Genomic DNA, 121,504 nt, shown 5'->3' on the forward strand with positions numbered 1-121,504 from the left:
AATCGGGCTATCAGAAAAAGAAAGAGAGGAAACAAAAAGAAAGACGGCAGAACGAGGGGAGGCAGCTGCTGACTGCTTTCTTTCCCAAAGGTGAACCAAGTTAGCTTGTCATGCAAAGTCCAATTAAAGTTAACATAGTCCACTCCAGACAGCTGCTGCTTATATTTGTATGCTCACGTGAAGTCTTTAGCTTAGCTAGCTGCCAACCAGGCTGCTTGCGGCTGTAAGTATAAAGACAATTACAGGCCAGCTAACGTTAGTTGTCAATATTAACCAGTTTCAGAAACAGAGAGTGGCGCAGCCGCAGCAGCTGGAGCAGCAGAAGCAGCAGTGGTCAGTCCTGGCAGCTCTTCTGAAGATGAGATTAGAGATGAGCAAAGACAAGGTGAGATCGTTGTTCAAGTATTCAAAGGCGAGCTCCCCCTTACGTTGGTATATTGGTTCGCGAGGTGGAGAGAGAGAAAGAGAGAGAGTGGTGCTGACTGGTAGAATTGCTGTCTAAATATGAGTTGTTTACCTGAAGTTTAAAGTAAGTTAGCCTTTTGGTTCAGTGTGTGTGCTATAGCATTTTGTCTACTAACACAGCAGAGCTGAAAGTGAAACTCCGTGCTTAGATTTAATGAATGATCCATCTAGCAATATTGCTGCTGCATATATCAACATGTAAATAACATACCAATATCACTGTAGGCTCAAGTGCACACTAGTAATATATTAATTGAGCAATAACGCAATTTATTATTTTTGTCTGGTAAAAAGCCTTAGCATTGCGGTGCAGTGCTGTGCTTAAAAGCTATTGTCAATGTTCAATAAATTCATGATGTTACCAAAGCCAATGAATAATCATGTTAAATAACTGTGATCTCACTATCAATCAAAAATGATTGTGATTCTGATTTTTGCCACAGATAGATAGATAGATCTCAATCTGGCTGAAAAATGGCTTAAAACATTTTTGCCTCTGCAACTTATTGAGCATGATGAATACTGTGTGTGATAGCAAATAATTATTGATTTGATTCTGAGTGTACAGTTGTCTCTTGTTCTCCTGTTCAAGAATGAATGTTTTACATCAAAATTTGCACGAGTGTCATGGATCAAAATGTTAGTACACAAACCAGATGTAGCCTAATGTTTTAGGTATTTGAGCACAAGTAGGCCAAATGCATCAATTCAGAACCACTCATCAATATAATCTGATCTGATTGTAGTTGATTGTAGTAGATTGTATAAATACACCCCCCCCCCCCCCCCCCCTTTTTTTTTTCTCTCACGCGCCTCGCGGGCATGGATAGGGGCCCACTGACATTGAGAGTGTACAGGGCCCAGAATTTGGTGCTACACCCCTGCCTGTGTGTCCCTCCCTGATTTTTGTTTTAGGCATCAGACGGAAAGATGGAGGTATACTGTACCCGAGGAAGAGGTGGCTCAGCCCAGACATTGGTCTTTTATCCAGGGGTGCAAAAAACATCTTAATAGTCAGACTGACAGTACCACAGGAAGAGGGGCTATCCATTTCTTACCAGCTGATGAAAGCCAAGTACCAGGATTTGATAGATGAGGCTCTTTTCAAACGATGGCATGCAGCTGTATTCCCTATCGAAGTCACCTGCGATGTTCCTGCAGAGAACTGGTTTATGAACCCAGACAAGTGATGAAAGACTCCAGGGACTTTGCCAGTGTAGCTCTGGATAAGTCGGTTGTGGTGGTGGATGGTTGTGCCTAATCAGTCCCTCCAGGATTTCGCGGGCTTTTTTTGTGATTGTTGCGGCCTAAAATGCCTGATTTTGCGGCCACATTTTGAAAAAAATGCGGTGCATGTTGCGATGTTTTAAGCGCTTTTGTTGTGATTAAATTGCGGGAGACAGCGAAAGTTGCAAAAAAAAAGTTGCAGTTTTGTTCTGAATAATTAAAAATCGAAGGAAAATTGAAAATTTTGAAATGTCACAAAATAATGTGAGGTATACCAGCAATTTTCCACTTGTTAAGAAAGGCACAGGAAAATTACATAGAGTTGAAAGTTGTTTTACTTTTAATTAAAATGTCTGTTTAAAAATCGTGGTAAAAGAACTGTTTTAAAATGCCATTAAAACAGTCCAGTCTTTGAATAAAAAGGGGAGGCTGGCTACTCAAGTCCAGGGCCAGGGCCTTAGGATGGGGGAAGGGGCACCTGGCCGCCGGCTGCTCCGCTCCGGCCCTGCAGTGGCGCACTCACTCCCCTCGGCGAGTGCTGCATGGTTGACACACAGGTCAACCAGGACAACTCACACACTCAACACGTTCAACTCAGCTTGTGTTCCTTTACTTATCACTTTGTGCACGTTGTATCAAGTTTCTTGCCATCAGCCCAGCCACGCTGTTCCACACACTTTCAACCACCGCTCCGTCCAGACTCGCACTCTCTGCTGTGTAACTCGCGGAAAGCACCGACAATTGGTCTAATTTGCGGAAAAGTTGCGGTGATTGTACAAAATTGCAAGATCGCAAAAATTTGCGGGGATTGGCTGAATTTGCGTTAATTGTTGCGATCGCAACATCGCGAATTCCTGGAGGGACTGCCTAATGAGAGGCTGAAAATACAAGAGTTCCCACAACGTTCTTCTGACCCCCCTGTCACCAAGAAATAACATCAAAAGGAACAATTGATTGTTTCACCATGATTAGCTCTGTCAGGTTCTGTTTGTAGCAAAGCATAACTAATGTTTATCTTAATATTTATAGCACACAACATGTGTAATATCAATCACTGAGCTTTGGAGGAGCTCATTGGTGGATTTTGATGCCTTTGGATAAAGCCAGGCTGGTTGCCCTTCTCCAGCGTTGCTGCTAAGCCAAACATCTCCTGACTGTGGCCTCATACTTACCATGTAGGCCTATCAATTTACTCCCGCAAGTCTCTACAGCAACTGAAAGCAACTGACGATGTCTCCAAAAATGTCAGACCACTCTATTAAATCCAAGTTTGCCTCAAATGCTTGAAAAAGAAGGGAAACGTGGATTATATCATGTATTTGAGTGTGTCCTTTGGGTGAATTATGCACTTTGTTGTTGTCATGGAGGTCTGAAAATCTAATTGTGAAAATTGCTCATAATGGTTTTCATTATTTTTAGATTTTTGTAGCTTTGTTTGAGACAAAAAACACACGATTCTGAATTTGGCTTGCATGATTTTGTGGTGTCTAAGTATCACTGTATACAAGACCCAATAATAAAGTGCCCTTTATGCATATAATGAGGTGTATTTAGGACATTGATAATGTCTTGAGGACGTGTTTCCAAAGAACTGACGTCAATCGTGTCAAATTGACTGTCAGAATTTTTTTTTCTAATCACACTGTTGATTGTACAATTTGGTCTACACTGCACCTCTTGTCTTTGATTGTGTATGTGATTGCACATAATGTTGAAACAGCCTCTTTCATCCCAGCTCCTTAAGGAAAAGCACACTGCTCATGGTCAAACTGTCAATCAAAAAGCCCTGTTTGATGTTCTCTCTGTCTGTGACATTGTGACAAGCAAAAAAGGTTTAAAAAGTAACACAATTCAGTGATAATCTGAGCGGCGAGAACAAGAGTTTTGGAGTTGAAACATTGTCATGTAAATTTGTTGATACCAACGTCATGTCAGGATGTTGTCAGTCTTCTGAAGGAGATAAATAATTTGCCTCTATGTGAAGGAACAAACAGCGCAACACTTCCCAGCGCAATATCATCCTAATACGACAAGAGATTGGTGGAGAAAATAGCCCTTGCCTTGTCTACGGGGTGTTGATGACTAGTTAATGAAACTGCTTTCATTTCCTTTCATCCAGCTTATTGTCTCTGTTGTTATTGTTTTTTCAGCGGAAAGGGGAAGTCGTGGCAAATTTATTTCCATAATAAAAATCAATAGAGGTGTCACAGAGGTTGGTCTTTTCTTGTCCTTTATTTCCAGTGACAAATACGGGAAGATGAATTCATACAATTTTCCATCCTGCACCTCCTCCATCAATGTAGTGATGTTTGGTAAATAAAAAAGGTGGGCATATTGCAATCAGTATTGATTGTTGCATGTCATAAAGCAATAGCCAAATGCTTAATGTTTATCAGTCAACAATTGCAGTGTGTATCTCTCATGTGACAGTTTTATGAGAAACATAAAACATTCATAAGACGAATAATCACATCAATAATCTTGTCTCATGAGATTCATATTTTTTTCAGTTAAGAAAGCTGATGCCAACATTTTCTAACAATTAGCTACTGTAATTTTGAAGGTAATTTATTTATTCATTTATTAAATTAATTCAAACAACTGCAACCATTACTGGATTAATAAATTAGCCGATCAAGAGAAAATTGGATTGATATCTGAATACCAATTTGATTTGAACGACAGATGACAAAAATTCATTGGTTCGAGTTACTCAAATGGGATTATTTTCTGGTGTTCATACAGTACACATTGGGCTAAATTGAATATCTTTAGGTTTGAGTCTGTGAGTTTAACATTTTCATGGTTTAACATTTGTGATGGCCCTTGGGCACTTTTGCCTATGGCTGTTTTGCTTTGCCTGTGCTGCCTGTGCTCCTCCCTTTCAGACGCTCCTGGCCAGTGGCTCCCACCTCGCTGGGGGTATTCACTAGGGCTGGACGATTATTGCAAAAATCATAATCACGATTATTTTGGTCAATATTGAAATCACGATTATTTATACGATTATGCGGGGGGGGGGGGCTATGCAGGATTTATAGCTTGACCATGCTACATTATTACCTTAAATAAACAGTGCCAATGTGTGTTTAAGGTTTTTAAGTTTATAATTTTAAATATGTATTCAAAATTAATTTAAAACTTTTTTTTTTAAGTTTTATGATCCAGCAGCAGAAACTATACAGGATGTTTAGCTTAACTGTTCTACATTTTTACCTTGAATAAACAGATTTGGAGTAATTGTCATGGTTTAACTTATTAAGAGGGAGAATGGAGGCTCTCTGCTTCCGTGTGTGTCGCTTATTGCGTCTCTGGGATGAAATCCAACCTGGGAAGATCAGAGCCTCCGCCCCGCTGCGCTGTCCCAGCTCTCGTCACAAACGCACCCCATAACTTTTTTTTTTCTTTTTTTTTTGACGCGCCCCATAAGTGATCTCTTGTTTATGACAGATTAAACTACACAAATACACGTCGTAACATCGTATAACGTTATCCGCCGCTCTACAGATTGCTTCCTTGCCGGCTTTGTAAACATATGCACATGTAGCCTACGGGCCGGGGGAAGAGGAGGAGGAGGAGGGTTGTTGTTGTGCGGCCGCTTTGAGGAGATGAGCGAGTGTTTTAAATTATTATTTCCCGTTCATTCGTCCTGAGCGGTGGCCGCTGCTCTCTCTTCACTGGCGCTGATTTTTAAACGCAGCCGTCAACACGCGAGTGGACTCGTCCACAGCATTAACTGAGAGAGGAGTGCAGTGCAGGCGCGGGGGCGGAAGCGCGCATGTGTGTTTTTCAGAATAAAACACCAATAGACAAAAAAATAATCGTTTTTCTTCGATTACAGTGTTTTTATGATCTCGAGAAGCCAAAATCGTAATCACGATCAAAATTCGATTAATCGTCCAGCCCTAGTATTCACTCCACCTGCTGCCCACCTATACAGGCCTGGTGGATCCAAAATGGCAGCCTCTCTCCCTCCTGGATGGCTGGTGCTGTCCAGTCATCTCACATGGCTTGGTTTGGTTTTGGTTGTGTTTGTTTGGTCCTTTTGGTTCCTTTGTGACTTCACACACACATACACCCCCACCTCACTACTGATCACTGATGTGCACACAAAGTTGGCCTTTTTATTTCATATTCAATAAATGTATGTATGTAACTGGCAACAGGGCTGTCACTTTTTATTCGATATTCGAATATTCGTTTGAACATGACCTGCTCGAAATGTAGGCTGCAGTGCCTGCATAGCGCCGGGGACACACTGGTGAAGCCCTGGGGGGTTATTCAAATTTATCCAAACGCATTACGGGTCATTTGATATTCGTTCAAAACCTAGTTTTTCCAAAAAGTGACAGCCCTAACCTCTGGCGGCTGATCACAACACCTTAATTATTCCAGAAGCTTAGAAAATGTCTTCATTGCAGACTGACCACCTGATGTTCATCACAGGGGGAAGAAAGACACCACCTCCTCCTCTAGAGAACCTCAATTTACCTCTCACCTGTGGCAAATATCCCCTGGGTTGCTATGGTAACAGTAACACCATGGGGTTGGTCTGACAGCAAGGTGGGCTCCAGATTTCAGCCCTAACAGAGCTTACAGATGAAGTGTTTCCTGTGACCACGGACAGTGGTTGTGCCGCAGCAGTGGTGGTGGCTGAGGGTCAGTCATTGTTCTGGGTAGGGGTTCACTGGGAGCAGACACTGACAGGGTCACCAGAGGCCAGGTAAGCAAAGAAACAGTGAGCTCATCATTAGTGCAGCTGGCTCCATATGTGTTTATCCCATTGAATGTGTTCATCTCCAGAGTCACTCTCACAGGTCTGACTGAGGTGATGAATTTGTGATTGTATCTGAGCCTTAAATCAGCCGCTACTCCATAAACTACTGCTCTTATGCTTGAAAAGCTTTGAGTACTCACTGTGGCACTAAAATGGAAATATTTGACAGTTGACAAAAGCAGGTGACAGAGTTTTGGCCAGCTCCAGTTGCCAAGTCATTGAAAATGGTGATTAATTTTGTACTGTAGCTTGTTAACAAATTAATATTCATTCCAGGAGTAGGTCAAAATTTGCAGATGATTTTTGGTGTTTATTAGGCAAGGGGTTTATTAGGCATGCATATGGTGAGACATTATCTAGCTATCTCTGTACATGATGATTCGTAAACAGACAGGCATAGCATATACAGGATTAATGCAAATTGGTAGGCAGAGCTAGTTAGCAAGATTAGCTAAAATTAGCAAGAGTGAGACTGTAGTGGGATTCCAATCCACCTATTCTTATTCGCATTTTCAAAATTTGCGGAAAAAAAAAAACTTGGATGGAAACGCCAGAAATTCAAAAAAAAAGGAAAATGCGCCTTTTTGTTTTGCGAAAAAACGATGACGACGCCGTTCACACCACAGTATACAGTAAACAAGTTTCCCAGAATGCAGCGGCACAGCTGTAAAACTGGTGAAAAGCTTTATTTCCCGCTGTAGCGCTGTTGTTATTCACTTTATAAGTTTAAATATTTTTTCATGCAAGAAAGTAACTGTTTAGATCCCCAATGTGCGGTTAGTTTATTTTGGAGTTAATTTGGCAAAAGCTAGGCTAGGGGTATATCTGTATGTAGGGCTGCCACAATCATGAAATTTTAGTATACGATTAATTTGCATACAAATAATTGCAATTAAGATAGATTCAATTGTCTTTTTTTGATAATTTTATTTTAATTTAATTTTTAAGACAGGAAGGAAGTGGAGTGCCAAGGCTGCTGTACTAGATGCCGAGTCCAGGCTGCGCCAAAAAGACCTGGTGGGCGTGTTGGCTCATGGCAGAGCAGGCTTGGGGCTGGTCCCAACACCTTGGTGCGGGGAGAGCAAGGGGAAGGAGAGGCGGAGGCAGATTCAGGAGGAGGTGACCAGCGCAATAGCTTTTGTCAAGGCAGGAGCGCAGCCAAGGCCAGGACACACAACAGTGGCAGCAGGGATCCTGTCAACAGCCCGGGATTGGCAGCTCTTAGTCGACCTGGAGAAACAGCTGAGATTCCCGCAACACATCATCAGCACCACCTTGAGGCCAGATATACTTCTGGTATCCGAGGCAACTAAGAGCATCATTATCATGGAGCTGACGGTGCCATGGGAGGAACATTTGGGGAAGGCCCATGAAAGAAAAAGGACCAAGTACGAGCATCTGGTCATCGGCTGTCAAGAGCAGGGCTGGAAGGCGAGGTGCATGCCCATTGAGGTAGGTTGTAGAGGCTTTGTGGGTCAGTCACTCCACAGAGCCCTCAGTGCACTTGGCATTACAGGAGGAGCAAGGACCAGAGCAGTCAAGAACATCACCGAAGCAGCGGAGAGAGCTTCAAGATGGCTTTGTCCGGATGGCTTCCGGAGAGAAGGTCCATGGAGACAAGCAAATGCCACCTGAACACACACCACGGTCTGATCAACCGTGGTGGGGTCGCCTGGAAGAGGGTGTATGACTGTTGAAAGACCTGAAACACCCGAGGACACCAGGTTACATCACTGATGATGTGTTCAGGAGCATCAGAGGATGTATTCAAGAACGAAGCCTACATAGTTTATTAATACACCTTATGAAGAAGAAGAAGAAGAAGAAGAAGAAGAAGAAGAAGAGTCATGTATTGGCACTGACCATTACAACATATAAATAAAATTAGCATTTCTGTTTGCCTTTAGGCTTTGAAACTAAATCCATGATGCTAATGTCAACAGATGCTCAACAAAGTGCAATCATTGAATATCAGAAATTAAGCTCCTCGAGGTAAACAGTTTGTGTCACTCACTTGTGGGTTACTAAACTATAGCAGAAGGGGGCACAACATGATGATGTCATTGAAAGAGCCAGTCAAACCTCAAACCATGGAAAACAACGAGGAAATAGTAATGGAAATATGACATTTCTGTTACTTTCACCCGGCTGTTTTTATGTATAAACGGTTATGCAAAATAAATAATTGCAATTAGCTCAAATAATTGCGATCAGACAATTATGTAATAATTGTGACAGGCCTATCTGTATGTAATATTTACCATAAAGAGTTCATACGGCAATGATGGAGGTATGACGTGACCAATATAGAGGCCAATAGGCGACCTGTCAGCAACAGCTTAGATACAGGTAGGCCTACTCAACAAAACAGTCAGAAACACCATAGGCCACCATGGTACCCAAATACTTACTAAACTTACTAAAACTTACAATTAATTATTGTTCCTCTGACACGCCATATTTTAACCCCCACACCATTACATATTTAGTCTTTATGAAGTCCTTTATCATTTTCTTTGAGCATTTTTATATTCCTTCCCAGATTCATATCCATCTACAATCCTCTCTCTGACGGCCTCTGAAAGCTCTTTGGATCTTCCCTTGTAGATACAACTCACCTCAACAATCAAGAGCAAACCCAACTACAGTGGAGTCTAGGCGATGTTTGATTTTCTTGCCGATTTTACACACATACGCTACTTTTTTTATTGATCCAATGCGCAATCTGTTTGTTTTGTTTTAATGAAGCCACTTCTCTGGCTGCTTCTAACAGATACTCTGTCAAATGACAGTGTTTCACCAATCAAATGCAGCCACTGGCGACGTCCAATCAGACGGAGCCAGGTAGTCATATGACCGCACACAAAATCTCTGTGGTAAACAGGGAGGCCACTCCGCCTCAAATTTGAGGAAACACGTTTAGCTGGTGTTGTGGCTGTGACTAGGCTGCCGACGCCAGCCCTGTTATGTCACAGCCCGACGAGGTGTTGCCACAAATAAATTACGTCCACCACGAATAGATTTTTCGGCTTTCGGCAACGCTATACTGTTCCGTTCATTGATCATAGTGCTCTTTCTCCGTTATTAGCCCTCACATAGAGAGAGAGAGAGAAGCGCGCATGCATGACAGCATGACAGCAGGGCACGGTAAAAGCGAAACTCATACGCACCCCCCTCCCTCCCCCTCGGTCGAACGAACACGTGGAACGATCGGCGATCTCCTGGGAGGGTGATTGGGACGATCTGAGAATGACAAGATCGCCCAACACTAGTGGAGTCTCCTCCAAACAATGCTCTAACCATTTGCACCGACCTGATGTAGTGCACCTGAATCTAACTGTAGCATTTCAAGTAACAGTGAACTCATTTCTTTTGTTAAATTAGTTACATTTTGTTGTTTATGGAGGTAATGCCATTGAATCACCCTCATCTATATCTAGAAGATCAAATGTGGAAAAGCTAATAAGATAACAACTGCACTAGGCTTGGGCGGTATTACGGTAATACCGTATACTGCAGGTATTTAAAAATAGCAACGGTATCAGTTTCAATACCGTCATGAAAAAATGCAATGCATTTATACAGGAGATAAGGATTAAATATTAAATAAAAGTAATTTAATGTCTAAAGTTCCGTCATAGTCACTCTCACTCACACACACATCACACAGCCAGATCACTCTGCACACAATTTATGAACTTATTAGTTTCAACAAGTCGGTCAGGTTTTACCGTTATGCCTGTTTATCACCAATAAACACAGTAGATGAGGGTGAGTGACTGAGCTGCGGCAGGTGGGGTGGGGTTGGGGGTCCGCGGCGTGGAGCGGTGAGGGACTGCAGCGGGGACTATCATGTCTCTGCTCCCTGACACTGTGAGACTGACCGCGGTGAGCCTGTGGGACGGGTCCGCTAATCGTTGAAAACAGCAGTGTCTCCAAACCAGAAATGTCTGGAACACCATCAGAAAAAGTCGCTCTTGACAAGAAAAAAAAAAAAAAGGGACCGGACCTGCCGTGCCATGTAAAAAAAAAAAAAAAAAAACTGACAGCGAGTGCGTGTCATGACTTCCTGTATCTGGCCCTTCAAAATAAAAGCCCTATAGCCTTTCATATACAGTTCGGTCATATTGATTTTGACTTAATTTTGACAAGACAGGGCTCCAAATGTTTTTTTCTTTTTTTCCTGCTACCAATCGACCAATGAGATTTTGGTCTGCTAATGTTTAGCCCTAGTATTCAGTTTCTGAATGGTGAAGACACAAGCCAATGTTTGGTAATGCCACTTACGTCATCATTTTTAATTAGTCACGGTAATACCATATACCGTGGTAAAATGTGGAGGAAGTTTGACGGTATCAAAATTTGGATACCGCCCAAGCCTATACTGCACCGATAGCGGTATCGGGTATCGGTTCGATAACGGGCATAAGTACTCCTACTCATACTCATAAAATTGCCATCGATACCACAACATCGATACCAGTTTACTGCAGCACGCAGTTTACAGCACTTGACTGCAAGGTGGGCAGCGAGGAGTCATGTCAGCAGTGTGGAAATATTTATATACAAAGTACAGCACAGGTTCTAGTAAACAGCAAATGCAAGTAACCCATGAGATTTCAATTGTGTTTTTCAGGTTGACATTGAATGTAGCTGGATTATTGGGGCCTCTTGTTTGGTAGTTTCTAGTGAAACATCTCTACGCTTAGCCTAATAATCTAGCACAGTGTTTCTCAAACTTCAGAGGTTTCAATCAGAGAATTTCCACCGTGTGCACTGCAGAGTGTTTTTATACATCAAACGCACCGGAGTGGGAACAGAGCGGACACAGATCCACTGGAGAGAGGAGGGGGTGTGACTCACCATCAGTGGGAGACGTGTGTCTGGTACGACGCATTTTTTTCATAGCGTCCGGTGTCCAGTGGACACGGCCCCCACTGCTCTGAGCGCCCGTGACCAACGGCCGTGTCCACGGAGCGGTCTCTCTCTCTCCCTCTCCGAGCCGCTTGATAAGTGCGGCGCTGTTCCAAAAGTTGAACATATTTCAACTCTGAGCGCTCTGAGCGCCGCGACAAAAAAAGAAAGCGCCGAGAGCTTTTTTCCGAGCTCCATAGGATCTGAATGGAAAGTAGACGCCCAGAGCGCTAAAAGGGCGTCCGGTGGACACGGCCCCTTTGCATATATGTAAAGAGAATGTATTCTATGAAATGTCAGAAGAGGTATTTTTTTCACGGCACCCTTGACGCAGTCAGACGGCACCCCAGTGTGCCGCGGCACCCGAGAAAGGCTGATCTAGCATACAAAAAAAACTAATTTGTGATTGGACACACACACTGTAATCAATGTGAAGGGTGACCACTAATTAAAGATCTCACCAAATTTTGTCTTTTCTTTGAGGGTTAGCTTTGAAAGGAAAAACACAGCGTGTTACAATCACACTGGATGCCACTTTAAACAGCGATACTCAACCCCCCACTACATACACACACTCATCTCATTCCTTCACTCGGAGAGCACTCTGCTCTGTGGTTGCCATAGTGATCCCAAAGCCAATAACAGCCCTAAACCTTTCCTCCCTGAAGTCAAGGAAGCCGGGGATGAAAATTGCCCCAATCAAATTTGCCCTCCAGAATAAAGGTTTAAACACTGTGGCCGCCACATCACACCCAGTCCCTGCACCCCTTCCCAGACCCCCCAGCCTCTAGCGTGTTTACCACCCCCTACCCTACTCAGGAGAAGACAGCTTTATAAATCAATTTACAAGCTGGGAGAGACATCCGACACAAGATGGAAATGAACAATGGCAGATGAAGGATATCGGAAAACATCTCACTGCTGCCACAGTGAACAGGGTGCAGGCAGTGGCACAACCTCATGTGCAGCTGGCACAGGAAACCCAATAGTCCTGTTGCAAGCAATCACCTATTTTGACCACATAAAACTCAAAAGCTGAATTAATACATTAGTGAGTTTGTGTATAGGGTTTCAGGCTTGTTTCTGTTTTACAGGGTCAGACCTGTCTGTGAGCACCGTGACCTGACTTGAATATGAGCTTCAGTGGCATTGCCTGTGTAAAAGCCTTTTTAAAGCCACACTTACAGAAAATATCTGCAGAACGGGAAAATGCCCATTGTTCTGCCTTAGAAGTGCTCTGGCATTACGCAAAGGTGGTAGCCCATTCCTTGTGTTGATAGATTATGCGTGTAATGGTCCAGATAAATAGTCAATCTCACTTAGGTTCCGGCCAGACTCAAAGCCTCAGGTGTATTAGGCCTGCAAGAGGGAACGAACATGTTGCCCAGGTATTCACCAGAATAAAATAAATCACCAGACATCTGGTCCACACCCCCAGTGTCACAGAGGCTGACAGGTTGGAAACACAAACACACAGGAATCATTTAGGCTAACCATCAAGATTTGTGACCTCGGATGAAAATACTGTCACGGCACCAGATCAAAATAAAGCATCCAATAAAACAGCGGTGCCTTTCAGACAAAACCCACCGAAGCTGCTTGAGAGGGGACATTAAAAAACAAAAAAAACAAACTCATACCGCTGTTTTGTAATAACAAACAAACAAAAAAACAAATAAAAGTAAGTGCAGCCTTCCAGCAGTTAAGACATAGGCTAAGTGAAGATAAACTTAACCTGTAATTGGCATGCTTAGTTCAAGTTGTTGTTTAGTACAGATGTGAGGTAAACCATTAAAGGACCATTTCAGGCAAATTCAACCTGGGGCTATAGCTAGTTTCCTAATATTTTAGGTCTACAGAATGAATCTGAAGATTTTATTTTTAATTGCTCCTGTTCTGCAGTAGTTCTTTCTGTCTCCACATTGACAAAGCATTTGACGTTGTCTGAGAAATAAAAATGTGGTTTTGTATGATATAAATGTCTAAAGAGCAGATCCGTCCGCTCCCATTATGCTGCTGATGCGGGGACAGACAAAACTACTGCAAGCAATTAAAAGAAAATCTTCAGATCAGAACGCTAAAAACTTGTAGCCCCAGGTTGAATTTGCCTGGAATTGTCCTTTAACATTGTTTTAGCACCAACTTCATTTTGTCCTCTTCACCTTAACCTCGACCGGAAGCTGTGAACCTGAAGCCAACTTCGGCCCGGTTTGAAACACACACTGCTAAAGTGTCAACTACCACCAGGCAGCATCACTTAGTACAACATAGCCTACAAAAACAATAAATTGTCCTATAAGTAAGAAACATCTCCATCCTTACCGATTAGTAGGTCAACTTCGTCCTTTCCCAGCGTAGGCATGAGGCAGTTAGCTGCTCTCCCTAGCTCCACCTCGATGCTCGGAGCTGCGGCGGGCTGGAGGTTTTCAGCCTCATAAAGTTCACACACTCTTCTGTAAATCCTCTCCAACTGTTGAAACGTTTCAGTAACTCAACTTTTGCATGTTTGTTTGGTATTTCATGATCTATTACTGACCGCTACCTTGCTAACTCATTAATTAGGCTAATTTTTTTTTGTTGACGTAGCTTACTCTGACGTTTCCCAGCGCGCACTGCGCGGCGGCTCATGTTGCCAGATCTGGCGTTGTTCCGTCCAATTGGGCGGGCCAACTTAACACACAAGGACTTGATGATGCCTAATAAACCAAATTGTTCATAACAACTACATTGAAACGTTCTCCTATTCTTTCTTTCTTTCCTATTCAACTAATTCAGATGACCAGTTATCATAAAATACAGTAGGCCTAAGTCAATTGTTTTAATAGGCTATTCTGTTTGGTTTTCCGCCAGCATGAAATAGGTAGGCTATTTGCTGGTTTACTTTGGCTTGAACTTGTTTTTTTCTTTCTTTCTTTTTCAAAACAAAATAAGCTAGAAATCACTTAAACTTTGTGTTGAACTTGAAGGAACTGCATAATTCTCTGTGGGATATGCACATCCAATTTCACGTAGGCCTATTTGAGCTATTGTTTACATAACATCAATAAGTAGCCTAAAGCTTTAAATTTTCATATGAACATAATAGGAACATAACAGTAATGTGACATTGGCAGCAGTTATTAGAAATGCTTCCTTGGTGTGTTTCAGCTCCTGTGTCCCCCCACACACTTCCTCCCTAAACTGGCAACTCCTGACTCCTTCCTGAGGCTAATGGTGATGCTGCAGTATTACCCAGCCAATTAGAGACAGCAAGGCACAGTTGAGATGGTTATTGTTGATGTTTGCACATGCTGTTAATTCATGTGAGACAGGGGGATAGGTGGTGAGAAGGAGAGGAGGCTTGAAAACTCGGCTGGATATGTGGCAGGACATCATTAACGAGACTGGGCGTGGGGGTTAGTCCAAGAGAGCAAGAGTGTCACATTACTGCCGTGAATAAAATAATTAAGACAGAAAGGACACAGGAACAGCAGGGAGGGGAAATTTACACGGAGGCACCAGCGAGTCTCACAAAAAGTGGATTTTGTCTTGTGCAACTCACAAGCACCAGATTAAAACAGATAGCCTATATGTAAAAACAAAATAACCAGAACTGTGTTTGTTTTAAGTCGTTCTAACCTTCGGTTTCAAAGCATGGTGCAATAAGATAAAAGTCAGTTGTCAAATTTCTGTGAAGGAGGTCTTTGAGCCACACTTCACATAAATTGACATTGACATTTATGGCACTTATAGTGTTGATGACGACTCCAAGCACTTCACACTATTAGTTATATTCTTCACGGAGTGCTTTCTCACCATAAACACACATTCATACACTATACATCAGGTAAGGGGGCAGTTTTGGTATCTTGCCCACAGACAATGTAACGTGTGAACCAAAGGAAGCGGGAATCGAGCTACCAACCCTCTGGTTAGTGGATGAGCCATTAAAGAGGCAAGCAAATAGAAAAATAAAGAGTCATAATTTTCACCTCTTGAATAGCTGATTTCTATTGAGAAGAGCCTTTGTTGTTATCAGCAACATAATTCCTGCTCATTATTTCTTATGCTTTGATTAGGTTTTACCATTCGCTGTCTTTCATACCATTTTTGATTGGATCATAGGCCTACTGTGCTGTACTTGCCACAAAAGTTTTAAAAGCTACTCTCTTTTCTCTCTCAGAGCATCCTATAATTTACATGAGTTGCCCTTTTAAAGATAATGTTTGTGACATTTACGGTATACATTGTTAGACAGTTTCTTGTGGAGAGGTGGAAAATCTGAGGAAAGGAGGTAGACCAAGTGCAGCAATAAAAGCCAATATCTTTTATTTTTTACCAATAAAGTTGTTTTTTTGTTGTTGTTTTTTTTAGGAGTAGCCTACTTGGTTATACAATGTATTTAGTCTACTGATACATATAGAAATAAACACCATTGTTAGGTGTTTTCTTGAAATCTTCATTTTAACAGTTTCCTTAATTTCAGTTTATACAATCACATAGCCTACTGTTTTTGCAAAGTTGGCGATGTCTGCTCCAGATTTTATCTTGTATTTGCAATTACAAATGCTTTTGGAAGTGTAAATAATAATTTTAAATTTTTTTGAAAACTAAACATGCAGGACTCTTACCAGACTTGTTGACGTATCTAAAATAATAATTCATAAGTGAATGAAAACATCCTCATTTATGCATTTGTGGCATTGCATTTTTCAAACTGTCAAGTTTTTAAATAGTTTATAGCCTATGGCATATAGGAGAATTATCTATAGGCTACCTGTAATACAATTCATAAAGCTTTAGTTCAAAAGATAAAAATGTAAAATGTGTTTTTATCTACTGGATAGCACAACAAATAAACAAAAGAATAATTAAAAAAAAAAAGAACAATATGGACCAATATATCAGATTTTATATTAGGTCCAAGATTTCTGTATCAGACTGGCTCTCCTTGTAATCAGCCCAGACCTTGAGCTCTGACCGCCTCAGTCTGTGTACACCACCAGTGGACGTGCAATCTTTACCTTTTAATATTTAACTTCATCGGCACAAATTTCATAGACCTAAAATATAAGTGCGCTGATTAATTGTAAATCAATAATGACAATAATGCCAAAATGCTGTGGAACTTCTCCTTTAATTACAGTATTTCACACCCATTTACACAATAAGTACCCACAGAACATCTGTTAGCGGTTGTATCATGACAGTATAAAATGTATCTACCTGCACAGCCCAGAAACACACAAACGGCAACAGCACATGGAAATCCACCTCCATTGTTTTACCTAAGACTAGAGAGGAATTAAAAGATTTAATTGTCAAGTAACGGACTGGCACTTTTCAGTTTCGTTTTTCAGAGAGAACCTGTCAAGACAGGAAGACTTGAGAGACACTTCAGCGTATATACAGTATATTAAAAAAAAAAAAAAAATACAATATCCAACAGACCCACACCCTTTCACATACACAGACACTGAAGCTCTCTTCAATGCTCATTTTAAATGTCATCAATCATACCATCCCACCCTGTCTAATTAAACAGATGCTGAGTGCATGACTGTAAGGATTGATTTTCACCAAAACAACAGGCTGGAATAAAATTCATTCTGATAATTTCTCTGTGGATCAAAATAATAATAATAATAAAAAAATTAAATTAGCATTCAAAACTGAAAAGTGGGAATACTCATGGGATTCAACATCTTGCTCTATAACAAATCTTGATAAATAAGCTTTCCATCATTTTTTGTACACATTCATAAACCCTGATGACTTCATTTTATCTTAAACCACCAAAAAGACAAAGTTTCTAATTGTTGAACACTTCAGTTGCAGAAGTCTGAACACAAATAATCATCCCTTCTGGAAATACGTTTGGTCCCTGAACTGGTGACCAATAGTTACACCACCTAAATCCACAACTTGTTTAAAAAAACAAAAACAAGCACAATGTGATGTAGTAATTAGTCTGCTTCAGGTAGCTGTTTCCCTCATTTTTCAGTCTCTGCACTAAGCTGCGCTAATCTCCTCCAGCTGCAGCTCAATATTTAGCGATCAAACAAGACAGAGGTATCAATCCTCTCATGTAGCTCTCATTGCTCTCCTAAAATAACAAACTCTCCCTTTTGGTCAATAATACAGTAATATACTAATGAGAGCTGGAGACTGAACAAGCTGTCCTATTAGAAAAAACAACAACCAGATATGTCATCTGTGCCAACAGGACCAATAGGACTGATATGACTGTTCAAATGTGTCCTTTCATTTTTAATCCTTCCAAATTATTTGACTCGACCTTATAAACAAACTGTATCCAGAATACTTCTGTTATAAACCCCTTGCACTATTGCCCACAACGAATTTCCCCCAGGGGACAATAATGTATATCTTATCTTGTCTTATCTTAAACCAACCTCCAGCTTTAAAGGAGCTCAAATGGGAGCGAATAAAAATGCACGTCAAAAAACTCAATAAGTCCCAAGCAAAAAGTGATGTAACTTTGTGCTCCCATTTTGTAAAACCAGGAATATGGTGGTATCTTTTCAGATATGGTGAAAAAGAAGAAAAACTATTTTTTTTTTAAAGTCAACAGTGAATCAATGATTTCTCATGTCTGATTAACTTAAGAGTAAAGAACAACTTTAAAAACAGAGTGGCATTTTATGTCTTCCAGCTGTGATATTTCTTCAGATAAGTTGTCCTGTCCAGATGTGACGACACAGGCAGAGGCGGCTCATTCTTCTCTGCCCTGCATTTCAGTTTAATTAAATGAAAACAGTCAAAACAATTAGCTATAAAAACAGGACTCCATCAGACAACGCCACCTCTATGCAAGGTGTATTGTTATAAACAATTGGGTCGGCAGCAAATCCTCAGCTAGAATAGGAGCACAAGGTGACCCACCACTGCACGATAAGAATCCACTTAAACGTTGCACTGACGCTACTGAAGTCATGCTAGAAGAAACCTCAGAGAAGGTCTGATAACAACAGGACTGAATACCACTGTGAGTAGGAAAATACAACAACTCTATGATCAGGCACTGTATGACTGCACACAAGTATGCAACGGGGATAACAACAGATCACTGACTTTCACACGAAGCCAACCAGCAGTGTCACTGTATATAAAGTTGTATAGAGCAGATATCAACAGCAGTGCTACAGGTGAGCTACAAACACAGAGAGTAGTCCTCCCAGAATTATTAGCATGAAGCTTTGGGGCAGTGTGAAGAAACCTCAGTCATTTGCATCGCTCTGATGTCTCTGACTTCTGTAGTCGCTCCACTCTGCCGAGCACTCGAGGCTGCAATCACATGCAATTTCTTCTAATTCCTCAGAAGGACAGCAGAGAGCTGTCCGTGTCAAAGCGCAAACCATCGTTTTCTTTGTTGCCTTGTTTTTTTTTGTTTTACGCATGTCTTTCTTCGACATCTCTGCTTGGCACTCGGGGCTTCATTAGAGTTGACAGACATAATTAAAATGCCTCTCATCAGCATCTCTCACTCGCTGGTGCATAATTGGCACTTCACTGTCAGTAGTAGAAACTAGTATATATGTAGTTAGATAGTACAAACCCAACACGTGTTCACAGTCATTTCATCCATTCCAGGCATTTTTACAAAATACTACATAGAAAATTAACAACTTTGGACAAAATATCATGCTAGTCAGAAAACACGCCCCTCTTTTCTCTCTCTCTCTCTCTTACACACACACACACACACACACACACACACACACACACACACAAGCAGTAAGGCTTTAGGGTTTCATCACGCTTTGAGCATGTCATGCAAACACCAGTGTGTTATTGACATATTCATGCAATGCAACTGGTATTCTGCACTTTGACTATGTGCTCTATTCTTCTTCAACGTCAACATTTAATACATTTACATGCACACAGGTACTGTATCTGTCCACTGCAAGTACTGTGACTAAGGCAATAGCCCGGTTGCATAAACTGCAGTGTTAATTTCTGTTTACATGACTGGTGTATTTCATTTACACAGTAAAAAACAGTGACTTTTATTAACCTTGGTCCTTATTCAAAAGCAGTGAAAGCACTTTGGCACAGCCGCAGACTTGCTTACTTAAATTAAAATTATGCTTCAAAATAAGATGTTAAAAAGAATTTGACATGTTGGACCGAAGCATAATTTTCTTCATTTTTTTTAGCCATCTTTTAAGCATTGAGGGAGTAAGTCATCCTGAGGGACTTCTGTGGACCAGAGTGGAAAGAAATGTTAAAATGTCACAAAGATCTTTCATGTGGCTGTGTTTCCGACTGCAAAATTGAATCCCCTCTGCTCCTGTATTCTCGGTGTTGAGCAACTCTGGGGTTATGCCAACTGGTCTGAATGCAGAGTGAAAATGTTGGCGCACCTATTTGGCAAGAGCCTGTTGCCTAGTTGCACAAGATTTAATCAAAGTGTATGAGGCATGCATGACAGGCTGCAGCTGGAAAGTCCACACAGATCCTTCATGAGGCTGAGGAGATTTCATCAAATGTATAAAATATATGAAGGAACTTTTTCATACTCTGCAAACACATTTTGTCCTGCTTTCCTCTACGCTCATTAACTCAGTTAATGACATAACAGGTGGTCATTTAAGACAAAAGAAAATCCATGTATACCACACTGCATCAAATCTCATCTTATTAAATAATGTCTGACTCTTCATGTAAAAAAAGAAATCTACTTATAATTAATATTTCAAATTGTTTGCAAGTTTGATCTGGTGATTAAAGGAAAAACCAATTAATGGTAAATTTAATTAATTTTACCACTTAACTATCTGTTAAGCGGTAAACAGGCTCAAATAAAAGGTACCCAATGGAGTTAGGGCCATGGAGCACATGATCTCAACACGTTTGACCTCGTGGATACACATGTTGTGATGTGTGTTGTGATGGAGATTTGCAATCATAACTTTTGTTTGTCCACAAGGAAACCCAGCAGGGCACCTTCAGTTTTGACACACAACGTTTTTGCAGTGCATGTATGTTAATCAGCGTCACTTTCCTTCAACGGGAGCATAAGTACAACAACAGAATCAGATTATGGCAATCGTCGGCTTTAGTCATACTTGCAATTATCAATCACATTATACTTGTATTTTTTGATGTGTATGTAAATGTAATTATCGTGACTGATCTGTTTTCCCCCCACCCCACCCAGAGAAGGTGGGCCATGGCAACTGGGATCAAAGGGTCATTTGCACATCAGGATGTAGTGCCACTTCAAAGCTCGCACTGATTCACAAAGGCATCTTTGTGCCCAACGCACGGTGTCGCTCACGTAGGATCCCATCCACCGCTGCTGTGGATTTTTGTCACATTATACAAAACTACCACCGCCACCATGTGATGAAAACAGTACTACAGGTGTGACAGGCTGATGCGCAAGTGTCGTCCAACCTTTGAACCAGACTGAGCTAAGAAAGTTGACACATGTCCAGAGAAAAAAAAACAACTTTGATCTTTGAAATTCATCTGTTGCCGTTGAGTCCAGCTTGGTTTAATAAACAGGGAGAAGGAACCAGAAAAAACCTGAACCACCATTAATCCAGCTAGTCACTCTTCTTTCTAGAATCTGGTAGCCTACTTTCTAAAAATGCTTCCCTCCCATTTCGTTGTTACGTTCATTGAATTTAATAAAAAAAAAAAAAGAGCAGGTTGTACAGAACCCAGTGCAAACATCTAATTTAAAGATTTATCAGTATCCTTGGTTTTTTGCCTCCTTTGACCTCCAGGCCGTGAGGCTTTAAAGCCCTGAGAGCAGCTTTGTGAGTGGCACCTCTCGCTCTCCCAGCAGCGTGTCCCTCTTGAGGCTGGTGCCTTTATTCACCACCTTGAACTTCACCGAGAGGTTCTTCGCCTGAACAGAGCTTATTGAGTCGAAGAAGAAGTCCTCGTTGAAGACCGGATTGCGGCTGTTCTTGATGATGTTGCTCCTTTGCTTCTGCAGCTTTCCCGGGTTCAGGTAGACGGACACGCAGCAGTTGATGCTCTTGATGTCAAAGTGCTTGTCGTAAAGACTCTCCGCCGCCAGGACGCGGATCAGCAGGCGCGAGGTGCCGGAGTCGTAGTTGGCGCTGATCCTCACCGTGCCGCCTTTGTGCAGGTTGATGGTGTGCTCTCTCTGGAGGCCGTGGTCGGACGCCCCGGCGCCGCCGTGGAAGGAGGGCACGTGGAGCCGGCGCTGGACGTTGGGGCTGGGCTCGGCCGAGCTGCACTCGTCGGTGGAGAGGGAGCTGTGGCGGGCGAACGTTCGCTTGGCTTTCACCACTTTGGCCTGCGTCTCATGGGTGAAGATCTTGAGCAGAGACGCCGAGCGGGAGAGCAGCGGAGAGCTGAAGGGGGAGGACTCGGCCGAGGAGCACGTGTCACTTTCCCCGCCGCTGAAGTATCGATACGGGTTCATGTGAGAGGAGCTGAAGTCGGCTGGATTCAGATGGTTCCCTCCCTCGCTCTTTCCTGGGGTCTTCCTCTGGGTGTTGGGGGAGGTGATGGGACTGGTGAGTTCACAGTGGAACAGTGACTCTTTCCGGCGAGTGTGGGGGCTTTCCTTCAACGTTGCAAAGCCGTAAGATGTCTGAGTCTTGGGAACATAAGGCAGGGACATGGCCGTCTGTGACTGGGGGTCTGCATTCGTGTCTCCAGCCACGACGTCGTCAGCGCTCTCTATCTGTATGATGTGGCGGTTTGCTGCTCTCAGTAAGTTCTTGGTGTCTCCTGCGATCTTGGCCACCAGACGTGGACTTCTTGGGCTGCTGATCTTCTTCCCACAGCCGATGGTTTGCTCCGACGTGGACGGCTGCAGCCCCTCTTTGGGCTTCACATTAGAAGTCTCAGGCTCTGGGGGGCAACTGACCAGCTTTGGAGGAATGAAAAAGTCTGGGATCTTGTCAGGGGTGAGGACATTGCTGTAGGCTGGAGTGACACCTTTTTTGTCTCCGTTTTCCCCCTGTCGCAGCACACCGGTCTCCACCGACCCACGGATCTTATCCAGAACCCACATGGTCCCACCGGTCAGTGGGAGGTGTGGGTGCGTGGACTGAGTGCAGTCGGGTGACTCTGCAGTTAATGAAACAAAAGAGGTGGAGACGTAAATGATCAGAGGAGGGAACAGGGAGGATAAAAATAACACCTGTGTGTTAGTGTTGCAGCTCTGAGCAGCAAACAGCCTATGATTAAACCTTGCGTGTCTAAAGGATCAACACTGAATAAACAAGAGGCACTCCAGACACAACGGATGTTCTTCAAAGAACTGTGGTGAATTTACTACATGTTAGGAAAGAGGAAAGAACAGGTCTCTGTAGCCAGCAGCATCAAGTGGCTAAACTGACTAATTTATATAAAATGCACCAGATATCAAGAAGTCAGCATCACAACATTTACAATAAATGATAATTAATGGTTTTTAGACTTCAGGCTTTATTGTTTGGTGGAGAGAATAGAGTTAGTGCAGATATGCTCTTGAGATTTTAAAAGGGTAAATTTGAAGTTGCATTCTTTATTATACAAATGATCCAACCTCTCTTAATGTAAATCAACATTTTCTGTGCATTTTATTCTTTAAACCACATTTTATATCAGTTTCACTGAATATAGCGTCAGGGGGAAAAACATCTTACAGTTGGTTTTCTTTTAAATTGATAAATATAATATCTCTCATGTAATTAATCTAACTTCTTAACAAGTGCATTTTTAGTTTTACACGAAAACGTCGAGTAAAAATAATGGAGGATAAAAGTTTCAAAGTGAAATTGACTCGAGGTGCGAGCAGGCTTCCTGCTTTTTGCGCACCAATCCGCTCCCCAAAACCTCTAAAATGTAACGTCGCCTTACAGCCTGAGACAACACACCGCACTTATCTACAGATATGCATTGATAATATACTTACCTTACTGTAAGAAAGCGACACACTTCTCTTTCTTCGTCTGTTTGCTCAGTAACAGGTGTTTTCTCCTCGGGTAAGCTCGTGCGCTCCGCGACGCAGCTCTGCGCCCTCAGACGGATCTCTGCTCCGGAGCTCCTGTCGTGCGCTTTATAGCCTGGCACACGGCTGCGGCTGACCAATAAGATCAAACTGTGCGTTTCCGTGTTCCCCAGCAGAACCAGCTAGAAACGCACTGGTTACATATCAGAGGAAGAGGGATCTTACAGGTGGCTTCACCCCTGTGAGTGTGGTACAGTCAGTCTGCACCACGCTGAAGAAATCTGATATTTTACGTTTGATTTGTATTAGTGTTGAGTTTTTTGTTTTTTTTAATCAAAGATATAAGTATTGTGTTTTCATATCACATGGTTGTAAGAATAAATGCACCACAGTCACTACTTATGTTTGTCCTGTTTTTAAACTCAAATCAAACTTTCATCCAAGGATTTGAACATCATGACAATTAGAGAATATTAATACTCAATACATGATCACATTTTTTTATAGGCCTACAACATGGCACTTGCACCTCCATGTGCTGTGTGTCAGTAAATCATCACATCCAATAAGACTGTGCTCATTTGAATTTGACCAGGAGAAGCGCATGCAGGTGAGCAGACAATGCTCAATGGAGAACCTGCACCCGTGTGCATATTAAATTTACAGCAGCAGCTTTTTTTTTAATTTTTTATACAGTGCCTTCTTCTTTTTCTGTATGCCATTGCCTGTCTTTGGGGTTTAAACCGACCCTGGAAACTTTGCTATGGCAACAAATACATTTGTCTTTCTAAAATAGGAAGGGCCCCACTGACTTCATTGATCTGCCAGACAAAAAAGCACTTTGTTTGTCCAGATTGCCATGTATTGCCATGAAGTGCCATGTATCTCATGAACAGAGAGGGGGGAAACACATGCTTTATCAGACACCAGAGCAACGCTGCATTGGCTTGACAGGAAGAAATTTTGGAGACATTTGAGCTACTGTGAGAATCAATACGTGGTGACAGTGAGTGAAAGTGGCAGCAACAGCTTTTACAAACAGCAGATTAACAAACATTTAGCGTGAATAGCCCTGGAATGGGTGTCAGCTCTGCCTGTCTCTGCCTCACTCGGATGGAAAATGAGATGAGCCTGATTGTTGTAGATGGAATTGCCCTTCTTGTCACAGCTAATTGGGATCTTGCAGGGCAAAACAACCAGGGCATTATTGTACATGAGCTGTAGGATCAAATCCCTATTTTAATTCAAGCCTCTATTTAAAAAAATAGTATGAGTAACATAAAGTAGTTTTTTTGATGTCATGAACATTTTTTTTTGACTCTTTGCTCAACAATCAAAGATAAAGTCAGTCCAGATAAACCTGCTTCAGTGTTGGCTTTTACATTAATATAACACTGATATTTAGCAGCGGTGCCTGTTGGTATATAGAAGCACCTGTAGTGTCTCTACTCGCATATGCACACCACACATGACAAAAATGTGGATCCACACAGAAGGACGGACTTGCTACACGGCATTCTTCACCCGGTGGTGGAGCTGGACCTGATAGTGACAGGGACACTCAGGGGGACAGCCTCAGTGTGGCATGTAAACTGTGTGAGCTATTTGAGCTCTGAGTAGGGATAATTACACATTTTTGCAGGCTGAGGTCCTCCCAGAGGTCACGTTGTGATGTAATCAGCCAATGGAGAGAGCCACTTACCATATAGATTGCAGAGGCACATTTGAACCTTCACCCACTGCTGTCAAGCTCCGGCTCAGCCCCCTATAGGCACTCGACCTACAATGCTCATCAAACATAACACATTTTTAAAGTTAAGCTGTTTATTGAGAAGCAAAACAATACGTTTTTTTCAGCGAAAAGTGACAAATTTGGAGCATTGTTGCTTTAATATCTTTTTTACGTTATGTTCCTTTCTTTGCCTCAACCAAACCTCATGGAAAAATAAAATAAAAACAAAGCAGTAACCAAAAAGTAACACAACTTTAGGCCTTCAGCAGTAGAATTGGGTTTATTTGTTTTCTGGCTCCCCCTACAGTTGCAGAGTGTAGTTACCTTTTACAGCGCTGTCGTGAGTACAGGTCGCAAACTCAGAGACAGTGGTACACCTGCATTTGTTGACAAGCTGGAAAAAACATAACCAGAAAATAAATTACCTATTAGTCCAGCAACAAGATGGCGAGTTTGATGTTTGTTGTAAAGTGATATGTGTTCTCGCGAGCGGACGCTGGGCAGGCCACCAATTTTATATAGTGCAATAAAAGGCCAACTGGGACTGAGGTGTTCATGAATGGACCATTCTTCCTGTTGCAAGTAAATGAAATGTTAAAAATTATTAAAACCTCATAAGGTAAAATAGTCACAGTGTTACTTTAGATGAGTTTCAAAACTGGTTATTGCTCTTATCAAGTCATTGATTAATCAATTCAACACTGCAGTTCACAGCATCTCCCTTTTTAAGGGAAAAACAATATAGAGTCTACACCAAAATCCAACAAATTGGCTTATGTTTATCAAAAATAAAGCAGAAACGATATCTCCTGTGCAGCATTTGATTGTCATAGCACTCTGCGAACAACTCCCAGGTCCGCACTGTTAATAGCTTCCTTTACAAAATAATGAGATCGATACACAAGCGTCTGAGAATCTCCAGTGTTGAGACAAAGATGGGCTGCAGCCTGGGAAAAGGTTAATGTGTCTGTTCTGCTCTCATTAAGGGGCTGGACCCTACATCTCTGTCCAAAAAAAAAAAAAGGAACACAGGTTCTCACAAACTCAAAAGTACAAACATTAGTGAACTTGGTCATTGACCAGCACAGATCTGACTCACTGCTTGCTTGTTCTCTCCTGTCATCTGGATAGATGGACCTACAGATAGCCAGTGATGGGGGGCAAATATGAATTAAAAAACACAAAAAACAAAAACAAAAAGAAGCTGAAGGACTTGATTCACCACAGTGTCGTGACATCCTCCCTGCTGACGTCCAATTGGCTTCCTGGAAGGACAGGAAGGAGGAATAGAGACTGGTACGCAGAAACAAGGCCGCCAGTCTGAACAGCAGCTGCACAAAAGCTCTGCAGGACGTCTAGTGCTCCTCCAGGTTTGCTCATTGTGCCTTTACACTGTGTGTGTGTGTGTCTGCTTTGACTCCTAGCATGTACGGTCACTCATTATGATCGAGCAAGAGAAAAAGGACAAAAAAAAAGAAAAAGGAAGCGGCCTAACACGTCATAGGGTCCATTTTTACCCCACGGCCTCTTATTGTTGCCATCCATCTCTCTTTCTTCCTGCCAACCCGCTCCCACCTTCCACACAACTTCTGTTGCCTTGGAGACATCTCATATCCTGACATATGGATCAATCCTCCACCCCACCCTCCTTCATTAACCAACTCTCTCACATGTCTTCACCTCTCCGGTCTGTTACAGTTCACCCAGTCCGTTCGTTTCCTTTGCCAGTGCAGCTATCCCCGGGTCATCTACGGCTCTGACTCAGCTGGCCTCTACTTGCTCGAGTCTGAGAGGAGATCAGTGCTGAACTACCAGCTGGAGCAGAAGGACGCAGGGACGCATGTGACTCGCGGTCACAGTGTGAAACACACCGAGGGAGGATCGGGGGTTGTAACATCTGGCTCTAATCCAGCAGTCGGGTTTATAACCTGCAGTTTAAGCAGAGTGTTATCCTTTCAGGACAAAAGAAAAACACAGCAGTGCCAAGTATGAAAGAAAACACAGAGGGAGAGGAGCAATTGTGCAAATGCCAGAACCATTTGAGTGTCTTGATTTTTCTGGTCTGCTGAACTGGCATTTGGATTGGACACACGCAGGGCAAAAGGTCAGACCTGTCACAGGAGACATATTTGATGGACTCGGTAGCAAAAGTGGTATATCTGTGTGTGTGTTATAGCCTGTGTGTGTGTGTGTGTGTGTGTGTGTGGGCGGCAGGTAAAAGGATGCAAGAAAACAACAAACAATTGATTGGAGAAAATTGCTCTCGGTGTTGACCTGACCTGATGATGTGAATCTTCCTCTGTGAAGTCTTGCAGATTGATTACCGTCATTTTCAAGCGTCAGATAACAGGCAGCCGAAGGAGGCTCAACTTTAGCAGGAAGAAACAATATTATGGGCACTTGTATGTGGGAAGGTAAATTCTATATATAATACCTGTATTACTCTTGTTTTTTTTTTTTTTACTGAAGATGGCAACAACCCCGACTGGAGGATAAAGGCAGGGAAACACGGCAGACTTCAGATTGTAGTGTTGATGCAGAATAACCAAAGTTTGAACTGAGAAAACTAAATAAACACACACTTAAACGAGCAACGGTTGATAAAAATACACCAATGTAGTTATGCCAGATACTTAGCTTTGATGCTTACATGTTTTTATCTCTCCTCTTTGTGCTCACTAGGGTACGAACCGCTGTCAAACAGCTCCAGTGTAAACAGAGACAAGCTCTTGCTGCCACCTAGAGGTGTAAAGCATGAGGTTCATTATACATGTGTTAGTATGAATAGAGCCCAGGGAGGAAACCTATAGAAAAAATGGGTTTTTTTCAGAGTTGATGATGAACTTTAGTGCAAAAATGTGAACACGACATGACATGAGCTTGTTTGTCTCCACTAAGAAAAGCTTATTGCATTCTGGTGTCGGTGCATTTGCTGAAAAACAAAAACAAACTCTCACCTGTATTTTCTTGCAGGATAATACACATGCCTTCAAAGAACCTGTAAGACAAAGACACAGCGACAGCAACTTCATTACTTTCTTAAAACTGGCTGTTGTGTTGTGCAGGATCAAAACTCTGTCTACAGTAAAGCTGAGCAGACACAGGAGCTGTTCCACTCTGATGGGCTCTTTGAAACTTTAATGTCAACAGGTTTTAAGTGTGTTATGCTTGTTTCTGATTAGTTTCTCAAATGGAAAGGAGCAGCAGGAAACTTTACATGGGAAAAGTGAAAATGAAGATGGGCGGAAAAGGCAGCCAAATGAGAAAAGTGGAAGCAGAGTGTGAGAATCTCCACATCATCAGCCACCAGAGGATGAAGTGTTTTAAAAATGTCCCCACCAGCAGCATTTGCAATTTATTGGTATACTGTCAGTTCCCATTTTGTTCTTTTTTTCTTTTCTTAATGATTTGTTTTTTCCCTTATTCCATACCTAAAGTGCTGTAAGTATAGGCTTTATTCTTGATATGACTGTAAATGATACATATATTAATTGTTTGTTTTTTTATTCACAAGGTATACTTTTTCTATTTTCAATATGGGAGGTTATATTATTGTTAAGATTTTTATTATGTCAAATGCAGCGCTGCTACATTACAATTTCCTGTGAGGGATTGATAAAGGATTTCTGTTTCTGATTTGACAAGACTTGCTGGAGAAGTAGCTAAAAAGTTCTTGGTAATATAACCTCCTTGGCACTGTGATCAATCAGTAAGATATGTATGGCTGTGTCCAACTCAGACACAAATTACACTTACTTCAGTCGTACCACTTCAAATTCTAGACACACCATCACATTTATGCTTTGTTATCCAGTAACATCGAATAACCCTGGTTCAGGCTGTCACTGCAACAGAGCATTCTGCATTTACAGAGCAGTGGAGCAGAGCAGACACTTCACACTGTGTGGTGTCTTTTATTAAATCCTCCCTGCCTGCAGCCTTCCAGTTATCTGTCAGACTTTTTGTTGGTTCTGTTTTCACAGGCTGAGGTGATGAGTAAACTTAACTGACTTGTAAACTCAGTGGCATGTCCACGAACAGCACATGAAATATCATAGTACAGATAGACAGTGCAAAGCAAAGCAAAGTGTAGCAACTGCAGGTTATTTTCATTATCGATTCATCTCTTGATTGATTTCGCAGCTCGCTTTTGGTCTATTATGATGTTGTGAAATTCACAAGTTCATACAATCCTGTTCAGTTGTCAGTACAAAACTCAAATCTACTCAGTTTATAACAAGATCAACTGATTGTTTCAGCACTAGTTGGATGGTTTGTAAATGTACTGTTCATGTTTCTGCTCCAGCATTCCAGCAGCATGTAGGATCCCATGCCATTTTTGACAGCACGCCAAAAAGGAGATGGCATTTACATCATGCAAAGCAGGACTACGACAGAGCTGACAAAACACACACAGGAGATCTCTTACCAAAGTTTCTCGGTCTTCAGATTAGCTGAAGAACAACCAGGAAGGAAACAGGAGACAAGAAAAATACAAACCAAGGACATTTAGATAAGGCTTTTCTTATACTGATACTTTTCTTAAACTGATATAACACAGAAAGCCTCAGAAAATCCTTTAAAAGTCTCCACCACCCTCCGAATAGCAGGGTGACTACTGAGTACACATCTCATCATGTGCTTTCCTTACAGCTTAACTCAGCCATCAAGTGAAAGTGAACAAAAGAGACATGAGTCTTACCTCTCAGAGCTAGCTCTGACTTTCACTCATTTCATTCACTCACGCCATTTCAGTGTCTATAAGAGAACACAGAAAAGGGAAGAGCCGGTGAGACTTTCTAATTTCTCAGAGCCTGTTACCAACGACCCAACCCCACAGTGAATCAAATCTAGGCGATATCTAATAAAGATCTTTATTTCAGATTTTAAATAGATTTACAAACCATAAGAAAAAAAGAAAATATAAACAAGAGAAAAAAAAACAAAACAAAAAACGTCAAGTGATCGTCAAAATATCCACATGTGCATATCAAGGGATTGTAAACAGTCCTTTGAAGCCAAAAAGTGAGACTCCCCGGGGTCAGGTTCACTCAGCTGGAAAAGGATTTGTTTGTTTGTTGGTTGTTTCTTTTTATTTTTACCTGAGGTTGTTTTCTGTATTTAACTGCTGGGTTTTTTTTCCCTCAGTGATGCTGCCACCAATCAGAGCTCAGAGAACTTAGGGGTGGGGAAGTAAAAATAACAGTGGTTTGACAAAAAAAAGAAAAAAGAAAATCCCATTCACCCTAAAAACATTGAAACTGAGGGGGGGGGGCGGGGGGGGAGAATCATTCATAGGCTGTGTAACGGACATCAGTCAATTGTTGAGTATTGATAAATTATTTGTGAGCATTCAGGGCTGAGAAAGGCTGGACAGAATTCATATATGGTGCGCTTTGTAAGTTTGGTTCGAGGTTACTTTCCTGTTTTGATTTCATGTAAATCACTCGGTACATTTGATAACTTGTCCGTGGACAGTCCTGGTTTTTTTTAACAATCAGATCAATATTCTTAGCACTTAATACATATCAGACAGAAAACATTGCAGCTCACACCACAATTTGGAAATTAAAAAAAAAAAAAAGATTACATCAAAAACAGTCAAAAAAGCCCAAAAATAAATGGACGACCCTCAGCCCATTCCCAATGCAACAGTTTTAGATAAAATTGAGAACCTTTGTCTCTGGACACAATCCTGACCCTTATAGCAGATCTAAAACCACAAACACGTCATTAACAGCATGCTAATGAAGAACCACATTCTCCTGTTCATGCTCAAATATCAACCTTACCCCCCCCCCCCCACCTACACACACACACACACAATGCCTTTGCATTTTCTGCACTTCTTCTCCATGACATTTCAGCACACCTTATGAACGATCGGTGAATATTCAAACACACACGCGCTCGCACACACACACACACATACACACGGAAACATGGTTACAGCGATGTTGAGAGATTCACTGGAAATACTGCTGGATGGTGGTAATGTTGTCATTTTTGAGTGTGTGCAACAGAGTACTCCTGGCAGTTCAAAAAAAAAAAAAAAAAAAAAAAAAAAATACAGACTGAACACAAAACCCCATCAGGCCATTTTTTATTCTTCTGACTCACTCACACTGCTACCTGGGTCCTTGATTCAGGTGAGTCAAGATGGCTGAGGCTCAGTGGAACATTTCAGAGCAAGAGGAAAAAAAATAGAAAAGGAAAAAACACTTGCTTGTACACGCAGCCGCCACTAGGGGGATGTGCTCTGTGGAGGCTGGTGTACAATCTCGCTCTTGTTTCTTCTGCTCTTGGAGAACTTGTGCTACTCTGGTTTAGATAAACAAACCACTGATAAAACATTAAAAAAAAAAAAAAACAGACACAACTACACATTGTCCATCTGTAACCAGGGACACACACAGTCAGTCCAAAGGTTTAGGACAGGTGTGTAGCCGGCTTGTAAAAAAAACAAACTCAAAAGCTGAAGATCAGGTCAGACTGTTGAAAGGCTCAGCTTCACTGCCACGTTTAAAGCACTGCATAATAAGTGAGATCAAGCACTGACTGCATAGGTTTTTTTTTTTTTTTTTTTTAAATACAGTACATTGGATTTCATGAGCAGCAGCAGGCTCAGCTAGCTGTTTGTTAACGCATCCAGGCCACTAGTAGCACGTGCTTGTGTGATGAAGGCTGCGTGGCAGTCGGTAGAGGACGTCTGGTCTGTGGGATCCTGATTTACATTCCGCTCTCTCGCTCAGCTGCTGGATCTTTACCTTTCTCACTCGCAGGCAGCCCGGGAAAAATCTGACAGGTGCTGCTATTAATAACCTGTTCCATCAGGAGGGAGCTGTTTGTACAGTTACAACCCCCCTCCTCATCCCCTCCTCCACCTGAGACCTTGTGAGTCTGAATATCTCCCGCTGCCACATTTTGTTTGTTTGTCTGGCTGCTCGGGGGTTTTTCTTTTTTGAGCTTTGAGCGGTCTGTCCCACGAGTCGTTCAGATCTGTGGTATCACGAAGCGAGGGGAAGGCACAAGGGAGTGTGAGCAGCTTCCCTGTACGGAGCAGCACAAGCCCTGGGGCTCCAGAAATGTCAGAGGTGAAGCATGGCAGGGCTTCAAAAAAAAACAGCCTGGTAACTGGAGGTCACACACACACACATGGCTCAGAGGCGCACACACGCAAGCACGCGTACACACACACACACACAGACAGACACACACACAATGTATAATTTTTCTAAATGAGCTTCCTTTGTAAATGCTCTCTGCGTGTTTTACTCTGATCTGACCTGTGACGTTACATTCCTCCCTGCTGCTGATGATGTTAAGAAAAGGTGCGACCATTCCTTGGCCAAAGTTATTAGAAAAAAAACAAAAAAAACAACCAAAAAAACATAAATTGGCTTTGTTCCTCTCAAAGCCAGAGGAAGAAATTGGTGTTGGAGCCAAAAACACTTCTGTGGGAATTTAAACCAGGTACCAGTGCAGACAAGCAGAAGCAGACGAGGAAGGACTGTTGCTAGAAGTTCTCCTACCCTGTGTGTATCATGTGTGTAAACCTCTATTCCAAAAAAAAAAAAAAAAAAAGTAGTAAGAAGAAAAAAGATAGAAGGATAAAAGAAAACGTGTGAGAAACCAACAAAAACAACTCTGTAGCTTTCTTTTCTTCGATGCTTCAGGTTTTAGTGTGCATACAGTGACTGCACAAGTGACAGGAAGTGGACAGGGAGGCCTGTGCTAAGTGAGGATGATGAGGGGTTGAGGGAGGAAGAAGAAGAAGGGGGGTGGGGGGTGGGGAATTAAAAGTTCAGTCCATGACAGAAGAGGGAGGTGTGTGTATGAGTGGGGAGTGGATTTTTTTTTTTTTTGAGGTGGGGGGGGTGGGGTGGGGGGCCGGTGAAGGGTGGGAAGGAAAGTGGGGGGCGGAGTGACGTCATGGGGGCGGCGAGGTCAGGAATCCTCCGTGCCCGAGTCGTCCTCGTCATAACAACAGTCCTCGTTGTCGTCCTCGTCGTCGTCCTCCAGCTCCTCGTCGTCGTAGTAGTCGTCGTATAGGAGGTTGGAGCCGTCGTCTGTGGGTGGGACCTGGGTGCGGACGCAGTACTCGTCCAACGTGATGGGGACCTTGACGCCGTCCCGTTCCGCGTCGGCTTTGGTAGCCAGCACCTGCTTCCTGCGAGAGGAGAAAGAAGAAATAAAAAGGAGGTCAGACAAGGTCGCGCAGACTCTTATCGATTGTCCTACTCGTACATCCTGAACTGTCAAAACTCTGAAGTGGGAAGAGTGTCGCGTGTCCTCTAGGTACCTGATGATATCGATGTACTCTCTGTCCTTGCCCTTGCTGTCCCTCCACTTGCGGTACATGACGGACGCGTCCACGTTGGCCGGGGAGAAGGTGTTGGGCTCGTTCAGCAGGGAGATCACGCTGAGCAGAATGGTCCTGAGAGGAGACAAAACAGGGGGGGAATTAAAATAGAGGAAAGCAATACAGGGTGGAGGGGGGGGGGGGGGGGCAAAGACGGAGGTAAGACGAGAGTGTAGGACAAAGACGTCCACAGAGATGGAACAAAGAGACAGAGAGGGGCGACGGGGTCAGACAAGCAGCCGGCTAAACCTCCATTTGTCTCTCCTGTCATCTGTTGATTTGAGCTGCTGCCCAACACACAGCTCTGTCATAAGGATGAATCTACTAGTTGACCTAGTTGATCTGGCAAAGCCATCGATCACTATATAGTATAGGGGGAGTAAAGAAATAAAAAATAACCTTGGCTGTTGCAGTAAAGCTCACAAGTTTCTAAAACTGTGTCCACGCTGGTGATTTATCCACCAGTTCACTCAATGTTGTTTTTGGTTGCTGTTGTTTTTGATCACCAGCTTGGGGGCTACAAAAGGACCCGTTATTGTGGTACACACACACCTCTATTCAGCTGAGAGAGTTTGTGCAAAAACCTAAAGCATAAAAGGAGAAGCTAGTGAAAGAGAGAGAGAGGGCACGTGGGAGCTGCAGGGGTTGAACCAATGTGTGTCTGGTAGAAATAAAGGGGTATGAATTATACATCATGTTTGTAAGTTTGCTGCATTTACACTGCAGCAAGATGGTTGGCAGTCGAGGAAAGATCTCGAACCGTTTACCTTCATGAAACGCCCCATGAGCACGAGTCAGAACTTGACTGTGACTCTTGTGAGTTCCTGATCAAACTAAGCTGGAAATTTCGTGTGTAACTTGACAGATTAGTCAGCTCTGAACAATAACAGCGGCACTTTAACAACCACAGTGCACATCCGCTACGCACGCACTTTATTAGTGCACAGTAACATAACTCGGCAGATCTAGCCGTCTTGACCGTCATACCATAACAAGGTGGTTCCAGGTGAATCGGGAATGTAGGAAACAATCTAGAAACTTATGGTTTAAAAAACCTGTAAGTTCAAACTATAATAAAGGGGTTAAACCTCCCATACACACACACTTCTTTGATGCATTCCAGTGTATTTCAGACTCATGTTGTGGAGCTCAGAGCCAGGAGGACAAAAAGATTTAGATAACAGATTGACAGATAATTCAAATGCTGGCATTTAAGGAGGCAGTTGTTCTGTTGATCTGGTTGTGAGTGTAGGACGGGACACGGGGCAACATCTTGTGTATACCTGACGTTCTGTGTGGGATTCCACCTCTCGGACGGCAGCTCGCCGCTCTGTGGGTCGTCCACTGGTGGGTGCAGGATAGAAATACACACATCCCCGTTCTAGGGACGCAAGAGAACAAACACCAAAAAGCTGAGGCACCAGTTTGACTACTGCTACACAGATTCAAGATGAAAATGTTCTACAGTTTTGCGAACACGCCTCATCATTTAATTAGTGCTTACAAAAAAAGAAAAGAAAAAAAAAATCAAAGGATGTAGTGTTTCTCCTATTTTTAGTCTAAAGACAAAATGCACTGTTATATTATCAAAGCCTATGTGGCGCTATAGCAAGACGTAACCGACATTTACACCGGTCAAAGTTACCTCATAAATGTTGGGGTGCCACATTTTGGTGAGGAAGCGGAAAGCAGGTGGAGAGTACGGGTAGTCCACAGGAAACTTGATCCGAGCCTGAGGGTGAAAGAAGACACATAATAGCAATGTGAGAGGCAGCGGTGCATCTAGGCTTCTGCCTTGCCAACAGACAAGTCATGACTACTTCCCTCTAAACTGTTAACACTTGGGGAGAAGCTCCTCAACCAAAGAGACCAGCAGAGACCTACTCAAAATATTCCTTTTCACAGTTGTGTATAATTGTTGGACACAGCCTCCCAGGGACAACTGAATTAAAGTGTGTACAGTGCCGCAGATGAAAAACACAGACACACACAGAAGCAGCTGCTGTGGAGAGAGAGGGGCTTCACTCTCGTGGGCTTTTCTTCATTCAGTTGTATGCTGTACAGCCCTGGTGTCTGTCAACAAGCAAGTTAACATATTGATGATTGTGCCGATCAGCTTCAATAGTGACTTAAAGAAATCTATAAATAGCAGCTGTAGACTCAGGGCAAACCGTCCTGAAGTGGCTGAGTGTGGAGGAGCTAATGACAGTGTAATGTAATATGGAAGAGAGAGAGGGAGAGGGAGAGAGGTTTGCAGTGGCTTCAGCTGCTGTGTGTGTGCATGGAGCTTAGAGATGCACCAGTGGGTGGGGTGGGGTTGCTGGTTTTTAAAAGACATTATTGTGGGGGGTTTGTCCTCTCTCCAGCTGTCATCGCAACCCAAGACAATCCGCTGCTCACACACACCCGTGTTCTGTTCAGCCATTATAGCTCGGTCCTCACGTCGAAACCACGCCCACAACACACACGCAATATATAAATCCTACTATGTGTAGAGAGGACCCCAACTCCACTGATTACACACACGCATGTCACTCACAGCATGAAACCTTCTGTTGACCCACCTCCCCTCCACCACACACACAAGCTCACACTTGCTGATTCGGCATGGTCAGCTGGTCCTCGCCACAGTGAACCATTGAGTGGGATGGGGGTTGGGGGGTGGGGTGGGGGGGTACCGGCTGCATGGGAACAGGGACGTGGTAGAGTGGTAGTGGGGTGGGGCGGTGGGGGGGGATTCCTTTTGGAATAAAGGGGGTTGTGCTCTATATAATGATATAAGCCCTCTTAGACTGCATTGTGGCATTTAAGCCAGGCTGTATGGAGCAGGAACATTTACTGCTGTATATTAATGCTCAGGCCAAAACGCTACATGTGATCCGTCTGTCAGCGCTGTATTTAAAGCTCAGTGGTCTTTAAAGTGTGTGTGTGTGTGTGTCAGGATGCCCCCCATCTACAGTGCAAGATCAGCGTTTGTCGTAATGGACCAATGTCTTGATCCTGATTTGCAACTAACAGAATAAACCTGGTCCTGACTCCATAAAAAAAAAAAACAGACTGGGAAGGAAAGTCTGACTCAGCCTTGAGAGAATGCCTGTGTGTGTGTGTGTGTGTGTGTGTGTGTGTGTGTGTGTGTGTGCAGGGGGGCAAAACAAAACAAAACAAAATCCCAGGGTATGACTGACCCTGCTAAAAAACTGGCAGCCCTTCAGAGTGCAGGGTTCAAGCCAACATTGTACACATTACAGGCTGGCAGGAGTGCAACACATAGCGACCAGCCGGGGGGAGGGGGGGGGGGGGGCTCATGTGCTGCAACAGTGCAAGAGCTCGGTTTTGTCTTCACAAACAATATAAAACATCAAGATCTTATCTGTCCCCTGGCTGAGAACTGTGGCCCCCGAAGAAAGTCCTAGCTTTGTGTATTTGAGGAAAAGGCACTCTCGGCTGCATCACGTCCAACTGACTGTCAAACGTCTGTTATGATCTACAATGCCAGGCCTGTTTTCTGTTGACCCCAATAAGAACGAGCTGACAGCTACAGCATCAGCCAGTGATGTTTTAAATACGCCACAGTGGCTTCCATCACTATCCATTCTGTGTTACTTTCAGAAACCATTTGGTCGAATTCAAATGGGAATGGAAATAGTACCAAAAAAAGGGACTTGAGGGCATTTGGCAGGGCTAAAACTGAAGGGGGCAAATTGGTTTATGTTTGTCTGTCTTCCAGGTATTCTTTCCAAGTAAACAGAGTGTGAATCAAAAGCTCTCCAGCAGCTTCGAATCTGAAAAAACAAAAAACTAAACAACAAAAAAAACACTCCACCAAAAATCAAAATCACTCATCCTTTGGCAAAGAGTTGTGTGTCTACGTACTTTCTTCCAAAACTCTCTGAGCTATCTTGGAAACAAAAAGGCGCTCAGACATGGAGGAAAACCTACACTCGATTCCAACAGTGGAAAGTAAACCAGAGCCTCCCCATCTCATGATACACGCCCGCAGCCATTCATTATATAGGAACAGTACATTTGAATTTAAAGCCATTCGCTGCAGCCTGTAGCTGGGAGATCTCTGCTTCCACGCTTCCCATGAAATAGCTTCATTCTTTGTGATGCTGTAAGTCTGAATGCAAGTAAAGCAGGAAGGTGGGGATTGCATGAGCATTGATCCCTGTAAGGAAGTAATGCAGCTTATCAGGAGGCTTTCCTGGTGACACAATACCACAAACTGTACTATGAAATTATAAGTGGGGTTGGTGAAGAAGGGAACAAATTTAATTTGTCTCAATATTTTGGAGGCCATGGGTGTGTTATAAACATTGGGTTGAGAGTGAAACCACAAAACACCAAGGCTGTGATCCCTGATTCCGATTTGTTGCCTATATCTGATTTTATTGACTGTCTATTTACATGTTCAGAGGAAATAAAGATGGGAGATTTATTAGGTCACATAATTCCATTAAACGAAGGCGAGTCTGGTGCTCAGAGTTTATATCCAATCAAGTGAACATTTAGTCTGTCTTTACAAAATGAAGTTAGTGAAGTGTCTGCGTGGAGCGGAGCTGTTGTGAGATGAGCAGCTGACAGTGACGGTGACAGTTGTGCCACCGTCCGATCCTCTGTTGCTAACATAGTGAGGACGGGACAAATTTGGACAAATTTGTGTAGGTTGTTTGTTTTTTCTCTCTTGATTTCTAATCGGCTCGTTTCAGTTTCTGCCGGTAGGAAAACGTGAAATCTGGTTTTTCTCTCGCGCACTCTCTTTTTTCACACTCCCTCGCTTGTCCTCGGTCCGAATAGAAATGATTGTTACTGTATATGAAAACAAGAACTAGTGAGGGGGGGGAAACAGCCGCGCAGACACCACGAAAATGTAACACTGTAATAATTCCTGTGACAGTGACCACAGCTGGCCATAGTAGTCCAGGTCAGCCCCACCTGTCAATCACGGGCTACAGAGGTTCAGCAAAACATGTGGGCACGGGAATTAATATTATCATTGATGACGTATGACACGCATTGCCAGGAAAAATCTGATCCGTCTGTTTAGACTGCAAACGTATTGGCAGATATCCGATTTATTTCCTCATATAACGGGGCCTGAATCTGATCCGATTCCATGCATATTTGTCCTCTTTACATGTTCATGTTACATCTGATCTGTGCCACTTGAGAGGAAAGAATCATAATTGGGCCACTTGACCCATGCAGCCTAATAATGTGCTGAAAAACTTAACTGAGGCGAAGACTGGGGCATTTTAAGTTTTGACCTGCACACTCAACAACAAGCTGACACTTACGCCTTAGTGGAAGGAAGGATAGAGGGAGGAGAGGAGGATGGAAGGATGGTTTCAGAGAAGAGTGACAGAGCTGGCCTAAACACAGACAGGCTGCTTGGTTGGCTCATTTGCTCTGCAGCAGCGAGCAGCTTGTCTCCTCTCTCATCAGCACCGAGCAGACGGAAGTGAAGAACAGTGAGGAAGAGGAGGATGGAGAAAGGGGATAGTGCAGCATGGTCTTAGGAGGACACCCCCCCCCCACACCCCCACAGCTCTCTCTTTCCAGTTTCCCCCGAGATCAGTCTCTCTCTGTGAGTTCTGGTTAAATCTTAGCGTATTCTGCACAACGCTTTCAGGAACTGAACAGTAGCGGGTATCAAAAATGTGACTTTACATCACACACAGCAGCTCAACAGAGATCTCTGCCTGTAACAAAGTGCTAGCCACACCTAGCCTATGGTATATTTGTTGCAACATGCCACCGCTGGCTTGCCTGTCATGCCTCATAATTGGATTGAGCACAGACTGAACAGCATCCACGGTCAGAAGGTGATTTCACTCTGAAGAGCTCAGTTGAGCAGCAGACATGAAGTGCAGTCAATTTCCTCCCATGCACGCAAAAAAAAGAAGAAAAAGACAAACGAGGGGCTCGTTACTCAGAATACAGAATACTAGATCCATTTGCTCTTTCTACTAAACTCTCTCTTGGATTGTGACCTAAAAAGAAAAGTTGCCTTGAAACGATAATGGGAATGAGAATGAACGTGGCCCACCCTGTGGAAAATGACAGCAAGGCGAAGTAAACCAGGTCAATCCAAAGACCCTGAACAGACAAGAAAATATCATTCTGTTCTCCCTGTGCACCTCATCGACCTTCTCCACAGACCTTCTCCTCTCCCCTCCCTTTCACACACACACACACACACTCGAATGACAAGGGAAAAAAAAGGTCCTTGTTTAGAGCAAATTCTGTGGCATGCACAAACACACATTCAAGTCTCAGAGATTATCATGTTTGAACCCGACAGAGCCCCCCCTCCAATCTCATTAAAGAAAGGGATCAAAAGCCGGGTTTGTGTTACAAACTGATTCCTCTGTGACTGTAACACGTGGAAAATTAAAACAAGTATTTGTCGCTATAGGTTTGAAAAGGTGCGATTACAACACTGGAGGAGGGGGCCCATACAGGAAGAGAGAAGACCACATGGCCAGGGCTTCAGGGGCTTCAGGGGTTATAACCGTCTTCTGGGGCCTCGCTCTTACCTCCGCTCACAGCAGGCTCTCCTTTCAAAGGGGCACCACTGCAAGGAAGGCCTCTGCCTTGCTCTTGATCGGCCCGTTTCTGTATTCCCTCTTCTTTTTTCCCCTCCTCTACCCTGCTCTCGTTTCTCTGTGACACAGCCAGAAGGGGGGGAAACATGACTCCCAACAGCTCAGCCAGGCCCGGCCCGGCCCAGCCAAGCCCTCTGCGGCCCAGTTGGGTCCTCTTGCCTCGTATACCCTCCCCTCCTCTGCTACTGCACACGGCTAACACAGAAGTCTGTGCAAATCATGCAGCATGCATCCGAGGAGGAAGGAAAGCAAAGCGCAAACACGGAGTCAGCTGCTCGGCACAACTCCGGTCTGTCAAGAGGCTAAAAAAGAAAGAGAGGCCCAGGCCAAAAAACTGAAGGGCAACACCTCCCACTTTCACATTTTGCTATGAAGTGGTCCGTCCGTCACTCGATTACACCACTTGACTGCGATACGGGAGGTTTTGTTTCACTACGTGTAGGTCAGAGTTACATGCGACAAAAAATTATTAACTAAAGCTATACCGAGTGCTGACACAGCAACACTTCAAACATGGTCATCCATCCAATTTCACAGGCACCTCCACAGCAGTGTGGTTCAGATTTGTGTCACCACCCACAGAGCACGATTTCTGCTGTATGTCGCCACCAGAAAAAGTCTCTGTTAAACACAACAAAGTCCTTGTTGTTTTATTAACCCAATAAGCTGTTGAAAATGGAGAGTGCAGAACCATAGAAAATGTGGTGGGTTTTATGCTTATGTTAATAAACCATGGTAGCAACAATATAAAGTATTTATAGAAACAACCAATGCTGAAAACTTAAAGTTTAAACAAAAACAACGTTAATAATCTAATTAGTGCCAGCAAAACTTAAATTTGTAGGTTTTTATAGGTCAGTGTCCTTGACTTGTGTAAATATTAAACTGCTGCTTGACATAGTAAAGGGCACAAATAAGTAAATCAAAGCTTTAAACCAGCTAATGGAGATATGCTTCTGTACTTCACACCATGCAAGGTAAAGCTTGTTGTTGCAGTTACACTGTCTCGGCTCAGTGATTACTTTGGGCTTGTTGAAGAGTCATTTGATTTCAACTGTGGTCCTACCAACATTTCACAAACATATAGTAAGCAGAAGAACTGCTGTGATTCACCAATACTCTTCCACTGCGATACTGGAACAAACTGCAAGAACCATTAATTGTGAGACTGCAAATTCCTACATAGACCAGAAAGTGCATCCATATCACAAATAAGAAGCTCGGCAGCCAGTAAGGATGTTGACAAGACCCAAATGTTAAAAAAACAACAACAACCAACCACAAGTCTTGAATACATGAGCGTGAGCCGTTGTGGTTGTGATCTTAACAGGAGTGAGTGTGTTGAAAATACATTCTCACATCTTAAAATGTTCTTGGGGCCAAGAAAATGTGCAAAGAAGATTAAAGAAAAATAGCAGAGAGACAGATAGAGAGTCAAACACTCATGAAACAAATATCTACTTGAAACACAATCAGCATAGAGTTAAAGCAAACCATGAAACTAGACAACCTCTCCATTAATCTTATGGTGGAGTTGGATAAAAAAAAAAATCTAATGGTGTCCCCATTTCAAGGTTTTTGTATTAAAGGCCCAGATTAACATTGCATTAGACTAAAGTAAAGCTTAATCTCAGTCACTGTATCATTTGGACAGTCAAACTTAACTCGTACAGTAACAACACAGTCAATGTCCACAAACCCTTTCAATGAATTCTGGGGTAGCTTGTGTATTTCATATGTGACCCAGAACTGTGGCTGGCTATGGGACCAACTGGCCCTCAGACCCTGGAGGCTTACCTCACATGACAAGGCAGAAAGTAATACACACTAAGGATCTTAAGCTCGAAAATGTCCCAGAGACCCAGTGAGTGTCAGCATCAGGGCCCACTGCGAGACCTTTGGGTCAATGGTCAATATGTCACGATAATGTAGTGTTTGCTTGTGTATTGTGTATCCAGGACAGTTATCTAATGCCGACTCATTGACATTTCAACATGTCTCAATCGGCAGTGTGCCTGCAGTTGTGATGTAGCTATTCGTCATGGTGTGCGTCTATCAGAGCAACACCCATGTGAAATAAATACCTAACTCAGCCAGGTTTCATATGACATCATTACCTGCCCAGTTTCTAAAGATTTTTTTTGTTTTCTTTTCCTTTTTGTCAGAATATGGCAAACTGGTTGGATGGAAACCCAGCACAGAACAATGAGTCACAACCATGCGGTGGATTTCACAGCCAGGCTGTGCATTCCTGGCCGACAAAGGAATCCTGTACACAGCACCCACACGGATACACTGAGCACCGTCTACGGTAGCCCTGTCGGGGCCCTCTGCCTGTGCTCACAGGCTTGAAAAAGACCAGAGGCAAAGTGAAGAGGCTCCTCAAGAACTGGACTCATAAAAACACTGAATGGCTTTAGTGATACAATACGCTAGATAGTCTGAACACAGTGGCAGACAACTGATACATTTACAATTTAGTGAGGAGACAACTAATGTGGGACACAGCATTATGAAGCAATGACAAAAAGCCTTAGAATATGTTATTTATTTTGCAATAATTTAAGTGTTGTTTTAAGGCTGTGACCTATATTTTCTTGTTTTCCAAAGGCAAGACTATTATACCGCCTTAATAAGAGCCTATTATCTTTTTTGTTATGTACAATAAATTAACTATGTAGGGCAAGCCTGAAGCAGATCTACCAGGTGTGTTGTTGACATTGCAAGACAAACCAATAAATCAAAATGGATTACTAGGGGAATACCCACAATAGTATAGGCCTTGAAATTTGGGTGAAAAACAATCCTCTCAGTGTTTTGCAATATATGATTTTCACACAGTCATTTGGGTTTGAGACCAATTAACAACAGTAGGCTCTCTGCTGTGCTAACAAACCCAAAGGCTTCTCGGTATTTACAATGTAGGTGTGTGTAGCTCACAGTGGGACTTGAAGTGTGTCTGTTTCTGTGGCTTCAACCTTTGAGGCAAAAACAGTATGAACAGCCAGTAGTTAACAGGTCAAGGGTCACAGCCATGGGTGATAATGTGAAAAAAAAGTAAAGCTGTTGTTCCTAACAGAGGCTTGAACTCTTGAAATATTTTGGCACTGTACAAAATATAGGCCTATCTCTCTCCCTTTTTTTTTTTTTTAATATAACTTATCGTTATGTTTGTTTTATATTTAGCATATTTTTCTACTTTGTATGCTACAAATCTACTATAACAACCAAGTCTCCCATGTGCGAGATAAATAAACAGTCTTCTGTCTTATGTTATGTGCCCCAATTGCACAAAAGCTCTCAAAGGGGAACAAGATGTGTGTGAAACCAACACATCCTTCACTCTCAAGGGAGGAAGTTTGTCAGAAAACAAATTAAATGACAGATGAGTTTTGTCTAAGTTTCACACGCTGGACGGCTCCACTTTAAAAAGCAATTCAACGCTTTTCATACACAAACAAAATGTTTGGGTCAAACCTAAAGACTGCTGGTGATTTGTACTATAAAACCCCCCACAAAGGCATTGTCTGGATTAGTAATTAGATAAGGTTTTCTAATCAAAGCAACGTTAATTAAAGCTTAAGGCGGTTGTGCCAACAAACCTTTTGTTTCATGTTAACATGTTAAACGTGTGAATATGCGCTGAGTCTGACCGCCACCATAAGGACCTCGGTAGTTTTATTTATTTGAAACAAAAAATCGCGCAGCCAAAAAAGTTTTAGTTTCCAGTGGGCCGCTTCACTCCCGTCTAATAATTGATTGAGTGGAGTTGATGTAAAGTTGAACAAAGAAGGGGAGAGTGTTTTATCACAGTAAAAGGGAACAACTGTCAGGGTTTAGCCAAGTTAACGTTATTAACTGTTACCTGATGTTGGTGAAGACGGTTACCTAAAGGCTGAGGGTAACCGTCGGGCTGTCCTCCATCAGGAAATTACTTAAATGTAGGCTAAATCAAGCAGCTGAAGAACAATAGATCGACTGCTAGCTAACATTAGCTACTCACCTTAAAATAACCACCCTCGTAGTGAGTGTTTGGGGGTCCGAATATCGCTACTTCCCAGTTGTACATGTCCGACTCGTCCACCAAAGTTATTTTGAAGCCTTCGACCGGCTCATCTTGAAGACTTTTCATCTCCAGCATTAGTGCTTTTTGGGAACTGGCTACATGATGTCCATGCTGAGCCATATTCCACAACGATTTGTGTAAATATAACAGCAACACACACGCACACACACACACTCACACACGCACACACCACCACTACCACCACCACCACCAGAGCTGTGACTACGAAGCAGAAGAAGGAGGACAAAGCTAGCTCGGTACAAACAACTGGGCTTTTCAGTGAAAACAACGAACGAAGCTCCGTCCGTCACACGCGTCCGTCGAACGCGTTAACGTTAGTTTCCGTTGGTGTGGTTCCGAGACAGGATCTATAAAAAAAAAAATCGCGTCTGTGCTTTATTTGGTCAGAGCTGGTGCGCTTTCCTCTGTTGTTGTGAACAATCCCCTCGCAGCCTGCCTCTGTTAACAACCATCTGAACCCCACTGTTATCAAGCCACACGCTGACACAACTCCTCGACTTCCGGCTTAGCTTTCGAAATTTTTTGTTCAACAGCGAACAGCTTCGGTCTGTTTATTTTTGAATTTCATAATTATATACCGGTACATCCCAAATTATTAAAGTACATTTTATTATAGTCAGTCTTGTTTTGAATGAACTTTGGTACCGCTTGGTACTGGGTTTTTAGCTAGGCCCAAATGCTAACAGTCACTATTTTATACCTAAAATCTGTGAAGAGCCGACATGTTTTAAGTGCTAAGTATTTTTTATTGCTTAGCCAGCGTGCTAATGGCCTTTTACGGCCCATTTCGTACAAGCTTTACGGAATACAGTTAAGCCGTTCAGCGAGGAATTTTATTTTGAAAGTGCACACAGGAAACTCAAACGTATCCTGGTTAGCTTTGCGGTCATGCTAAAGAAAGCTAGCCCGTCTCTTCTCTGGATGTCTTGCTATCCTAAGTAAATGTAAGTAGGCCAAGTGACCTTTAATTTCAAACAAACTAGTCATACAACAACAAAACAAAAACCAGTGGCTCTGTTGGTTGAACTTCACTCAACTCAGCTGCTCGCTGTCACTCAGTGGAGTTCATTTCCTCTGCTGTCATGCAAGGCTTTCTGGGAATTGAAGTTCAACGCCATAAATACATCAAAATGTCAATGAATCACCAACTGTCTCTCTATTAACAATAATTATACAAATAAATATGTACACACCTCCACACAAACTTTTTTCACTTGTTTCTCTTTTAATTTTGGCATACGTACGTGTTTATTGGTTCACTGTAACGCACACACACAAAAAAGACTACACCAGCCTCTTACAGCCTTTATTTTTAATCTGGGTGGATTTTGTTTAAAGGGAATGTAGATAATTTATGTTGCCCCCTTTAAAACATATATTACATTATACAGCTGGAGAACTGAGTATGGATAAATAAAAAGACAGGACCTTCAAAAACAGAGTCATATAGGAGTATATTCCAATGTCACAAGCCAAACTCGGTAAAATAACTCACTACAACTGAACCAATAGAGAATTAAGACAGAGTGGGTTACCTCTCAGTACACTGCTTTATGCGACCCATTCTATTCAACTTATTATTCGGAGCCCTAAGCCCTGTGTGTCATGACAGCAAACAGAACCCCCTTCCTTCCCCTGTGTTTAATAATTTAAAACATTCAACAATATCACTTTTTTTTTTTTAATCGTCTGATCTTAGAATAGATAAAAACACAATACCATCAAAAAGGAGAGAATGGTGAAGTAAACTTTATATATATATATATATATAAAAAAAAGACTATAAAGAAAAAGGACAAGATGGAATGACAAGTTTTTGTTGTGTAAGCATGTCCATGGAACAGAAAAAAAGGAAAATAAAAAGTGTACATTCCTAATCATGCAATACACAAATTTTAATCAAATATTATGCACAGGAACTTGGAAGAATGATCAGAATTAGGACAATGTATGATTGGGGGTGTTGTTTTCTTCAGTTTTACTGATTTCAGTCAGTTCAGGAGCAGGGAATACATACATACTCATTTTCTATTGACATTCTTGATATACAGCTGATCACCTCTGTATTCAGACTACTACTGGACAGAAGATCTAATGGAATGGCTGACCTGATCTTCAGGTCACAGACATCATTATCATAGTTGTTATCTACAATAGCAGACAGATGTGAAGGGGTCTTATCAGTATATATGAGCAAAGACACTACCATGTCAGTTTTTATCTTGCTACTACTAGGTTAAGTCGTGCTGGACCAGGTAGTGACATGAATGACGCAAACTAAAACATCTCATACTTCAGAGTTTTAGGAGGCCGTTTCTGCTTTTTAAAAAAAGGGCTTTTTATGTTCATCATTACATGTCGATGCACAAAAAAGTGGCAAGGCAATTTCCAAAAGGGAGAACAAACATTGGGGGTCCGTCTGGACGCACATCAGCTGGGTGTCAGTCAGCCTGGGTGCAGCTACTGTGATGGAAATGTTAAAAGTGGTGCACGTTCGCACATGAAGACGAAACTCCATTCTGCTGTTGACAGAATGTGGAAGCTACGCTGCCAAATACTGATCGAGAGGGAACCTAAAAATCATTGACCACTTCACAGTCTCTGCTTACAGAGAGAACAACTTCAGTAACCTGATATGCCAAGCAGCTGGTTTTAAAAACAGAGAAAGGCTGATAGTGTAACTTTGTTGTCCTTCAGCTAATCATAGTATGACGTCAGAAGAACAATGACGCAACATAAGCAGCTCTCTTCGTGTCAGGTTATTCCGTCTTTAATTTGACCATGTGGCGACACAAATGAGGGCCGTCAGCACCATAGCGGCTTCATTAGAATAACAGTATGTTTTCTGTATAATTACAACATAGCATCTTCTATACAACTAACAACTCCAGCCACGAGTTGACGAGCTGGCTGACAAAGATGGCGTTTGCCTGACAGCAAAATGTCCTGTGCTGAACCAGATATCTCACATTACCCCTTCTACTCTGGCAAAGAGTTTCTTCAAATCCATCAATGATTGGTGACAGGTATGATATGCTGGATGTTCATGTTTGGGAAATGGTGAGGACGGGGCTCAAGTGTGTGTGTGTATGGGGGGAGGGGGTGTTAAACTGCAGCTTATCACAGTTGGATCACGGAGCAAACATACTGGGGAGGGAGGTGGATCACTACGAGACGCATGAAGCGCTGGAGTAGGTCGGACTGCAGGGCTAAAGGCACAGAGCAAAACCACTGATCTTCTGTTCAAATCATCTGTACTGCCACACAGGGATTCTGCTAAACTAACACTAGCAGATCTGCTCTGAGCCTTGCCAAAAAGGCAAGTAGGGCAACAGCTCTTAAACTAGTTAAAGACCCTTGCCTTATATGTAGCTTTACTACAGAGTCCCAATTTTATTCCAGCTAGGATCAGTCTGAGAAAGAGTCAATCACATGGTTTTTCCAGGCCTATACAGATGAGCGGCACGCACACAGATGTTAAGTGAGCAGAAGGAAGGGGGCGAGACAAAGGCGCAGATAGGCTTTAGACAAAAAAGAAGAAAAGAAAAAATAGACAGATACAGCAAACGAAAACAAACCAAAGACAAAAAAAACTTCAAAACAGTAAAAACACAATTCAACCATCAACAGCAAAAGTCCAGTTGTCAACATTAACGTTACATGACTGTCATAGACTGAATTGCCGACAGAGTAGAGGGCGGAAAAGATACACAGGAAAGAGCAGAGGAGAGCCGAGCATCCAGAAACAGGAGCTCAGGACAGAGTCAGAGTCGGGGGTGGAAGAGGGTGGCTGTTAGGGTTCGAAAAACCGGGAGGTAAAAATGAAAGTGCGTTGCAAAGAAGACGGAGCATGTGCACAGTGAGTCTGTAAAACAACATCGAGTGTTGGGGGAGTGACCACAGAGCTCCGAGTGCGGGAGAACAACAGAGTGTGGGAGACTGAAGAAGAAGTTAAGGGAACAGAAGAAGAAGAATCTTGCAAACCTCAGGACTAATAAATAGGGCCATAATTGAAGTGCCAGCCGCAGTGTTTCGTAACATGATTATGTTGTGTTACAGCGAGGGAGGGGTGGTGATGTGGCCTGGTGGGGGGCACCCTGGAGCTGTCAGACACAATCAGCACTGAGAGAAGGTCTGCTTGATCTCATCCAGCACATTCCCAAGCAGCGTCGGCTCGTCACATTTAGCGTCAATGGACACCGTCTGACCAGACTGGGAGAAAGAGAGCAGAAGAAAGACCAGGCCAAGGTGACTATCAGGAAAAAATCTTTTTAATTTATTCATAGGTTGGGCAACAACAATAATTTGGTTGTGAATATCTCCAAGTACTGTTACATAAGGAAGATTCACTTACAGTTTTGACCAGCACACAGACATGGTGACCCTGGATAGACCTGCTGTACATGGAGGCACAGGAGTCGATCCTCTCCACAACTGGTCAAACGAAACAAACAAAAACGCATTAGTTAGCAATGCTCAGAGGAGTTTCATGGGGCATTATATGCCAACACAGACATAAAGTCCAAGTTAAGTTCAGAGAAAACTAAGAGGTGATGTGAACTCATGTTTTAAGACAAAAGGCTGTCACTTGAGACAAATAGTACACGTCCCGATCAATACGAACCAGAGAAGTGGTGATGGAAGCAGATCCTGGCCAGTAGATGGTGGAAGGGCATGTTGACCCCCTCCAGTTTGACGGAGCTGCTTTTCAGGTCCCCTGATTCCAGCAGCTTTGCAAATGCATCACTAAACAAAGAGAAACGACCAGAAAAAAATGTTTTTATCAGATTTATCAGAGCACAAATCATGCAGTTTTACTGATTCAGTGACTTTGTAATCACCAACCTGTAGCAAGGAGTAGTGATTAGGTAGGAGGTGCAGGTAAAGTGCAGTTTAAAGTCCAGTTTCTCGTGAGTAGAGGAGTCCTCGTTCTGGAAAACAGCACAACAACAAATAAACAAACATTACCTGTGACAATTCCATGGTGCAGTGTCAGCAACCAAAATGCTACCCTCCAACTAAATGGAAACAATTACATTTTACACACCCAAGTCATTCAAATCCAACCTGACATAATAGATGGGTTGCAGCAAAATATTTAAAAAATGTATATGTGGAGCAATTAAAGGGTAACAGCTGAACACAGCACTGTGGAAAAACCATGACCGGTATCACACAATGATCTGTCAATAATACTCATTTGGGTGCCACCTTACCTTGACTATGAAGGTGAGTGTTCCCTTCAGTTTCTGTGGCATCACAATGCTCTGCACGGTGAAGACAAATCGCGCCTCATTGGACACTCCTGTCCACAACAGAAATGCACAAAGTTACGTAATCAGACCGAACACTTGTGAAAGTAAGGTTTTAAATATGCACCACTATAGTCGATACACTGACTCTACAAAAAGCACCAAAATCGGAATGATGCCATTTTGTATTGTTTTGGAAAACATCTTGTGTATTAAAAATGTGCATTCATTCACCGACCTGGTGGAAGTTGAAAGGGGACGGTGAGGCCATCATGTGGACCCGAGCCCTCTGGCCTCTGCAGCTTAGAGTTGAGAGAGTCCAGGACGTTGAACTCCATGGATTTGAGGAAGCTGTCACATTTGTTTTCAAATATGACAGACACTACGACCTGACTGCCATCCTGCAGGTTCCCCTGGATATCATACACCTGAGAGGGAGGGGGAGGAGAGTAAATGATTTTTATTTAAAAAATTGTCTCCAGGTAGAATTACTGCTGTGTAGTCTTTTTCTTTTTTTGTTTTAAAACACCAATTAATTGTTAAGAGGACATTCAGAAAACACAGCAAATCCAGTTCATTAACCCAACACCAAAGCACACATCACTGTTTCCAAGAAACCAGTCTGATCACAAGGAGAAAATCAAGAAGGACAGAAACATTCTCAGACATTGATACGATAACGCTGCCCTGTGGACACATTAAGGTAGTTTGCCCCAGTCAGTCTGTGAAAAGCAGCAAGAACACACAGAAACACATCCAAGAGTTTGAATAATATTCTGTCTGACAGAACTTTAACCAATACCTGATCAGCATCTTCCATCATCTTTGAAGAGAGGGAGAGAAATTAGAGATCTGCTACTGTTGCCTAAGACAATTTGTGCATTGATATCAACGCCCTAAACATGGACAATTATGAATTTGTGAGTGACATTGTCCTGGTTAAAATGTCACTTATCAACACCTTGGATCTTATTACTGGTTATATAATTTTACTTAATTATATTATTATTTGTACTTAATTATAGCAACCAAACCAACTGTTAATGCAAACTTCTTTACCATCCCTCAGTACTGTGAAGTGAATTAAAGTGTATTCCAGTTGCCATCACTCACCATCTTGATGTAGGAGTTCTCAGCCAGCAGGCAGTAATTGGACATGGGCTGAAAGGAGAGACAAGTTCAGGTCAGATCAAACATTCTCCGTCAGTCAAATGCTAACTAGGCAACAGTAGCTTTGACCTGGCTGATGCAGTGTGTGTGTCTGCAGTGGTAAGTAGGTTTACACAGTAGGAGGTAGAAAGATCATGAAGCCTACGTATAGCATGAACTTAACTGTGGCTTTGAGGTGAGTGTCCTTTTTCTACCAAAGCAACAGAACAACATCTACTTTTTACCTCACTAATTCAGAAATGATTATTTCCTGCAATGATGAATCCACATGATGTAATCCTAATCCTAAAAATGACTCTTTACACTCAATGCAGCAGAAAAAAGAAACATTCAGAGTTATGTTCAGTTTCATTCATGCTGGAGGGGGTTAGAGAGTAAAATGCTAATTAAAAAAAACAAAAAAAAAAAACTGACCGGCAGAGGTTCTTCCTCCTCCACAGTGCCATTTTGCACTGACTCCTCTCCACCGCCATCACTGTGGTGGTGATGGTGATGATGCTTCTTCTTCTTTTTCTTCTCCTTCTCCTCCTTCTCCTTTTTCTGCTTCTTCTTCTTGTGTTTGGAGGATTTCTTATCACGAAAACCCACAAGAAAGACAGAGACACTTTATAAGAAACTCTGGACACTGAAAACTGTGATAATGACACTTTGTTACTGGTATTTCCCCTTGAGACCACATTCAAAATGGCAGGCCACTGGTGCATCATTTACAAGGACTTGTGAGAAGAAGAAGTGCTGCCAATGTGCTGCATCCTGTCAGGTCACTGTGAACTGGATTCTCTAGCCCCACAGCCAAAACTTTCTACAGTGTAATTATCGCTTCATCAGTGGTGACTCACAGGCTCCTCCATTTCAGTGTCTTTGGATTCGTCGGGCTCCGAGTTTGGCGCCGTGCCTGGGGCCACCTTGGGCTCAGGGGCTGCTTCTGCTGCTGCTACTGTAGCTGCTTCCTGTTCAAACAAAGACACACACACAAACACATACAGGCATTAGCAAGAGCCAATGTAGCATGTAACACCTACAGCAGTGTGCCACTTCTGTGTTCATAGAGGAACTGTAAGTGAAGTTAGTGAGTTCTCCCATTCATAAAAATGTCATTTATAATTAGTTGCAACCCAGTGTGCTCTGTGAGTCAAACACAAACCTGACTTTCTTAATTATAAGTGTTGCATGCAACAAAACTATCCAGCCAAACGAGCTAAACCATGGACTAAACCTGCCAGACACAACCAATATGTTTGTGCATGATTGATTGTATGACAAAACTGACTGCAAACAAGATGCTGAGGACCTGTAACCTCGCTATATCTTATTTTTATGTGATTTCAGAGTGGCAGCCATATGAAAACAAGTCTTCCACATTGACATGTTGAGGCATGTCTTTAAAAAGTCCTGTTTCTAGGTTAGCTGTAACTCTGGGGCTAATGGCTGTCATGATTAAAAACACAACTCCTCAAAACAAAATACCTGCAAGACCTGATTTTACTGGATTTGACCTAAATGTAAAGATAACACAATATTGGAGGTGCAAAGCCTGCAAAATCAGCGTGGTGCAGTTTAAACATGTTGAGTGCATTCCCATCCATGCAAAACATTAGCAAAGTCACATCTGTCAATATTTTCAGTGCTGAATTGTTAACATTCTTCTCTACTAGTGGCTCTCTTCCTCACTCTGTTGTTGGCACATCGGCCCATTTCCTGGTGCCTCATTGCAGCCATGTGTTGCGAGTGTGCATACGCCTGTGTTCTATAAAACACAAACTCACTCATAAATTACTGCTTCAAAGAAGCCTTAACCTTGAGGTACCTTCACCTTGACCCGACTTCAAACAATGTTTTTCATTAATTTTCTGAAAGGAAGTTTTCTTTTTTTTTTTATGTGTACAACTGTGGGACTAAAAACGTCAACAAAAGGCAGGCACCATGGAGGAAGCAGTCGGAGCACACATGTGGTGACACAGTGGTGACGGTGACAAAACGGGAACTGACTCCAGGTCAGATTCCAGAAAACCTCAGACGACCCGCACTTACTTATCACCACCACCAACACAACAACAACCACTTTGACTTCAAGACCGACATGACATCCAGCGAGCAAACAAAAGCTGAGGGAGAGAACCACTGGGCGTTGTGAGACAAACACACACACATGCTAGAAAACAGAGAGGCTGGAGAATGGGAGAGGAAAAGTGTTATGTGACCTGTGAAAGAGAGGAAGTCGTGTCAAAAAGCTGAGGTGTGAAAGATGGAAGAAAAAATAACTGACCGATACCAAGAGGCAATAGAGGGAGAATGCATGGCCAAAATGAACGTCTGAGGCACATTAATTTGATATTGAGTTATGAATGAGGGATGTGGTGACTGAGGAGATGGGGAGGAGGAGGAGGTGGGGGGGGTGAGGTGACTCAACCTGGGTGTTAGAGGGCACTGGAGCGTTTGAGAGCCAGAAATCCAGATCCGAAACCTAGAAGAGGAAGGGAGGGAAAGGAATGCGAGGAGGTGAGAGGGTTGAGGGCCAAACAGGTTTCGTATCTTACTACTATTCATGAAAAAAGATACAGAGATTACACCGTTCTGTTTCATGAATAAATCAAGTATTTGGCAAGAGACTGCACATTTGGCTTCAAGGAAACTGATACTTGATCTCTAAAGCTGACTGAAAGAGAGGCTGGAAAGAGGCAATGGAAGTGCTGAGTCAATGAAAATGATCAGGTATCTGTTTGCATGTAACCTTTTAGCAGAAAGTACAGACTATTTTTAATGTTATCTTTTGGTCGTGTAGAACAATGAATTTTTTTATCAAATTACTTCATTCAATTACGGTAGGTTTTTTGCTTTAAGTAAAACATTAGATACAAACTGTTGCTAGGAAGAAATCAGTCCCTGCTCCACCCTTTTATAAGTGTATACCTCAGCACTGGTGGAAGTGGGTGGTGCCGCCACCTCACTAGTTTCTTCTGATTGGACCACAGGCTCTTCATCTGCCTGACCCCCGAGAAGATCCTCCTCCTTTTCTTCACGTTTGTGTTTTTTCTTCTTCTTCTCTTCTTTGCTCTTCTGCAAAAAAACAGGAGGTTGAACTCAGCTCTGCGTCACATTAAGGTTGAGAAACACAACCGCTGAGTCATCATGTCAAAGCGGTAGACAGCCCCTTGTTGTTGTTCCCTCACTCGCCCCATAAATGTGATTTACTGGTTTTAAGGAGCTATTTCGTCAGCTAGACAGAATGAGGCAAGCGCGGTTCCCAGCAAGAAGGGGGATAATCCTTTAAGATTAAAAATAAATAAATAAAAAATGTCAACCTTACCTTCCTATCACTGTCTTTATCCTTCTTCTTATCCCTCTTTTCTTTGCTGCTCTTTTTCTTGGTCACCTGTGTAGCAGCGCTCTCAGCATCTCCATCTTCTGCTGGGCTTTTTGGAGCCTCCGCTGCACGGTGGGCCCTGACTGGTAGCTTCTCACTGTCTGCAAGAGGCCTGGACAAACAAAAGAGAACAGATGCACATGTGAACTTCGCCTGAATGTGGATCCGTGAGGTGATTACCGTCCATCTGGAGTTAGTGCTATCCTCTAAAAAAAAAATAACTTCAGTCTTTAAGTGAGAGTTAATTTGTGAGAAGGTGAACAAGGCTTGTAGGGTGCAGCAACCCACAGTAATCAGGCACATATTCTGCATTGTGCGGTAGCCATGTTTCATTCAAAGCGCTGAGTTAAGCCATTCGTCCGACAGAGCTGGAGGTCCTGGACATTCCCAGACAGCAACAAACTGCACTAATAAATTCCTCCATATTGAACTGATATGAGTTAGTCTATTTCCCCAAAGCCCGGCCCTTGCATGCTGTAAACAGATCCACTGCAGCCCCCTGCTGGCTCCACTCTATAAAAAGGTATACTACAGCTCTGTCATTAGCCCTGGCTGTATAACATAACAATAACACATATTGTACATAGAATGCATGAAGCCGTTTCTGAGATTGTACTTAAAATAGAGAGACAGCAGAGACATGTCCCAGGGACTGACCGCAAAGGTTTACACTTACAGTAACAGAAAAATGTTGTAGTCATAAATGACAAAAGCCCAAGTCATTACTTCTGAGGCCAATTTTCAATAAAATAAAGTCACAGATGTGGATTTAAATGTAGGGCACATAGTCATCTCCTCCAGATGTTTCCAATTACTCCTGCACAATTGCTACTCTTCTTCATTGCTCTACAACTTGGGTTTAACTCAGTATTCTTACTCAGTACTTATTTTCAATAATTTACAATTACAGCACTGGTCTAAGGACACATGTGCTTGTCATTTCCACCAAGGGCAGACAAGGAGGATGTTTGTTTGAGAAAACAGCTGCTGAGTATTTGGAGGCATCACTACCCTAATACGCTCAACTGAGGAGGATCTGGGAACTTTGAGCAAAGGAATGATGGGACCTTACCCCATGGAAGGGTTATCTAAAAGCATGTCGACACAGATCTTTTCCTAGAAAAACAATTGCCAAAATGCTTTTAGAAGCCCATTCCAAGAGGACAGGTGGTGAAAGATTACGTCCTGAGAAGATCAGCAGTTGCCATTTCAAAATAATTGCCCTTTTCTATGAAACTATGTAAGTTTTATTAAAAAATATGTTTTGTTTGAATAAAACACATTTTATTTTGTCGGTAGAGCAATTAGATTCATTTGTTTAGAGACTGCTGCTGATATTGTCAAGCTTATACAAATTTAAAATAAAATGGAAGCGAAAAGGCATACTAGATAGTATACTTGGTCAAAAGCTACAATGAAACAATAGCTAGTGAAAATACAAGGAAAGAAGAGCAAGGGGAAGCAGGTACTGCAAAATTCCAAATGAGTAAAGAAAAGACGGCGATGTTAGCAAGAACAACAAGACATCTATTTGTACAGAGAAGGAGAGAAAGGACAGAGACAGAGTCGATGTACATGTCGGAGCCCAGGTCCTGTGGCTGGAGTGCTACTCACCTGCGCCCAGCCGATTCCACCAAGCTACCCACACAGAGGGGCAGTAATGGGTGTGTGTAGGCATAGGAAAGAGGAAGCAGAAAGCAGAACGCCGTGAGAGGGAGTCAGAGGAGGGAAAGGGCCAAGGCACATCAGCTGTGATGCTGTGGCCGGGAAGCGCCAGAAATAATCAGGAATCAATGCAAAATCATTTAAGACGAAAACATCCAATTTATCCAAGCTCCAGTGTTGCTCAGCTTTTTCAGCTTTGGGGCTGAAAGTCAAAGTTTCAACGACTGGTTGATTGGCTTAGTTAAAAGACATATTAATGACAACTTAATTATTCACTGGAATGAACTTTGAAATTGACACAAAACTCTGTGTATATGTAAAATTTGGATCTACAATAGTGTTGACTCACTTGTCCAGGTCGATGTCCAGGGCTTTGTGAGGGTCGTTGGGGTCTTTATCGTCATCATCACTAGGTAAGGCATTCTGTAGCAACAACAAAGTGGAATCAATTAAAGACTTAACATTTTTCTGAATCTAAAGACATATTGAGATACTGCCTTCTAGTGTCAGAGCTGAGGAACCAATACATGAAGCAGTTAGATCACAGTGATATAATCTTATTGTTTCAGCATTATATTTTAGGGAGGATTATTATTATTGATACTGTATATTAATCAATGTGGGAAAACTGATAAGTTGCTCAATATTTGAATCAATTTTTATTAATAAACAAGAGCTGGCAAGACAAAGCAAATAGTTTGCATCACTATTTCCAATTGACTTATTGTACCTCTGGCATCTCCTCAGTAACTATGTCAACCATGTGCGCAGGCGTGATGTCCTCCTCGCTCTCAGGACCAGAATCATGTTTCTTCCCTCGTCCACTGCGCTTTTCTTTCCTCTTCTTCTTCTCTTTCTTCTTCTTCTCTGCCCTCTCTTTCTGCCGCCGTTCCTCCTCCAGTTTGACGTACTGGTCAGACATAGGTAGACCTGTGGGACGGTGAAAAGCCATGGTTGTGTCATAAAAACAACAACTATATTTATAGTGATCCAAAAAGAAACAACAGCTGAGATGGAACTATTGAAGAAGAAAACTAGTTGGGTAACCCTGAACGATTACAGCACTGTATAAAAGGTCATGAATGTGACATTAGTGTTTTGTAGTCGTGTCTAACCTGGGACTTTGAGAGGCACACTGAGGTCAATCTGCACGACTGGGATGTGCTCCACTCCTGGGTTGTCCTGGTAAACCTGCACCGAAAAAAAAAACATTGACAGCGTGCGTTCAGTTTTAAATCAACAAATGTCAGCCAAACTACAACAAACATCTAAGGTTTAAACAAACTAGGACACATGCAGAGTGTGTTTTAGAATACTACGTAGTGACGACTGATAAGCACACCTTCTGAGATGATGGGGAGGCCTTGATGTAGAATGGGTTGTTGGCTTGCTCCTGCTTTCTGGCTTCTCTCCTCTGGGATTCAAGAAAAAAACAGCAACATGGTTAAAATCAATAAAGAAAAGTCTACATCAGTTATAGCGTGAGAGTGGAACCACATGGGAAACTAGATTAACTGACAGCAGAGCTCTGAGAAGGTCAAAACTGCTCATATGGTTTATTTTAGAGGAGGGATATGCATATGCACAGAACAAAAAGAATTCAAAGTTTGAAATTAGCTTTAAAAAAAAAAAACATGCAGTAGTGTAGCTCTGAACTACTCATTAAACAATAATCCTTGTTGGGTTCTCTAAAACTACAATCACTAACGAGCTTACCCTTGCCAACTCCTTCTCGTCCACCTCTGTGTGACGGGGGCGGGAGTGTTTGGGCTCCTCCTTGGCAAAAATAGCCTTGGGCTGCTCATCCTCAGACTCGCTCTCAGATGGAGGCTCGTTGATCCAGGCATCCAGGTCCAGACTGGAGAAACAAACTCAGTTACTTCTCATGGATCAAGACTCGTAACGAACAAAGATTTGTATCAATATTTTACTTGTTATGGCTGGTACACAATAAAAAATGCCATGGATTGAACACAAGCTTTAAAATATAATCATCATGTGTCACCACAATATTGCACTTCTGATGCGTGACTGTGTTCCTCGTGTAAAGAGTAAACATACCCTTCAGGAACTGGCACTTTCTTCTGTGCCTTGGGGGCCACAGGGTTGAGTTCTCCAGCAAACAGAGCGTTGACCTCCTCCGATACCTCGACATCTTTCTGCTGCAGTTTCTGGATGTACTTGACAAGCTGCAGGATGCAAGATGCCTGCAGACAAGGACAGTATGTCGGGCATGTAAATTAGCACAGGTACTCATCAGATTTGTATGCAGACAGGAACCTTGCGGGGTACGGTTTGGGAAAAAGAACAATCAAACATGTGACTTGTGCTTCTCTTCCTCTCTTACCCTCTCTTGCACCTCCAGGTTGGCGCTCTGGACAAACAATGGTAACCTCTCTATCATCAGCTGGCTGGTTTCATGTGCGGCTGTGCTTTCCGTGTTTCCCTCCTGGCTCTTCAGCACGGTGGCAAACAGCTTGGCTGCGTTCTGCACATACACTGCCTGTATGTGGCCAGGTAGGGTGGCCACCTTTGGCCGTAGCATGGCCTCCAGGGTCTGCATTGGGTTCTCTAGGTGTCTAAGAAGAGGGGAAGGACATCCATTATTCTCCATTTATTAATCACTAGACTCAGAAGTTTACAACCATACACAGCTTTAGTATAAATAGGACTATACAGTTGGGTTTGCTGTAGACCAAAGCTACAGCAAACAGTCCATTACTCTCAAGCTACAAGTGCATACCATGATATTCCAGGCATTTTTCACTAAGAGGAATAAAATTTGAGGTTCAAGTTGTATGCGCAAAGACAATAGGTTGGGTTAAGGCGTCATGGCTTGGTTAGCTTGTACTAGGGATGCAACAATACTCGGTAAAATACTGCGCCCTGCATGGTACAATACGCCCTCGGAACGCGTTTTTTCAGATTCAGGCTGCATCAGTGCTTACTGCTTTACAGACTGCTGTGTGTGTGCCTGCCTGTCTGGGCAGGCAAAAGCCCTCCCCCGCCAGTTGAGCAGTCACCGATCGCAGGGAAAATTAGTGCAATTTAACACATTTAGCTTTTATTAGAGTTCCAGTGCAACTCTGTCCATATGCACGTGTATGCCCGCGCCCGATAGAGAGACCGAGGTCCAGCAGGAAGAGGAGTTTACTGACAGGGATGAGATGTGGTGAAAGGCTGAAAAAACATAATAGGCTAACTCCTTTTTTTCCTGTGAGAGACTGTGGCAGCCGCCAGCATAGTGACGGTCTTCCATGATGGCAATATAGCACGATCTCTGTTTGAAAGGGGCTTCAGGGTGTGCACCATAGACTGAAAGACTAAAAGAGTGTGCAGAAAGAGGAGGGGCTGTTCACAGACAGATCAGTTGTCTATGTGTTTGTGTGTGTGAGAGAGAGGAGAGCTCTACAAGGAGATACTATGAATAATAATAATATTAGAAATTTTAAATATTATTTTGGGAGAAAAAGAAATGTTCTCTGCACAAAACACGTACTGAAACTGTGGCCAAAAAAGCGAGGTACGGACCGTACCATGGGCTACCTGTACCGTTGCACCCCTTGCTTGTATTAGTACGACAACACAGTTAGGAAAAACAAGAGTGGAAACCACTGGGCATAGAATCTGAACAAAACTGTCAGTCATTTCCCCTACAGACTCATTGTCACAGGCAACTGGGGTAATGGGAGATCTTATTACTGTCATTTTACACTCATGAAATCTTTATGCAGGTCTGCCGCTGTACTACTGTGTACAAAAGGAGAAATAACAGCCCTTAAGAGTAGTTTTAAAGTCTTGCTCAATTATATCATCTTGAACCAGTGTTGATGCATCCCAATGGGAGAAATTAACATACTCTGAGAACTCTCCACAGATCCAGGCCGCAGCGTACAACACTTCACAGATGCCGTTTCGTTGCATGTTGCCAGTCAGCAGGTGGGCGTTGTCCAGCAGAGTGGCCATCTGGGCAACAGCAAAGACTCGGATGGCTTTAACCCGAATGGCAACATCCAGCATCTGAGAGGCGATGAGATGGCCATGCCGCGTGCCCTCTAGTCGGGTGAGCTCCACCAGGATACTGATGTACCTGTCAAACAGACACAGATAGGTGCAGTTCAGTGACATGTACCCGAGTAGAAAATTCAGGGTGAACCAAGACAAAGTTGGACTTATTTGGAGCGACGAGACTGACCATTCAAAGTTGGTGATGTACTGGTAGTTGCTCTGGCTGCAGATGTCGATGATCTTGGTGAGAAGTTCATCTCTGTAAGTGGTTCCTTCCGCTTTGTCCACGTGCAGCATCAGCTTCTTAACAATCTCCATCAAGTTCTTTTTGGATACCTGGAGAGAGGAGACACCAGTTTCTAGTTTATCAGTGACCATTAATGATGAATCCAGAAAAAGGCAAAAATAACAAAATAACCCAAGAACTCCTATTAAACAATTTTGATATTGAACAGCATGGCTAGTTTAAGTAATTATTTATCACGTTAATTTGTCCATTGGATTGATTGGCAAATAGGAGATGGTTGGTTTGTTTTGTTTCCATGTCTCTTTTGCTGGCTGCTGTGTCACCGCTTGGTCTGCATGTGACAGGCAACAGGCAGCAGCACAAGTTATTTACTGCTACAGAGATAATCATATAAAAACTGACAAACAATCAAAGATAATGTGCCTCTAAATATATTTAACAATACAACTGAACATCAGCTAAACAAATAACAAGTGATGTGAAAGTTCAAACTTGGGTTCCATACCATGCCATAGAGCAGGTCCAGAGCTCTAAGGCGGATGGACTCATCCTTGTCGTCCAGACACTGAAGGATGAGGTCCTTATGGGACTGCACTGACTTGGGGTGGGTCTTCAGGATCTTTGACATGGCCAACAGGCCAAGGTACTTCACTACAAAGACACGTACAGACACACACCTTTAGCGTATTTAAAAACAGCCATATGCTTAGTTCTCTGTGTTCTACGGAGATAAGGTCAGTTTGGTTTTAACTTTAATCACCTGACATTATTCTCTGTATTAAGAACAAACTTGTTTTTTTTAAATTACACTTTCTCATATTAGATGCTATCATCTATAACGTGACTCTTACCTGAATGTCATTGGACTACTTAGTCAAAAGTCTCACTTTATTTTTTATCTATTTACAATTACATCTTGCTAGTCTCAAAATAAGCCTTAGTTGGCTGTATATAGATATACAATATAAACTAGTTACTCTTGTGTTACCCTCAGTGATAACAATCTACAAAAAAATTATATGGAAATGACAAAAGGAAAGAAACGAAGAACACACAGAACAATGGAAAGGGACATACAAACACAAACACGCAGGACAACACACACACACTTGACACAGTAGCTTTGTTTTGCTTTATCCTCCGTTTTATCTCTGGCAGATTTTCCTACTCACCCATAAGATGTTTAAAATTCAGAAATCTGCTGAATCATGGCACTCTGTCGATCATCTAATCTGGCTGAGACAAATGCCTCTCAGGTTCTCGGATCAATAAGTGCATGTGTGGTAGTGACCTTGGGGTGACGCAGGGCGAGGCTGGTCGCTGCAGTGAATACATCGCAGAAATGACCAGTGACATGGACTGCATGAAGCAGTTCAGAAAACTGTCTTGGGAACAATCCAGACTGGGAGCAACTTTGTGTCAGTGACAAAGGCAGAACAGCTCAGTGAAAAATATTTCAAATATCGTTAACTATGCTGCTGCTTTCAATCAATTCTCTGGGTTTTGCTCATTAAAAAAAACATCAACAATAAGTCTAGTGCTAATGTATCTGGTGTTTGCAGAAACCCTTAATGCATCCAAAACACTGACTGCATGATAATGCATTTAGTGATTAGAGCATGATGCCGCAAGTATGCCAGTGCACTCTCTTTCAGCCATCTCAGTTAGACTTAAACATATAATGGTTGTACTTTGACTCCAACGTGACCTCTTCTTTTGTTACTCAGGGGTATTTAAATGGGCTCTGACAACTATAAGTTTGTTACTTGACCTTTTTGACTTTATCGGTAAAATACGATCAAAACCCAGGGAACATCTGCTCTCATCATCATTCTCAAGGCATTTAAGTGGATAAAGAAAACGTTAAACCACAGGTTCAAAGTCTGTTCTATTAACACCAGACGTCTATGTCTACTCCACACATAACTATCTGTGTAGGGGTTCCAGATAACTCGAAATTATTGGATGCAACAAACCCAGCTAGCCAGCTGATAGTGGACAACCTATTTATAGAGCCAAACCTTAGGTATGACAAAAGAAAACTAGCAACTTTTACTACTTTTTTTTTTTGAAGATTGACAAACTGAGAAACAACTCCCGCTGTATGTTGTTGACTTTCACTGTCAAACATAGTTTTGGTGACTTAAGTGAAATGGTATTCCAAGCAGGCCGTCTAATTGAGAGTGGGAATGTGAAAATGTTCGAGTTATCCAGAGTCAGGGGGTCTAGTTGGTCGTCGTCTAAAAGGGTGGACTATTCCATAGTCAGAAACACGCAGACAATGAGAAAATGACACACTGCAGGCATTGACAGAGGGCTCACAGTTCTGGTCCGAGTCTTCTATCAGGATTCGCAGTTTCTGCACACAGAGCTGAGGGAGAAAGAGAGAGAGGGAGGGAGAGAGAGAGAGCAGGAAAAACAACAAAAGGGAAAAGTTAACATCACTGTGAACCTTTCCACACCAGTTTCAGTCTCATTATAAGGGGTACAATTCAAAGAACATAAAAGACACAAACAAAAGTGGGTGAAATGGAGCCTATATTTGATGGTGCAAAATGGCTTTTTCATGCATTTCTGAAAATGAAAACAGCTTTGCTTGCCTGTCTGACACTATGATAGGACAGATAGATGGGTGATCATGGAGGATCATGCATTGTGATTCAACTGGAGTGGAAAGGGTTAAAAATCAAGATATAACCACATTAAACCACAGATGGAGGTTTGGGACCTCAGGCTTACCTGGATACTAGCACTGTGGTTAGGCATCCCAGAGGACAAGGAAATCAACACTGTAATGCAGGGAAAAGATGACTTTAGATCTGAATGTGAACTTAACATTTTGTGAGATGAAAAAAGAAAACGTTTAAAGACAAAGTCTGTGTTTGTAGCAGTAAAAAGTATCCCAGCCTAGTTTGAGGTCATTTATGTAGTGAATTATTAAATTGACAAAAAAAAATGTTAATTTTATAAATCAAACAGCATTGGTATAAAACACTTTTGTATAGGTTTGCATCTCATGAATTGAAAGAATTCCTAAGATCATTCCTAAACATAAACCAACTGATTTGAAAGAGTCGTGTTTATACTGAGCACACACCAAGCTATCACTACCGGCGTAACAGATTAACAGCACTGACCTGCAATCACAGTGTTGACACATTCATACAGCAGAGACATGGCAGAGGTACTGCGTGATAGAAGGGTGAGGTAAGAAACAGAAAGAGAGAGAGAGTGCAGATTATTATTGCTGTATTCATCACAATGGACAACTTTAACAATCTGTGGAAATGTTAAGAATCTCACCTGTGGATTAGGTTTGTCAGAGGTTCGATTAGCTTCTTTCCCAATCGTGGCTCAAGTGGCGTGAGGGCACCAAACTGCAAATTGCCATGACATTTAAATTAGTAACATCGGGGGAAAAAGCATAAACTGGTTACTTAAGGTGGTTCTTTTGACAACTACAATTAGGTCTATAGAGGACAGCACTGGTAGAGGAACTAGAATCAATTCCTCTTTTCTAATGGATTTATCCTGGTTTTACAGTATTGATGCAATACTGTGAGTGTCAGCAACATTTTGAACACTGTGTCCTGTTGACTAACCAGCTTGATGATCTTAATGAGAACCCAGTTATTAGTAGAGGAGGTCATGAGCTTGAAGAAGAGTGGGGCCAGAGACAGGTAGTTCTTGGGATTTCTTCGAGCGAGCTCACAGATAACGTTGACTGCTGCTGACTGGACGCCTTCGGAGAGGAAACACATTAGACAGAAACAAAGATGATTAAAATCTGACCCGTGTCTGAATTATGGTAAATGTATTAAAGCAGAAGTAAGCGATCCGGTCGTTTTGGCTAATACTGCGTTCCAGGCAGGCTTTTGAAACCGTAAATTACAGCGTCAAGTCACGACTTAGTAGCGTTCCAGGCAACCCACTCGTGTTTTTCCGACCTGTTTTACCTGTGAAAGTGCACTATAACGGCCACTCGTAACTTCCGACCAGTGAACTCGTACCAGATCGAACTGGTACCACTTCACAGGTCGGAAAAACACGAGTTACGGGTTGCCTTGAACGCACCATAACGTCTTGTCAGCCGATGGAGTTAGCAGCCCCCGCCCTCGTCCCTACGTCACCACATTCAGGCGCATCCCTTGGCTGCACCAGACTGGCTCTGGCTCACACACAGCCCTTCATGCCGTTCTCTCTCCTCATTGGATAAAACTTGTAGGATACGAGAAAAGTTTTCTCCTCGGCTTGCAGCGGAGCAGAGTGACTGACAGACCCGTGTTTCAGACCAAACACTCTATGTAAGTGATTGCTGTCGGAAGATATAACTATTTAAGACTTATATTAACACAAATATATCGCTTACTTCTGCTTTAAGTATGACAAGAAGACTGGTGCAATAACACAGTACAAATTATGAAATGTGTGCAATTGCAAAACATTTCTAAACTATTCAAATGTATCACTCTTTTTCATGAATTTTTGAAGCCATTTTATGTCGTCACAACTGATGAACTTCTTCAGACTGAAAATAGTGGAGAGGGTAGATTTGTTTTGACCTTACAGAAATGTTGAAACACCCTTTTGACAATAGTTGAAGGCTACTTTTTTTTAGATTAAGTACTTTCAGAATTTCAGACAAATAAAAACTGATTCACTAACAAAGAATATATACAAAACACCACTGGCATAGTTGAGAGTATAAAGAAATAAATCCAAATAACTGTCCTGTAAAATGTTTTTGGCTGTGCAACAAAAATAGTTCTGTGAACCTCTATTCCCAGACAGCCCTAACAGAATCACAAATGAGCTTCTTTCATCTTATATTCTTGGCTGCTGAATAATTCACAAGGTTCAGGTGACAGAGAACGCCCGTCACCAGCCGTGCCAGCAGTGTCTATGATTTAACTACATGGAAGGAGAAGACATTTATTTCACCCAAATCAAGGGGGACACCCTAATAATGACTTTGTTTTCCTTCAGAGCAGTAACCTGTGGGGCAAAACCTTTGGGATTATGTATAATATGGTGCATTTCCTGATACCTGGGTCTGGATCCTCCAGTTTCTCCTTAAGTCTGGGAAAAGCAGGACGCAGGGACTCTGGGTACTTAAGAAACACCTTGTACATGATCAACACTGCTTTCTTTCTGATGTAAGGTTTGGTGTGGGACATCTAGGGTGGAAAAAGAGCAAAGACAGTAGAGACAGTTTCTTCAACCGGTTCAAATAAGTGAAAAAATTAGTATCACCTCATCTCAACGGCAACACCCTAAAAGGTAAATAAAGCTGGAGTCTTCAGCTAGAAAAATGAAAACCCCAAAAGGGTAAAGTCTGAGGCTTAACCTCTTAACATAATCTCCATGACTCACCAATGTCATGATGTCATTGGCCAGGTCCCGAGCCAGGTCAGGGGTGACAAAACAGGAGAGGCCAGTGAGGGCAACACCTGTGTCATACTGGTTGGGACTGCTGAGATCCTGCATGTCCATAAAACAGAAGAGGTTGTCTAAGGGACGAATAACAGTGATGGCATATTCATAGAGCAAACAAATCATGAGTATAACTGACCTTTCGGATCTGATTGGTTGTCAGCATGATGACGTCAGTGCTCTCATGAAAGCACTGTGAAGCCGCCAGGTAGCCTATTCTCTGCAGGAAAGACAGCAACCAGAGAGATTTATACTGTGCATCATTTGAACTGTGTGACTACATAGTGTTACAATAATGCTACTGATATTATATCCCATAGTGTTTTACTTTACAGTGCAAATAATTTGCTGTGACTACTCCTTGTGCTCTTTCTTTGAGATTATGGTCTTTCAAAATGTTTCTTTTGCATTTGTTATGCTATTGGCCCTGACTTTCTTTGCTAAAGATCCTCAGTATCCCGACAGCAGGTTTCTGACATATCTACACTTTGGTGTGTTGTGATCAAATCTGTGACTAGTTTGGTATTTCAGTTGTACCTTGTATGTAAACTTTGAGGAGCTCATGACTTCAACGATGTTGAAAGCGGCCCAGCTGACATCGTAGCCGAGCATCTGAAGCTGTAATACAGGAAGAGAAGAAGGTGAGTGAATAAAAGGAAGAGAGGGGCTCTAAGCTGTCCCCTAAATCATTTGGGACCAAAAGCTCTAAAAGACCAAACTGATGCCACTCACAACAAGCCACCTAAACCTAAATGCAGGCCTAGGCTATAAATAGAAAGTACTTCCCATTTAACCACCAATTGCACACTATTCTCAATAAGTGCTGGCCTCTGGCTATGTGGCACTGTGGTGACTAATTTTGCCTATAAAACAAAACATTTACATGCAGCTCTGTACAGAATTTCTACAAATATATGAGGTGGTTTCTAACTAGTCCCTCCTTTAGCCCCAATGAAAGCCTGCTCCGAAACAAAAGGCTTTGATTCAGCATGACACTGTTTGAATAGAAAAGATAATTATTAATATACAAAGTCTGAAGTCTGTGTGTGGTTCCCCTTTCACAGTCGTCACAACACAATTTTCCATTGTGTGTGTGGCAACACACTATGCCACACCTGCAGAGTATAAAACAGTTCAACCATATTGGAACGCATGTTTATCAAGAAAATGTCATAAATGATTTGAATTAATGGTTTTTAAGACAGAAGTTCAAGAACATATTTCTTCACTACTACTTTAGTCTCAAATACCAAAACACATAATCATAAACTACATATGAATCAAACCTTATCTGTTTTGTTTGTTTTGTTGTTAATCTTGGGTGCTGTGCATTGAACTGATTAGAACCTGCTAGTGCAATAGGAATATAGAGACTCCGGCATCATTTTATACCTCAAAGAGCACTGATGAGGTTACACCGAGAGCCACACACAGACTGTAAGTCAGAGGCTTTTCAGTGCCTGCTTGTGTACCAAGCAGAAAGAGTCAGTGAATCAGAGGAAGGTATCTTACATAGGTGAGCTTGCACACAGCATTGGCTTTGACAGCGATGTTGTCCTGCTTGAGCTCCTGTTTGATCTCGTCGATGCATGTGGAGATGTACTTGGCCTGAGGGCAGACAAAGAAAAGGACAAACAGCAGACATCAAATTAGATTATGTGGAGTGATATATACGGAGTTGGAGGCTGGTTACCAAGCACGACAGACCAGCTGGAAAAAAAACAGGTTTGCCCTTTATTGCTACCGAAGTCTCATAGCATAGCACAGACTTCATTTCTTGATACGCATCCGAGCACTGGCCAAAATTGTTCCACTCTGGAGTTAGGGAAAGCACCAGGTTTTTAAGTCATAAGTAAAACTCAAGTCACAAGGTTAACGGCATTCAAAATTATGCCAAACCTATCCTGTTGACAAATACAGGACTTGCGTTAGAGTATGAATCATAGCTGTGCCACACAGTGTCACTGATAAAGTACATAATTTTGAATTCCTGGTCAAAGTTGAGATCTGGCATGTAGCTGTGAGTTGTAGACCACAAACACTTCTTCTCCTCAAAGCAATGACTGACAAACATAAAACAGTACCACTTGTGTATGAGATTTGTGACCACACAATACACTTGAAACCCTTATACACTTACTCCAGCAGTTTTGATCTGAGAACCGACTGTCCATGCTTACAGACCAACAAATATTACACAAGCTCTTGTGCTAAAAAATAATCTGTTCTCTTTAATTACACCGTAGCTAAACACTTGTTTTACATGGGTCTAAAATTGAATGGGTGACTTAACAGCGCTCCCATCCACCAAAGCATTTTAACAAATGAGTGTTTTCCAGGAGCCTCGTGCCTGAATGAATGAGTGAAAAAAAAACAGCTGCTCTTTTTGAACCTATGCTATAATACACACGATTTCCAAAAAATAGTGAAGGGAGGGGGGTAAATTTCACTTTAACAGCAGACAAGCTCGGATTGTGCAATCAGTCAGCCATTGTTGAGGGAAGCAGCCATGCAAACAAACACACACACACACACACACATATAGCTGTGTAGACTCAGACTGCGAGAGTGTGCTGGTCATGTGTGTGCAGTCATGAGACATCACAGTGACAAGAGGGGGGGCTGAGTCCTGCTGCTCTGAGAGGAACTATGGCTAACAGGGCTGGAGGGCAGGCAGGGAGGGTTTCAACACACTATCACCAGACACACACGGTACTACTTCTCCATCTCACGCTTCTTCAATGACCAATTCAGAACCAATGGAAATAATTGAAATAGCTGGCTTAGGGCTGTCACAAACAACCTTTCTCCCTTAAAGGCAAGCTGAACTAGAGATGTACTGGAGGGCGTTTTCTTTCTAAGGCCGAGCAGACTCTGTGATAGCTTATGCTTATTAGTTCTACACTGTTTCTTTTAAAACACACAACAACGACTACAAAGAGGCCTACAATTCTTACAGCTTAACTCATTGAATTACACTTTGGACATCCACAGCCTGTTTTCTCCTCGCCTTGTTGTTCCAAAAGGTGTAGGAGAGAGTCAATGAATGAACTGTGCAAAAGCCCAGCACCAGCACGTATGTGGAAAACAAATAGAGACTATGAGAAAATGTGGGCTGGCCTGGAAAAAGTCAACACACACTCAGGTGTAGACACACACGCACAGCGTATGAATATTTCAGCAAACTGTCCACTGTTGACTGGGCAACCAGCACCTTATCTATCCTGCCCAGGTTGGGTTACTACTGGGGAACTGCTTAGACCATATGCTAAATCAAGAGATCAAGCACTGAAGGCTTTGTATAGAATAGCCAATCTGAAAACTTTTCTTTTTATTATTATTATTATTATTACAACCAACACCATGGAGACACAACACAGATGACACCCCATGGTAAAATCCATATATAACTGATTTTCCCTGCTGGCTTTATCCCTTGCACAGGAATTACTTCCTTTATAAAAAGGTGTGAAGCAGGGCAAATGTGTCACAAGAAAGAAATCACATCTAAAAGTTACCCTCGGGTTAGACACGCTACCTCTACATTTCACACCTGACCTACAGCATGAGACAGGTGTGCACAGCTCTGCAGCTCTGTGTAGCAAGCAACACCCCAGGGATCCTGCTCTCGTATACCCACCTTATGTTACTACCTGACATAGCATTTTTACAGCAGGAAGAGGGTTAGACACAGTCAACTCAAAAGCTTTTACTGGGTGGAGGCTGTTGTGAGAGATGGAAACGTGGCTGCCCCCCAAACAGTGCCCTCTAATGGCCCATCTCACCCGACTCCCACTCGGTCAGGTCTGGCTCTGTGATGGAGCCAGGAGCCTGTCCTCACCCACCAGGCAGAGCCATATGACAGGGATGACATCACCTTCAGTCGCCGATGGGGTCGTTCAAAACTACATGCTTGCTGCTGACTCATTTCACATGATTTCCGTGTGTATGTAAGATACATCTCTCATGCACATATCTGCATTTTGATAAAGCGAAACGATCCACAAGTTGAAGGCCCCTTTTTTTTTCTTCCTTTTTTAACCACCCACTGTTATTAAGAGCATCACCTTAACCAACCACCAACTACCAACACTCAAGTGACTCTGGTGTCCTCAACTTAAAAAAAAAATGTCACTGACAAAGCGAATACCATATCCCGCGCATGAAGCAGTCAATAAAAAAGCCAAGGAGCTGCACCATCAGGTGTGGTGATGATGGTGCGGGGGTTTAATCTCGTTTATCACAGTGGTAAACCAGCGAGCTGCTTCCTCTTAACGTTACTGCCTCTCACTTAGCTGCGTTAGCTAGCTTACTGCAAGCCCTGTTTATCTGCCTAAAAACATGACATGCAACGTAACCATGAAGTTGGTAATCGTGTGCATACATTAACCTGTTATTTGGTAAATGTTAAAACAGCTAGCAGTCGGCTCCACTAGCTGCGGGGCACGACTTTTGTGAGTAGCTGCGAGCGGCTAGCGGATGAAATGACTGAGCGGACGCTAACGTTAGCTGTGAACGTCAGTCTACGTTAGCCGTTAACGTTAGCTGGCTGGTCAACGGTAACGGTAACAGCGGTGTGTGTACACTGTCTGACTTGAAACCATTTATGAATGTGATGTTGAATGTCCGGGGTTGACAGCGAATAAATAATGCGCTTTCGTCTTATTTTTTTCTTCTTACCTCATCTTCCTTGTGATTCCTAATGCCACGTACTAAATCCTGAAGATTTTTATCGAACATCCGATCGATGCTCCCTTTGACAATCTTCAGAGCCATGACTGTCTGTGGCTTGTACCGCTTCTAGCTACGTGTCCTGCCGCCGCTGCTGCTGCCGCTGCTGCCGCTGCTGCTGCCGGGGCCCAGCGCCTTGCAGAGGGTCCAGTGGGTGCCTGCCGACCGACCCGCTAGACTGTCTCTCATCCACCCGGGTACTGTGTACGCAGGGGTCCGCTGCTGTTTCTACCAAGCCCGGGCAGATGAAGCTGAGGCCAGACGGGGCGTCCCGTGCCGTGCGGTGCCGTGCAGAGACGCTGGCAATGGATCAGTGTAGGAAATGGCTGACAAAATGGCGTCTAAAGTCAGCTGACTTCAGTATTATGCGAGATTCTCATATGGGAATCAGGGGAATTAAAGGTCTAGTCCACCCCGGCCAAAGCGGCGAACTGTTGTACCTAACGGTTCATTCAGACATACGGTAATAATAAAAATAAAAAATAAATAAAAAACAAACAAACTTGCAGACAGTAAGGCAGGCAAGGCAACTACTTTGAATGAGCAATGAAATTTGTATTTGTCATTCACAAGCCTGAAGTAATGCAGTCGCCTGTATTCTGGCTATATTGCACACAAGCAGGCTGTCAACTACATTACAAAGAAAGCAACACTATCAACCATATATTGATGCTGTTGAAATAAAAGCACATTTTACACACCAAGAAATTAGATAGAAACAAAACCATGCTGAGATTTTTATTCAAGTCTCAACTAAGTGATAGAAATGCTTTACCAATTTACAGAGCACTAAAAACACCTGTTGTATGCATATGACGGGAAAATGTCAAAATAGGCTGCAGCTACATGAGATCTCAATTGCTTGTGAGGGCATTTTTCGATCTTTACATTTATTCAATTTATGATGCAATACTGAATGCAGACACTACAGGGAGATGAGAGTGCAAGGTGTGAAACTCCACAGCAATTATTAATTCAGACAAAATTGTAGATGCAAATATCTGAAAACAAGGCTATAAAAAAGTAGGTGGACCTCAGTTGGAAAACAGTTTTAAGTGACTCAACGCATTGCTTTATATGTCAGACTGTATTAACTGGATCAAAGCCAGATAATTAAAAAAATACTAAACATAAAAGACTCACAAATAGTACTTTACCACTCTCACAATGTCATACACACAGACAAGAGGCCTTTGTGATGTTTTGTAGTTTATATATATATAAAAAAAAAAAAAAATTGAAGAAGCCAACAGGATGTAGGGGCTGCACAAAATCTTCAAAGCGAAAAATTAACAGCATGGCTCCATTTCCAGCCAGTTTTCCCCACAATAATCATTAACGTTTGATCTCATACTACTCCAGCCTAGACTCTGGTTAGAAGTGCTAAAAATGTAATCATTTAATATACATATGGTGCAGAAAGACCAAAGTAAGAGTTCATGTGGTAGAAAGAACACGTAGCCGGGAACAGAGGTTTGGGTTGAGAATCCAGGACGGGCTGAGTGTTGTATAAAAGAAAAGGTACATTTCAGAAACAAAAGGGGTTCGCGCAGCGCCACAAACTATCACACTAATAAGCTTTCCTTTTTTGCTGGGATAAGTAATGGACCAAAGAGTGTGATCAACAGGGCCTTCTGGCTTGATATCTTTATAGTACAAAATGTCCAAAACGTCAAGTGATGTAACAGATACTGTAGGAAATGCTGGGTGTGTGTTGCAATGTTGCTGGGCGAGGAGCACTGTGTGATGTCAGAGAGGCCTCCATCTTTTAGTACTTGGTCCACTGCATTGGTGGTTAAGGGTCTTTTAGCTTTCAATAGCAGGTGGTTCCGCCTCTGCAGAGATGGAGTTGTCTGCTTCTTCATAGGTGTGTGTCTGTTCTTCAGCAGGACTTTCTGGGCTCCGTCTAAAGACAAACGTACAGTCAGTCACAACTACTGCTGTTCAGGGACAGGGAGGTTATTCACACACGCTTTTTCTGCCGTCTTCATATTCTTTCAGCTGCACATGTCATGACAACTGAAAATAGAGCATAAATAATGCATATTGCTTCAAATGGGATGTTCACCTGTTTGGACTTGAAGGGGTATCGTCATTATTTTCCTCGTGGGCAGGGGATTTGGGGTTTTCCTCTGTCTCCATATCATCTTTCTTCTGCTCTGATTCCCCGTTCACTGGAGTGGAGTCTGGAAAAAGCATAATTTAGATCAATATAGGCATACAGGGCAAAACAAACCAAGCCTGATGGGGGAAAAAGGATACAGATGTGGCTTTTTACCTGTCTCTTGTGTTTCTTTTTCATCATCTTCTGGTTCCTTGTTCTCTGTTTGAGGTTTAGCTGCCACCTCTCCCTTGCCCACAAAGCGAAGTTTTAACTTGTTGTAAACGTCACTTGCTTTTTCCATGACTGCAGTGCTGGCCTTATACCGCCGGATCTAAATTGTTGGAACCAAATAACAAATAGGGATTAAAATGGGGAGGACAATTCAAATAAAAAACATGCCACATTAGGCAGTGTACAACAACCATTAACATCCAAGGAAACCCCTTTTTATAATTGTAATTTTCAGAAGAGCAGGGTCATTTACATCAGTTTCCCCTATTACAAACATGAATAACGTTATGTTTTGTTAGAGAAGTTTGCAAATATACAATGTAATGAAAGCCAAATGCACCTTCTTTAATGTGGCGATAACTTCAGCATTCTTATGGAGGATCTGGCTGGTGACTGGCACAGCCTCAAGCTCTGCCAGGGCTTGTAAACACCGCTCTATGTCCTAGAAAACACATAAATACACCAATATTCAGTTTTCAAGTCAACATAAAAACCCACAAAGGAGAACTGTATGATACCAAAACCACAGACTTACTGGGTTGTCCACTTTGAGTGCAAACTTTATATCTGTGTGGAGTTTCTGTAGCCTTTCCTCTGGTGATGGCTCTGCATGTGGACACACAATGTAACAGTCAGTATACTGTGCTGAATTACTTTCTTTCCTCCCATTGAGTAACTAACATACCTGACTGTTAAGTCAGCTGCAGTAAACAAAAGTGGTATGCGAGAGTGTTAATGTCTGAGACACTGACCCTTTTTCTTTTCCACTTTCTTCTCAGGTGGCCTCTCTGGTTTGCGTTTGGGTTTTTCAGGCTTGGACCTAAGAGAAAGGAAGGAAGGAAAGAGACTCAGTGATCTGTGTATATTAAGTTTTAATGACATTATTCTAATGAGGTTCGCAAACTGTTGCCTGTTGTTCATGGTGCACTCACCTCGCTCTGGACTTTTCCTCTAACCGCCTGGCTTTCTTCTCTTTTAACTCCTTCTCCTTTCTTTCTTTTCTCTCCTTTTCTTTCTTTATTCTTGCTTTTTTCTGGTTATCTGGCTTTTTGGGTGGTTTCCTCGCCTGTGGATGAGAAAGGATAACGCCTAGTTAATAACACCAAGACTCATCTGCACTCATAATCCTAATTTAGATCATTAACATGCACTTTATTTCCAGTACCTCAGCTGGTGGTGGAGAGTCAGAGTCTGAAGGTGCGGGGATCGGCGGTGGAGGGGGTTTCTTGGACTTCTTCAATGGGTGATCATCTACACCTTCGTCCGAGCTACTGCTACTGTCACTGTCGCTCCCTTTTTTACCCTTGTCTTTGTCTTTTTTCTTCTTCTCCTCTTCCTCTTTCTCTCTCTCACGTAGCCGACGGAGCTCGTCTGCTTCCTCCTTTTTCCGGCGCTCCTCTAGCTCTCGCCTGCGTTCCTCATCGCGTTTCTTCCATTCACTGATGCGGTCAGGTTCACTGTCACTGCGACAACACAGGGAAACATTTATGGTACCTTTTTTCTGCTAAGCTAAAATGCACATTAGCATTAATACTGGTGTAATAATCTGTTATGCATGAATGGACAGAGAGAAGCCTTAAGGCATTCTGACCTGTCGCTGTCCGAGGATGACGAAGGTGCTCGTTTGGCCGGGGTGGGTTTAGGTTTCTTGGCACGAGGCTTAGGTGCAGGCTTCTCTGTGGAAGAGAAAAACATTGTACACATGAGGACAAAGGATGGCATTAAACCTTATCTTCAATATAAATAAACCACACTGGAGGTTGTACCTTTCTTGCGTGCTTGTGGGCCCTTCCGAGGAGGCGGCTCTGAGTCCGATTCAGACTTTGAACCAGACTGCGATTCGGAGCCAGACAGAGCTGGTCGAGGCTTCTCATCCTCTGAGTCGCTGTCCGCTACTTTCTTCTCTGATCCTGAGCCCGAGTCTGAATCTGAGACTGATGAAGCCTTCTGCAACATCATAGAAAAAAGGGGATAGAGGAAGAGATGAGGCAAAGAACTCAAAAATGGTAGTATAAAGTATTTAAAATGCTTTTAGTATATAAGGGATCAAATTGTTTACTTTTTTCTTCCCTCTGCCTCCTGCTTTCTTTCCACCTCTTCCGCCTGCTTTCTTCTCTGGAGTGAAGTCCTATTCAACGATCAAATACGAGATGTTTTTAGTTTTGGTAGTTAAGTTTCACAGCACCCAAAACCATACCATGTTTAGTGTGTTTACCTGGTCGCTGTTCTTCCCAGAGTCAGATTCTGAAGGTGTGGGTTCTGATTCAGAGGGGGAGCCACTCTCCTCTTCGTCTCTGTCACTAGACGAGCCTCGTGCCTTCTTTGGAGGAGGAGGCCGCTAAAACAGAAAACACAAGCAATAAAAATATATAATTAGACTAACTATATCATTGCTGTTATCTGTCTTTCTAGTCAGTTGTTTGCACTCGACGCATTCAAATGAGTTCCATTAATCAAGGCTCATTATGTTTTTTCCCCTGCTATGACATCCCTTGATTTAAAAAAGGAAGCTAATTAGTGGTGTTTTTTGCTTGCATCCTTTTTCCATTCTTAAAAAAGAAAGAGAAATTCTCAGTAAGTATCCAAGCACTGCTAATAAGACTGCTACTGCTGGTAGGATTTGGTGGTCCATTATGCAGAGTGAATCTCTGAAGTGCCATTAACCATGACCAAGAATGGCTTTTTCCTATTCACATCAATAACGCAGTTATATTGTCTTCAAAGGCATGAATATTAATCATGTCTGAACTACCTTAGCTGGAGCTGGTGGCTTTCGCTTCACTCCACCTCCCCTTCCACGGTCTTCACTCCCAGAATCTGAGTCAACCTCACTTCCTGAGTCCGCTTTCCGAGGAACTGCAACCTCTTCATCATCCTCCTCCTCATCACTTCCTCCTCCTCCTCCTCCTCCTCCTCCTCCTCCTCCTCCTCCTTCATTGTTGCCTTCACTGTCAGATGAGCTGGCTGGCTGCAAATGCACCACAATAAGAAGATTAACACAATTTCACAATTTTTTTTTTGTTTTTTTACAGAGTAAATAGGACATTTTAGCTTTTACAACACAACATTATAAACAGTTGTGCACTAGTATGACTTTAACTGGAAGAAACTGATAAGATCCCATCAAGCAGTGACGAACAAACAATGCACCTAATGGTTTCTAGAGTTCACTGAAATTAGGATCACAAACAGCAAATGAGTCCGAGTAAAAACTAAAATAAGAGACAGAGTAAGACACCTGCAGTTGAGTCAACATCAGAAGTATCTTTTTGTGAACAAGGTAACAGCAAATTATCAATGCTTCAGAGTATCAAGGTGACTTACAACAGGTGGGGCACTATAGGAGGCATGTGGATTGTTTTGGATCTCCCATAAACCTTCATTGAATCCCTTCCTTTTGTTGGGCTTCCCGTAGCGCTCTCTGTACTTTTCATAGGCAAAAAGGTCCTTTGGTGCAAGGAATGCTCTGTGTCACAAAAATAAAAGAGAAAAGTTCACATTTCTATACTGAAACAAATCGGGTCAACTAAAACCGTACCAGTATTGTCTTGAAAATAAAGGTTGTACTCCTTACACTGTAGTTAAGCAAGTTTTACACTGTGGTGACACACGGGTACACTGTGCCACCTAGTGACGGATTTATATACTGCAGGTGCCATCTTGTCAAACAGATGGTGTTTGATGCTGGATCAAACATATCAACACATCTCTGAGAAACATACTGCATACTGAATCTCACACAAGTTAATGCTTAACTGTGAACTGTCAGAAAAGAATAAAATTACCAAATGAGCCTAACACGCAGTTGCATGGCACAAAAGTAGTCCTTTTTTGTTTCGACACAGACCATTACCACCATCTCACAAAGAGGGCATCAGGTTGAAAAACAGTGATTTGGGGCCTTAATCTAAAATTGGCAACACCGGTTCAACCATGCATGGCAAAAGGGGAAATGTACTACAGTTGATGGATTTCTGCCATTTGTGTGATTTGATTCCCTCCCTTTCAGACAGATAAAAAACAAATCAATAGAAGTTATGCTAACTTTTTAACATCTCTGCAAGTGCAATGAAGTTTTACCTCTAAGTGAGTTATGACAGTGTTGTACTCACGTTTCATGTGTCCCAAAGAAAAATATTGGGATTTTATTAGGAGGTGGTTTCACAGCCCCATCAGCCACATCTTCAATCTGAAAACAACCACAAATCAAGTGTAAAACAAAAGCACACATTCCCCCTGGACACTGGGACTACACACTACGATGGTACCACGTATTTGTATTGGTTGGCTCTGCAAAAACCCCCTGTATCGACTAATTTGATTTTGTTTGGATAGATTAGCTATGCAATGCATAATCATCTAATTTAAACATGGAGAAGGGATCTCTCAGTCTGGGAAAATAAGCGGTTGTCTCAAACGTCATTTCTGAAATAACACAGCGTTGGCTTTGTTGGTGTGCGTATCAAAATAGATAAGGCCGACAACATCTCATGCAAATTGTGCTTGTGGTGTACTGGCTGCGGGCCTCTAACGCAGCTCCCCAGCCCGGTAAACATTAACTTATGCATTTGTATGATAGGTATCCATGTCAGACATAACCGAAGATACACAGAGAAGCTTCTCCAGCGTCCCATGCAGAGCAGCCCACCCCCTCCGCCCCTCCGGCTGCTGTTAACGCTACTTGCTTACCCTGGCTGGCCAGTGGGGGTATCCCTTCATTTTAGCGAAGACCAGGTCTCCGGGCTGGAAGTTGTGTGGCATCGCCCCGCTCCTTGTTGCAGCCTGGATTTAAACAATATTCAGCTGCGTGGCCTTTCTGTGTCTCTCTTCGTGTGCCGTTTTCAGGTCGACACGAAACCTGGAAACGATGGGGTTAGCTAGCAAGCTAACAGTGTACTAACGTTACCGCGAGAAGAGATGGCGTAGGGAAGATAGCAACAACGCTCCACACACTTCCGGTAAGAGCTCCTTCTCATGCTTCAAAATAAAGGCCCGTCTACCCGGAACCAAACTATTGTAATGACATGAACATTTTTGCAAGTCAGTGCCGATGGAATAAAATGTTTTTTAGCAACATCTAGTGTCTAAAATACACTAAATTTATTAAATACTTCATCCCTATATCTTTTCAGTGCCTATGGGTGCATCATAAATGGCATGGATCAATAAAACAAACTGCCATGCAAATCACAATCAATCTTAATTATCATTGATTTACATTGTGTCTGAATTAAATAGACAGTGGGATTAAAAAACACTGACATGTGTAGGCCTTGCTGTGTGTCAGAGTTGAATTATAATTAGCTGCCTGTCTCTTCATTAAGAAATCAACTCTCTTATGTTTTAGTGTCACTACACAGTTACTGAATTATTTATACATAAAAAAAAGGGCACATTGAAAAAAGAAATGCATACAGTGGTGTATGTTTGGTTTCTTTGTGACTGCTGACACTTAGGCCTATTGAATATAAAACTTGGCTTTGAAGACAGTAAAACATTATCTGATAATCTTCACAATCTGATGTTGAACATCAGTCCAAATCCCACATGTACACATTGATTGATCAGAGGTAGCCTGCACTGGTCTCTAAGAAAATCCATGTTTGTTGTTTGTTAGATATCATATTTGTGCATTTTTAGACTTGCTAAATTATGTAATGTTACTGAGTTTTATTCTACAAGGTAAATTGAGCTTGTTTGTCAAGGCGGAAATAGTATCGTGTAATGTAGTGAGACGCTTCACTGATCCGGATGTAGCAGCCTGGTGGTTTCCATCCGATAGGACGAGCCGAGCGGAAATCCCGCCTTTGGTGCTTCCCTATTGGCTGACTTGCGATCAATTTCCTCCTCATCCAATGACATATTACAATGTGGAAGGATGCACTGACCTCCCCCCGGATTCACCTCTAATGCGAAGCCATGTTTCGGTCTCTGTGCCGCGTTCCGCAGTTTAACTGCAACCTCCTGACTTTACAAAGACTCAGCGTCAACTCCAAACTCCCCATCTGCACGTCCAGAATGGCCTGTTCAGAGTACAGGGTCGAGCGGGACACGTTTGGCGAGCTCAAGGTCCCAGCTGACAAGTACTACGGCGCCCAGACTGTCAGATCCACCATGAACTTCAAGATAGGGGGACCGAGTGAGAGAATGCCCATCCAAGTGATCAAGGCCTTCGGTATCCTGAAGAGAGCGGCCGCCGAGGTGAACAAGGACTACGGCCTCAACCCAAAGGTAGCAGATGCAATCATTCAGGCTGCGGATGAGGTGTCGGCGGGTAAACTGGATGATCATTTCCCTCTGGTGGTGTGGCAGACCGGATCGGGCACGCAGTCCAACATGAACGTGAATGAGGTGATAAGCAACAGAGCCATTGAGATAATGGGGGGGAAACTAGGGTCCAAAGATCCCGTCCACCCCAACGACCATGTCAACAAGAGCCAGAGCTCCAATGACACCTTCCCCACTGCCATGCACATTGCTGCGGCCACAGAGGTCCACCACGTCCTGCTGCCGGGCCTGCAGACTCTGCACGATGCTCTGGCTGCTAAAGCTGAAGAGTTCAAAGACATCATCAAAATCGGGCGCACTCACACTCAGGATGCTGTGCCACTCTCACTCGGACAGGAGTTCGGTGGTTACGTCCAGCAGGTGAAATACAGCATTGAGAGAATCAAGTCCGCCATGCCCAGGGTGTATGAGCTGGCAGCAGGAGGCACCGCAGTAGGAACAGGACTCAACACCCGCATTGGCTTTGCTGAGAAAGTAGCTTCCACCGTATCTTCTCTCACCGGCCTGCCATTTGTGACCGCTCCCAACAAGTTTGAAGCTCTGGCAGCCCACGATGCCTTGGTGGAGCTGAGCGGAGCGCTGAACACAGTGGCCGTCAGCATGATGAAGATCGCCAACGATATTCGCTTCTTGGGATCGGGGCCCAGGTCTGGCCTCGGGGAGCTCATCTTACCAGAGAACGAGCCGGGAAGCAGCATCATGCCGGGCAAGGTGAACCCCACCCAGTGCGAGGCCATGACCATGGTTGCAGCCCAGGTGATGGGAAACCATGTGGCTGTCACCATTGGAGGCAGCAATGGACACTTTGAACTCAATGTGTTCAAACCTATGATGATCAAGAACGTCCTGAACTCTGCACGGCTACTGGGCGACGCGTCCGTCTCCTTCACCAACAACTGCGTGGTGGGCATCGAGGCCAACACGGAGAGAATCAACAAGCTCATGAATGAGTCTCTCATGTTGGTCACCGCACTCAACCCGCACATCGGTTATGACAAAGCCGCCCTCATCGCCAAGACCGCCCATAAGAAAGGCTCTACGCTGAAGGCCGTGGCTGTGGAGCTGGGCTTCCTGACCGAGGAGCAGTTCGACCAGTGGGTGAAACCAAGTGACATGCTGGGGCCAAAGTAAACTCTTGACAGCACAACAAACACTACAATGGAAAGAAAATGCATTCTCTACTGGAATAAGATTGTATTTCCGTTAAATCAGAGAATAACTGTACGAACAAAACTTCGTCCTGAACATCTCTTACCTCTTAAAAAAAAAAGCTTTGAGAATCCTTTCCTATTGTTTGATGCAGCCTCTTACTGATGTTATTATGGTAGAAAAAAAATTGTCATGTCCAAATAACACCCGAGTCAGATGATATCTAAATTTTAGTTTGGTTTCTCACAAAAATGCTGATCATCAATACCACTGTAAATGGGGTTGTTGCACATACACCATTGTCTTAAATGTCTGTTTTATCAGGCAATGTAGTGTTGTCAGAAGATACACCTGTTGCTTAACATCATCAGTAAGAAGTTTCACCATCAATACAACTTTTTCTGAAGTAAAATGTTCATTTGTACACAAACTTGTTGGTTTTGGTTATCAAAGTCTTTCACACAATCTTTTGACTATGTTCAGGTTTTAGTTTGTACCTTCAGGGGCTCTGTACCTACTACACCTTGTGTATTCTGGTTTACAGCATGTGTGCCATTTGTGCAGCGTTCTGGTTATAATATATATTGATTAAAAAGCAAATATATTCTGGGTTTTGTGACATTTATTATTATTATTATTATTATTACACACACAGTTTAACACTCTTTTTTCAATTAATAACCAGTATGCTCACCTGTCAAATGACATTAAGAATATACACCATTTAAGACAAAGACAATTTATTTTCACTCAACTCCTTTATTGTTTACACCAAGAACTACAACAAAAGATTAAATGAATGCCAGTTGAACCAATTTCAATTATGTATATAGATATAAAACAACAAAATAAGTAATGTGTGAGATTTAAAAACAAAGCAACAAAGTGAGTATTTGCTCCTCTTCTATTTGGTCCAGCTGACCTTGGGAATATCATAATGCTCTGTCAGGGTGTCCAGGTGGCGATTGAAATCCTGTAAACAATGTATGACGCATTAGTTTTTCCACAAATACAAGAGCACAAATGAATGCTTCACATTTAAAGTTTAAACCCACTGACCTGCTTGAATACAACTAGAAAGTGCTTTGCAAGCTCTGATACACAACTTACCTCAACTCTGTGCTTGTGTGTCTTTGAAGCTTTGTTCAATATCCTCTCCATTTTCTGTGAGAAAAGATACAGATGATAAATGTACACGATCAATGTAAGTTTAGGCAAACTAAACACATCACAACCAGTATAATACTGAATGACAACAAATAGAAAACAGGGGTACATATGCCATCTGTGACTCTCAGTGACCATTAAATGAAGAGACCATGTAACCATGTTCCCGTTACAATGCTGCACTACGTGTATTTTCGACAACACATTATGTTGCAATGCTGATGCTTTAAAAAATGAACTTTGTCCTAAACCATAAATAAACCAAGACTTAGAAACATTAACTGTGCTGCTGAACTAGAAGTTATTTTCGAACGTATTCACTCTGGGATGACTCTGCTATGGTTAGATTTATATTGAACACAGCAGATTTTCTTTCACTGGTATTTTCAACATAATTGTCACTTTGGCAGAACAGGAGAGTTCAAGACAGCAAGTAATAATCTACTATTACTATATGCATAATCTGTTCCACTGCAGCATTATTGGTTGTTAAGATAAATGTGCAACCTACATTAAATATGACCGGAAGATATCCTATCTGAACAATTTGGGGGGATTTTTATTTATGTGCTGTTTCAGACTAATTTTGTTCGTTTTTACATAAACTATTTTATGTGCAACTGTCAAACAATACAAAATGTTTGCTTACTGCTAGGTTGTGTCCAAGTATGGACCTAATATGGCACTGAGGCTGAAGAGTTATGGTGGTTGTCACAAAGCAGTCACAAATAAGGTTGTAGCTACTTTACTCACCTCTGCTAAATTTACATCTACATCATTAGGCAGGAGTAAAGTTACATGATTTGACCTCCATGGCCCCATTGCTACTTTCACACACAAGATTCTGATTTAAATTTAGACCAGTAATTGGAGGATGGGGAACAGTCACTTACCCTTTTCTCCTGCATCTTGTCAAAGGCCATTTGTGCTGGCGTCCTTTTGTCAATGTAAGCTTTCTTGGAATTCCCCTCCTCCTCGTTTTGACTCGTCGCGACCTGGTCCAAGCGATGCTTACTCTCTTTATCCTTCTTCTTCTTCCTAAACAGACACATAGAAACAGTTGGACCATCAGTGGTGCAGAGTCAGACCCCAAGTCAACCACAACAAGACACAAAGAAACACCGATGTTTGTCGCTCGTGAATATTCATCTTAATTATGTTATCGAGGATTCACTTTAAACGATTTATTGTGTGAAAATACTGTCTCAAGCCAACTTTATACTATGTATTTTGCTGTTAGTTTGGCATGTTGGGGCCATGTTTATCCTCTTACCTTACTACGCAGTTTGTTATTCATGTTGAGCGAAACTAGCTAATGTTTTCGGGACACTCCGTCGTTTATACGACGAACAATGCAGGTTATAAATAGGACCAGGGTTACCATTATAACAACAAACTATGATTTGCAGTGAATTGGGCCAGTATTTTTCCACTTTATTGGCGAAATCCAGTAACTGTTCAGGAAATATCGACATTTGTTTTGCTATTAGCAAACATGCTAACATTAGCATTGCCTGAATAGCAGGGGGTTTTAAACAGCCTTTAGAGGGTATCTCGGGTATTTTTTGGGGGGGTATTTTTCGTCGTCTATCAAAATACAATACCAAATGCGACAACACTTACTTTTTCCCAGCTGAGATGCTTCCCAGGCCTTTGATTTTCAGCGCACTCTTCTGAGTTGCAGCGTACTCAGACATTTTCGAGAAGCTGGCTTCTTCTTCTTCTTCTTCTCTTATATTATTACACTAGCAGCCACTGGCTCGTGCAGCCTGGTAGTCCGCCACCGGTCGGCCGGAAGTGGGAACGACACGAGCGCCTCGAGAATGAAGTGATGAAACCATTAAACCTTGGTCACATACAGATCTGCATGAAATGAGATGATGAACCTTTTATGAAGTTTGGTTTATAAATAAAACATTTTGAAATGGGCAGAGACATGTTTATATGCAGTTATTTACCTTTTGATTTTCCATAATAAAGCTGGGTGACTGGGTCTAAAGAAAATACTCTTTGCTACAATAAAACCCAGTCAGTTTAGTCCAGTATCCACCTGGAAAACAGTTAAAATTTACTGTTGTAAATATATGTTACCAATACTGAAAGTAAAGCGAACATCTCTACTCTGTTTTGCCATGCAATTTGAATGTAGAGACACCTCCTAAAGCAGTCAAAAAAGACTTAATATATCTGCGGCAGCCAGTAGGCCTATCCCCCATGTAATTCATAACACTGGTTACAGAGAACACACAAACCCCTTATTCTCAAAATCAAAAATACTGAAACTCACTGATCTGGTACACTTCCAAACAGCACAAATCATGTACAGGGCAACAAACGACCAGTAAATATTCAAGCATGTTGAGAGAAGATGGATATAATCTGAGGGGGGAACTGAATCATATGCACGCACAACTTTAAAAAACCTTTTGCATTTCAATATGTGGAGTGAAATTGTGGAACAGACTATAGCGGAGGAGCTCAGACAATGTTCAACCATGAGCAAATTCAAACAGCGGTACAAACAGATGGTAGGCTATTTACAAGGTACAGGGAATAAGAGGGGTATGACAAACACTAGGGTTTTCACATTTTTGCCATACTTGTCATTTATTTTATTTATTTTGACACAAGCAGTTATGGTGTTGTTGTTTGTTGGTGATTGTTTGTTTTTGTTGAGAGTATATATATAAAAAATAAAAAAAACAGGATACACAGGGAGTAAGATAACCTATAAGTGGCCAAGGGGTAGGGATTTATAAGATAATGCTTCTTCCTACAACTTTTCAAACATACAAAGGATTTTAGTGTTTCAAGTGTAATATATTATTCACATGTTTGAAATAAAGTATTCATTCATTTATATCCCATGATGGATCTATTATGAGTTTTCTGACAATGGCGAGACCGTGCAGTGATACCGACACCGGCCGGCGGGAGGCAGCAGTGTGCCGCAAGGGGCCTAGACCACCGGGCAATCCCCGGAAGAAGAAGAACAAAGCGGAAAGCGGAAGTCAAAGGGAGCCATGAATGTCAAACCGTAGTATGGTGGGCTGTAGTTTTAATTAACCTAAAATAAAGATGTTGGGATACGGTTTATTTAGGATAGCGCCGTCAACAAAATGCATCACAGCCAACGTGTCAGCTGCGCTCTGCAGGACGAGCGTGTTGAACACATCACAGACTCGTGGCTACGCGAAGAAAGTTGGTGAGTAACTTACAGACTGAGAGCATGTTTATTCTGGATAGTGTCACCACAGCTCAGAGGTCTTTGGTGCCAGTTTTAAATTGGCTCTGCTGATGAAACACATGTGTCAGGCGTAGTTGACATTATATTTTCACCTGCGTGCCTTCAACTAAAAATAACATTCCTGTGTCATAGCTGTTGCTGCTGTGTAGCAATTTTGTCAACATGTATTCCTTCGTTCTCTGTTACAGTTGGTTGGTTTGGTAAATTTGCAGTACATTATGTTATTGATGTTCACATGTGAGCACTTGTGTGTTTTCCAGCAACCAAAGGAAAAAAAGGCATGGTGAAAGAAGAACTGAAAGGTCCAGAAGTGTGTAAAGACGCAGCCAGACTTACCTCTTATGCTGTAGGGGTCAACATCTTCAAGCAAGGAGAAGACCCCAAACTGAAACCTCCAGAGGAATATCCAGAGTGGTGAGGAGATATTTCTTATGTTTTCTTTTGTACTTAGAACTAACTGTTCCTGTTTATCTAATTTCATGTCCTCCTTTCAAAAAAAATCTGTTAAGAAAATGGTTTTTAGTTTTAGTTAGTTAATATTAAAAAAGGAAATCATTATGTCCCTTTGCGATGAAGAAATAATATACTCCACATATTTACTTCGATCTACACATTTTCAAATATATAATATATTCCCTCTTACTATTTTCTTGGCTCTTTCCAAGTATTCATAGTGAATATACTTCAAGCATGTTCGATGGTATTCATTGTTGGAAGGCATACATGTCAGAAATTTCCATACAGAAACAGGTAGAGGCGAGTGCTTATAGAAAGTAGGTGATCCATCTATCCATTACTGTAGCTAGCTAGACCTCTTATCTGTGCAGCTGACATAGGTGAGGGCAGGATACACTCTGGACAGGTCATATTCGGCTGATGATCCAGTGAAAGAAAATGATGTATACTATTCTTGGGACGGACCAAATATACAGACACATTTTAGTTTATTTCTTTTATTCTGTTATCTCTGTCTGCCCATTATAACTCAAATTTTCTGGACAGTGAGATAAGTTTGTGTATCATCAATGACCTGATTCTCATATCTTTCTCAGGTTGTTCCAGCTGAACCTGGGAGAGCCCCAAAAGCTGCATGAGCTGGAGTCAGACAGCTGGGAGTACTGGAAGCGTCTGAGGAAGGAAAACATATGGCGCTTCAACAGATTACATAAAGGGAAGAAGTTTTGAGCCATCACTGGACTGGCAGGGACATCTCCTAACTTGTGCAGCGATGTGTTCCAGCCTCAATGAACTGAATTACCATCACACTGACATGTGCAGATCCCATTTCAAGAGTGAAACATTATCAGACCAACTCTACAACTCTATGTAACAGTATTTGGAAGCTTAAAGAAACTCTTTCTGATTAAGGCGTCTGAGCATAATATATGACTCCATTTATGTTGATTACAAGGGTAGAATATAGTTGAATTAAATACACCGTCAGTTTCATCAAACAGTGAACACAAGGAGCAGGAAAGTAGAATATAATGCCATTTAAACTCTCTCAGCAAAGCCCTCGTGATACAGTCATATGCTCCAAAAACAGCTACTAAGGTTCAGAGAGGCAGTACTTCCTCTATTTGACATTGTACTGGATTGAACGCCTAATGACCTGATGACATTTCTCTGAATCACTTTCACCTTTTCTTTTTGTTATAATAAATAAATATCCAACACAATATATCCTCTGTTCTTGCAGAATTGCAGGAGTTTTAATCCATTGTATGAATATAAATCTGGTTTCACTTCATAAAAGGTTTATAAACTGAAATTAATACCTCTCAGAGAAAGCAGTCCTCTATTCCGAAGCAACATTTGTTGGAGGTTAGGACACACAATTGGGGACTTTGAAAGATACTCGACAAAACACCTAGAGTTAAGACAGGTGACTGATTTTTGTGTGTGAATATTTCACTAGACATCTTTTTAGATTTTTAGATCCTTGAAATTTGATTGGATGATTTCTAGTGCCAAACAGCTCTTTAAATTGCAGGAGGAACTTGTGACAATGAGTTCCACATAGAGATATTGTATGGCACTCAGTAGAGCACCAAAGCCTAAACAACCCTACGTATTGAGGAAGGCGACAAAAGAAACTTTCACCCCTTTAACCAGATCTACATAAAAGTGTAGTGTAAAAGTGTAAAAATAGGTTGGTACTTTCTGCTGACAGACATGGGTGAAAACCATAGACTGTAAAAAATAGAAAACACAATAGGTTATGGACTAATAATAGTAATGCAGTTGATTGAAGTCACAAATCCAGAGGTACAAAATGTCAGTAATAAATAGATTTCTTAGGCAGCCTACAAGTAATTGAAAATAAGAAAAATCCTCTGTCTTTTATCTGACTTAAAGGTGGAAACAACTTCACCTGTGACTTGATCAGTGAGCATTTATGCAGCAGGGACTGGTCTTGACCTGCTTTGATTCTCACCATGGTAACTTGGGACTTGTTTGACACTTTCAGGTTAAAACTTGAAACTTGCTTGTTGTTGTAGCTGTCACTCATTTCCCTCCTTTTACACCCACCCCTGCTTGCCAGGTTGTAAATCTTAATGCCTTTTTCCCCCTTTAGCTCTGATAGATTGGTTGCTGTGGCAACCCCTCATGCAAATGACCGAGCCTGTTGGCAGAAATGAGGAACCGAAATGAGAAGCAAATAATCTGGGGAACAAAATCATGTAAGAGTGGAAGAGTAGGCTAATGGGTGTAAAATGCGTCACAGATCTCCTCTCAGTTAACAGCCTCTCTTTCTCTCTCTACTACCACTACTCCTGGTTCTGATCTGAGGTCGGTGAGTCTTTCGTGTTTTGTTTTTTTTAACAACTGATAGTTGCGGAAGTGTAAAAAATGCCTAGGTTTTCAATCGATCTCTACTTGTTTAGCTTCATCTGAATACAATTTATAGTTTCATTTTCAAGCTTGGCAGCTGCGTGAACTTGTTTCCTCAGCGGGGCTCATTGACCCGGGCCGTAGGCTACGTGTGTGTGTGTGTGTGTGTGTGTGTGAAAGAGAGAGTGTGTTTACAGTTGACCACAAGCGGATTTTCCTCCTCCTGCAAGCACTTTCATCAAAGCTGACCACGGGAAAACCCGGAGCTGTGTTTAGTTTTGTCGTCTACCAGCCGTGTGGGCGACCGAGAGGAAGATCCTTCCACCATTACAACAACTCAGTGTCGCCGGTTACACCCTGAGGACACAGCGGGGTTCAGATCAGAGACAGGACGTGAAGTTATAAGTTTAACGTTACAAAATAGTTTAATGTCCCCCGTTTGTCCGCCGGCAGCTCCCGTGGTTCGTTAGAGGGGACGAGAGAGAAGATGGAGGAGTGGAAAATGGGCATCGGTTCTCTGAGTGAAGAAGTCCTGAACGGGTTGGCGAAGATGCTGGACAACTCCACCTGCGGGTGGAGGCAGCTGGCCGAGTCCATGTCCAAGCATCCGGAATTCCGCTGCAGGTGAGACATTGAAGGCATCACAGCAAGGAGGCAGCTATATGCACGACACTCTTCCTATTTCTTTCTTTCTTTTTTGACGCAATAACTTATTTTAACACTTGTCACATACTACAAAGGCTCTCTTGACATCATCGCCACCTATGCTCAAATATTAGCCTACTTCGCATTTCCCCCCATGTTTGAACCCCCTGTCACAGCTGCCCACTGACTCCCCCTCCCTCCCTCCCTCCCTGCAGTGAACCAGAGCTGACCAGCTGCTCCCTCCAGGTGCTGAGCGCTGCGGGCAGCCCAGCTCGCACCCTGCTGGCTCGGCTGGCTGATCGCTCCTGCTCCCTGGACTTCCTGCTCCAATGCCTGAGGAAGGTGAACCACCAAGAAGCTGTGCAATACATCATCACCACAGGTAGAATAGAGGAGGAAATGTGCAAATGTGTGGAAATGTTAATCAGGAAATCCCTTTTTAAATTCTAAGATGGGTTTAACATTTACACTTTGGGCATCTTGATCTCAGTCGTTAATTCTGATCTCTTTTGAATTTGTCTGTAGAGTACAGTTTGTGGCAATCAACTGAACTTAGTGATAATGCCACCTGTGGATAGGGACTAATGCTAACATAGGGTATTATCTTTGTGGACATTACTTTTTATAGCTGTATGATGGCATGTGTAATGACATAAATGAAGATGCCTCTGTTACATAAGACAAAAAGTCATAGGCCGCACACATATAGCATGATCTGGAACATTTGTTGAATTGTTTTTTGCCAGACTTGTCACAAGGGCCACAATGCCAAACAAGGAAGTTTAACTCACTTTGAAATTTATTTTATACAGCTTCCCATATTTGCTATAAACATCATTAAAAAAAAAAAAAAAAAGTTGAATTATTTTTTGCCAGACTTGTCACAAGGGCCACAATGCCAAACAAGGAAGTTTAACTCACTTTGAAATTTATTTTATATAGCTTCCCATATTTGCTATAAACATCATTAAAAAAAAAAAAAAAGTAAAAGCAGAAGAAATACTATTAGAGGAAACAGTACTACATCAGTCCACAAGTTAGTGTCAATCAAAACTGTGGTAAGCCTCATGTCTAAATGGAAATACTTTTGCGGCTGACAGGGTATTTCATCTGGTTTATTCTTATTGTGTGTGTGTGTGTCTGTGTTTGATAGTGGAAAAGACCATTCGGATCACAACGCAACCACAGTCCCAGCCAGCCACAGGGGGGAGCAGGGTGGTACTGACCTGCAGGGCCACTGGCCCCCCTGGACTCAGCTACCAGTGGTTCAGAGGCAAAGAGGAGGTCTGTCCAACATCTTATCATTATTTGATTATAAAAAGAAAACCAAGATTTCAGGTCATTCACAAAGTTATATGGAGTTTATTTATGAAACTTTTTAAGTTGTCATATACTTTTTTTGTGTTAGGTTTTGGATGAGACAGGGTGTACGCCAGAGCTGGTTCTGTGTCCGTTAACGACGGACCACCAGGGTTACTACATCTGTAGGATCAACCACGGAGAAACCTGCATCTTCTCTGCCTGGGCTCAAGTTCGCTTGGTTCACTCTGCAGGCTCCAGTCCAGGTGCCTCTTCCTCTTCTTCCTCTTCTCCTTATTTCCATTCATATGTCTCTATCTGACAGCATGTGATGTAACGTTGTGGTAAATTTTGACATCTCAGACTGTAGCAGCAGTCTGTTTCCAGTGTCAGCGAGTGGGCTGTGCATCATCCACCAGCCTAAGTCCCAGGCATTGTCTGAGGGTGACTCTCTAATCCTGGAGTGCAAAGCTCAGGCCAATCCTCCCGCCCAGTACGAATGGTACCACGACACGAAGCCCATGCCACAACACAAGACACGTTCGCTCAAAGTAAGTGTATTCACAGTCTGCTGTGAACTGCTTACATACTGCATGTGAGGGTCATCATTTCAAAAAACCTTCAAATAAAAGTTTTCAATGAAGATAAGAACCATTAGTCTGTATTATATCATGAAAAGGGTATCAGAGATGAAAATGTTCTTAGTGACTTGGGGCATTCAAGGATTTGTTTTTGATTTGTATTTTAGAGACCAAATGTTAAAATTAAGTATATGTGATTAAAATGCAAATTTTACAATTAGCTATCTGTATATGGGGTCATCTGAAAGAAGAATTATTGAGCATTCATCCAGTCTCTGTATCACTGTACCGTGTGTAGCTAGTGTTGTGTATTTCTGTCCGTAGATCCCATGTGTGACCACTGCAAACAGAGGAGAGTACAAATGTAAGGTGTTCAATATCTATCATGAGGCGTGGAGCAACACAGCAACAGTCAGCATTGGTGAGACGGCCAGGCATCATTTCAGTTTTATATGTTCAGAATGCAAATGCATAGATGAGAAAAATCAAAAAGCAATCAAGTAAAATGCCTGTGAGCATGCGCAGACCAACAAAACATGAAGTCTGAAATTGCACATCAGTGTCACACAGCAGCTAAACTGCAGGATTGTGCAGTGGATAACTTTGTTTTGGGCTTTTGTGTAGGTCCCGGCTCTGTTGCTGATGCATCATGGGTAGAACTTTATCGCGGTCGAGGTATTGCTTTGTTTTTGTCTTTTTATCAGTGATTTGAAGGAAATAAAGGAAAGGTCATAACGAGCAGTATTTTAGTTCCTCTGTTATTTTCTGGAACTTTTCATTACTGTGATTCCTGTTTTTTGTTTACACACCTGTGTGTGTGTGTGTGTGTGTGTGTGCGTCAAAGCAGTTAAGCCAGTTAAGGGCTGTGTTACATGGTGATGTAATTTCAAACATTTTTTCTTTTTATATTGTGTTACCAGACTCACTGGATGGGCCAAGGTCAACTTTTCACACAGGAATTAATCCGCTACAACACCAGACAGCACCACCCCCATTAGCCAAGAACTTCTATGGTGTGTATCTGTAGAATTAACTATACACAACTAATAAAGTGGCATGACATATTAGGTTTGTCTTTCATTATGTTTTATCTTCCCCTCCACAGCAACAGACAAAGTAGCTCTGCTGATTGGCAACATGAACTACGTCTACCACACTCAGCTATGTGCTCCCATATCTGACGTCCACGAGCTGACCAATCTCCTCAGACAAATGGACTTCAAGGTGGTTTCCCTCCTCGACCTCAACTGGCAGGAGATGCACAGCGCAGTCACAGAGTTCCTTATGCTGCTTGACAAGGGAGTCTACGGTTTGTCTCATCCATCTAGAAATTCTCTTTGTCTATCGTCTTCTATCTTCTATCAAAAAACGTTTTGTCTGTTCCTGCATTATACCAATGAAATACTTTTTTCATCTTCTTACATTGCTGAATATAATCTAATTTTTTCATGCCATGAAATAAGTAAAGTAGCGTTGCCCAATTATAACACAGTACAAAAATGAATCTATAAAAACAGATAATTTAAGAATAAAAACAAATGAGGCTACTTTTAGTTTTAAGTGTTTGATTCGCTGTGACCATTGACACAGGGGATCAAATTGTCATCAAATACCTCCTTGTCCCTCCTTCTGCAGGCTTGCTATACTTTGCTGGTCATGGTTATGAGAATTACGGCAACAGTTTTATGGTTCCCATCGATGCCCCATCCACCTACACATCAGAGCACTGCTTGTGTGTACAGAACATACTCACCAGGATGCAGCAGAAAAAGACTGGCCTCAACGTATTCCTGCTGGACATGTGTCGCAAAAGGTTTCAGCGTTTATTCAAAAAGAATTAAATGATGTGCCAGTTTGTTTGTTTTTCTGTCATCAGACCATCTGCTCTATGTATTTTGCATCATATGTTTTCTTGTTTGCAGAAACCCATATGATGATGTTCGTGTAGAGGCAGGACTGCTCAGAGTCACAGCAAACATAGTGTATGGTTATGCCACGTAAGTTGCCTCTCCTCTGACACAATTGTTTCAAACTATTGGTTCCTGTTGTCTTGAATGAGACTAGAGGCGTATAATACATGTATTATTTTTGTAGTAGTCATTTTGATTTACCTCGCAAGGTGTCATGTGTACTTGGTTGTGTTCAGATGTGTAGATGCAGAGGCATATGAAGTAAAGAGAGAAGACGTGTCCAATGGCATCTTCATAAACTTCCTCAAGAAACGAGTTTGTGACGATGAGAAGGTGACAGTCATGCTCGACAAAGTAGCTGAAGGTACGTAGAGCCCAGTATGAGACCTCTGCTGTTGTCTTACAGCTGATTTCCACTGATTCCTTTGAGCCTTACTTCCTTTGACCTGAAGGTGGCTAACCTGCATCTCCTACATGCAAATGTATTTGAATATGATATGTCATGTCTCCATTCGTGTTATTGTGTATTGTACTGTCACGTCTCACATAATGCATGAGCATGACTTAAACAACTATTGTGATGTTCCTCTTCATAGTTTATTTAAGTCTTTCACTTTCAGGGCTTGTTATAATACTGTTGCATTCAATTTGCAGCAAAATAACAGCTTATTTCTTCTGGTGCATCAGAATCAGAAACCTTTATTGTTCCTTGCAAAAAGCAGTGGGAATTTGTCGTTGACATGCTCACAGATGTGCATAAAATAAAAAACACAAATTAACAACAACACAGAATAAATGCAGTACATACAATACAGAATGAGGACATGACAAGATTTCATACTGATGAATGTAAAAAGAAAGAAAGAAAGAAATCCAGTCCAATGAGGTGATTCAAACTCTTAAGATGTTTTCTGTGCTGGGACATTGTATAAACTTGGAGTATTGAAAACATTGGTAGCATTCAAAAGAACCAAGAGGGCAAAAAATGACTGCTGCATCCCTGTCAGCTGTGTCAGAAATGTGAACATGTTGCAGCTTTGGCTAGATGCCAGTCATGTCATGTGCTGACAGCTGCTCTGACAGAAGCCCTCTTGGCTTCTAGCCATATAGCGACACTCTTGAAAATCTAAACCCACCAGTTTCTTTTTTTCTTCTCAATAATTCAATGCTGAAGTATTCTTTAACACTTGTAGTGAGTGCACTGTCATTAAAAGTTCTTTACTCTCACCAGACATGGGCCGCTGTGTAATCACACGAGGGAGGCAGGCTCTGGAGCTGCGCAGTAATCTGTCTGAACGGCGCTCCCTCACCGACGGGATACAAGCCGCTGAATGTTCTGAGTCCCATTCAGCTCGCAACCTGCAGTGGGCCGTTGCTCACGGTACTTAGCTTCCATACAAACATTAACTGAAGTGACGACATGTAGCTTTATTTCTATGTCTGTAGGCTGCTATATTTAAATGTTGGCATGAAATCCTGATATTCTTAAATGAAGCGGCATACAATTAACACGGCTTCTCTTCACAGTCCTACCTAAGAGCCTTTACCTGCAGTTTGACTGTGGCGTGACAGTTCAGCTTGGCTTTGCTGCAGAGTTCTCCAACATCATGCTCATCTACACTCGGATACTTGATAAGCCCAAAGAAATAGTTTCCTGCTCTGCTCAGCTGACCGACTTCCCCCAGGTTTGTTGGGTTTCTTGTGGATACTTGAAGCACACAGAAATGTTAAATTTAACTGACTTTAACACTGTGTGTGTTTGCAGGATGTGGACATTGATCTGAAGAAGAGTAACCAGGAGACTCTGCTCGAAGCGGGCAGTTTGTTATTGATCAAGGAAGATCTTCCATCACCAGAAGTCCCCAGTCTTTACACCCGCATCCGCAGCCTTCAGAGACTCAGGGTCAGACACTGGTCATTGTTTTTTTTTCAATTCTTCTCTTGTTTCTGTTCAAGGTAAATCTGTATGTGCCCCGGAAATTATTCATTCATATAGGGCAGGGTCAGAAATAAGGCTTAAACTTCCTTTGTAGAGATTTTAGATTCATGTTGAAAACTGTTTGATTGTGTCCATAACAAATAGTTGTTTGTCTCTTATCATTATTATGTGAGAAACTTTATCGTCTTTTGTGGAGCAGGTTTTCTAGAATGCTAGATAACACGTTCTGCTCTTCTTTGTTTTAATAGAGAGAGCTCACATTCACTGTGTGTCTTCATTACACCTATTCCAACATGGATGAAGAAATACAGGAAAGGCAGCCAGTAACAGTTGGCAAACCCCTGGTCTCCAAACTCAACCTCCATGAACCACGGCAACCCTGTGCCAGCCCTGCGTCATCGTCCCTCAGCCCCGACCCCTTCAACGTCCCAGAGTGCTCCTACTATAGCGAGGATTTCACATCCGTCGAGTCAGCCTCAAGCGCAATGTTGTACGATGCACAAACTGGAAGAGGGTCTTCAACACCTACGACTTCCTCGAGGAGTGCAAATATACCAGAGGAGACCGAAAGTCCTGAATTATTTAATACCCCTGAACCTCTTGTTGCAAGCAAAAGCTTGCCCCACAGCCAAGTAAATGACACAAACTACAAATTTAGTGACATGTGCAATTTCCCCTCTTACTAGGTATTATGCTGTTATGATCCTTGATTTGACCATTACATTCTGATAACTCAGAGTACACAGAAAAGAAAATGTTGGAAAAAACTTATAACATTGCCATTTGTCACTGTATGCGGCCAATGCATTAAGTTGTATAAAGTTTTTTATGTTTTATAAACACTTTTATTATAATGAGTACATTACACAGATTAATTTTTATGTAATAAAACATGGGTTTAACATGTTGTGTCACGTGTATGGTAGTGCAAATGTAAAAATAAATAAATAAATAAACAGTTTGTTTACATTACATGTGTTTATCATTCTTTTCTTTTTTTAATCAAAGCCACTTTCCTGCTTTGATTGTGCTGCTGCTCGTCTCTGCGCTAAATCCCCAATGCGCATGCGCCAGGACGTCACGGGCTCGCAGCTACCTCCATTTTGCAGTAGTTTTGCAAGCCGACTGCCTGCATCCGTCGCGCAGCTGTAGTAAATAAAGTGAATAAAAAAATAACAATCGTTAACACCGAGCAGAGGGATTATTTTCCACAAGGTGCAACGATGGCGGACCCAGCAGCGGACGTGGAGGTTCCCGAGGGCGCGGAGGTTCGCAAACTGTCGGAGCTGAGAGTCATTGATCTGAAGGCCGAGCTGAAGAAACGAAACCTGGACACCACGGGCGTCAAGAGCGTGCTGTCTGAGCGTCTGAAAAAGGTCTTCCAGCTGCTTTCTGTTGAATTAAGATGGTGTTATGATAACCAAGGAAGCATGCGGTCGATGCCTTTGAGAATTGCACTGTGCCATAATACTATGAAGGCTACGTCGGCTGACTGCGAGCCCCATTTACCTAACTAACCCGTGTGCTAATGCTAACTAGCTGGCTACTGTTTGCGCCAAACAGCTGACAGCCAAATGTGTTTATTCCGTTGCATTGTGCATACATAGGCTATTTGATGTGTTTTTGTTTCTTTTTTGTTCCTTGTTGTCTCATCTACTAAAGACTCCATTATGGGTTTGTTTTGTATAATCAGGCCATCGAAGAGGAAGGAGGAAATCCTGACGAGATAATCGTGGCCACTGATTCAGCCCCAAAGAAAGCCAACGTTACACCTAAACGGGCTGCCAAAGGTAAAGTGGTGTACACAAGCTGCACACACCTAAACATAAACTGTCTACAGGGTGACTCGTGTGGCCATGTCTCGCCGGTTTCATTAAGAACGAAAAGAAACCGGAGAGTCGACTCGTCTGCATGCCAAATGATATATGATCCCTGGTCTCGTGGTGCTCGAGCCTGTGCACGTTGCGTTTAGAAGTAACTAAATATTTTAGTCTTTTGAGAGACCCTTATCTGTCGTTTGCCGATTACATTCACCCAACATAATGTGTCAGATTACGAAGCACACATAGTTTTAGAGTACCTACTCTCTCTACCTATAAAGACTTGCGGATATGTTGTGTGCAGCGCAGGCTGAATGACCAGATACTATGACCTCCTAACCGACCAGAATAACTCTCCAGAAAACAAACTAAACATTATAATGTCAAAGTAGGGGGTTATGGTGAGTTATTATTAGACACTGAAGGATGTTATAGATATTATATATAGGATATTATATATAGGATATGACCTAAATGGAGCTATTATTTTCTGTAGATACCAGACAAGAGAGTGATGAACCAGAGGACGGCACTATTGAGGAGGACTCCCATGATGGGCATGTAAGTTTATTTAAAAATGTATTTTTATACTCTTTGTATCTGTTTTTGTACAATTGATACCTGTGTATGAGGCTCTGGATCATAATGTCATGATGTTATGTTTTTCTTTGCTAGGAGGATCTGCAGGATGAGAACATGCAGGAAATGGACATCCTTGACATGAACGTGCTGGATGAGACGGAGAATGACAACGGAATACCAGCTGAAGATTATGATGATGATGAAAACGAGAATTTCCTTGGAGAAGATGATGCAGAGCTGAACGAGGATCATGACAACAAGGATTTCGAGTCGGAAGATGAAGCAAGGCACCAAGAGGTGAGACGAGACAGGAAACTTATAACCAACCACATTTTCATCTTATAATTTGGCACATTTTAATGTTGCTGTACTTGTCTGTATTTTAACAGGTGGATGAGTCTGAGACCATGGAGGGAGATGAGTATATGACAGGCTCATCATCAGTCAATCCGGTATGTTCCCTCATAAATATTTTTCATGTATGTAAAGCTTGTGACACTGGTAAATATAATTTGACACAATCAGTTTCATTTATACATGTATTTGTTTGTTTTAGCCAGCGGACCCGGATGCAGACAACATGAAAGAAGAAACAGGTACTGTAGAAAGTGGCGTATAAAGAGGTGGAGGCAATCTTTTTACAGTGTTGAGCTTGGAATGCAAACACTTTGTTTAGGGAGAGAGACTGGAAGCCCAAAGGGAATTACTGGGTTTGTGCATACATGCGGTTATCCATTATTAATAATTTCACCATCAAATATTGGTCAAGTTGCCGATAATGTTCTTGAAGCTGTAAAATGGCAGCGGTTAACCTTTGGATGCACACTGACAGCAATTACATGTCATGGTCAGGGAGGTTTGAGCTGTTGCAGGTGCTTGCAGTGTTTCTAGGTTGCCACATGAAGACTAAGAAGACCCATCAAGATCCATCCACCACTGCATCTTTTTAAGGACACTGACTCAGAAAACAGCTGGAAATGAATATGCTGGACTTGAGCTGAAGTTCTGTTTGATACAAATGGACACTTGGAAAATCTGAAAGAAGAAGACGGACTCCAGTGAGCCCCCCCCCCACCCCCACCCCCCACTGCTGCATTGCTGATCTTGTGGCTCTCTTCAGCACTGAAGTCTTTGTCTGCTTTGGATCAGGTGAACAGAGTGAAGTGGTTCAACTTGAGTATTGAGCCAAAGTGTTAGCCGCACTAGTTGCTTGGTTGTCTCCCCCACTCCCCCCCGAAGCCTTTGGGTTCTCTTCCAGTCTCTCGTTAGGGACTACTTCATCGTTTTAATACATAGTAGTAAGAGCACAGACCAGTGGTCATGACGTTCCTAATCCAGGCCTTGCCAGTTCCTCGTTAACCATTGCTGTGTTTCAGAAGTGATTAAACTCTGTGCCATTCTATTCCTGTTAAATCCGTAGAAAATGACAAAGTAGCCGGGTCTTGTTTATCTGAGCCGCTTAACGAAGAGCACCACCAGAGCCAGGAGACGAGCCCTGAAGAAGAGCAAGCTGCCACCGCCGGAGGGGAAGACAGTGTGTCTGAGAAAGCCGCCTCTGGAGATGTGGAGAGCGACAAGGATGTTGTTGAGACTGACTCCAAAGAGGTTGGGGACACAGAGAACGTCCCAGAAGAGACATTTGACGCTGAAAACAAAAGCTCGCAGGCTGTTAGTGTAAGCGAAAAGGGCGCTGTGGGTGAAACCGTAGAATCAGAAACTGGGTCTAAGAAGGGTGAGGAGGATGAGAAGACAGAAGAGAAAGCCGCTGCGGACTCAGCTTCGACAGTGAAAGAGTCCTCTTCTGTAGAGGGCGATGATCTGAAAAAGAGGTTTGTTGCTTTCTGTCTACTAGAAACCAAAATGGCTATCTCTGTTGCATTGGCTCCTTTGTGCTAGAAAAAAAATTGGATGCTCTTTTGGAGGTAAAAACGTTCTGTGCATTTGTCCGTTTTCATTTGTCATTCCTGACACTCACCTATTGCCACGTTATAATCCATTAACGAGTAACGTATTGTGATTGTAATAGGGTATAATTCCATTTTTTTCACTGTTAAAGCACGGCACTATGGTACATGATGGGCTGATCACTGTCAACATTTTATCAAACACATAAATGGTCAATACATTTAGGTGAGATCACTGGTGTCCTCACTGCTGTATGCTTATGGCTTTTTTTCTTTGTCTTTAGCCCTGAGGAAACAGATGGCAAGACAGAGTCAAAAGACGAAAAGGGTGAGTGAATGACGTGTCGCCTCCCTATTCTCATTTTAACATTCAGCAGAAATATGCTTGTTAATCCATTTTGTGTATGTGTAGCTGCTGGAAGTGGTGCTGCAGCAAGCAGTAGCAGGAATCTGTGGGTCAGCGGCCTCTCTTCCACGACCAGAGCGACTGATCTGAAGACTCTCTTCAGCAAATATGGCAAAGTAAGTCGATGCAAGCTGTTTCTCACCATTGTCGAAATGCATATCAATTTTATTGTTTCAGGGTAATCTTAAATCGACCGGTTCTTTTTCCAGGTTGTCGGCGCAAAGGTGGTGACCAACGCCAAGAGCCCCGGAGCTCGTTGCTATGGTTTTGTCACCATGTCCTCCACAGAGGAGGCCACCAAGTGTATCAGTCACCTTCACAGGACCGAGCTGCACGGCAGGATGATCTCTGTGGAGCGGGTTAGTGTTGAAGGAAGACTTTTTCAGTCTCATATCTCCAAGATAAACACCTAAAAGTTTCCAAGCACTTTGTTTAAAGCCCCTGTACAGAGCTTTTAACTGGATACGCAAAAGTCTCTGGTTTCTGCTGATGTGTCTCTGTTACCTACAACAGCAAATGAGCCCATCAGTGTGAAGATACGCTATTTCTAAGTAGTCTAATTCTATACCTCTGGAAGGCATGGTCGGGTCGGACCACTGACGAAACAATACATATAGATACATTATGCTGCTAAAAAAAAAAAAAAAAGCAAGTCCCGTCTTCTTTCAGACGTTTACAAAATAAATCTACACGCACCGGCCAGACAAGCGTCTTCATGACAGTGGGAAATGCAGTCTTCATTCCGCCGCTTTCGTCCACAGGGGCCGCCAAAATCAACACTAAATGAAAAGTCTGTACAGGGGCTTTAAGATAAAGATTTGGGGATAAAAATGAAAGAAATTTTGTTGGGTTTATTTACATTTTAATGTGACTCAAGGTTTTTTTTTTAATCAAAGTCAGTTTATGGCTTCACTGTATTGTAACATGCACCGTTAAGAAATTACAGTAGAAAACAATTTGTTTAAATCAAGAGATGGCTGTTCCACTGTCTTTCTGTTAAGACTGAAGTTCAACTTTTGAATCAAACAGCATCAGAACAGAATTACCACAAGTAACCTGATACCTGGTAGTTTGGTATGATCAGCAAGTGAAACTGCAGCTCTTGTGAATAAACATGCTTTTGTTTAAACATTGAAGGCTAAAAACGAGCCAGCAGGGAAGAAGCCAGCAGACAAGAATGACACCAAGAAGTCTGGCGGCGATAGGAGACACTCCTCCGACTCCAAGTAAGATCTCTTACAAGCTGCCTTGTGTTTGCGTCATGTCTGTTACTGAAACTGACCTAGCAGCGTGGTATTTCGATACGGTGTGCCTTTAAATATCACGGGTGCGTATGTTTTTAGTCTTGATGACCCAGTGGTAACCTATAACCTCAGCAGTTGAGAGTTCCTGAGACAACTAACGGCCACCAGTTGTGTCCCCACTCACTGAATTGTTGTATAAATATAGCACTGATGGAGCTCACACTGATGATGATGATGCTTTTTTTTTGTAGGTCTGATGGAAAAGATGAGAAATCAGAGGGAGAAGGAAAAGATGGCAAAGGTGAGAAAAGTCCTATCTTTCCCACCTTATGCTGGAAAAACATTATTTGCGTAATCATGACGATATAAACTGTATTTGATTTTCACAGGGCGAAATGAGAGGACTGTGGTCATGGACAAGTCCAAGGGAGAGCCTGTCATCAGTGTTAAAACCAAAAGCAAGGAGCGAGTATGTTAACATTCACCCCTGTCACTGTTACACTCGAGTCACTACACTTAGATAGAACTTCTTATATATCTACATGTAATGTGTTTCGTTATTGTCCTTAAACATTTTCTCTCTTCTCTCTCTTTCACGCTGTTGTTTCCCCAGAGCACAAAGAGTCGAGACCGGAAGTCACCGAGCAAAGAGAAGAAAGACATCCTGTCATTCGACCAGATCAAGGAGCAGAGAGAGAGGGAGAGGCAGAGACAGCGAGAGAGGGAGATCAGAGAGGTGGAAAGACGCAGATACACGTAAGGATCATGCAAAGGGAGAAGAAACAATAATCTACCATCATAATCAATTAATGAAATGAATCTTTTTCCTTAGACTCTATGGAGGTCTGTGTGAAATAGCTATCTTTTTTACAACATCTGATTCTCTTGCCACTTATAGAGCTTTGTTACAGGCGGGAAGAATTCATTGTAGTATATTCTACACTGAGCACTATCTTACCTTTTTTCACCTGTAAAGATGCGGGAGGCATTAGGCGCTTGTCACTGAACAGAGTTTGATCCTTCCTTTCTCTTACAGTGACCGCGGCGAGCGTGATCGTGACAATCGCCCAGATCGTGAACGTGAGCGAATCCGTCTCTTCAGGGAGAGAGAAGAGACGAAACTGATGAAGAAGAGACGCTGGCTGGAGGTACAGTCAAAATGCTCTCCCCACATTTTATTGCGTTTCACTCTCACTAGTCTGCTAAATTCATACAGTTTCCAATTAAAATGAAGCAAATATAAATATCTTGAGCTTCCAATGCTCCATATAGCTGCTTGTCAACTTTCTGTACAAATATAGTATAATATAGACTCGATGCATGGCATGCAGGCTGAGAAGCAGCGCCTCGATGCCGACCGTATGGAGCGTCAGTTCCTGGAGCGTGAAAGGCTACGTATAGAGTACGAGAGGCGGCGGGAGCAGGAAAGAATCCTGAGGGAGCGCGAGGAACTGAGACGGCAGCAGGAGCAGCTGCGTTATGAGCAAGACCGACGCCCTGTTAAGAGGCCCTATGACATGGATGGCAGGTAAATAATAGCTGAATGATCATGATCATATCAACCAGAGAGAGGCTCGGCAAGTTAAATTGATTGTGGTGTTTATTTTTTTTTAGGAAAGACGAGTGGCCTGAAAAGCGCATGGCCATGGATGACCGCTACAACCGTTCAGACTTCGGTCGTCAGGAACGTTATCAGGACTTTGACCACAGAGACCGGGGCCGTTACCAAGACGACATGATGATGGACAGGAGGGATAATACGCGTGGGATAACTGCGGACAGAGATGGGCAGGTAAGAGACTTGGATTCTCCTACCACGGTGTCATAAACTAGATTTGTGGCTGACACAAATATCAGTGGTGACCAATCGGCCTAAAAAACAATAAAAACGCTTGAACTGTCTCGTCTCCTCTTCCAGCACTTCTCAGACAGGTCAGAGAGGCATGGACGAGAGGGCCGAGAGACTTGGGGTGGAGGCTATGACAAGCGAATGAACCCAAGGTGAGCATCACAAAACTTAAACTACAAAACTTGACATTTTTCTTGAAAGTGGGGAAAAGAATGTAAAACCATTATCTGTTCTTTTTTTTTAGGGAAGGAAATCGAGAATGGGACTCTGGACGGAAGATCGAAGGAGACAGAACATGGCAAAGTATGAGAACTTTTGCAGTATTGGGTGTGTGTGTAATGGCAGCTAGTTACGCTGACCACTTTTACAACACCAAAGTAGCTTTTCCTTTTAGGATTGGAAATATAGTAGCAGGCTGAAGGAAAATGGTGCATGTTTGCTCATTGGTAGCCTAGTGCTTTGACTTCTGTGGCTGGACTGTGTATCTGATGGTGTGCTTTTCAACTCCAGGTCGAGATGGTGCCATCCCTGGCCAGAGCCACATGACACGTGGAGGAATGACAGGGTATGTAGTGAAAATGAGCAGTGTTAAGTCTATTTGTTGATGTTTCCCCCTTAAGACAAATTTTCGCTCAGAAGAGCAGCCAGTCATCATCTGTTTTTATCTTTTCTCAGAAGCCGTGGCGGCTACATGAACACAGGCACGTCTCAGTCCCTCTCTGGAGCTCTCAACAGACAGAACCAGTTGATGCAGGGCAGCGGACTTCAGGGTGGAGCTTTTGGTCGGCGCTACTGATGTCTGTTTATCCGAAGCCAATAGTGGGACTGTTACAGGAGGTCATGTCAGGAGAGATGTGGCCATCTTGTTTTTGTACATTTTTTAAAATCTCTCTTTTTTTTTGACACGATTCCAATCCATTCTTGATGGAAGCCTATTTTTCTTGTTCCTTCATTTCCTTGTGACGTGATCGCCTGCCTGGTATTTATCATTCAGTCCGGCCTACAGTTTGTTAACCACGACTGTCTGCTCACAGGAATGTGTTGTGTACGTGGGTTGCCCTGTTTGCTGAGTCATGTCTGAGCTCTGTCGTAAATTCAGATGTTTTATTGACACCCAGGTTGATGGACCTAAACTCACCATTCTCCCTTCTGTCTCCCAGTTTGTCTGAAACGTGTAGGAAAATTTCCAAAAGCTTTTGTTTCAGTTAACTTGTTCTCAACTTGAGGTTCCTCATTGACTTCATTCTTTTTAAAAACAGATGGTTGGTCACATTTCCCTCCTGAAGAACATGTTTTTAAATTAAATGTCACATTCTGATTATCCAAGATTGTTAGACTTTTTTTCTACATTTCAATCAGTGCTTTTTTTTTTTGTAAATAGTATTGATTTGTGTGACTGTTGGGTAACAATAGTAAACATGTTTGGAGAGTTTGTGTGCACAGATGTGATAAAATCTAAAACTTTAAGGTATGTTTCAGCCTTTGTCTTCTGTAACTCCAATGTGTTTTTAGTTTTATTTTTGCAGAAATGTGTCGTTTCGTTTACCTGTCAGTCTATTGACAGTAATTGGTTTATTTTAATGCCATGCTCAGCTCAGCCACCGAGTGGAGCTCAGATGTAAGATGCACCGGGTGAAGTTGCCTACATGAATAAAAGATTTTTCATCTTTATGCAGTGGTGCTACTGAAACAAACACTTCTTGGCTCATACTGCCAGATCACATTGACAAAAATTAATTTATAGTTTCATGTTAAGCATAAAAAAAAACTAAACTGAAGCTGTTTCTTGTGCAATCAGACTGTTACAATGGTGCCTTGAGACTTTTGTAAAGGAAAGAGGGAGTGAAAATCAGTGTCCAATGAAAATTTGATTTATTACACAGCATGTCGACCTCCAGCCTAGACTGAAGAAATGAGGTGAGAAGCAAGTAGATGCAATGAAAAATCCTCTGGGTATCCTGGAGCAACTGGTCCAGCTATGCCATTTGTACACAGAACACCTCGCTACATTTCAGTACTTGTTATGTAATGTCATTGCAGAATGACACATTGTCCAGCTCATCCATGATTATGCATGTCTATTTATCTGCAGCAGGAAATGGTTTTGAGTGTAGGATGTGATTTTGACCTCTGTACTTCACACTCATAGGTCATGAGTACAATACTGTCACAGAACTCTAGATATAGCTCCTTGAACTTTCTCCAAAAGGAAGAACCCCTGATTTCGTTGAGTCTATAAATGGCTCCAAGTTCCCTTTATTGTTCTATTTTAAAAGACACTTTACTCCTCCAAACAATGATGTGTCATGAAGTGTTAAGGTGACACACTGTGAATATTTTTGTGGAAATACCCAACAACAGTCTGTGAAAGGTCACTCAAACATGGTAATGTCCACAAAATGACACAAAACTTAAACTTAAAAAAAATATATTAATTATAGAAATATGTTTTTTTTTTAGTAATATCTTACATTATCACACCACACTATAAAAAATATTGGTGTACTTAAAAACGCAGTTAACTTGTCCCTGGCTGCATTTGTTTCTTCACTGTTCTGTCAAATATCTTAAATAAATTTATACATTAACCTGCTCATGTTACACCCACTTCCCCCAACTATTATAACAATTAATATTGTTTTATGCCACTCTGATGTCTCACGTAGAAATTAAGATCATTATCCTAATTTTTCTCTCCTGTTTTTTTTTTTTTGTCCACTAGAGGGTGTCATATAATCACAAATACAAGCTGTTACTGCTCGTTTTATTTATTTGACAGACAGTAATGCCAATAACTGAGCTGTCACTGCATCCATTTCTCCTCTCTTGTATCCCTGCAGACTGAATTACAGGACACTGAAGACAAGAACATGGCATACAGGCCATGACTTGTGGGTGAGAGAGGATGTTGTTGGGATAAAAATCAGGGCATGTGTGAGGGTTCCTGTGGCTGCTTCACCTTTTTCCCCCTATCGCCCTGGCTGACCGCTTCCTAACTACAACTAATCCACCAGATGTAGAGCCGACAGCTTAAATCAACACACATACACAAACACACTCTTAAAGGCAGGACAAAATGTATATGGAAGCATCTGTTCACACACTCATACAGAGGTCAATATAAAAGGAATGCACTCACCCACACGCACACACACACCACTGATCCTCTGTGTCACCCCCATGCTGTGCAATATCATTTACCCAGATTCCTGACCTTTGGAAAATCACTGCATTTATTTTTTCTGTTGTCTGCCCTGAGGAGCCGTCTCACTGAAGTGTCCCTCATGTCTGTGGGTCTGTAGCGTCTCTATCCCCCTTTTTTGGGGTAAATATCTATATCTCCATATCTAATACATACAGTCTCCCGCAGGTGTTCAACTGGGTTGAGATGCAGTGATCTAGTGAAGGCCATCTGATTCATAAGATTCCCATCATTTTCATTCCCATCAAACCATCCGTTTAATGGATGGGGGTATTATCGTCCTGTCTCCTCACTCACTTTCAGGTTTTTCCCTTAATTTTATTTGCATGTCTTCATGTTTATTTGGTGCTTAAGTGATTCAGTATAAGAAATAAGCTCATGTTTAACTTGCAGAGATTGCAATGCAGTTGCGTGCTGTTGACGATCTCTTTTAATTGTTGGCTGGACTGTATCTTGTTGATGGGATATTTTCCACATAAATTAAATTATTACACACAGTGACTTCATTGTATCCCATCAGTCTACTCTTAATAATCCATAGCGACAAAGTAAAAACATGCTTTTGCAAAGTCAAAGATGGGAGACTTTCACACAATATTCAAACCCCTTAATTCAGTGGTTTGTAGGGGCTCCTTTGGCAGCAATTTCTGCCTTGAGTCATCTTGGACAGGCCTCTACAAGCTTTGCATACCTGGATTTGGGCAATTTATCCCATTGCTCCTGGCAGATCCTCCCAAGCTCCATCATATTGGATGAGAAGCATCTGGGCCACCATCCTCAGGTCTGTGCACAGCTGTTATGAGATGTAAGTCTCTACTCATCGGTGTTGACTCAGCTCTGTGCCTCAGGTCATGGTGTTGTGCCTCAGGTCATGCTCCAGTCTTGAGTCACATGCACTCTGGAGCAGATTTTCTTCAAGGACCTCTCTGTTATTGACTGCAAAACAAAGAGGATGCACCTGGCCAAAGTTAAGAGCGCCACAAAGATAGATTCTGTTGAAATGAAATGGAAAAAAATAAATAAATTGATGAGAAAAATAATAATGTTATATTTTCAGTCTGTTGATTGTTGCATAGCTTGATCATTAATCATTTTAATTTCGTTCTTTTAAAATTAAATCCGGTGAGTTCAACTATCTGCATCTTTGTGGAGGTATATAAACCTTTGAGCAGTGAGTTGATGGCATTTTTGTATTGTCCAAACAAGGGTCTCTCTCCTTTAGTGATCATATAGCAGGTCATTTGACAGCAGGGGCCAGGGCCACACCTCTGTCCTGCACATAAGACACAGACAAACACAGTGGAATTCACATCATATCACACAGCAGGTTGTCAGTAAGACCTTCTACCAAGTTTCATCACCTTCCTTGGTCTCTCAATCAGCATCATTGCATGAGAGTGTGAGACAGTGCAGCAGGGGAGCTGAGGCAGAGACACATGTGTCTGCTTCATGTTTCATTTGATGAGACATTCATGTGCAAAAGCTCTTCACGTGTGGATCTGCTAGTCTCTAAACCTGACACCACCACAGGTGGATCCACCAGGAGCTTCCTTGGACAGCTGAGAGAGAAAGCAAAGCTGAGACAATATCTTTTTTATGTTTCAACAGAAGTGAAGTTCATACATGACCTCTTTCTCTCCCCTGCAGGTCAACAAACAGAGTCCTGCAGAAAAAGAGGTGTATAGGGACACAAATGTAACAGTCTGCTGTGCATCTGGCCACAAATGTGTGTTATGACAGCACAGGCTAATAGCCTCAATTAAGAACTCAAAACAAGACAACACGTTTTAGTTTTTCATTTCCAATCCAAATCACACTCTGTAGCACCCAAGACCTGTTAACAGACTGTGATATTTCGCTTTAAATGTTTTATGTGAGACACTTCTTTCAAAAATACCCTTAGAGTCATGGACAAGCAAAGTATTTCAACTGTGAGGGCTTTCATGAATTTATGAAAATGCTATTGTAATACTTAAAAGATTTTGTTTCAGGATTTTTTAAGGGATTTGGGCAAAACCACAGACCCCCCCCAGCGTTGAAACAATAGGCCTCTTACAGTGTGTAAGTGCAGAACACCCAGACCTCATGCCGGGCTGCAGGGCGGCAGCATGACAGGAATGAAGCAAGGCCCTGTTGGCCAAAAACATCAAGCTCTGACAGCAGCCAGACTGATGAAAAGAGAGCAAAGAACAGACCTGGGCCAAGCTGGGACATCACGCTCCAAAACTTTTGTAGGAAAAGTCAAAAATGAGACTTCTGTCACTCAGGGCTATAAATGAGATGTTTAACATTTTAAATGAATTTCATCACCTGATGGATGGATGTTTTGCATCTACTGTCAGGTTGCACAGGCAGTAAAATAACTCAATGAACTGCCTCATAATTTCATTTACACATTACCCACTCCTATATAAACGTAGTTTTATTAGGAAATTTAGATTGTAAGAGGTATGCACAGTATCGCACGTGCAACCACCAGCACATCCAGACACTGGCATCTCTTGGAGCAGCTGCAATCAGATAGTTATGAAACCTCTTCTTTCTCCTGCATTGGGACATCAGTGAGTTGAGAAAGTGCAGTCAGACCAGACTGGTGCTACACACACACACACACACACACACACACACACACACACACACACACACACACACACACACACACACACACACACACACACACAGTAACCCAAGTCTCCCTTTAGCCACACCAACAAAGACCAGCTGCCGTCATGGACTGAACATTGGACTCATTCAGGCTCCTGGTCCGTTGCATTCCTCTCATAACATATAGAGAAACCACCGAAACATATGTGCTTATGTAACGTAGAAATTGGGTCTTTCAGCGAGCGAGACAGAGAGAGAACCTGCACAAAACTGTACTGATCAGACACAGCCGCTGGAGAGTGTGTGTCTTTGTGTGTGCACGTCTACACATTATACCGTTGCTGGGCCTCTGACGACAAGCATCTGTGATAAATGTGTGCAGTGGACAAAATTTGAGCAGAGGACACACAGAGTGAGCAATGTACAGCACACACACACACACACACACACACACACACTGTTGCTGTGTGAGAATGCTACTTTAGTATATTTCACATATGTATAGATCACCTAACCACACACGTGGTTCTTATATAGCTAATGGTATATTGTAATGCATGCTTCCCACTGGGGGGGACCATAGAGGTGATTTTATCTGCTTTTTCACCTGAAAAGCAATTAAGGTTCAGGGATGTGCAATAAAACAATAACTAATGGTTTAGTTTGGAAACAAAATGCATGAGCTCCTAGGTGCAACAGAAGTGAAATGTAGACACATTTACCTTCCAAGAATTTGTAGGTTACACGCTGCCTGATTGACTGAAAAGTGAGGACTGAAAGGTTCATGAGTCTTCACAGCGGATGCAAACAAGAGACACGCTCAGTGCACAAATTGTATGTGCTTACACACAAAACGTGCATCAATTAGTTTCCTCTTTAAACTGCCAGCACAAGTGTGTAACACAACCTCATCATGTCACCCTTGAATAGAGGAATAAAATACTGCCTTCCTCACACAAACACACGTCTCCTCCTTTGCGGCCCTTTCATGACCTCACCACGTCTTTACTAAGAGACTCATAAAAGCCTCACTCCCGCAGAGGTGCCTTTCATTCTCTCTGCGCTGCGATTTTTTTTTTTTCCCTCCGAGGGATTTCTGCATGGGAAATTACAGCTAAGATCAAGTGTGGTGTCGGATCTGGCTGTCACACCATACGTGAAAATCTTTTGACCGTGATTCATGAGATTTTCTTTGACATGATTTACACCAGCTGGCTTCAAGGTTTCAAGCAGAGCTTTCCCGAAGGTCTTCAGATCTCCTGTTTGGACAGAGATGGCAATGAGAGATGGTGGAAACAGTCAGATAAAGGAGAACACAGCGTGACTTGTGTCACTGAAGCAGTAAAAAACAACAAAATGGATGGCCTTGCTTAGTCAGCAACATGCACAGTACAAGACAGTACTTACTGCACAATACAGTTTCAGGATCAGGGAAGAGAGAGTAAAGTTAGATTTAGAAGTAACCAGAAAACACCCCACAACATGAAAATCATCTGCCACATCTCCCGTCTGCCGGTTGTGGATTAAACGCTCTCTTTAGTGTGCGAGCCACATTCTATACACATATGCTCAAACACAGAGGGCCTCTGAATATTCGCTTGCCAAGAATATTTATGCTGTATCGTTCTGTGAAACCAAACCCCTGCTCTGGTTTTCCTAGAATCAGGCCTCTCAGTGAGTAATCAGAAACAACATTTATATTGAGGATTTCACCATTTGGCCTGTATAAGAGTGTATGTTTGTGTGGCTGCTCAAACACGTGCTTCTAAGGTAGCCTATATGTCTCACTTTCAGGAATCTGTGTGTGCATGGTTGACTGTATATGTTGACGTGACTGTGGGCTTGCAGTCACACTTACAGCTTCACCTGCAGAGTGCAAGTGTTTGATACGGTGGTTCGCCCTTCTAGACCATGTAAACATAAGTAAACTCTGGAGGCAGGAAGTGACAGTGAAACAGTCGGGTTGTGTTTATTGCCAGTTTAAATATTTGCAATTAGTCGTAGCACCACATGGACCAAAAACATCCATTAGATTGGTAAAGCAGTCTGCTCCGCTCTGGGCTGCTCCGCTCAGGCTCCAGCATACATGATGATCTGCCAGATATGCAAACAGAGAAATGTAAAACAAATGTGCAGCTTTTTTAAGTTTGCGTGGCTCAAAGAAGAAGAAGAAAAAACAGCAACAGGAAAAGTGAAGGAATTCCTCCCCAGCAGGAAATCTATGTCCTCTCTGCAGTGATCTTTTAATTTCCTCAGCAGGTTCTCAAGGTCAGAAGCCAAACTAAACTAACTGGACCACGTCACATCTGTGTTCAGCCACAGAAATCACAAAACATATACAAACTACAACAAAAAACCCAAATTTTTCCACAAGGCTAGACATAATCTGAATGGTGTTGCCTGGGTGTGTCTTATACAGGATATTCAACAGTCATGCTCAAACATCTCTGCCTTGTCGTTTATCACCGTGCTTCCCCCTCGGGGTCAAACACCGAGATCGGAACTGAGATCACAGGCTTGGAGTTGGGCGTTGTCCCTCTGTCTAATCACTGGGATGGGCCTGCTGGTCAGACCATAAGCATCACTTTCCTAACACGTGTAGATGCACGTAAATATACATACTGTACAGTCAAATGTATAAGATGAAAAGAGGGTAAATATAGAGCAGCGGCTGATTACTGAGGGAAAGGGTTCAGTCATGCAGGGAACATCAGTTTCTCATGAAGGAAGTCAACCAGCTTCTTCCAGGTTTTTTTTTCATTTGTCCAATATTTGAATTGACTTAATGTTTTGTCAGTGGGCCCCTGAGATCATGGGCCCTCCAGAATAGCTCAATTATAACAGTTAACATTATGATACTTTATGGCTGGTCTTGATTTTACAAAAACAGCTTAAAATCAGCAGTTAGAAGAGATGTAATTGAAACCTGGAACAGTCTGTTTAAAGGAGTAGCATAATGTCATAAGTTGTAGGATAACATCTGTTTGTCTGTGAATTACGTTTTGACAAACAAGGGAGGTATTCTCTATATTCATTCATGCAAAGCCCATATGACATAAAATGTGAAGAATTTCCTAAATTGGTGTAGCGAATCTTTGTGGTCATTTCTGTATTTTGCCACCGTCATTAAATGTTTGTGGCTTCTCTCTCATGCCTATTCTTCACCCCCTCATGTGTGGAGTTTTTGTTTAATGTCCTCACAAAATACTGTAGGTTTAATATGTGTCACCATAAAGTATGTTATACGTGTCTGAACATCTTGTTTTTGTTTTAAGCGGCATGAAATGGTCCTGGAATGTGTTTTGCTCTCTGTCCAAGCTTTCATGTCTTCATGCGATTTGGGGGCAGGGGACACAAAACTGAGGTCATATTTTTGTGCTTTGTCATGGTTTCTGGGGTATAGACCATTCCACCATTGACTGTATATAGGGCTCCACCAATGAGAGTGGGGGGCTCTGTAACACACCCACTGCTCTGAAGATCTGTCTCTAAGATATACTGGATCCCCTGCATGCCATGAGCAGCAGCTTCCTCTGTCAGGGCTTTTCAATATAATCAGGTCTGACGTCATGTACAGTTATAATAAGCAACAGTGATAGATGACCTCATAATGATTTAATATCTTGTTTTATTTTCATTTCCTTTTTTGATTTCACTTCCTCGTAAAGCACTTTGATACTGAGTTGAGAGCAGGGCTACACATAAGAAGTGTATTATCACTGTAATAGGCTTTTAAGAGGGACAAGAAATTAAAAACAAGAAAGTCTGACCCTGGCAAGAGATGGATGGCTCAAAGATAAAAGGACTGGTCATAAAAAAAATCTGCCGGTCAGCCTGTTTCAAACTAGCCCCACCATGTGAGCGGGAAGAACAACCACTGCCGGGGGCTTTCAGTCTGAGGACAGACAGGAGGGGAAAAGAAAATATTAACATTGAAATCGGATTATTTCAAAACAGAATAAAATCACAATATTTTCATTGCTATAGTAAAAGAAAATACAGTGGGCTTGGTATTTAATTAAAAAGAATCAACATGTCATTTCTTCACATAAAACATTCAGATTTTAGATGACCACATCTTGATTTGTATATGTTCATATGGCTGCAAAACTGGGCTCCCTGAAAGAAAGTTTAGCAGTGAATGTGGTTTCAATCATTCAACTGAACTCTTCATAAAAGGTTTGCCTATCAATATGACAAATTCCTTCAAATTTATATTAAATTTGTTCCATTAAATCCTATAAAATCTCTTTGTTTTGTTTTTTTTACACCATGGTAACATAAGTCATGAAATAACTTATCCTAAGTAGGCTAGCTAAATTCATTTTCACACAAAAAATGTCTAAAGTCTTGATCCAACAACCAAATTGATAGCTGATAATCAATAGTGATAATCGTGTTGACGTTAGACTGTAGATGCTGGGGGCTGTGGTGAACCAGCCCCCCTGTGGGGAAGGTGGTGAATGATTCCTCCTCGCTGATTCAGAGCAGGGACAAAGGTTAAACTCCGCCCACTAAACTGCAGCCAATCATGAGTGAATATTCAAATGAGCCACCCATAAAGATGACTTGGAGCGGCAACGGTGACAGACCACAAGAAGAAACTTCACTCCTTAACCACAGCTCCATACAACGCTGTGACCCGTGGCTCTCTGTCTTATAAAATACGATTGGATACAACAAATCTTTTCGGCCAGCATCCAGAGATTTTTTTTTAATTCAGGATTTTATTTTTTTTAAGAAAAAAAAAGGGAAAAAGTCTCAATAATATGGGAAAGGAAAATATCAGTTTTTTGACTGTTTGGATAATTTTGGGAAACATATTTGTAACTTTTTCTTCTGACCCTGAAGCCAGCAGCAGCAGCAGCAGCATTGTGTTTGGTAAGACCCAGCTAACGTTGCATTGTGTTAGGATGTTGTTACCGCAGATTTAATGAAGTCAACATATGCAGGTTAGCCTACCTAATTAATGCATCCCGTTCGGCGTTGACCGAGAATAACCCCGGGAAAAGTTTCTGCTCTGCAGGTCTGCATCCCATTTCATAGCATTCAGCCTCATGTGAGCAGGATGAAAATCCGCTGCAAGGGGCCTTTTGTTTGAGGAGAGACAAGAGGGAGGAAGAAAACATACACAACAACACAATTTATCATTATTCTTCTGCAACAGAATAAAATTGCATTGTTTTTATTGTTGAACTAGAAAAAGAAATACAATTTCCACTGAAAGCCATTTAGACCTTTTTTTTTCTCTCTCTCTCTCCACTTTTTCTTTATTATTATTTAGTTATTTTTACATTTCTTGTCACTAAAGTGGACTCCCTGGAAGAATGGGATTGGTCCACATCTGTTTTCCATTTTCAGTGTGTGTATCAGAAGTTTAACAAACCCAGGTATTAACAGTGTTTTCAGTAAGAGCGCTGTCCTACACTGGTGAAAATGCAGAGCAAACAAAAGGGGGCGACACTGCCATGCTCTATGTCTCAGTGTTTTTGCTGCTTGCCTGAGTCACGCTGGTGAGATTAGTGCTCATTTAGTTTAATTGACTGGGGCAAGTTTTCATAATTTGCATGAGTCAGTTGTTTGTTGAAGGCTGTTTAATTTATTTTTTCCTCTCCAAAACGTCATTCTTTACAATGACTGCAAGATTATTGTATTATTACAAATAATTAGGTTGTGAAATGGAAATGTTATCAGTAAAAAATACTGTCAAATTTACCTATCTGACCACAGTTATCTTAATTTCTATCATGCCACAATCATTTAATAATATAATCTAATGATGTATGTCATCTGTCTATGTGTGTGTGTGTGTGTGTGTGTGTGTGTGTGTGTGTGTGTTGTAACAGCAAACACCACAGAAACCAATCCTGAATGGATCACAGACTACACTGACATTGTGTCCAAGTTCTTCCTGCGTACGGCAGACATCCCTGACGATGACGGGTGCTACATCGAGCCCGGCAGGCCCGAAACCATCAGAGAGTGCGAATTCAACCCCGAAACACAGACCTTCATTATCATACATGGCTGGACGGTGAGTCACGTACACAGGTAGCTTATGTCAACAGCTTTTATCAGTGTTTCATGTAAAGGATGAACTTAACGGAAAAAAAAAAAACTCAAACAGATAAAACAGTGTGTTGCACAAACATAAAATAGAAGTTCTGTTGATATAACATTGAGACAACCGACTGACTGATCATAAACACTGGACCAAGTCCAAACAGATTAACCTGACACAGTAAACTGAAAGTTTTGAATCAGCCAACTTCATGTAACATCATATTTCCTCAGAATTAACTTACACAAGCTGCGAGTGGTGAGGTAACAGGGCAAACACTCCATGCATCTGCTCCTATAATGTGATTTAGAGTCAGTCAAGCTACAAAATGTGAACCTGATGACACCCTGGCTTCTTTCCAACCACATGGCACACAATGAATAAATCACGCCATACCGCTGCTGACCTTACAAACGTATGTGACCAAATGTGTGTGTGTTTCGCTACAGGTAACAGGGATGTTTGAGAGCTGGGTGCCCAAGCTGGTGTCTGCACTTTACGAGCGTGAACCCACTGCTAATGTGATTGTGGTGGACTGGCTGACCCGGGCCAACCAGCACTACCCGACCTCTGCAGCCTACACCAAGCTAGTGGGCCGCGATGTCGCCAAGTTCGTTACCTGGCTACAGGTGAGTGTTTTCCAAGCTAATTGACAGCTATTTCCCACATCCTTGACCTACTGTCTGTCTGATGTTTGCAGCTGGTGAATCTATAGCTGGTGATGTCACAGTTTTGTACCTAGCGGATATGTTTTCTAACTGGTTATGATTTTAAAAGCTCCATAAAGGCGTTTTATGGCCATGTCTGTGGCTCACAACAGCCTCTCATTACAAGGCACAGTAAGAAGTGGAGCGCAGCCTTTATATGAACAACTTTAAGGCGCATTGGCATCCTCTGTTTACGTGACTTCCAAGTTTAAAGCTCGCAAGGTTTTGGCAAAGCATAAAATAACACAGATTAATCCTTACCCTGGATAGTTTCCCAGACTCTATTAAGACTTGAACAGAGTCCTGCAGAGTTTATCCACGTTCAGCTCAATGTTGGTTTGAACTCCTACAGCAAGTCTTTAAAGCATTTTTGCGGTATGTCAGCATGTCAGGCTTTTTGACAAATCTTGTTCATCTCTTCCTTTTTCCAGAAAGAGCTGCAGTTGCCCTGGGGCAGGATTCACCTGCTGGGTTACAGTCTGGGAGCACATGTGGCTGGAATCGCCGGAGACCTCACTGGTCATAAAATCAGCAGGATCACAGGTGTGAACTTTCACCTAATTTAATGTATCATCATCTGCTTACATTACACTGCAAGCGTAGATAGCACAAATTCATCTATTTATGAATTTTACCTCTTTACAAAGGAAACACGACCACGTGTGCTGTGGATAAGCATTATGGCCTATTTGAGAGAAACTTTAAATGCTAGTGAAAGTATGTATGCAAGCTTGCTGTACTGTACCATAATGTACGAGCACTTTTTGTTCCAGCTCAGCTCTTGAAAACGGCACAGCACACTAGTGAAATATAATCTGTAGCCCGTTACATTCCAGGCCTGTATTGCATGTGTGCATTTAGTCAGTTAGTAGGTCCGGCCCATCTATCCATTTGTCACTGTGAAGTTTATCCAGCTTTGAAGTCTCTCTGACCTGCTTTGAATAATGGTGTGTTTGCTGTGAGAGCAATGGCCTGCTTCACATTGGCCTGAGCTGCAGTGACCTGTGCAGGGCAGAAAGAGGCTCAATGTGACTCATGCTCATGTTTTGATAAACAGTATACATCATTTTTTATCCACGCTCTCCCTCCACTTTCCTCTTCCCACACAGGTCTAGATCCAGCTGGTCCCACTTTTGAGCACGCAGATAACCAGAACACCCTGTCCCGAGATGATGCCGAGTTTGTGGACGTCCTGCACACCAACACCAGGGGCTCTCCAGACCGCAGCATCGGCATCCAGAGGCCTGTGGGCCACATCGACATTTACCCCAACGGAGGCACCTTCCAGCCGGGCTGCGACATCCAGAATACCTTGATGGGGATTGCACTGGAAGGGATCAAGGGACTTCAAAGTATGTACCACAAACCCTCCCTGCTGTTTGTAATTAAATGTAGCTGCTTTGCTAAGGTATTAATTTATAAATGCTGTGGTTTGTTAGCACACACTCACGTTGGCAGGATCAGTATGAAGTCCACACACTCCACCTCTATGCTGGCAGGCATCTGCCCTTATTATTAAAGTGTCACCATGCGATAAAAGTTAAATTTAGGGAGACCATGTTACTCCAGCTGCTCAAAGCCGGTGGCACCAATCCTCTGTGTGAAACACTGATTAAAGAACAACAATTTGTAACAAAGGTCTTGTCAAGCATCAGGACAAGTTCACTTAAGTTTACAGACACTTTGACTCTATAAAACTGTTCAGGGGCTTCAATTACTGTACAATACGCTTGCCTCTAGTCATAACAGCTACAGACTCACAGTATGTCACAGACATGTTCTTTTATACGCAGAGATGAAAGCCTTGCGTGCTGGTTTGCTAGCTCACTGCTTTAGCTGTTACTAAGTGCTCTAATGTAGCGAGGCAGAACTGAGTGAGAAATGTCGTGTGGGTCAGCGTTGAGTTGAGACTGACATGTGAAGGGTCACAAAAAGTCACACATAAGGAAGACATTTTCCCTGCTTAGCATCATCTGGGAATAGATAATGAGCGCTCATAGTTCCTTTGCTCTTTGTGTGCCGCAGACATGGACCAGCTCGTCAAATGCTCCCACGAGCGCTCCATCCACCTGTTTATCGACTCTCTGCTGAACACCCAGCAGCAGAGCATGGCCTACCGCTGCAACTCCAAGGAGGCCTTCAACAAGGGAATGTGCCTCAACTGCAGGAAGAATCGCTGCAACAAGCTCGGCTACAACATCAAGAAGGTCCGGACGGCCCGCAGCACCAGGATGTTCCTCAAGACTCGTGACATGATGCCATACAAAGGTAAACGCTAAGAAAAAAAGGACTTGCGCATAAAAGGAATACAGTATTTGTCAGGTAAAGGGAAATTGGCAATTTCTGTGCTCTGTGCAATATGAAGGAAGAGAAGAAACACATTTAATTACTGTAGTAAAATCTGGCTTAAGTCATGTACTTAACTAAGGATTAGTGGGGTTAAGGTAATGAATGCACATACATTAGGGTGAGTAATCCAGTGTGTGTGCTACTGTTGTTGAATGTGATTAGTTTGGTTGTGACTGCTCGGAGATGGAATTAATATTACTGTAGTTAGTGTTGTTACAATTAGAACGCACACAATTTGTGCTCAGAGAAAATCTGACACTTAAAGCAAGCACATGTGTACAAGTAGCAAGCACTCAGAAGGTCACAGGAACAGGAGGTCATGGGTATTTTAGTGGTTGGGGGTGTGCTCAGGTAATGCAATACTGCTATATGTGATGGCAATGGAAAAGTTTCCGTTAAAGTTTCCAGTAAAACTATAAGGATTTTGCATTAATTCCCGGTTGTGTTTCAACACGTATGGCGAGTGTCACATGAGGATAGAAAGATCACGGTTACATAACAGCTTTCCCAGCGTTAAAGTAACTTTAAGTCATGTTATGAGAAACATGGACCAGTAGCTGACACCATGTCAAATTATTAGTCTATCTAAAGTATAAAATTGACCCTCAGCTAAGCGTCTGTTTCCTTCCCTCTCACAGTTTTCCATTACCAAGTGAAGGTTCATTTCTTCAGTAAGGACCGACTGAGCTTCACCGAGCAGCCATTGAAGATTTCTCTGTATGGAACCCATGAAGAGAAGGAGGACATCTCCACTGTGCTGTACGTACATCAAACTGTGTCAACATCTATGAACACAAACATCAGAAACACACAATCATGCATGTTTAAAATAGAAGAATACAAGGTTCTTCCAACATGCTGACCCTGAAGCAACCACAAAGACGCTCATGCTGCATACGTCATGAACACATAATGCTGACACACACATGCCGAGGATGCCTTTAATCCTAGCAGCTGACCTTTAAACGTCACATTTCCTTCCACCCTCCAGGCCAGCCCTGAACGGTAACACCACTTTGTCCTTCCTCATCACCACTGACGTCGACATCGGAGACTTGATGATGGTGAAGCTGCGCTGGGAGAAGGACGCCATTTTCAGCTGGTCCAACTGGTGGGGCAGCAACATGTTCCACATCCGGAAAATGCGCATCAAGTCTGGGGAGGCCCAGTCAAAGTAAGCTGTCAGCAACACCAGAGTAGACGTGGTGACATATGTGTTTCTCATGGTGTTTAAAAAAAAAAAAAGACATTCAAAACAATCATTTTCCTGTGTACCTCCAGGGTGATCTTCAGTCCTAAGGAAGGAGAGTTTGCCTACCTTGTCAGGGGTGGAGAAGATGCAGTTTTTGTGAGGTCAAAAGAAGACAACATGAGCCGTAAAGAGAAATTGTAAGTTAAGAAACACTTGGATGGGCCACCTAAACACTGACCCTTGCTATGCATCTTCAGAAGTAGAAGTTCTTCTGTTTATTTCTGTTCATTGTTGTCTTTCTTTCCCCAGGATGCACAAGCTGAAAACGCAGGGCAGTCTTTTTGGGCAGAACGACGCTTGAAGTTGCACTTGACCACACAACCACATCATGCACATTATTCATCTCCACACACACCTACCCAAAGATGGACAGCACACACAGCAACACTGGGAAGGCCTCTGCAAGTAACTGTGTGTGTGTATCTATATAGATCTATATACACACACACACTTACACACATACCCATATATATATACTGCTGCGTTTTTTCTTATTCTCTCTGTTTTTCCTCAACTCCCAGTGCAACCAACGCAACCTCATCAACAGTTCTGGAAATCAGTCTGTTCATAAGCTCTCTCCTGTCTCTGAACGCTCTCTCTGCTGCTGAAAAGTATTTCAGGTTTCTTTGTGATGATGTGCTCATAGTTCCTGCAGTTTCAGTTGTTTTTTCTGCATATCTTTGTAATCATTTCTTTATGCTTTTATAGCCTACGTGTACTGTTTATACTGATTTTAATGTAATTTGAAACCCTGGACTGGTGTGTTTTCTTTACTTACGTGATCTTGGATTATTGTTAATGTAAAAAAAAATGATTCAGAGTGACAGGCATAGTTTAGGCACATCATTTTGTTTTGTTTTTGTTTCTTTCTTAAATGTGCAAAATGATCACTTTGTCCCTAATGTTTGTCCTTACCTAACCACTAATTGCCAACAATCAACAGGGACCAAAGAAATATTTACTATCTACTGAGCGGAGAATCACAGTGATCATTGTATATATCTTTTGTAATCAATATTATATATATTTTTTGAATATGAGTTCTGTGTTAATATCTGATCTCTTGAAGCCTTGCTTGTTCTTTGATTGCATCTTGGTTATTGTGTCACTGGTCACTTTAAAAAAGCCCTTTGTCCCCTGCAGCCATAGTAGATGTTTAGGTCATTGAGAGCACTCATTAGTTTTGGTAATTTTTTTTTTTTTTTGCATGATACAGGAAAGGCTGAATTTGCCTGAAAACTTCATTAATAGGTCAATAATTTCTCACCTGAAACAGTTTACCTCATTGACTAAGCTCAGACATGCCCTTATTTCGAAAGGTCAAATGTTACAAAAATGCTAAAAGAAATAAAAATGCAAGCCTTTTAAATTTGTGATGGACTGGCCTACATGATAGCCATAATACATCTCAAGAATACTTCATTTTGTATTTATTGAATGTACATTTATATATTTGTATATTAAGCTGTAATATATTTTGCTAGGCTTCCATGGTCGTCTGTATTTTCTTTTTCTTTTTTTTATATATATATATATATAAATGAAGCGTTTTTGTGATTTTATGCAAAAGGCTTTGGATTGATCGATCAAATTGGTCTCCATGCCAGCTGTTGAGTGCATTTGTATGTATATAGAAAGAGCCCAGGTTGGTTTAATAAAGAGATAAACCACACATTTAAATCTTCCTGACTGCTCAAGTTGCTTTTATGTAGTAATTAAATAAATAACACGTCAAAAGATTGTGGACCCGGTGTTGAAATTCAAGTTGTCAATAGATTAGAAACTGTCTTGGCCAAGAACATTTTTCTGTCACATAACAGCATAATCTGACTAAAAACAAACAAACTTGTAGATGCATGCAGCTCATTTATTCTGAAAGAACCTGAAAATACAAGTGATGACGATGGATGATCAATACGGAGGTCAATCTGCAGACAGCTCCTGAAATGGAGTAAAGTGATCAATCCTCCATCCATCCTAATAATAATAATAAAAAATCAACACAATGAATTTAACGTGTAAACTTTCGAAGTATCAAATACAATACCAACAATAGTCTTGCCAGTGACATTAGATTTTATGTAGCCTACTTTAATGCAAAAACTTGCTTTATGCAAATTCTTATAGTCTAATTACCATATACATAGATACATGTAGTACAGTATATAGTGGTTCGCTGATGCTGGAACATTTCCCATTTTGATTACGAAGCTAAGTAAACATAGATTTTCAAACTAGTGAAAATCTAAGCCCTGCTCTAAAATGAGATATACAGTAATAATATCACCTAACAAAACATTAATTCAGTAAAACTGTCTACACAGGCTGCTCATATTTCACTCACACTTGACGCATATACTGTAGCTGCAACATGAAACATTTTTTAAAATCCTCCCTTGAAGTCTGTTTTCTTCTTGGTACCGGGTTCTGTCTCACTTTGTACAGCACCTGAACACGTCCTGTTTAGATGCTGACGGAGACCTAACCCACTGCTGCTGTGCTGCTTTCACTGCACAGCCAATTGATGTGCCCCAACAAAACAGGGACCCTGCTCAGGAAAACATGGCTCTGCAGTGCCACCGATGGTCAGAAACCCCACAGTGTGTCTTTGAGTAGGTTGTTATTGATACTGCACTTGTCCCTCGTGGTTTACAACTGTGTTAACGTGAACGTCATCGTAGATCAGCCAACATCTGAAGCCACTTAGACCTATAACATCGAACATGCTTTAATAGCAGATTAAAATTGGTTGTTGTTGCTAAGCCAGCTTTGCTAAGAATTCAAAACATATTGCACAACACAGAACTGATCCAAAGTATGACTGAGAAAAAAAACCCATATAGCTCTGATTCCTTGAGTTTGTGGATTAGTTCCTCTGATCCCCACTGGACTGTGGGAAGGCGAGAGAGGCAATGAATTCAGTGAGGGGAGAAAGTATATGAAGAGTAACTCCTGCTTCAACTCCTTTTTCTTTGGATTATTAGTAAACACTCGAAGGAACAATCAGCCCTTTAGCTGTTCTGATATGAATGTATCAAATCAAATCAAATCAAATCATTAAAAAAATGTTCACTATTCTGTAACCTCCCATCATCATCCCATTGTATGTCTGCCATTCGTGCCATATACAAATCAGCATCCCGTGGTCTTCAGGAAATGCCATTGATTCCCTCTGGTTGACAGAATGGAGATTTTCCAGCACTGGGTGGCATATTTGCAGGAAGTGTTATCATTCTTCACTGAGAATAAGTTTTCTGAAAAGATCAAGGTCTACGTGACCTCACCCATAGTGTATCACAGATATATCCCTTATATGTTTACATTTCTAGAACAAGAGGCGATAAGGATGAATGCAAACATCGGTATCATTGTGCCTTGAGAGAAAAAGCTATAATCAGAGCTGATGAAACTATTTCATTCTTGCACAGTAATTAAATAAAACATCATGTGGATATCAACCTTATTGCTCTCACTGTGGTCATGGTAGTAATGGACAAAAAAAATGTTACAATGTTGTTCATCTTCGTCTATGCTGATTCCTAAAAATAAATCAAAGAAGAAAATCAAGAACTTATTCAAGCTGCTAAAAGAGGGGACTGCTTCTCAACAAAGTTTAATTGTATTTTTTTATGTGCAATGACAAATAAAGATATCCGGTATTCTTCAAATTTATATACTGCATCTGTCAGTGACAGCGAAGACATTACGATCTGCTATCAGTCTACAGTCTGGTCTACAGTACAGTATATTGGTCCACTGCACCAACAGGGCCATAGTGATTCCTCAGACTTGTATTTGTGAAACTGAACATGTGCAGTATCATGTGGCATTCCTAGAAATCTTCTTGGAAAATAAATCTTGGAAGTACAGAAAATCTGAGACATTTTGTTGTTTCCAAACTTTGTGGAGGAGTTATTGCTGGTCCACTTGCTCTCGTCTGATCCAACACCTCCGCTGTGGAGGTCCGACTCCCTCTGCTCTTTATTATATCGTCATCACAAGGGCAGAGGCTTTACCCAGTGAAGGCGAGGACGCCTGGACCAGAACCACTGCTACAGTATGTGGGAAAAACAAATGCAGTCACGACTTTTCAAGGAAAATGTTGTCACATTCACGGAAGAGTAAAAGCTCATGGAGCCAGATGGCCTGCTGTGGGAG

At 42.2% G+C, this 121,504-nt stretch overlaps 10 protein-coding genes across 21 annotated transcripts; 5 read left to right on the forward strand and 5 right to left on the reverse strand.

Annotated features, from left to right (window-relative positions):
• Positions 1–19,541: 19,541 nt before the first annotated feature.
• On the reverse strand, positions 19,542–23,591 carry LOC146988652 (C2 calcium-dependent domain-containing protein 4C). The gene is made up of 2 exons (XM_085774207.1): positions 23,277–23,591; positions 19,542–22,447 (listed from the first exon to the last, which is right to left on the reverse strand). The coding sequence occupies exon 2, from the start codon at positions 22,389–22,391 to the stop codon at positions 21,135–21,137; it is 1,257 nt and encodes a 418-aa protein (XP_085630333.1). The 5' UTR covers positions 22,392–22,447; positions 23,277–23,591; the 3' UTR covers positions 19,542–21,134.
• A 6,313-nt stretch (positions 23,592–29,904) lies between these two features.
• On the reverse strand, positions 29,905–44,386 carry cdc34a (cell division cycle 34 homolog (S. cerevisiae) a). Its single transcript, XM_085774217.1, has 5 exons — positions 44,018–44,386; positions 35,052–35,138; positions 34,690–34,787; positions 33,347–33,481; positions 29,905–33,214 (listed from the first exon to the last, which is right to left on the reverse strand). The coding sequence occupies exons 1-5, from the start codon at positions 44,198–44,200 to the stop codon at positions 32,992–32,994; spliced, it is 726 nt and encodes a 241-aa protein (XP_085630343.1). The 5' UTR covers positions 44,201–44,386; the 3' UTR covers positions 29,905–32,991.
• A 1,005-nt stretch (positions 44,387–45,391) lies between these two features.
• Positions 45,392–70,286, reverse strand: ap3d1 (adaptor related protein complex 3 subunit delta 1). 8 transcript variants are annotated; one of them, XM_085774208.1, is made up of 35 exons: positions 69,921–70,286; positions 66,753–66,848; positions 65,778–65,858; positions 65,380–65,460; positions 65,181–65,288; positions 64,855–64,984; positions 63,410–63,549; positions 63,111–63,184; positions 62,945–62,994; positions 62,547–62,596; positions 62,130–62,178; positions 60,313–60,458; positions 59,748–59,896; positions 59,412–59,642; positions 57,900–58,131; positions 57,614–57,759; positions 57,269–57,410; positions 56,895–56,966; positions 56,668–56,743; positions 56,283–56,482; positions 55,902–55,975; positions 55,502–55,525; positions 53,831–53,999; positions 53,434–53,580; positions 52,934–52,987; positions 51,363–51,473; positions 50,938–51,093; positions 50,467–50,514; positions 50,156–50,176; positions 49,592–49,781; positions 49,318–49,406; positions 48,947–49,032; positions 48,726–48,847; positions 48,456–48,535; positions 45,392–48,313 (listed from the first exon to the last, which is right to left on the reverse strand). In XM_085774208.1, the coding sequence occupies exons 1-35, from the start codon at positions 70,014–70,016 to the stop codon at positions 48,218–48,220; spliced, it is 3,816 nt and encodes a 1,271-aa protein (XP_085630334.1). In that variant the 5' UTR covers positions 70,017–70,286; the 3' UTR covers positions 45,392–48,217. The 8 variants fall into 8 exon arrangements, with proteins under 8 accessions (XP_085630334.1, XP_085630336.1, XP_085630338.1 ...); XM_085774210.1 differs by lacking the exon at positions 55,502–55,525; XM_085774212.1 differs by lacking the exon at positions 52,934–52,987.
• A 409-nt stretch (positions 70,287–70,695) lies between these two features.
• hdgfl2 (HDGF like 2) lies at positions 70,696–77,257 on the reverse strand. Its single transcript, XM_085774237.1, has 16 exons — positions 76,996–77,257; positions 76,419–76,495; positions 75,631–75,772; positions 75,059–75,274; positions 74,522–74,644; positions 74,366–74,434; positions 74,073–74,253; positions 73,898–73,982; positions 73,472–73,769; positions 73,239–73,372; positions 73,059–73,126; positions 72,842–72,912; positions 72,647–72,748; positions 72,250–72,406; positions 72,040–72,157; positions 70,696–71,877 (listed from the first exon to the last, which is right to left on the reverse strand). The coding sequence occupies exons 1-16, from the start codon at positions 77,065–77,067 to the stop codon at positions 71,778–71,780; spliced, it is 2,013 nt and encodes a 670-aa protein (XP_085630363.1). The 5' UTR covers positions 77,068–77,257; the 3' UTR covers positions 70,696–71,777.
• Positions 77,258–78,158: 901 nt separating this feature from the next.
• fh (fumarate hydratase) lies at positions 78,159–80,352 on the forward strand. The gene has a single exon (XM_085774238.1). It carries the CDS (start codon positions 78,226–78,228, stop codon positions 79,723–79,725), a length of 1,500 nt encoding a protein of 499 aa, XP_085630364.1. The 5' UTR covers positions 78,159–78,225; the 3' UTR covers positions 79,726–80,352.
• Positions 80,353–80,482: 130 nt separating this feature from the next.
• fam32a (family with sequence similarity 32 member A) lies at positions 80,483–82,724 on the reverse strand. Its single transcript, XM_085774240.1, has 4 exons — positions 82,534–82,724; positions 81,804–81,948; positions 80,854–80,907; positions 80,483–80,716 (listed from the first exon to the last, which is right to left on the reverse strand). The coding sequence occupies exons 1-4, from the start codon at positions 82,605–82,607 to the stop codon at positions 80,648–80,650; spliced, it is 342 nt and encodes a 113-aa protein (XP_085630366.1). The 5' UTR covers positions 82,608–82,724; the 3' UTR covers positions 80,483–80,647.
• Positions 82,725–83,875: 1,151 nt separating this feature from the next.
• Positions 83,876–85,626, forward strand: mrpl54 (mitochondrial ribosomal protein L54). The gene is made up of 3 exons (XM_085774241.1): positions 83,876–84,115; positions 84,418–84,571; positions 85,210–85,626. The coding sequence occupies exons 1-3, from the start codon at positions 83,989–83,991 to the stop codon at positions 85,340–85,342; spliced, it is 414 nt and encodes a 137-aa protein (XP_085630367.1). The 5' UTR covers positions 83,876–83,988; the 3' UTR covers positions 85,343–85,626.
• A 1,167-nt stretch (positions 85,627–86,793) lies between these two features.
• malt2 (MALT paracaspase 2) lies at positions 86,794–94,298 on the forward strand. Of its 2 annotated transcripts, none has more exons than XM_085774218.1 (17): positions 86,794–86,954; positions 87,446–87,616; positions 87,853–88,019; positions 88,791–88,921; positions 89,046–89,202; positions 89,300–89,487; positions 89,842–89,938; positions 90,142–90,192; positions 90,438–90,530; positions 90,623–90,826; positions 91,153–91,330; positions 91,440–91,514; positions 91,664–91,791; positions 92,659–92,808; positions 92,955–93,112; positions 93,193–93,330; positions 93,615–94,298. In XM_085774218.1, the coding sequence occupies exons 2-17, from the start codon at positions 87,480–87,482 to the stop codon at positions 94,050–94,052; spliced, it is 2,490 nt and encodes an 829-aa protein (XP_085630344.1). In that variant the 5' UTR covers positions 86,794–86,954; positions 87,446–87,479; the 3' UTR covers positions 94,053–94,298. The 2 variants fall into 2 exon arrangements, with proteins under 2 accessions (XP_085630344.1, XP_085630345.1); XM_085774219.1 differs by having other exon boundaries at positions 86,864–86,950.
• Positions 94,299–94,449: 151 nt separating this feature from the next.
• Positions 94,450–102,842, forward strand: safb (scaffold attachment factor B). Of its 4 annotated transcripts, none has more exons than XM_085774220.1 (21): positions 94,450–94,742; positions 95,060–95,156; positions 95,683–95,747; positions 95,862–96,065; positions 96,158–96,220; positions 96,325–96,364; positions 97,189–97,597; positions 97,957–98,000; positions 98,085–98,194; positions 98,288–98,437; positions 99,216–99,304; positions 99,574–99,623; positions 99,712–99,791; positions 99,936–100,078; positions 100,359–100,470; positions 100,624–100,850; positions 100,937–101,114; positions 101,241–101,323; positions 101,416–101,474; positions 101,682–101,736; positions 101,847–102,842. In XM_085774220.1, the coding sequence occupies exons 1-21, from the start codon at positions 94,590–94,592 to the stop codon at positions 101,965–101,967; spliced, it is 2,532 nt and encodes an 843-aa protein (XP_085630346.1). In that variant the 5' UTR covers positions 94,450–94,589; the 3' UTR covers positions 101,968–102,842. The 4 variants fall into 4 exon arrangements, with proteins under 4 accessions (XP_085630346.1, XP_085630347.1, XP_085630348.1 ...); XM_085774221.1 differs by having other exon boundaries at positions 100,654–100,850; XM_085774222.1 differs by having other exon boundaries at positions 100,654–100,850; positions 101,850–102,842.
• An 8,723-nt stretch (positions 102,843–111,565) lies between these two features.
• On the forward strand, positions 111,566–119,026 carry lpla (lipoprotein lipase a). The gene is made up of 10 exons (XM_085774224.1): positions 111,566–111,858; positions 112,824–113,011; positions 113,488–113,667; positions 114,177–114,288; positions 114,855–115,097; positions 115,771–116,013; positions 116,733–116,853; positions 117,086–117,268; positions 117,376–117,483; positions 117,596–119,026. Exons 1-10 carry the CDS (start codon positions 111,747–111,749, stop codon positions 117,645–117,647), a joined length of 1,542 nt encoding a protein of 513 aa, XP_085630350.1. The 5' UTR covers positions 111,566–111,746; the 3' UTR covers positions 117,648–119,026.
• The last annotated feature ends 2,478 nt before the right edge of the window (positions 119,027–121,504 follow it).

The sequence above is a fragment of the Trachurus japonicus genome, chromosome 4 (assembly GCF_045865225.1).
Source record: "Trachurus japonicus isolate A0001 chromosome 4, Traja_1.0".
Taxonomy (NCBI): Eukaryota; Metazoa; Chordata; class Actinopteri; order Carangiformes; family Carangidae; genus Trachurus; species Trachurus japonicus.

What these genes read in the sequence shown, in the direction of transcription:
- LOC146988652 (XM_085774207.1), bottom strand. Translation starts at nt 22,391, where the DNA reads ATGTGGGTTCTGGATAAGATCCGTGGGTCGGTGGAGACCGGTGTGCTG.
- cdc34a (XM_085774217.1), bottom strand. Translation starts at nt 44,200, where the DNA reads ATGGCTCAGCATGGACATCATGTAGCCAGTTCCCAAAAAGCACTAATG. An exon ending in GGCACCCCAACATTTATGAG is followed by an intron (nt 34,788 to 35,051) that starts GTAACTTTGACC and finishes TTGCGTCCCTAG; the next exon opens with AACGGGGATGTGTGTATTTC. An exon ending in AATCCCACACAGAACGTCAG is followed by an intron (nt 33,482 to 34,689) that starts GTATACACAAGA and finishes GTCTCCTCTCAG; the next exon opens with GACCATTCTGCTCAGCGTGA.
- ap3d1 (XM_085774208.1), bottom strand. Translation starts at nt 70,016, where the DNA reads ATGGCTCTGAAGATTGTCAAAGGGAGCATCGATCGGATGTTCGATAAA. An exon ending in CCAATGACATCATGACATTG is followed by an intron (nt 64,985 to 65,180) that starts GTGAGTCATGGA and finishes TTTCCACCCTAG; the next exon opens with ATGTCCCACACCAAACCTTA. An exon ending in ATCTGTGGAGAGTTCTCAGA is followed by an intron (nt 58,132 to 59,411) that starts GTATGTTAATTT and finishes CCCTCTTCTTAG; the next exon opens with ACACCTAGAGAACCCAATGC.
- hdgfl2 (XM_085774237.1), bottom strand. Translation starts at nt 77,067, where the DNA reads ATGCCACACAACTTCCAGCCCGGAGACCTGGTCTTCGCTAAAATGAAG. An exon ending in TCATCCTCGGACAGCGACAG is followed by an intron (nt 73,770 to 73,897) that starts GTCAGAATGCCT and finishes GTGTTGTCGCAG; the next exon opens with TGACAGTGAACCTGACCGCA. An exon ending in CACTCAAAGTGGACAACCCA is followed by an intron (nt 72,749 to 72,841) that starts GTAAGTCTGTGG and finishes TGTGTTTTCTAG; the next exon opens with GACATAGAGCGGTGTTTACA.
- fh (XM_085774238.1), top strand. Translation starts at nt 78,226, where the DNA reads ATGTTTCGGTCTCTGTGCCGCGTTCCGCAGTTTAACTGCAACCTCCTG.
- fam32a (XM_085774240.1), bottom strand. Translation starts at nt 82,607, where the DNA reads ATGTCTGAGTACGCTGCAACTCAGAAGAGTGCGCTGAAAATCAAAGGC. An exon ending in AGCATCTCAGCTGGGAAAAA is followed by an intron (nt 81,949 to 82,533) that starts GTAAGTGTTGTC and finishes GTGTCTGTTTAG; the next exon opens with GAAGAAGAAGAAGGATAAAG. An exon ending in ACAAGATGCAGGAGAAAAGG is followed by an intron (nt 80,908 to 81,803) that starts GTAAGTGACTGT and finishes CTTTTCTCACAG; the next exon opens with AAAATGGAGAGGATATTGAA.
- mrpl54 (XM_085774241.1), top strand. Translation starts at nt 83,989, where the DNA reads ATGTTGGGATACGGTTTATTTAGGATAGCGCCGTCAACAAAATGCATC. An exon ending in TGGCTACGCGAAGAAAGTTG is followed by an intron (nt 84,116 to 84,417) that starts GTGAGTAACTTA and finishes TGTGTTTTCCAG; the next exon opens with CAACCAAAGGAAAAAAAGGC. An exon ending in CCAGAGGAATATCCAGAGTG is followed by an intron (nt 84,572 to 85,209) that starts GTGAGGAGATAT and finishes TATCTTTCTCAG; the next exon opens with GTTGTTCCAGCTGAACCTGG.
- malt2 (XM_085774218.1), top strand. Translation starts at nt 87,480, where the DNA reads ATGGAGGAGTGGAAAATGGGCATCGGTTCTCTGAGTGAAGAAGTCCTG. An exon ending in ATAGTGTATGGTTATGCCAC is followed by an intron (nt 91,515 to 91,663) that starts GTAAGTTGCCTC and finishes GGTTGTGTTCAG; the next exon opens with ATGTGTAGATGCAGAGGCAT. An exon ending in AGCTGACCGACTTCCCCCAG is followed by an intron (nt 93,113 to 93,192) that starts GTTTGTTGGGTT and finishes GTGTGTTTGCAG; the next exon opens with GATGTGGACATTGATCTGAA.
- safb (XM_085774220.1), top strand. Translation starts at nt 94,590, where the DNA reads ATGGCGGACCCAGCAGCGGACGTGGAGGTTCCCGAGGGCGCGGAGGTT. An exon ending in AGAAGGAAAAGATGGCAAAG is followed by an intron (nt 99,624 to 99,711) that starts GTGAGAAAAGTC and finishes TGATTTTCACAG; the next exon opens with GGCGAAATGAGAGGACTGTG. An exon ending in AAACCAAAAGCAAGGAGCGA is followed by an intron (nt 99,792 to 99,935) that starts GTATGTTAACAT and finishes TTGTTTCCCCAG; the next exon opens with AGCACAAAGAGTCGAGACCG.
- lpla (XM_085774224.1), top strand. Translation starts at nt 111,747, where the DNA reads ATGGGAAAGGAAAATATCAGTTTTTTGACTGTTTGGATAATTTTGGGA. An exon ending in AGGGATCAAGGGACTTCAAA is followed by an intron (nt 115,098 to 115,770) that starts GTATGTACCACA and finishes TGTGTGCCGCAG; the next exon opens with ACATGGACCAGCTCGTCAAA. An exon ending in ATGAGCCGTAAAGAGAAATT is followed by an intron (nt 117,484 to 117,595) that starts GTAAGTTAAGAA and finishes TTCTTTCCCCAG; the next exon opens with GATGCACAAGCTGAAAACGC.